This window comes from Gavia stellata, chromosome 14, assembly GCF_030936135.1.
Source record: "Gavia stellata isolate bGavSte3 chromosome 14, bGavSte3.hap2, whole genome shotgun sequence".
NCBI lineage: Eukaryota > Metazoa > Chordata > Aves > Gaviiformes > Gaviidae > Gavia > Gavia stellata.
The window spans coordinates 1,808,602-1,947,561 of record NC_082607.1 but is presented as its reverse complement, the minus strand read 5'-3'; the positions used below and the strand labels follow the sequence as shown (position 1 = coordinate 1,947,561).

General features: G+C 45.8%; 9 protein-coding genes across 17 annotated transcripts in view; 4 read left to right on the top strand and 5 right to left on the bottom strand.

Moving 5' to 3' along the window:
* The first annotated feature begins 29,422 nt into the window (after nt 1-29,422).
* LOC104256013 (fibronectin type-III domain-containing protein 3a-like) lies at nt 29,423-60,327 on the top strand. Of its 2 annotated transcripts, none has more exons than XM_009810291.2 (25): nt 29,423-29,543; nt 34,766-34,841; nt 36,071-36,147; nt 40,024-40,255; nt 41,782-42,054; nt 43,422-43,477; nt 44,674-44,828; nt 45,098-45,157; nt 46,673-46,811; nt 47,892-47,945; nt 48,618-48,739; nt 48,827-49,001; nt 49,243-49,329; nt 49,670-49,808; nt 50,345-50,413; nt 50,656-50,774; nt 50,879-50,984; nt 51,604-51,779; nt 52,580-52,693; nt 53,197-53,346; nt 53,704-53,984; nt 54,728-54,940; nt 55,651-55,817; nt 56,813-56,934; nt 57,755-60,327. In XM_009810291.2, exons 1-25 carry the CDS (start codon nt 29,448-29,450, stop codon nt 58,070-58,072), a joined length of 3,576 nt encoding a protein of 1,191 aa, XP_009808593.1. In that variant the 5' UTR covers nt 29,423-29,447; the 3' UTR covers nt 58,073-60,327. The 2 variants fall into 2 exon arrangements, with proteins under 2 accessions (XP_009808593.1, XP_009808592.2); XM_009810290.2 differs by having other exon boundaries at nt 29,423-29,545; nt 34,753-34,841.
* A 1,101-nt stretch (nt 60,328-61,428) lies between these two features.
* Nucleotides 61,429-63,607, bottom strand: LOC104256014 (growth hormone secretagogue receptor type 1-like). Its single transcript, XM_009810292.2, has 2 exons — nt 62,851-63,607; nt 61,429-61,694 (listed from the first exon to the last, which is right to left on the bottom strand). Exons 1-2 carry the CDS (start codon nt 63,605-63,607, stop codon nt 61,429-61,431), a joined length of 1,023 nt encoding a protein of 340 aa, XP_009808594.2.
* Nucleotides 63,608-67,636: 4,029 nt separating this feature from the next.
* Nucleotides 67,637-71,731, top strand: TAF9B (TATA-box binding protein associated factor 9b). Of its 2 annotated transcripts, XM_059824476.1 has the most exons (8): nt 67,640-67,690; nt 67,776-67,857; nt 68,150-68,286; nt 68,361-68,508; nt 69,353-69,418; nt 70,020-70,123; nt 70,366-70,375; nt 70,615-71,731. In XM_059824476.1, the coding sequence occupies exons 1-8, from the start codon at nt 67,640-67,642 to the stop codon at nt 70,779-70,781; spliced, it is 765 nt and encodes a 254-aa protein (XP_059680459.1). In that variant the 3' UTR covers nt 70,782-71,731. The 2 variants fall into 2 exon arrangements, with proteins under 2 accessions (XP_059680460.1, XP_059680459.1); XM_059824477.1 differs by lacking the exon at nt 70,366-70,375 and having other exon boundaries at nt 67,637-67,690; nt 68,361-68,495; nt 69,337-69,418; nt 70,020-70,133.
* Nucleotides 71,732-75,974: 4,243 nt separating this feature from the next.
* Nucleotides 75,975-96,783, bottom strand: KIF4A (kinesin family member 4A). The gene is made up of 30 exons (XM_059824332.1): nt 96,661-96,783; nt 96,428-96,542; nt 95,565-95,755; nt 95,177-95,269; nt 93,738-93,904; nt 93,391-93,485; nt 93,139-93,258; nt 91,741-91,916; nt 90,663-90,724; nt 89,826-89,961; nt 89,268-89,326; nt 88,954-89,059; nt 88,200-88,265; nt 87,715-87,900; nt 86,938-87,041; nt 86,499-86,643; nt 85,898-86,008; nt 85,051-85,134; nt 84,432-84,545; nt 84,040-84,195; nt 83,529-83,623; nt 82,951-83,080; nt 82,068-82,238; nt 81,554-81,661; nt 80,709-80,786; nt 80,519-80,620; nt 79,671-79,829; nt 78,174-78,293; nt 77,322-77,444; nt 75,975-76,735 (listed from the first exon to the last, which is right to left on the bottom strand). Exons 1-30 carry the CDS (start codon nt 96,781-96,783, stop codon nt 76,550-76,552), a joined length of 3,681 nt encoding a protein of 1,226 aa, XP_059680315.1. The 3' UTR covers nt 75,975-76,549.
* A 519-nt stretch (nt 96,784-97,302) lies between these two features.
* Nucleotides 97,303-100,913, top strand: PDZD11 (PDZ domain containing 11). 2 transcript variants are annotated; one of them, XM_059824494.1, is made up of 6 exons: nt 97,303-97,389; nt 97,527-97,610; nt 98,343-98,399; nt 98,767-98,865; nt 99,046-99,106; nt 99,922-100,913. In XM_059824494.1, the coding sequence occupies exons 1-6, from the start codon at nt 97,303-97,305 to the stop codon at nt 99,954-99,956; spliced, it is 423 nt and encodes a 140-aa protein (XP_059680477.1). In that variant the 3' UTR covers nt 99,957-100,913. The 2 variants fall into 2 exon arrangements, with proteins under 2 accessions (XP_059680477.1, XP_059680478.1); XM_059824495.1 differs by lacking the exon at nt 98,343-98,399.
* A 1,616-nt stretch (nt 100,914-102,529) lies between these two features.
* Nucleotides 102,530-105,656, bottom strand: LOC132318179 (START domain-containing protein 10-like). The gene is given in 7 exon segments (XM_059824561.1): nt 102,530-102,751; nt 103,154-103,215; nt 103,337-103,378; nt 103,381-103,441; nt 103,813-103,966; nt 104,446-104,456; nt 105,555-105,656. Coding segments are annotated over 7 exon segments (654 nt in total).
* On the bottom strand, nt 104,383-122,142 carry RAB41 (RAB41, member RAS oncogene family). 6 transcript variants are annotated; one of them, XM_059824615.1, is made up of 8 exons: nt 122,058-122,142; nt 120,471-120,529; nt 118,717-118,770; nt 116,520-116,625; nt 112,375-112,486; nt 109,664-109,757; nt 107,225-107,291; nt 104,383-106,684 (listed from the first exon to the last, which is right to left on the bottom strand). In XM_059824615.1, exons 1-8 carry the CDS (start codon nt 122,134-122,136, stop codon nt 106,620-106,622), a joined length of 636 nt encoding a protein of 211 aa, XP_059680598.1. In that variant the 5' UTR covers nt 122,137-122,142; the 3' UTR covers nt 104,383-106,619. The 6 variants fall into 6 exon arrangements, with proteins under 6 accessions (XP_059680598.1, XP_059680597.1, XP_059680596.1 ...); XM_059824614.1 differs by lacking the exon at nt 116,520-116,625 and adding an exon at nt 112,751-112,856; XM_059824613.1 differs by lacking the exons at nt 109,664-109,757; nt 116,520-116,625 and adding exons at nt 109,069-109,162; nt 112,751-112,856.
* Nucleotides 122,143-122,942: 800 nt separating this feature from the next.
* Nucleotides 122,943-130,032, bottom strand: ARR3 (arrestin 3). The gene is made up of 17 exons (XM_059824401.1): nt 130,016-130,032; nt 129,440-129,470; nt 129,007-129,067; nt 128,573-128,617; nt 127,977-128,176; nt 127,807-127,866; nt 127,488-127,555; nt 127,038-127,173; nt 126,853-126,937; nt 126,655-126,727; nt 125,988-126,125; nt 125,376-125,459; nt 125,050-125,073; nt 124,918-124,970; nt 124,535-124,544; nt 123,429-123,431; nt 122,943-123,042 (listed from the first exon to the last, which is right to left on the bottom strand). The coding sequence occupies exons 1-17, from the start codon at nt 130,030-130,032 to the stop codon at nt 122,943-122,945; spliced, it is 1,188 nt and encodes a 395-aa protein (XP_059680384.1).
* Nucleotides 130,033-136,291: 6,259 nt separating this feature from the next.
* The window catches only part of LOC132318141 (phosphatidylinositol 3,4,5-trisphosphate 5-phosphatase 2-like), an 11,025-nt gene continuing 8,356 nt past the window's right edge, over nt 136,292-138,960 (top strand). Inside the window, exons 1-4 of the mRNA XM_059824367.1 lie at nt 136,292-136,455; nt 137,746-137,809; nt 138,656-138,794; nt 138,880-138,960. The exon at nt 138,880-138,960 is cut by the window's right edge and continues 70 nt beyond it. Of these exons, the coding sequence (XP_059680350.1) occupies nt 136,319-136,455; nt 137,746-137,809; nt 138,656-138,794; nt 138,880-138,960 (421 nt within the window). The 5' untranslated portion in view covers nt 136,292-136,318. The remainder of the gene's footprint in view (nt 136,456-137,745; nt 137,810-138,655; nt 138,795-138,879) is intronic.

The window sequence follows — 138,960 nt, the reverse complement described above, 5'->3', positions numbered from 1 at the left end:
ATTTAATTCAATTACACAAAAAATATGTAAATGCTTCAACCCCTGGTTTCCCTAGAAAACTGAAATCTTTACAGATTACCAGCTCTTTATCCAAACTACAAAGATTACATCAATCCAAACCATCCATGCTGCGCTCTCCCAGGGTTGTTGGGAGAGGGAGGAGATTTGGGGCTGTTTGAGAAAACAGCAAGTTGGGGGATTTGTTTGTTTCTTTTTACTTTATGTTAAACTTCAGGGGCTTTTCTTTAAGTTCAGTGCAGAAAGACCGCAGAACAGCATCGCCTTTACTATCCCAGCTTGCATAAATACCATTTAGGCTCCTTTTGGATGAAGGGATCTATATTTAAATACCCATGGCTTTTATGATTGGTTTTGCTATATTCTATATATAAATACAAACCTACTTATCCAAGGACAGTGGCGAAAAGGCAGCTATGCTGTACGTGAACAATAGCCCCCAAAGCTGGCAAGACATTTTCTGTGCTCCCCTCCCGAAGACATAAGGGGTCAGGGTCCGATAGTGGGGTCCCCTAGAGAGGCACCGACAGCATTTTGTCCATCGGGAGGATTTTAAAGCCTCGGCCACATAACCTTTAATAAGACAGGGATTAGCAAACCTCGTTGAGTGACGCTGTGATGGAAGGCCAGCCTTGTGCATGTTTTACCCCTGCCTGCGTGCCCCATGCTGCTGGCACGGCCACGGCACCCAGCCAGCAGCGTTTGGGGGGAAAGGCTGAAGTAACTACAAAGAAGGGAAGTGAAAAGCATATTGCTTCATTTTTTTATGAAACAGGAGTCCTGTAGTTCCCTCAAATATATGCTCTGTTTTTCTGCTTTTAGAGAAACGGCTGGAATAGACACTGAAGACGCACGTGTAGGTGGGGGAAGGATTCGGGTTTCTGCTTACAGGTGGCCCTCCTGGGGTGACTGGCCACGCTAGATCATTCACAGGTACAAATATTTCGGGTTTGGAGGCTTTCCCTCAGCTCCATTTGAAATGCTTAGGGTGAACAAGAGCAAAGAGGGTCATTTCAAACTTTTTATTGCTAACACTGTGGTAGTTCAGGCTGTGCCGTGACACTGTGCTACGCGGAATCTGCCCTCGGGTCTCCTCCCTCACGCATTTCACAGCGTGCGATGCTGCTTCACCCAGCATCAGGAGGAGTGAGCTGTAAGCGGGATGCAAAGCGAAACTTTTCAATTTGCTGGGTTTAACGAGGACTGATATTTGCACCAGCCATGACGTGGGACCTCTGTAGCTGCGTGGTGGCCCGGGCGATGCTCACCTGCGGGGTTTGGCTGACTTGCCCCTCGCTATAGCAGAGGAGCGTTTGGCTCAGGGGTCTCAGATCAGTTCCTGGCAGACAGCAGCTTACCGCCCCTCTCTTGCAGCTCTAACAGAAAGCTGTCCTCCGTCGCTGCCGTACTTCTCTCGCCCCCATTATCAGAGCAGAAGAGTAACCTCTAACGAACTCAGGCTTGTAACTTCCCTGCTCAGCAGGGAGCAACTGTTATTCCCAGCGTGTAAATGAAGAAGTGAGGCAGTGACCGATGCCGGAGCACCAGGCTGCTCTCAGCCAGCTTTCACCCACTGAAATGTTCATCCTGACTGAGCTCCCCACCAGCGAGACTGTGATGGCGACCAGAAGCATCGCCCAGCCGGGCTCCAGGCACGAAGGCAGCTTCAGGGCATGCTCATGGCAATGTAATTGCTGTCTACGCCGCTTGCGCTTCGCTTGCTTTCTTCTACTTTTCTAGCAGATGATCGGAAAATTCACTGCCGGAGTGTCAGAGACGAGCCCCACGTCGATCCTCATGGATGACCTCAGCTGGCAGCTGCTCGGGGCCTGGCTCGCAGCCTCCGGAGCCGCCAGCCCCTTCTCCAGAGCACGGCGTTTGCAGGAAACTCGGCAAAGCAAGCACCCCGCCGTTCTGCAGAGGAGCTTTTGGAAAGGCTGTGTAAAACCTCCCCTCTTCCAGCAGTCTCCATTGCAAGGCTCTCGCAATAGCTGCAGCGAGGAAGGCGGTGCAGATTTTTTTCATAGCAAGAGAAGATGGGGAAGGTGGGAAGAGGCCAATTTTTTTTTTTTCTGCTTTCTCATGCACAAAAGGGTCCTTATTCATTTTAATAGCAGGTTCTCTCACACAGCTATCAGCTCAGTCAGCCAGACAGTGGAGAAAGACTCCTTATGCAGCTACCTCACGCAGAATATTACAGCTTGGACCTTCTCGTCTGCTCTCTGAGGATGGGAAACTAGATCCATGACAATCTCAAAATGGAGAGCATTAGCCCTGAACAAATAAGTAGATTGCAATAATGGATACAATATGGAGGTTTCCTTGAGGAGCCAATATTTGTATTCTTCACAGCTGCATCTTTTTCTTTTTCTGTGTTTTTTTTTTTCTTTTTAGCCTGAAGTGCTCCCAAATGCTTCATGCCATGTGGCTGCTTCTTATTTGCATCAAAGACCTGATTCATCGCTGCTCTGCACTTTGATAGATTACGTATGCTCCTGCAAAGCAGATATAAAATGCTCATCGGAGAGTATGGCGAGCCTCTTCTGCAGCAGTATGGACACCGATCTGACGCGAAGGAGACAGTGCTCCAGTTCCGACGTGTCCGCTGAGTGCTGCAGCTGGAAGAGGAACCCCCAACGCAGAGCAGGGGCCCCCAGGCCTCCATCAAGTGGGAAAAAAAAAAAAAAAAACGAAAAAGGGAATGGAAACAATAATGAGGAATGGGGTTATTGTAGGAGAGAGCAAGTAAAAGAGGTTGTCCGGGGACAGAGAAGAAAATGCCAGATAGGAAAGAAATAGTGCTCTGAAGAAAGACAATGGAGAAATAGAGTGAAACAATTGAAAACCCATGTTAAAACAGAGCAGGGAGATCACTGATCATAGGCGAGCAGCTCTTCACGAAGGTGCTGCAGCTTTGTTCGCTTCCAGCACACACAACTTAGGGGATGTAAATAAAACTCTTTGCGTACGTAGTTCAGTTGAAACTTCGGTGCTAACGTGATGCCATGAGGGAGATGGTTGTTACTCCCGAAATGTGAAGCGGGGGGGAGTTAGAAAATGGGAAGCAGCCAGAAAAATGAGTGAACCTGCGTCACCTGATGGAAGGTAGGAAACCTGCACCACATGCACAGCAGGAGAGAAAACAACCCAAACAAAGGGAAAAGCATCACATTACGCTTGACAGGAAAATATTTTCAGATTGCATCAGTCCTTTATTGCCGATGGTTCACCTGCAGCTCGTCCAGATACAACATTTAGAACAAGTTAAAAAAGAGATCAGAATTTCAACAGCTAAAGTCTCGGCCTTTTGTCTGATGGAAAAAATCAATTCCAAATGTGGAAATTTCAATACACTCTATAATTTTGTTACAATTCAGATTTATTCTGCTTGCTTTCTTTCCTTTTTGTCCTTCCCCTCCTCTCTGCTCTTCAGAAATTGGCTCCGATGCTTCGCTCTCACTCTCCAAAGGTCCTTTGCAGCTGAGTTTCATTCAGCAGGAAACGAGCCTCTGCCCTGCTTAGCCCAGGGAGCGAACCTGCTCCTTCCAAATCCCCTGTCTTTGGGATAAAAACGCAGGACCCTGGTGCTTCAGCATCTTGCAAATTTTCTTTCCATGCAAAGCAACAGCAGAGCATGTCAATGATGTTTTTTTAAACATTTTCACTCTAGTTTATAAGTGCTAGCAGTGAACTCAGTTTGGCTTTCTCCTTTTCTCACTAGAGAGAGCACAAGCATCCTCCAGCTCTAACATGTTTAAATTATGGTTGTTTTGAGCATTTCTGAGGATCCAGCTACTCAGATTACTTAGAACTATGACTACACTCACATCAGGCTGGGCAAGCACACCTGACTTGGCTCCACTGGCACTGCTACCAGCTCAGCTGAAGAACAGCCTGTGTATTTACCCTGGGAGCGATGACTCTGCTCCAGCTCCTCAGAGCCTGAGCCTTCCCACCACTGAAATGTCCGACGCGTGTCCCGTGGGCTCTGGGGATGCAGCAACACCAGGGAGCGAGGCCGGGACAGGCTCCCTCCTGCAAGGAGAAGCTGTTTGCGAGGAGACCATGATTTCCTTCAGCTATATGCTTTTGCACTGGAGCAAAAGGTAGGGTGCCACGTTGCGTGCGCTTCCCCCGGCATTTGCTTGGACCTGCCTGTTTCCAGCGCTTTGTTGCAGCACAGAGCTCTTCACCCTGTTTGTGTTTCTTTTATTTGTTTGCTTCTTGGCTTGGGGGAAGAGTTATAAGTTTATGGGTAAACACAGCTAGTGTTTGGAATTAGACTGAATCGGGATATTTGATTCCTATCTGGGCCCTTGCTGAATAATCTGAGGAGGAACTCAGCAGAAAGACCTTGCAGAAGGTGGTAAAGGCATGTGGGAGAGTCCGGGCAGGTGTCCCACAGCCATCTCCTCCCGCCATGGTGCTGCAGAAGAGCAGCAGCTCCAGGCTGGGGCCGAGAGGCGAGCAATGACTTCCCTGCTCCAGGCTTTCAGGCAAGGAAAGCATTGGTGCTCGGGCAGTGCTCGAGGCCATGGCAGCCAGCCTCTTTCAAGACAGTAAAGGAGAGCTGGACGTTGCCACGTTCCCCTTGGCCAGAAGGCCAAGCAGCTCCTGCGCTTGCACGCGCTTCTCCGAGGCTCTGCAGAGCCACAGGGACCGGTCGCTACAAGTCCCCTGACAAACAGTGCTTGTCCCCAGACTCTCATGGCTCAGCATAGAGCAGATGTTAATGTGTTAATTACAGGGGCTGAGTTCAGCGAGGAGCCAGAGCTGCTGCTAAATATAAGCAGCCACTTATTCGGATGAAGACGGCCAGGCAGCCAAACGCTCCTGACTCGCGGCACCTTCAGCCTCCAGGGATGCTCCCGGCTCTGAAGAGGCCCTTCCAGCCGCTTTTCCCCCTCATTTCAAAAGCAGCCGGAGTGCAATTAGTTTGCCACGGCTGATCAGCAGACTGCGTCGAGCTCCAGAGGAGTCACGCTGCCTTCCGGTGCTCCCTGGCATCCTCCGTCGTTATTTACAGGCATCCTCTGGCAGCGAGCAAGGTGGAAGCTCCGGCTGTCCCTTCTCCCGGTGTGGGTGATGAGGGCAAGCTCAGCTTCTCCTTGCACACACAGAAGTCAGCAGCGGGGCTGCAGCAACAACTTGGGGTTTCATTCACTTTTCCTAATAGATCCTGTTGTGTTTCCAGTGAACTCAGTCAAACCTGCTGGCTGGGGCAAATGAAGCTGCGGGTGCAGCTCTAGGTCAGGACACGCGGTGTTTGCACACAGACTGCGCTGTATAATAAGTGAGAGAAAGAATCGTAAAGCAGATGTTCTGTGCAAAGTGCCAATTACCCAGGCACTGAACTTCATCCCTCGCCGCTTACAACCGCCATAAACGCAAGGTATGTTTATTGTGGGTTGCGGACGGCTTTTGTTTTGCACCTTGATCATCACTTTGTACCAACAGCATTGGGGATCCAGTGATGATATGGAGGGAGTTCATGTGTGATTTTATGGGAGAACTTCTACGCAAGGAGTTTCTGGTCCGGGGTGATGAGTTCACTGGGAGAGGTATTACAGGGGCGTTCTGGGTCCTGCTTGGAGAAAGAAGCACAGGCAGCGACATGCGGTGTCCATCTGCATCTCCATCACCTGCCAAACTTCTCTGCAATCCATTCTGGCCTGCCCATACTGATGACAAGAATCTGTCGCTCTTCATAAGATGTCTCTTTTTCAGTGAGATTACCACTGTTCCAGTTGTACCAGGAACATAAACTGCTGTGCTCACTGAGAGGGCAGAAACTACTGTGAATGTTACTGGACTCAAAAGAAAATCTCTAAACTTGGTTTAATTTCTTCACTTAAAATGGCATTATTTTTTTAATGACATAGTGGACAAAACTACACAGAGCGTGGAGCGGAGTGCTGGTATAATCCAGTGCCTCTGATGGTATCACCTATTTGTTTAGATCATGTTGATTAACATTAAATCATTTCTGCTGGTGATGACTTGCTTCTGGGGTTCAGTGGCAAACAAACAGCACATTCTCTGAATCAGGATGAGTGCACCTGTGCATGCAGAATAGCAGGCATGTTTCATCTACCTGCAAGGGAAACTCCCGCTCCCAATGCCCTGCAGGCTTTTCCCATTGTGCTTCTTTCAAAATATACAGCGCAGAGTGCTGGTTTGCTCTCGATGGACCAGATCCTCAGCTGGAGAAAACACTCCTAATTCCACTGGGGTGGATGGAGCAATGCCAATATATACTGGCGGAAAAGCTGCTCCGCTGTTTACTTTTGAGGATCTAAGCACATACGATTCCAACGAAGTGCTGTATGATAAAAGTTTGTTTGCCAGGTTGCCTTGCCTCGGTCCCTCCTAAAGTGTACACAACAGTATTTTGTATATAATAAGACAAAATGAAGCAAATGTGTTCCAAGACCTCATTCACAGGTCCTAACGAATTCAAGGGATGGAAGGCTTTGCTAGACACTAATTAAAATAACCACAATCACCGTTGTTATTGCCATGCAAGTGTGGAAAAAAGATGTTTTTATTATGGGCTGGAACTAGAAATCCAGAGCAGCTGCTAATCATCATGATAAGTGGGTTGTTGGTTTGGAGGGGGTTTTTGTGCATCTAGGTATTTGCTGTGTCCAACTGTAAGCAGCAGTTTTTTGTTATCCAAGCCTTTCCACAACCTCCCCGCTCATGTTCAGATTGGAATATGTTGTAATTGTAATATTCCTCTTATCTCTCTTTTCTCCCCTTTCTTGTCAAAGGCTTTTCTTTTGCATTTCTTTTAATATTTTTCTTCTTCCTCCTCTTTTTTTATTTATTAACTCACCTAGAGCAGTCGAATTAGCAAAAAAAAAAAAAAAAACCACCCAGAAATTAAAATTCAAAATTTCTTAATGGAAGAATGAGCATGTTTTTGGCACTGCTTCTTGCCATTGTTTTGTTAAGACTCTCCTTAACTCTCCTTTTCCATTCCAGAGACTTCTCTTCCTTTATAAGCCCAGATTTCTTCCCACATGTTCTCTCTTCCCTCCCTCCTGACTCATTTCCACTTCCCATTTTGGCTGTTTCTTTTCTCTTGCCTCTTCCTTTCTCCAAATGTTCTCTGATCTTACATTCTGCTATTTTTAATTCCTTCTTCCCAGGCTCGGATCCACCCCCCGACCCGGTATCATTGGGGTGGGTGCCCCTCTAGACTGAAAGGACTGCCTGGGCAATGGTTTCCTCAAATTCCAACTTTTTCTAATCCAGCGACTCGAGATGAGCATTGCCTGCTTTTGTGTGGGAAACCTGGCATCACCACTGTCCTTGCACAGTCCTTACGGCTCTCCAGGAATTTCAAAATATAGTTAAAGCTCTCTCAGACTTGTTCCACTCTGTTCTGCAATTTCTGACCCAGCTAACCAGGGCCTTTTCTCCAGGCAGTTTGGTCATTATGCTGCTCCTGCCAAATATTTCTTCTGTGCAGCTTTGCCATCTGGAACAGCCCGCCTGTGTGCCTTCAGCCTCACCCACTGGCCATATAGTTTCCAGTTTCAGCCGAAAAAAAACTTCCCCTTACTGTCATCCCATAGCAATCTGAATGTAGGATGTAGGCAGCAAACATTCGGTCATTTATTTTCCACGGTGTGGGAATAGTTCTCGTACTTGAAGCAATTTCGGTTTTAAAGGAGCCCTGGAGCTTGTGGAATGTGGGCAGTTTTTAGATCTTTCATCCTAAGTCTCACTAGCAACTAGCTATGACTCTGTAAGCTTTTCCATCAGACATCATGTTTGCTAGAATTACCAGTGAATAACTTGCTAGGATCTAAAGTATATTTAGAATGGAAAATTAAAGGGGAAAAAAATGATTTAATGAAAGGTCAGAGGGAAAGGAAAAGGATTTTTCTGAGTGCTAAAATACTGCATTATTACCTACAAAGGAATTCTTGTAATAATCAAAGCTGGGAGGTCCAATAGCATTCAGTGCAAAGAATGCCCAGCATTCACCCCCCCCAAGACCTTCTTTATTTTGGCTATCAGACACAGTGTGCTCACGATGGGGAATCAGACCTTCGTATATCACACAACACCACTAGTCATAACTTCTAAGGTTTAGCTGGCAATGAATAAGTAGTGAGCCTGCGAAGTCAAAATAGTCCTTGAATTGCTGCCTTCAGCAGCAACATCCATTTAATGCAATGTATTTCAAATTTCCACGTCGCATCCTGATGGGTCTCTTTCAGAGCATCTCCCAAAAATTAAGCAGAAATATTTCACTTCAGAAATGAAATCCCCGGGGCACTAGATACGCTTCGCCGCAGATTAGTTAGAGCCCGTGGAGTTATAAGATTCCTGAGATGGAGTGCTGAAGATTCCAGGAATTCTCTCAAAGGTGAAATGATTAACCAACCTTTTGTTCCTAGAGCACAATAACACAGAAAGCAGGTCTGCATTCACTGAGTCACGTGCCGGTCTTGTCTTCTACGTTTTCTGAAGTGTTCACAAGCCTTAAATCCGAGCTGGAATTACAGAATTTCGTTTCAGAATTGTCGATGAAATAAAGAGCTAAGTACTAGTGGCAAAAGTAAGATATGACTCAAAACAGAGGAGCAGCTTATTTTTCCTCTGAATCTTTTACTGAAGATTTCCATCTATTTTATTGGCATGAGGAATTACTAATTTCTTTTCAACCTTAATAAACCATGTGATGTGCTGATCCACACTATTCCATGGGGCAAAAGTAGGAGCTGCTGCTATTCTGTACCAGAATCAGGCCAGTAGTCACGTGTGCAGTAGAACTTGTGGAAAAGGTGGAAAGAAGAGGAAACTTCAGTGCAGGGACCATGACAGAGATTTTGCCAATTATCTCATTAAGAGGAAAAGGTTTCCCCTGCCTTCTCCACCTGGAATTGGCCAGCGATCCAGCTACCAAATTTCGCTTTTCAGATCACAAAGGGCACTACAATGTGCTGTTCAGACAAAGAAGCTCTCATACGCGTTCAGAAGCTTAAATAAACGGAGGTGACAGCAGAGCTCAGGGAATGAAAAGGTAACGGGCTCCTTGCGAAAGCCATCTTTTCATGCACCAGCAGTGTTACTCTGCACCGAATGTACATTTTCAGTGGTGCTAAAGCACAATGATAGCATTGGCTTGTTTTCCCCCCCAAACAAATGTAAAACAAATGTAAAATTCAAAACCATGAAGTCATAGCTAGATGATCAAATACAATAAAAGAGAGGAAAGGGACAACGCTTCAGCAAGTGCCGAACGCACAGACGCAATTTGAGGATGATTTTATCTGTTCTTTCCCTGTTTGCTATCAATTCCCAGAGAACATATTCATCATTTTATGGGGCTAATGTGAGTAAAATTAATCATAACGTTACACTGAGTGTTTTTGTGGCATTTATTTCACAAGGTAAGTCATTAGTCGCCTAGAAATTCAGCAGACGCCACCACCTCTGGCCTTCTTTAACACTGCTTGCTTATTTAAAAAGATGGATGGGAATTTATTTTAGTCCTGTTTAGCATAGGTTGTTCAGCATGGCAAATCAACCACTTCCACTAGTCTCCGGAGAGAAATTCTCTGACATAAAGGAACAATTTCTTCTATTCATTATAAAATTTCCTATACTCATTTAAAATGTATCTATCTAAGATCAGCCCAGGGGTAAACACATGGCCGTTCACTTTAAAAGGTTAGTTTCTTTATATGTATTTTATATAGCTTGCATACAAACGTCGAGTTTGACCTTTTTCTTCTAACTGCTGTGATCCACAGTTTACGCAGAGCTTGTGTAAGAGCACAGCTGTCACATTTATTTTGCGTCCACACAGAAGCTGACTCCTGTGCTGTGCACAAAATATTCCTTAAACCACAGCTTTGAAAAATGTGCCTCAAACTTGCTTAAAACACATGAAGGGGAACGAATCAGTGCCAACTGCCTGGTGGAAGTAAGCTGAAGAGTGCAAAATTTATTGCTGCATTGACTGACGGAGAAAATGGATGTGCCAGAGGGGCTCCTCGGCCTGCGCTGTTTTTCAGCCCCTGCCCTTGGTGCTTTCTGTCCCGCTGTCCCACGGGCTCGGGATGCTCCAGCGATGGGTAAGAGCGGACGTGGGGAGCGGGGCTGCGCATCGGGATAGCCGGCTCTTCGTTTTGACAAGCCAGTAATGGAGTCCTGCCTTCCTCTTGGCTTTGCCCGCTGAACCGTTGGCGTGACAGCCCTCGCTTCATACCATCGCCAGCATTAACGCTTTTTGTGTCATCACGCGGCATCAGCGGTTGGGCCTTTTGCCTTTGCTCGCGCCCCTCAGCTGGAGGGGCGCAGGGACGGTGTCGAACGGGTGGAACGCCGCCCGCGCCCCGGGTTGGGCAGGCCGGGGACAGGGCCCGCGCACCTCCCGGCCCGGCGGGCAGCGGTTGGCGTGCGGTGGCCGGAGAACAGGCCACGGCGCTGGCTGTGCCATGGGGCGACGGGCAGCGCCCGGCGGGACATCCGCCACCGGGTGCCGCCAGCTCGGGCCGCTGAGGGACAGGGCCCGGCCGGGGCCAGGCCCGGGGGCACCTCAGGGGCCAGGGCCCAGGCCTCGGCCGTGGCGGGACGGTGGGTGCCGGCCGGCCACCTGCTCCGGCCACCGTGGCACCTTTGTCTCCGCTCGGTGCCACCTCAGCCGTGACGCGCTGAGTCCCCTCCCTCGCCCGCCAGCCCTGCCTCCGCCGCCAGGCACCCGCGGGCCCGAGCTCCCGCCCGGCCGGGCCCTCCCCGCCACCTGCGGGCTCCCCCGCCGCCCCCCCGCGCCTCTTTTCGCGGGAGCGGGTGGCTGAAGACGAAGATCGGCCCGGCCTGGGTTGGCGCGCCCGCCCGCCCCCGGCCGGCGGCGGCGCAGGCGCAGTGCCCGCATTCCATCATGGCGGAACGGTCGGTTGGCGGTCGGCAGCGCCGGGGTTGAGGCAGGGGCTGCGGCGCCGCGCACGGTCAGTGCTGCCGCGGGGCCGCCGCGACGCGGCCCGGGACGGGGGCCGCTCCCGTGGGCTGCTTCTGCCCCCCGCTTCCCCCGCGGGCCGGGCGGGAGGGGGGGAGAGGGCGGCGGGGCCGGGCCGGGGTAGAGCGGCGCTCCCCGCCCAAGGCGCGGTGGGCAGCGCCAGGAGCTGGCGGCCGGCTCGACCCGCCGGCGGCGGCGGGGAGCGGAGCCCCGCGGTGGGGAGCGGAGCCCGCCGAGGCGGGGCTGGGGGGAAGCCGGCGGGACGCCGGCCCGTCTCTGGCGGGAGGCGGCGGGGTGCGGGACGGCGGCCGGCGGGGGGGGGGGGGGGCGGCAGCGGGGGGCCGCCGTGTGGGACGGGGCGGGGGGCAGCGGGGTGCCCGCCGTGTGAGGCGGGGGGGAGCCGGGCTGTGGGGCGATTGAGGGGAGAAGCGGGGCCCCGGGGTATGGGGCGGGTGTTGGCGGGGAGAGCCCGGGGTATGGGGCGGGTTTAGGGGTGGACGTGGCGCGCGGGGCAGGTGGGGCAGCCCGGCGCATGGGGCAGGACGGGGTGCCAGGGGCAGGGGGGAGGCAGGGCGAGGGGGCAGCCGGAGGGCGGTACGGGTGGGCTGCCCCACGGGGCGCGGGGGTCTGCCCAAGGAGAGCCGGGGGGTCTGGGATGCAGGGGCCGCGCCTGAGGGGCCAGCCCCGCTGCGGCGGCAGCTCCCGGGCGGGTGGGGTGGGCTGGGAAGGCAGAGGGGGCCGGGGCCGGGGTCGCGGCGGTCCCGCTCGCAGGGTGGGGGTATCTCGGCTGCGTTTCAGCGAGCCCCGCTGTGCCTCCCCGGATGGGGCTAATGCCAGCGAGCTCCCCGGACTCGCTCTTCCCTCCGCCCGTTCCCGCTCCTCTCCCCAACGCACAAATTCTCTGTCTCTCTTTCTCTCTCTCCCCTTCCTCTCCTTTTTATTCTGTTTCTTCGGGGAGAGGGGATTGAGATCTGAAGTCGTTCCCCCCAACCCCAGCTTCCCCCTCGCCACCCCCCCACCCCCCCTTCTCCCTCCTCGGCAGCCGGAGCCGCTGCCTGCAAATGCCACGTAGCCTTCTAGTTGTTCCCCTTGGCTGATCAGCAGCTCGAGTACCAGACACCTCCCCCAGCTCCTCCTGGGGTCGGGGCAGGGGGAGGTCAGTCCTGTCATCTAGTGTTTGGGTGGTGACCATCTTCCACCCTCCCCCATTCTGCTTTGTCCCCCTCTGCCTTGGGGCAGCGGCAAAGGTGGGGACCCTACTGTGACTGCTTTTCAGCGCAATCCTATTTACTGCCTCTTACAAAAGGCTGTTGACTTCAGCAACGTGCGGTCGCTTTCCTACCGAGGGCTGGGGGAGAGTCTCCGGGGATTCCTGGCCCCCAGCCTCAGCAGCCCCTCCGCCGCTTCTTGTTTGAGGTGCTTCATGCGCAGCACATCGCAATAATCTCGGAAAACAGGGTCCTAAGGCGTTGCTGGCAGGTGTATTTGCTTCCTTGAGCAGCTCGCTCTCAGCTGGTTTCTGAGTTTCGTTTCTGTTTAAAACTTGCTATTCGGACTTCTTGCTGGAATGATGGAAACTTTCTGTAAAGCTAATTTATTTTCACAATTGAGGTTTCAATTTCTATCCATTCTTTGAATATTTTATGTCTTTTCCATCCTGTGGTAGCTAGGTTTTTAACATCGGCAGTCCTTCCTTGCTTTACCTGATGCCTCATTGCGAATATTGACGCACAGCAGTGCTACAGATAAGTTCTTCAGTAGCCCAGTATGCGTATGGCTGTGGTCGGTGATTCCTAATGTTCTTCTAATGTATTTATCTTTATGACACTTTGTTCAATAGGGAAATACTATCTCAGTCACAGATGGAAAGACTGAGGCACCGAAATATTTATGGCCCAAGGTCACACAGGAAGTATGTGGTGAGGCAGGGAATTGAATCTAGATTTCCTGAGACTCAGATTAGCATTTTAACCAGGGAAGCATCCTCTCTGTATTTGAAGCCAATAAATTGACCTTGGAGTTAATATCCAGCGTAGAAGAAAGTGTTTTCCTCAGTATCTTTGTGAGTAAGAAGCAAAACCGAGTTGCTTCCCACACTTGCATTCCTCTCCTTGTTTTTTGTAATTTGTTTGTGAAAAAGGATAAGGTGGTAAAATAGGAAAGACGTTTACTTTCTCAAGGCTCTGTGTGTGTAATCATGCATGTTGAGAAACAGCCAGCTATTATGCTGTCCTCTCTTTTAGGTCTTTTTACCTTACCCTGTTCCAAATCTCTGAAAGTTTTGGAATGCTGTTGTTGTCTGGGAATAATTTGTCCTTAGCTAGGATCAAATAAATCTAATATTCTATAAAGCTGAGTTGAAAGCAATCTGCTTTGTGTTCATTGGTATCCTGGATCTTAGTTTGTGATTCTTAATACAGCAGTGTGTGAATAAACAGGACTTGTATTGACTGTCTTAAACGTCTCCTGGAGCAAGCTATTACAAGTTGTTCACTGGCTTGTAGGCTCAGTATTGTTGCAGCAAGTTTTTGAAAAACTTGGCCTTAACTGCAATTAAGCAGCACTTTGACAATGAAATGGAATAATTTCAACTTCTTGGGCTTTGTGTCTGCACAGATACGTATTGCAGGCTGCTTTCATTCCTGTTATATGAGGATAGCTTATTTTTGTTTGTAAAATTTGGTAGTTAATTTTACTGCAGTGTTTTACTTGCCAATGGCTTTGAGGAATTGGATGTTAGAATAGTTTAAAACAGTAACTCCTAGTGAATTCACCTTTAGAGAGAATAAAGATAACTTTGTCTACACAAATGCGCTTCCTGCCACAACCCTTGATCACAAACTGCATCTTTCTTTGATGTTGTACTGAAACCAAATTTGCAACAAAGTTGAATATAGATGTTCTATATAACCCTTTTAACGGTCTTTTGTTTGGGTTTTTTTGGAGGCTAGCGTTTGCATCATGTTGACTGTGTGGGTTGTCACACCCTTGTCAACAATCTTTCATCTTTTATGTTTATTTTTAGCAAAGGTTTGGTGAGCCCTTAAAAGAACAAGATTTCATACGTACCATACAAACAGTAAAAATTCCAGCATCCTGCTCAGCAGAGAGAATGCCAGGCCTTGGCAAACCCCCACGGGGAGTGCAGTACGTTTGAGCGGTACTATGTATGTATTTGTAGACCTGTTTGTACACTCATTATTGAAAAACGTTTTGGAATCCTTTTGGGTAAATTTCAAGCAAATGAGAATACGTGTTTTAAGCTTGGAAGACTGAAACGGGCACCTTTATTTGATGACCTGCTATTTCCTCAACTTGGAAGACTTCTTGTCAAACTGTAGAAGTAAGCTTGTAACTTTCAAGGAAGTACGCAACTGGGAAGGCATTCTTACAATATTCTGCATCAAAGTCATAAGCCGGTATGAAATACTGTAAGAATGCCTTCCCTAGTTACATATTTTCTTAATCTCCTGTCATCATTTCATTTAATCAGAGAAGAACTTTAAATTTAATCTCTGAAAGCAGATTAGAAAACCCCAGTATTAGTAATACTGCAACGGTCAAGAGACTTTAGGAAAAAAATTACATTTCTCATGTCTAAGTTCACTATATCTCAAAGCCATCAGGTCTGAACTATTGGTATTTAAAACTGTGGTTGCTCATTGCTGTGGCTTCTAGGCTGGTGAATATCAGAGAAGTAATCTTTCCATATTTTTCACCTGTTTTTAGCAAGTTGTCACGAAGCTTACCAAGGTCAAGATGGTTAGTTTTCAGCTGTTATCTTTGCTGCAAGCCAGACCTTAACTGAAAAGTTTTGGATTCCTGAGTGAGGAGCACACACTGAACTCTTTATTGCATTCTTGAAGAGCTTATTGTAAAAGCAGCGATAATTTATTCTTTCAGTGGTACTAACACAATCCTTTCTGTGTAGTGACCAGCAAAGACAGACCACTGGCTCGGAGCCCTTAGTTCATTTCAGTCTTAATGTAAATCTGCTATTGTTCCCAGTATCTTGATTGATGTGGAAAATGCCTCCGTTTGCTCAAGATTCACTTTTCCAGCATTGGGGCATGATGCTGTGTATTTTTTTTGCCCATGTCTCATTAAAAGTGGTTCAGGAGGAACAGTTACTAGGCTGTGACTTCAGAAACAACGCGACTTCAGGACACTGTCACCTTTCTGGAGAAAATAACAATGGATCTGCTGTGTTTGCTGGGGGAAGCTGTGAGCTTCTGCTGGCTGGCTCAGTGCGAAGTTAGCCAGCTTAGTCTATAAACTGCCTCAGTGAGCTACAGGGGCAGTGATTTCTTGGAGCATTGCAGTAAAACTGCAGAGCATATGTGCCTGTGCCTTACCTTTAGAAAAACTTTATTGGGAATCGACTAATATTTGTAAAGGCTTCCTAAGTTTGGAGAGCCAAAACAATGCAATTTGTAATCCTTACTGTGCAAACCGTTTAGGAACTGGAGTTTGGTACTGGAGCCAGTAGCTTGAGAAAGATAATGGGGTTTACATCATTAAATTTAATGTCTTGAACAGCCTCAGTGCCTATTGAAGCTGTTCATTACCTTCTCATGGTGGAGCATCTTTAGCGGAACATCTTCTACAAAAAAGTTGTGCGGCCCCGTAACAGTAAACTGTGACTGTATTTTCCAGATTAAAATTTATGTCTTTTTTATGTCCCCTATCAGAGGATAAATATGTTCATGATAATTTAAATTTGGAAACGTTCACATACTTTTTGGAAATGGATTTTTTTTCCATCATTGTTGTCATGTACAGGAGTAGAGCATTGAGTAGATAACTAAGTAAATACACTTAATTACCACAGAATGCGCTTCATACGGGATCCATCTTCACAGTGTTCAAGTTACCTTTCACTAATTACATCACAGATAAGCAATGGAGTGTCTTTGGGTAATATGGCATTAAATGCATGTGCAGTGTTTACGCAGTTGTCAGGTTTTGCGTTCGGTATATGCCGAATGAACGCAAGAAGGCCGCGTAAGGTGGTCTTGTTCTTTCCCAGTGGAGTCTTCCTTGAGTTTTATTTGCCCATTCTAGTAGAGTTAATCATTGGCTGTTCTCTGATGTCTTTTGCTGTCTTACTGAATGTAGGTTGTTTTCTGCACCTTTTTTGCTTAAGACTTTATGCTTGCCAAGTCACTAAAAAGAAAATTACTATTACTTTTTTCTTGTCTGCAGAAAGAAGACTGAGGGACAGTGCAGCACATTGCTCATACTACAGCAGACTCTGACCGTGTAACATTTATCAACAGGAGCGAATTCAAGTCAGGAGAGTGTCAACGGTAATTAAACATAACTTAACTATTTTCCCGGATTTTATGAAGCATTTTTTCTTGTTAAGTCTTTAAGTAACACTTTAAGGTGAAATAATATAAAAGTATTTGACAGACTTTTAAACTTAGGACGCCTTTTTTTTTCTGAAGAAATTTTTTGATAACTTATTATCAAATGTAAAAAATGAGTTAGGGAAGGAGGAACTGATAGAGTTCTTGGGGTAAGAAGAGGTTCAGTATTTCCACATAAACATTATTTATTTTATAAGGCAACAACTTTATCTTTATTTTCACATTACTTGCTCTCTTTCTTCCCCCCACTCCCTTAGCTGGAAGTTTTGTCTTGGAGAGACTTGCATAATTGGCCTTTGGATAAAGAAAGTAAATTTGGTTTTTAGCAAAATGCGTTTCCTGTGTTAAAAAAAAAAAACAAAAACAAAACCAAAAAAACCAGCTCAAGTGAGCAATAGCATACTGGTAAGTGACTGACTAGGTGGCCTTATCCAGATACATTGTTTTCAGTTGGAGCTCATGGAATTATGCTCCTCAGCCATGGAATTCATCAGGTCATGGAACTGACCTGCTTGAAAAGCGGAAAGAAAGCTGTCAGAAAATTGCCATCAGTCTGGCGCTTGTGAGAGCAAGAATTCTCCAACACTTTTTTTTTTAAATGAAGATTGCTGTGAATTATCTTCTGATGTACAATACTGCAATACCCTTACGAAACCATGGCAATTGAATTCTTAAAAATATAAGTAGCCGAAAGTAAAGACAAGTTTTAGAAGCTGTTGGCTAGAACAGTGTGTTTTACACGGAAGGAGAATAAGCAGATGCAGTATAAAGTATTTGTGAATCAGAAATCACCTTTTTAATGTAAAGACATAAAATAGTTGTTTTATCTTTTGGGCAGTTGACGTGCGTATGTCCTGAAGACCATCATCAAGCTTTTTCCAAAAAGAACATTTAAGTCTAGAACCACCTGTTGCATTGGTGGAGGCCCGATCTTTCCAATTTATATTTTTGAATTCGTGTTTCACGATCTGTCTGTGGATTAGAAGAGAGCAGTTGTTAATATTGCTCAAAATGTGTATCCATCGATACTACACAACTATGACAGTCACTAATTAACCCTGTCATTTGACAAGTTTTTGATCACTGTATGTGTGATGTTGGCTGCATATAGCTTACAACGGTGTGTTCTTTAACCTAATGTGACTGCTGCATTGAGGAAAGCAATGGCATGTCAGCCGTCTTAGAGGATGAAATTACTTTTTGCATTACAGCATAGCTAGTGTGCTGTTCGTTGAATTGAAAGGCATCCAAGCAGATTTTAGGTTTTCTATGATGGGGGTATATTTTTGCTGAGGTTAGATCCCCTCTAGTGAAAAATTAGTTTTCATGTCACGACTGTGCACCAAAATTAAAGTGTAATACGCTAGTCTCAACTTTGTAAAGAGCAGTTTACCCCGTTTTCCCAAGCCCTTTCTTGGCTTGGTTCACAATTGTCTAATGCGACGGAATAAATCAAGTGAAGAACCGAATGGTAGCTAATCGATGTAGAATATAATGTGATGTGAAACTACATAAATAAGTACAAAAACAAGTCTTCAGGGAGAAAAGTTCAAAAGTGTTCTGTGAGAGGAAGATCAATCAGTAGATGGATTTCTTACAAGGTATAAAGAAAAAAAATTGGTAACCATGTTATAGTCTGGAGTTGAGTAGGTATTTCGGGAGGAAAATCATTTAACCATGTTAAATACAGGGTCATAAATTTAGGTAAAGTATTTTTATCTGCTGTTTGATGCCCTTTATTAAATGGCTTCAACTTTGGTATCTCTTTAATGGGGATCAGTTACTTTCAGTTCTGCTATGTGAAGTATTAAAGTGTTCCAAACAAGTGAAGTGATCTGTACCATTAATGTATAACTTCAGTTGGGTTCGTCATACTACAGTTACTTGAAGGAATAAAGTCAGCCTTTAATATTTGCGTGGATGTAAGTAGCTTTAGTACTCTTTAAGTACTTGCAAGACAGTACTTGTTAGTGTTGAACAGGATGACTGTTTTCATCAGAAGGTTTAAGCTGCTTACCAATACATATATTTTTGTCCATTTCTAAATGTCAGGGGTGATAATTATTTAGAAGAATTATTTAGGTTTGGAAGATATTATGTAAACAACTTCTTGGTATATTGTAAACTGTCATTTTGCTTTTTAATGCCTAGATTTCTTAAAATACAAACTTTATAAAAACATGTATATAAACTGTCATCCTTAGATTCTTCAAAACTGTGATAATTTACACTTATGCTCTTATGTAAAAGTGTGATTACATCCCCAAACTTGTAGCAGGTTAACTGATTTACCAATAAATATTTAAAGCTCAGATACAGAAGCAAATTATTTTAGTGTGTTACCACGCATCAGCTGAACTGTGATAATGGTTATATGCACGTTCCTGGCCTGTCACAAACGCTGAGTGAAGTCTGCTTGCTTAAACCTCATGTGTATGATCTCATACTTGCATTTTACCTTGCATTTTCCATGAACTAAAAAAATGCATATGGTCTCTTACCATGAAATTGCTCAGATGTGGTAATTTAAGTAATTTATTGATGTGTTTTAGTCCTTGCTTTAAGTATAACCTGTTTTAACGAGACTAATTTGATCCACTGTGCAGCTAAAACATTACAGCGTGAACCTCTTCTCATGTTGCGCAAGGAAAACAGTCTTCAGTTTGTCTATCAAAATAATTCTTCCTTTCTTTAAGTTTGCATAATCTCTTTCAATTTGAAGAAATCCTTTGCTTTTGCTGTATTTTTGTGCTTGTTTTTGAAGTCATGTTTTGCAAGAGTGTTCTTAAATTAAAAAGCTTGTTTGTGTCAGTACATCGACAGGATACATCAAGCACACTTCTGATTTGCAGAAGCAGACTGAATCAGAGCTAGTGGAAAATCAGCCTTTGCTTTCCTTAGTGCCTACAGAAACTTGAAAGCAAACTCCTGCTTGTATCAACCTTGTGAAGTCCTGATTTTACTTCTGTTTTGTTGGATTAGACGACAACTGATTGCTCTGGCTAGTCTCGTGGTAGGGAGTCTTTCCTGGAAATAGCATTGTTACTGTTGTTTTTAATAATCTGGATGATTGCTCTCTCTTAGAGTCCAGTTTAAAATAAAAAGTAAATTGTTGTTCAAGATTTGGAGTGCAAGCATTTGGAAAATAACTGTTGGATCGCGTCTTGACTCTATCATGCCAGCTGTACCAACTTTGTGCCTATGTCTGCTATCCCATAATGCTCTCTAGCTTAATTTAGGTCAGGTATTACCCAGCTTTGGCACTAAAAAGGCCTGAGTTTTGGTGCTTCCCTGGCATAATCCCAGGAGGTTTCACTGGCTCAGCAAACCAACATCCACGTCTGTGCGTGCCACACGGCAGGGCATGTTTGGTGTCTGGAAATGCATGGCGTAGGACAAAGTAGACCGGCCAAGCTTGGGGTGCCCTTCAATTTGCCACTTTGCTGGCTGGTCCTCAGCCAGCTCTTACTTGAAGATTATAAGAAAGCTTTTAAAAATACTTAGGTATTTATTCCTTGCTGTGAAGTAGGTATTCCTCGCTATAGGGAGGAAACTCAGATGAACAAGGTGCTATGGAACATACATTGCTGTTGTGGTGGACTTGTCTGCACATACAATAGCTGTTTCTTTGGGTTGTTTCCATTCTTTGAAACAGAACTTTTTTCCCCTGGAACTGAAGAAGGTTGGTAAATAAATGGGCAGAGCTTGTTTCTTTTGAGGGGGGAAAGTATCGTAAAAGGGATTCAATTTTACGTTCCACTTTAAGGCCAAATTTGTCCCATAGGGAAGAATTGTACTTGGTTATCCAGGTACTTAACCTGAATTTCAGAATCTTGGAGCATGTGCAGCTCCCTGTACAAACTTGCAGTTCCCATCTTGTAAATCTTGGCACAGTTTTAAACTTTTTGCTTCATCTGTTCAGATCTGTAGTTACTTAAAGGTGTATAAACTCCAGCTACCTTTTTGCTGACCAGTTAAGGTTTCTCTGGGGCCCTTACTGTGTTACCACCGAGATATATTTTCAGGTACATAGAAGGGCTTGTACTCTTAAGAGTAGGGGTTGTCTTTCTAGAGCTGTGTGTATTTTTGGGTTTTCTTGTTTGGGGTTTGTTTTTTTTTTTTGCACAAAGAAATACCCTATTATCTTTCTAGCTGTTCTTTACCAGTGTTAACATTTTGACTGCACCACGAGTCCTGTGAGGACACTGTCACTGCTTCTGTTTTTTGTAGGGTTTTCCTTTCAACAATGCGCTCTGCTGTTTGTGACTCCGGTCAGAAGTTTTTTTGGAATTACTTTTCAATGGACCATGGTGTATGTTACTTCATAACTTCGAAGTGATTTAGATAGACATTTGGGTATAGAATTTCAGTAGTATGTTGTTAATGTGTAAATAAACTGGTTTCCTTCAAGGCCTGAACAACCAGAACAATGTTTTGAATTTCAGGGGGCACAGTTTCACACATAGAAAATAATATTTAAAATAAATATATTGTTCATGCTTTGTGTAGCCTTAGGACATTAAAATGAGCAACTTGGCTTATGCCAGAACATGTCATCTTCCTAGCCAGTGGAAAGCAGCAGTCAGTTGTGCATTTAGTTCAGGGGTTTTTTTAACAGAATCGATACAGCTGGAAAATATCTTAATCCCGTTACTTTTTTTAAAGTTGAAATAAGAATGAAACACTTTAAGGGTTCAGTCCTTTGAGGTGTTCAATTTTCTTGAACACTTCTAGAAGCAGGAATAGGACCTTTCAGGAACTACTGGGTTTTGTTTGATGGGGCTGGTCACTTAGGAAGAAGCAAAGAAGTGCTTAGGATATGACTCCGCTTTTCTGGCAATGAGAGTAAAGACATAAAATAACTAAAACAATGAAGGAAAATATTTATCTAAAAGTAATGTCATGTTTGCATCATAGAAACTGTTAATGCAAACTTTACAGGCCTCATAAATGAATAATTAAGAGGACAGCCACAGCCCTAATGTGACCAGTGAGCATATTGTTAAATAACAGCTCAACTCTAATGTACTGTGGGCATTGACAGATAATTTTTTTCCCAGCTCACAGTTCTTAACAGTGGAGTTTCTCTTGTGAAGAACAGCAAGAAATTCTGCAGTCGCTGGGGAAATGCGTATAACCCTGTAGGCTGAGCACTACCTTCAGGCTGTGCTTTTGCCTTTTTTTGTCCCCATGGAGTAGAGCTTTGAGGGACGTAGTTTCAGGCTAGAAAATAATTCTTAAGCGTTATGGGCGGTTGCTTGTGTAGTTTCTATTTGAGGGTGGAGAGGAGCAATTTTTTTTATTGCTTTCCTGGCACAGTCACATCAGGAACCTGATCCAGATTGGTAAGGGAGGATGAAAGTTGATATTATCACTTACGTCAGAGTTCCCATGTGTCTTAGTATGTTGTATCTGCTGTTTCTCTGCAGTTTTAGAGGGTTTTGGTGTCCGTGATATGAGGGCATTCCATCTCAATCTTACTCCTCCTTCAGGGAGAATTTCTATTGGCAGTCACGTCTCACAGTACCCTGAGAGATGAGCATTCATACTTAGTTTAATCGTCTTTAGGAAAAAAGTGTCCTTCTGTAATTTGCTAGTTGCCTTTTTCCCCCCCCTGCTCTCCTACATTTACACCTTGACTTCTCCCTCCGTGGGTCATTCTTGTAGGTGGCCACAGGAGCCAGCCAACTTTCTACAGCTTTTAGGAAGTTACTAGAGGTCCTTCTGGCGACCGGCCTGATGTTTGATCCCCAGATGGTCATTGTGAGGGCAGAAGGTCTGTCCCGACTGTGATAAAAGGCTTGTGGTCACTTTTATATTTTACCCTGGAAACTATGAGCACTACTTTAGAATAAGCATTTAATTAGCAGTTAAATTTTTTGGAAAACACAGAGAAATGTTTTGGCATTGTCACTTTTTTAGATGTCAAAAGAGAAGATTTTGAGAGTTTGTAGAAGAAAACACAGCGCAGAGGGCAGAAACCTTGTGCTATGTGTCTGTGGAGTTGGGGTGGGCATTTTCTTGAGTTTTTCTGTTTTACTTGGGTCGCAGACCTCACCTAGGTCAAAATTGTGAGGTCCTCGCAATACCTAGATCAAAATTACATCAGGCTTTTCACGGCTGTAAGTATTAAAAATGTTTGACTGAGCACATTTGTTGGGCAAGTCATGAAGAACGTTTTCAGTATCAAAGTTGTGGTGCCCTTCTGGCTAGAAGCCAAACTTCATACGAGATGGTGCAGACAAATTCTCTTGGGTGTGATTATAAATTATTTCCAACATTTTAATCAAAACATATATTTAGTTTTGAACAGATGACTGTTATGGAGTGATGGTGGTCTCTTCAGCGCTAAAGTTGTAACTGAGCTTCTGTTAAGTCCCTCATTCCCTTAATCTTGCTAGAAGTAAACCAATCCACCTAGAACGTCTCATGTGTGGTCCTGTGGCAGAGGAGAACTATTTTAGGATTGGGATGATATCTTAAACACCTTGTTAATACTGTTTATTTGAAAAACTTGGGTGGGAGAGGGTAGCTTGTCTCTTTTTCCCAAAATGTTTCCTACCTCAAAATTGTGTGGGACATAAATTTCACATATGGAGAGGTGAGGTTTTTTAGAATTCATAAATAAGGTTTGATCTTTTCAACAAGGCTATTCCTTAGCCTGAGGTTGGGGACGACTTTTGTTTGGGTCTACTGCTGTTCTTTTTAACAATCTTTGGAGATCACTGGTGCAAGATTTAACTGACAGGTTAGACTGTGTTTAAAATACTCAGAAGTCTCAGTTTGCAAGAGATCTGGAGTTTAAGGCATGGCCTTTAAGTGTCTCAACATTTTCTTTATCAAAGTACGTGAGGTTCTTATATGTATATAAGCATGGATCCAGTTCTAGATGTTACTTTTTTCCCAAAGGTAAAAGAAACTAATGAATTATGTTGCTTGTAATGAGACTGGGTTGGTTTTTTTGCCCTCACTTACAGAAAACAAATATATATTCTATATAAAAGTACAGTAAACATATATATATAAAAAAATACTAATTAGTGATTCTATTAATATTAAAAGGTATAATTAAAGCTTTAGGGTTTTTATACATTACTGCTTTTAATAAATAGCAATGTTGTAGTAGATTACTTCCTGCAATAAATGCAAACTTATGATTAGGCTAGAAGGTTGCATAGGGCACCGAACCTAGAAATCAGGAAATGTGAGCTAAGTTTCTAGCTCTCCATCAGACTTCCTCTTTAGTCCTGGACACATTGTTCTTTCTAACTCAGGCATACTATATTAAAAAAGTCTCCATTTAAGTAATAAGCTCCTTGGAATAGGAACTTTCTCATATTAAATCCAGCACTTACTATAATGAAAATACAGTCCTGGTGATTTTGTGACAGCTTCTGTGTGGGAATATAAACTCTTTTTTTTTTTTTTTTACACTGTTTATGAAATCTGTTCAGCTTTTTCTCTGGACAGTGGAATGAAGCTGGTCCATTTCGAACTACAGCATTCCCCCCTATTTAGTTTGTGTGTGATGTCTTTCTGGTGAGAGATTTTTTAATATACGAGGAAAATATTTATTATGCGATAACAGGATTTCTGAAACTTGCTAAATGCATAATACTGCTACACATTTGCACAATAGATAATCTTACGTTCTATTAATATGATTAAAGGATATAATTCCAATGAAAAAGTAATTTTTCAATATGTGAAATTTTTCTTATTTTGTATGGTATTATAAACCACATTTAATGAATACAGGAACTTTTCTTTGTTTTTACACGCCCTGCACATAAATAGCTGCAAACTCGTTGTTACTGCCTAAAGAGAACCATGTCTGTGAAATTGTTGATGTGGTGTTGATGTTTACTGGTGACTGCTCCAAAGTTCTTGATAAAACAGAAGCGTTTGCACAGGAAAATTATTCCAGTTGTAACTTTTTCTTAGAGATATTACTGTTACAATTTTGAAGTTGTTTCTGTTGTGTCATCCAAGTAGAAGCGGCTGTGAGTTGAACGTGGCGCCTCATTCCCAGCTGCGCGTTGGCGAATGGTTACAAGAGGCTTTGTAAGGCAGTAAGCGTTCTTTCTAGTGGTTTTAGTAAACATTTGTTAGTAACTACCCCCATGTACTAGAATTGCATATTTATTTCACTTTGGACTGAAACTGTTTTAGACTACTTCAGATTTTACTTTCAAAAAGTCTCATGAGAATCCATGATGTTTTCTAGACTTGAGGTACGATGATCTAGTATCAGACAGACTTCAATTAGCTACCTTAGCTTTGCTGGTTCCGTATAGGGAGCATAATAGCTGTTTTGTATGTAAATAAGAGCCCAGCTTTTCTCGGCTGAGGCGCTGACTTCAGACGGGAGTAGGCATGAATCAATGAACACTGAGTTCAGTGCGAATCCTCGGGAGCTGGACAGGGTCCAGGATGACTGCAGCATTGGTTGAGAAGAATTTGGGCTGGAGAAAAGGGAAGGCCAATGTTTCAGTCTTCCAGAGTCTCGGCGTTTTTACTATGTCAGGAAGTGAGGTCAGGCACAGCCGCTGTATACTGTAATTGTTTTCTGGAAGGCTAGTCATTAAGATTTTCTGTTTTTCTTAGAAGCCTTTGTAGTGTGAGACTGTCAGTGGAAAATATTGCCTTTTTTTTAATATGGTTAACATGATTAACCGTATTACATTAGCACAGTGTTGAATTACTCGGGAGCACTTCTCAGGGTACATTTTTTAAAATATGAACTGGTTTTATTTGGTTTAAAATAAATGTACTTTTTTATGCTGTGAAATGACAAAATATTTCAGTTTTTTAGATGCATGTGTCTTGAACAAATAGTCTTTGAAAGCAGTAGCTCAACCTATTTCTGGTGTAGATTTCTGTTAACTTAGAAATGCGATATCCACTATTACTTCTTTCAGAAGCACTCTTTTAGCAAAGTTGAAGGTTTGCTTCTGAGATGGTTAGTCCCAATTCTTTTTTTTTTTAATGGCCATCATGCTATATAGGCTGAATTAATCCTTCAGCTCAAACAAGGTTTGGGAATGACCTTTAGGCAATGTCTAATAGAAACCACTGTGAAGAAATGAATCAGGCCAGAAGTACCCTTGCAAAATGTAACCTTTCTAAAAATTAATCTATTTAATTCCATACTGACTCAAAAGTCTCCAGCGCATGGTGACAAAGCTCTAGAAGATACCTCTACAAATTCTGCTATTGATTCATATATAATGATTCACTAATTCTCAGTCTCTTCCTTTGCAACTCCGAAAACTACAAAATTTGCCTAGTCTTTAATGGTTGCAGGTGGGATTTTTCTTGTTTATTTTTAGTCTAGAGCTTAAAATTTTGTGTATTAGCTCATCTTTAATGTCTGTGCAGCCTGTGAATTCTTAGTGCAAACACTTTTTTCTTCTTTCTTTGCCCTGACCACGTGGACAGTTAGTAGTGATGATAAAGCACCCAGCTGCCAAGAACAGCCCCTGGAAAATAGCAGTCTGAGCCTCTATTACCAAGCACACGGTGGGATAAACTAGTCTTCAGGGGCTCGAGAGGCTTTTTGATGCAGTTCTGCCTTTAGGTGGGCTCTTCCTTTTTGGGCCGTGTACAACTCTCCAGCTGGATTTGCCTATCCAAGCTAACTTAGTTTGGGTTTTGGGTAAAACCGGGGCTTCAGAGAACACCCAGCACCAGTGACAGCCTTTGAGGGAAGCTGTGAGACTTGGTAGGACTTAGACTGTGGGAGTTGTGGATGGAGGTGGGTTCAGGATCCTCGGACCTCCTCTCTGCCCAGGTAGTCGTTGCCCTTCACCTTTTCTTTAGAAGCAGCTGCCGCCTTCCCTTGCAGCCGCCGTGCTGCATGGCTTACCCTGCTGCTGCCTTCGGTGGTGAGAGTCGCGGGGCTGAGCTGGAGAACGGCAGGGCTGGATTCCTTGCTCCTAGCCTAGCAGTGGGAGGGTGTGGGTAATGGCTTTTCAAGCTAGATCTCCATTTCTTTGTTTTGTTTTTCAGGAAATTGTGCTGACTATGTAATAACTTTTCAGGAATTCTCTTTTTATTTACCCAAATACCACCTACTTCCGTGAATAAAATGGAGACTTGGGAGGCAAACCCGTTGATATGATGTCCAGTGGGAGCGCTTTTATTTTCCTTGAGAAGTTTTACCTATTAAATTGGGGAGGGGTTGAGGCCCATGCTCATTTACCAGCAGAGGTGGTACCTTTGAGAGCAGCGGTGTCTTTTGCTGCTCTCTTACCAGTATTTTCAAGGAACGAAGCTGTGCTCTAAAACAAAAAAAACTTGGGTTTTACAAATCTATCAGTATGCGGTGGGATGTTCTTTTTTATCGTTAGTGTTCTGCCACTTGCAGCCATCTGAGCCCAGCTGTACAGTAAAATGTTAGCGTTCTGAGCCAGGTGAAACTGCCCAACAGTTACTGAAATGGTTTCATTTATGCGAGTACTTCTATTTTCTCTGACCATATGGAGATTCCTACTAAGACATGAAATCGTATTTGCTATTTTTGGAGATTGTCATTAACTGTATAGAAACATTTGTTTCCTAATACTCCAAGTATTAAGTTCTTCCTCTGAAAAATGTGAAGTTACAGCGCTAAGCAAGTAGAACGTGTGTGTGTAGGTGTAAATGTAAATACTACCTGTGTCATTAGGCAATAGATTAAGGATTCTGAAAGCCACGTGGATGTCAGTGCTGTGCTCTGCAAGTTGTACTAACTACACTGTGCTGCTCGTGAATGTAGACAAAGCCACAGAGAATTATATTCGGCCAATGTTGGAGACTAGGATAGAAACTTCGAACGTTTATTTAAAATTGCAGGTGGTATTGGGACTTGTTTCAGAACACATTTTTCTACAGCTGGTTATTTTGGTTAGTTGAACATTTGAATGCAGATGTAGCTGCTTTTTGGTAAAGGGTTTCCTCCTTTATACAAAATGCTAATTTATGTCATCTTTGAGGTTCTTAGATGAAAGAAATTGAGACTATACGCATATATAAAATACAGTATTTTCAACCTGCCTGTGTATACTGAATTCCTATTATGGCTCTTAAGACTTAGATCTAACCTCTAAAAATGGGAGAGGTGTAGTGGAAGAAACTTCTGCCTTAATTTTAATATACTGACTGGCAGTGTTAACCGTGCAGGTATTTGTAGGTCAAATAATTATATACAATCAGATTAGTTTGTTTCCTTGGCAGAGGTAGTTCAAAATCTGACAAACAGGATGGAAGACTATTTAATTCAGGAGATAAATAACATGCTAAGGTAGTTTAAGTATATATAGGACAAACCTGATACAAATTTAAGCTTTGGAGGTGGTGTCTAGCCCTTGCACCTGTGCAGTCATATTTGGCCTCTTAAAATTTTTACTGGAGCAGACCTGGAAAACAGTGGGTATGCAGAATGAGCTGGTTTCTTTGGCAGTCCTGGGTATTTTGTTATGCTGTATTTTCTGGCTCTGTGATTGTATCAGTTATTTTGACATACTTTTGCAAACAAGAAAGAATGTGGGTTTTACCAGTCAGTGGATGCTACCAGCCTCTTTACCTTGTGATGGTAATACAGGAGAAGTCCTTGTAATCTCAACTTTTATTACAGATCCTTTCTGAATGAAATGAGTTAACACCAGAAGAAATGATAGCAGTCAGGCTAGGATATTTCTCCCACTGTTGCTAATCTGCTGAAGATTCAGTCCTACAAGTACAGAATTAATCAGGAGTTTTCTTTTTTTTTTTCATACTGTTTTTTTCCATAACAGTTATTTCCATACTGGTTATAGAGAACTGAACAAGGATTTGGCAGTTGTAGATGGACTGACTTGGTTCATGCACAGATTGGGGGGGGGGGGGGGGAATGTTTTTTGTTTTGCTTTAGCTTTTTTTTAATTTAATGAGTTGGCCTATTCTAACCGCATTTTGTCTTCTGTATGGGTTTATAGGAGGTAAATGGGAAGGGAGAAGGAAATGTCAGCATTTCCTGTATCCTGTTATCTTGTGCTTTTTATGGATGCTGAATTAACTACACACTGAAAATTCACTAACATTTGGATTGTATTTTGACGTTTGGATTGTATTTTGACTTACTATAATTACAGATTATTCACTAGAAGCCCAAAACTATGCAGCACTTTTCCATATCCAGTTCTCCATGGTACTCAGTTAAAGAGTTTTGTACAAAGTACTGTACTCTTGTGTTGCCTTACACCTTGTTTTCACTGTGTCAGACTTATGTATTGATGACAGGTTGCAACACTGGAGAAATTGCATGGTTTGGGGGGTTTTTTGATCATCACAGGGACTGAAAAGTACATGCAGTATGTGAATTATTTGGCCCAAAACTTGGGTTCTGGAGTACAAGCAATTTAGAAATTGTAACTACAAATTTAGGAATAAAGTGCTGCATAGGCATAGATTATGCTACTGTGTAATTGCTTCATTTATGTACCTATTTCATCACTCGTGGCATGTCAAGTTGAATACGCATGATACACATTTAAAGAGCGTATTTTTGGAAGAAGGATATGTATTGCTTAAATGCAGTGCTTAAAAATGAAAAGTAGGATAATACATTAGACTACTTGGGTGTACTCCACTGTGTAGAACTCGGACATATGACATGTGATTCCCCTCCATGCTTTTAAGACTGTCAGTTTGCACAAGCTTTTAATTGTGCAAGGAAGCTAGAAGTGGATGTTTTATAGTAACGTTTTTCTCCAATTAAAGTCAGTTTATTTGAAAATCTTTGGGGGAGAGTTGTGGAGTGTTGAAGTCTGATGATATTTTCCTATTGAGTTTTCAAATGTTCTTGAATTGCTGTCATGAAAGGATTCAATTACTGTCAATGGTGCAGGTGTTTGATTTTGTTTTGTGGAGAAGGAAGAAACCCAAGAAAAACGTCCTGACGGCACTGCTGTATTTTTCTTCTGAAACATTGGTACTAAGTTTGGCAAATGAAGTAGAGAGTTATTTAGGGGAGGGGAGAGACATATCTAGTATTGGCATTCTCTTTTTGTTTCAGCAGGTGGTTAACGTGAACAGTTGTCAATGAATGGTTTTCAGACATGATGGCCGACCAGCCGCCTCCGTTAGAAGCTACGCCTATATTGAATGAAGTGCCACTTCTACCTCATATGGTTAATGGGGACAGCATACAACAGGCAAGTAAATCCGTTGCGCTTTCATGCAAGTCATGTCATACTGTGCCAGCAGTGGTAGTAGGGAGGTTGACATTCAAGCATACTGTAGAAGACAGAACAGGTGGAAAAAACTCTTTGTTGTACAACTTGTATGATGGCTGAAAGAGGAGGAGACTTGAATTAAAGCAACTGCAATACTGGTTTGCAAAGTTAGAAAAGCATGTGGTTCTCAGCACTGATACCATCAGTAAAATAGAAGTGCCAATATAGAGAGGAAGAAAATAATTTGCTGTTAATGTAGTGGAAATGTGAAAAGACTGCAAATTAAAAGGAATGTTTGTTAAATGCATGTAAGTGCTTTAAAATTAAAGTACAAAATCAAAGAATAAAAGGAAAAAAATATAATATATGGATTTAATAAAGCACTAAGGTTTTGAAAGCTCTTCTTAAAGCTCGTGTAAAATAATCAACAAAGATTAGCAAGTGGCTGCAGTGCTCTACACCAAGAAGTCTGTTGCTGGGAAATGTAGAGGAGAGGAAAGACCTTGGCTTCCTGGTATTAAGTATCTTCATTAATAATTACAATCCATTGGTGAAACCTGAGTATATTTAGTTGAAACGTTAGAATTTTATTGGACACAACCCTTCAGAAGTACCTAGTATGATTAGAAATACAGACAAAAGTAAAAGAAAAACAATTTGATTGAAGCACAAACTTGTCTAAGTTGTCAGTAAACTTGAAGTGAATTTACTGTTTGTCAGGAGAAGCCACATGCCTTGTACTTCAAAAGCTGAGATACTTTCCTATCATTTGGAGATAGACTTTCAGTGCACTCAGAAATATTACAGACATCCTGATGTTTTAAGACTGGATCTTAAATTAAGAAGCATCTTCCCCCCGCCGTAGCAGCTACAAACATGACTGGTCCTGGTAGGAGAGAAAAGGTTGGTTGGTTTAAATAGCTAAGTGGCTGGCTGTTGGCAGGCTGCAGCTGGATAGGGTGCTAGGTAATCTCATCTAGGCTCCCTTTCCCATGAAAGGTTGAACCAGATGATCTCTTGAGGTCCCTTCCGACCTGGGCTGTTCCAGGATTCCATGGTAACAAAACAAATTTGAAGGCTTTTTGTGCCTGGAGTTAAATAATCGTTTTGTTGAAACAAGGGACAAAACTCTACACATTGCTTTAATCTCATCAGTATATAACTTCAAGTGTCTGACAGTAATTGAAATAGGAATTAAGGGGTTAATCCAGAAGGAGAAGTTGCGTAAAAGTTTCTGGAGGATAACTGTCATATGAAATGATTATGAAGGGTAACAGTGAAGACCTTAGCATGTTTGAATGTACAGTGGGTAAACAGGGTACGACAAAATAACCATGAGTTGTTGAGGGTCTGATAGACCATAAATGCTGGGAAGTTTTAAATGAGATATCCTTTACTTTGTAATTGTTACAGATGGGGAAAGATTGAGGTACACTTGCTTGTAAAAATAGCCTTTATTTTTTAAAAAAGTCTACTCTGCTTTTTTTTCCCCTCAGACTCTGGAGACAAAAGTACAGTGACTGCGTTTTGAAATAAGTAAAGCTATAGAGCCTCTAAGCTAGTTCTGAAGTTCTAGCATTAGCAATGTGAAATTTTAGATGCTGACCAGCTGTGAGATTATTCAGTAGCTAGTGTTTCATGTTACACAAGAAAAAGAGATCAAGTAGATCTAATTGGAGAGCATCTCCATAGCTGTATTTGTATAGCATGTCTTGGTATAGATCAGTATGTAGAATACTAGTGTGTATTGAATGACCCAAAAGAAGGTGACAGTCATTGAAGTTTTCGGAGCCTGATGGAGACTGTTTGCTATCAGGTGAGGTTAAAATAAAAAAAAAGTTGGATCTTGGAGAGATGCATGGGAAAATGGCATTTGAAGAGTAGACTTTGAAGACTGATAGTCTCTGAGACTTATAATTGAATTATATTAGAAAGAACGATTAAGTCTGTCTAGTGAAAATCTTCATGGGACCAGGAATGTGATTTCATGTTAATGTGCCAACATTTCTCATTCTAGCATGTCTGTATATAAACAACCGTGTCATGTTGCCATCCTTCAGTTGCCTAACGAATGCACTTGCTGCCCTTGTTTGTGGCACTTTTCTCTAGAGAAGAGAGGCTTCTGAGCCACAGTTTACTTTTAAATAGGGTATTAACTTAGAAGCTTTATTAATGCAGATGATTTTTTAATTATTTTGCTGCTGGTGCTGTAGAGGATAGGCTAATTATAGAGTATTGTACAGTGGTTTTGTTTTCACAAATAAAACTTGTGCTATTTGCCTGGTCCCTTCAAATAGTCAGATGCAGCACCCAGTTCACCAGTTTCATTTCACATAAAGTATAATGTGGAAGGTAGATGGAACTGCATGTGCTTCATTAATTATAGTGAGTCATTCCTCTAAGACATTGCCCTGTGCATTCCTGAAATTCCAGTCTCTGAACTGCTCTACAGCCCTGTGATTACACCACTTACTTATGAGCCTTTTCGCTGAGTTCAGTTAATAGTTTCCTGAACTGTTTGTGAGAACTTCAGTTAGTTGAAACCTGTTCCAAAGATCTGACACGTTCAGAGGCTCTGAATTTCTAAAACGATCCCTCTCCTGCCTCTGAGTTTTCTTGCCCTCAAAGATGAGACTTGCTGTGAGGTTTAATACCTGCCTATGGAGTCCTGTCCCCTGCCAGTGTCCATCCCCAGCAGCTGCTGTTCGCAGCAGACCTCATCTTTCCTGGTTCTTTGTGCTCTGGCAAATCCCCAGCCCGCTATTGTCCGTTTTCTTTAAACAAGTAACATTGCTTCTCTCTCTTTATTCCTGGAAATTCAGTACAGTTTAAGTCATAAATCTACTTACATACTGACAGATCTGCTAAAGCTTCAGTTTTTTAATCATGCCATTTTTAAAAGTATTATCTGTCATCTGTTCTTCTTGTGGAATCATAATAAATATTACTGGCTGGCTAGACGGCCTTTTCAGGGGTTTTTGGTATGTCCAGGAGCAACTCGCCTCCAGCAAGTAAAACTGTCTCCTGTACTGTGAACTCATGGGAGCAGGGTCTGTGTCCATCCATGCTTCTACATCCCCTGTTAAAAAATAAAAGATAAGGTTAATAGAGCAGTATGCAGAAGCTGCAAAATCAGTGTTAAACAGCCTTTACAGTCTGCTCCTTTGAGTTTTGTTTTATACACAACAGTTTAAATGGAAGAGATCTGTGCAAACATCAATCTCTTTCTGTGCTGGAGTTGCACACTCAAGAGTAGAGGGAGAGAGAAACAGGAGATGTAAGCTATACCTTCAGTAAACATGGGTGCGTTTGCACTTACTCTCTTACACATTAGCTGGAGAAACGTGCTTTGTTAATGCCAGCATAAACTACGTGGCAAACTCTTTGGAAAAGAATAAGTGGAATTGGTCCTTCTTGAATGAGGGGACCTTTGCGTTTTGACCACAAGATCTTTTTAAGTCTCATTCTTTTCAGTGATCTTTTTATTAATGACCAATATAATAGAATTGAGGTCTACTTAATAAATCTGCAGCTGATATGAAATGGGAGGAACTGCAAGCATCTTTGAAGCCTGAAATTATTTTGATTACTAGAAAGATAATCTAGACAATTACAAAGTACTGGGTTTAGGTAGCCAGCTTATGATAAGGAATGACTGGGTTTAGTAGTGGTCCTTTAGAAAAATGTCTGCCAAGGGATGGATAAAGACTGCAAGTGGAAGTCATCAGCATTGCACTGTTTCCAGAAAAAGGCAGATAAAAATCCAACAGGGATTTATATACAGGGTATGGCATCTAAATCCCAGAAAGCAATCTTTTCTTTTATTGGTGCTTTATTCTTTATTCCATTTGTAGTTAAGACATGGACTAAGGGTTCAGTCTGAAGGAGGGAATGTTGAAGTTAGATGATGAAATTTGAAGTGATGAGAATAGTGAAACTGTGGTGCAGATGCAGTTCATGGAGCTCCATCACTGGAGATCTAGCAGCATGAAATAGACAGGCTTATTCATTAATGTTGTGTGTAGTTCATTTTTACCAGGAATTAGATGACTAGGTGATCTCTTCAGGTCCCATCTACCTGATGCAATTTTCGTTCCAGGAATAGTATAAAAATAGCTTATAGAAATTGAATGAAAGAAATTTTTTGTTTGTTTGTTTCATAGCAAGTTTTACAAATACATTTTATTTCAATTTTTACATCGATGTTTGTTCTTTATGTCAGCAGGGTAAAATTTTGACTGTGTGCAGTTCTTACACGGCCAAACCCCTCAAACAATGTTAGACCTGTGTCTGTGTAATATAGTAGAATCTCACTGCAAAATTCTTGCAGTAAAGTTGTCAATAAAACTGAAGCCCATCTGCCAATATTTTACAGTAATACTGAAGCACGTGCTGTGAATGGGGTAGAATGAGGTGATGGTTTGCGTTACCCAGCACGAGGGAAATGATGCTGTAGACTGCCTGAGGAATAATTCTGGCAGATGTCCACATTGATTTGCGATCATGTCCAAACTGACCTGCAGAATCTCACTGTTGATTGTATTTCTTTAGCTACAGGATTACACAAAGATGTGAGAAAATGCACCTGATCTTTCAGGAGCTGAGGTGGTAGGCGTGACCTGCTTTATCACCTCTTCTACCCTTCTACCCAAAGGACTGCAGACTTCTATTAAATTACTTGATAGCATAAGAGAATATTTTGTCGAAATACACACCAGCATGCTTTCGATGAAAAACAATGGCTGAGTTTTGGGCTAAGCATTTTTTTTCTTTTGTTTGCGCATGTGTAGTCCTGATTTTGCCAATTTAGCCCTGAAACTGAAATAATCTCATAGACAAAGCTTAGAAAGCAAGGTGAATCTTAGGTAATTTATTGTCCAAGTAAAAGAAGAAAAAGCAGTGTGAAAAATTTTGAAAATAAAAACTTAGTTATTTCAAATGTATCAAGGGAAGCACTTCTGGTAGTAATCAGAGAAAAACACTGATTATGCAAAACTAATGATTTTATGTCAAAGTATGAAGAAATTTCATTCTACCCATCAGTGTTTCTCATCTTGCTTTTTTACTCTCTGAGGTTGCCAAAGCTATATTGTTTTAATCTAACATGTGGGTATAAGGAAGAGATTTTTTTCTCCCCCCACGTAATTTCTAAAATTAGGAAAATAAAAAGAACACACCTTTTTGTGTTTTGTTTTCTACAGGTTATTCTTGTGCAGGTAAACCCAGGTGAAACATTTACAATTACAACTGAAGATGGACACATTCAGTGTATTCAAGGTAAAGGAAAAACTGAAGTACTGAATCCAAATATTTTGATTCTGCAAATATCACGGAATTACTACCAGCATTTGTTTCTGTAATGTCAAGTGTGTTTTTATGTGTTCTACAATGTAATAAATCAGATTTTTCAGTTTGTACTTAAAGCACAAATGAGACAGCACTGGGAAATCACCACGATACCCTGCATCTCTGCAGACTTTGCTGCTATTTTATAAAAGGCCAGCATCTCAGCTGTTTTTGTAATCATCCTGGAATAACTGTCTTCTCAGAATCTTAACACAGGAATTTACATGGGATTTAGTCCACGCTAATCTAAACAACTTTAATAGGCGCTGTGTCAGCTTACTTTACTGTAAGGTGGTGGCATTAGCAGTCTGCTGATACTGAGGGAAGCATTGCTACCCTCTGTGTGTGGCTGCAAACTACTCTCTACCTTCTGGGTAAGTGACAGAACTGCAGATCTGAGTCAGGTCAAAATATCTCCTGTAAGTCAAGTTGAATTTATCAGTACTTCCATTTTTGGAATATTTTTCACCATTTCAAATTATATTATATGAAATGTGTCCATTCTGCTTTCATTAAATCCCAGACAGGAATACTTTCTTTCAGCTTGATGTGAAAAATAATACATTCTTATTTGGGGGGGAAAAGAAAAGTTGTAGACCAGCTGGCAGCATTACTATGGTGCCACTGTTGTTGCTACAGACTTTTAACTCTGTCACAAAATAAGAACTAAAATTTATCTGTGCTGATTTTTGTACAATTAAAGAAGTACTGTTGGCTGTATAAGTGTGGTGGTTGGGATAAATCCAGTCTCTGCTTTTTGTAGAATAAACATACAGCCATACTTGCATTCAGCAATATTATCTTAAATTCTGGATGCTTCCTGAAAGTTATTAAATCATACTTAATGTGTATTTTGAATGTGAAAATGAGTTATCCATCGGTGACATAAATTGCATTATTTTCCTTGATGGAGACTTGGTATAGTCACTTTTTAAAACTCGCAGTCCTGATTATTTAAGTTTCTCTCCTAACTGACTTTTTAATTGGATAGTTTAAGCCTTGTTTCTAAATCTACTTGACTAAAAGTAGTTCCATAAATACAGAGCTGGATGCAGTCGCTGGCTTTTCAGGCACCAAAGTGAGCCACCACCTTTGAAAAAAGGTGTCTCCAGTTTGTAAGCGCCTCATTTGTTAAAAAGTGGCACCTTGTTACTTCTCAGGTCCAGCACATGTTCCTATGATGTCACCAAATGGTTCTATGCCGCCTATATTTGTGCCTCCCGGTTATGTATCTCAGGTAAACTTAATTTATTCTTATATTTCAGTATGTTTGTGGGTGTGGCTTTTTAACAATAAGGCTATTGATTATTTTATCTAGAACAGCTGTTAAAGCATTGCTCATTTTTTCCATTGAACTTATCAGCTATTTAACTTTATTGTAGGCTCTATCACCTTCTGTTCACTTAGTAAAATTTGATCTAGTTTTCAGGGGTTTTTTAATAATACTACTAGGCAGTAAAAGATTACTTTTAGTAAGATAGTAGATGGCCCTAAACTGGCTGTCTGTTGAGCTCCATTAACAGGATCCACATCTTGATTTTTCTTCAGTCCTGTTTTCAAGGTGAAAGTAAGTGCCTGGGTCATGTGGACAATCACAGTCGACTGCAGCCTGCTAAGTGTCGGAGGGCTGATGAGTACAGACGGTGCTTAGCTCTGCTAGGAACAGGCTGACGGAGCATAGCTGGGGGCAGCAGCAGAATTGAACGTGTCTCACGCATACTGTGGATGAGACTCGTGTGTCTTGCATTGAGGTTGTATGGGTCATACACCAGTATCATTCACTCTTTCATCCCTTAGGTCTTTTTTTTTTTTTTCTGGGCTGCATAAGGTATTTCCCTTTAATGTCTTCTCTTAATTCAGATTTTTCTATTCTATTATAACTCTATTTATCAAAGTTTTCAATGCCCCTGTCTCTGCCAGCTCTGATCTCCTTAACATTCAGCAAACCACTCTACTGTTACAGCAGAAGTGTGAAGGGGAGTGTTAATGCTAGTGACACGTACCTATGAAATGAGCGGGACTCTGGGCTTCTCTCCCAGCTTTACTTTTCCATTCTCACTGATTTTCCACTCCTCTGCGTTGTTAAGTCACAGCAGATCAGACCTGCGTGTGGTATTTGAACTGTTATCAGAGGTATTTGAAGTTACCAGTTTGATTTACTTTTAAATTAATGCATTTTTAAAGGGGAGCGATTAAAAACAAATGTTTAAATGGGATAGGCTAGGTTTCTCATTTTCTAGTGGTGTTCAAAATGAGGAGCTTTCTGAGTAGGCTTGCAGACCTTGTATAACTGTATATTCTTGAGTTCCCCAGGCAGTTGTTTTTTTGCATACAGCTGCGTCTGCAGTTTGTGCTTCTGCGATTATAAGTAGGTACTTTCATGCAGACCCTGAAGAAAGATCCCCCAGATAATTTATGCATCAATATGAAATTGAGTCTTCAGTGCAGACAGTATGCAAAGCGCTGGCATATGCTGAGGCGTACAAACTGAAAAATACATTTGTTCTGTGTTTCCTGTCCCATGAAACAAGGAGGTTTGGTTTGGTTTTCTCTTGGTCGTTATGACAGGGATAGACGGGCTTGAAACCAACTTTAAATCGGAGCTTGAATTACTTGTACTGATCTTGTCAGCAGATGAGACTTTAACTTTCTGTTCGCAAAACTGTCTGGCAGAGCCCAGAGATAAGTTATGTTGGCTTCTGCCTAAGTGGAATGAAGTGATTCGGTAGTAGATAATGGGGACCTAGCAACTTCAGACTGTAAAATCATGTAAAAGTCTTGCTATATTAATGTATCCCTTCTGCCTGAAACTGTGTCATGTGTACTTGCTTAACATAAACATAAGAGTTAACATAGCCATCAAAATTTGCTATGAGTTTTGACTTGTCTATGTTATAGTGTGTGTTAGGTTATTATGCAATGTAATGTAGTTCAAGTGGTGTATTTAGTTCCGTTGATGAACCAAAAAGCCCCCCACGTTGTTTCTAGAACAAAGTGCATTCAGTGTAGGCTTAGTCTTAAGCGATTTCTTGTAATTTTTTTCTCCTATTTAAAGTTTGTTAAGAATTGCTAATAATACAGCTGACTCTGAGGTTGTTTCACAGCTGAACTTTGTCACAGCAATTCATGAGTGGACACATTCTATTTCCCTTCAGAAGAACAAGTTCTTGTTAGTTTGCTCTATCTTCTGTTGAGAAGCTTTTCAAAATGTACTTTTGGCATAAGAAGTATTTCAACATCCGTAACGCCTTCTTGGCCCACTAGGAAACGCTACAGTGATTTCTTATAGCCAAACTAAACATGCTTTAAAAGAGGATCTTGAAGGAACTAACAGGATAAAACATAGGGCCTGCTTTTATGTAAGTGCTTTCTTTAAATGCCTGCAAATATAAATTGTGTATATTTTCAGTAACAGAGGGCTACATAAATAAGTTGAAATCTTCTAAGAGTAGTTTTTATTTTTATGATTTACTTTACGGATTGCATAAAAAAATAATTTTTTTTTTTTGCATCTCAATTTTGTATGCCAGCCTGCAGCTGGAACGTGCCCCCCGCTTGCATCCACGGATAATATTTTCTGCTGACTACATGATCCATCTCTGTTAATACTAAAGCACTCTAAGGCCCTGCCTAATAGCATTTGTGATCTGCATTTTTGGATGCAGCTGGGAGGAGATGACTGGTGTAGGAGGAAGGAAGCTTAAAGCTGCAGATTAATTTTAAACCCATCTAAGAAAAATGCCTAGTTTTCTTACTGAGACTTGATTAATTTTGAAGTGCCAGCTTGCCTATAATATTGAACATTTTTCTATCATTGATTTTTTTTTCCAATTACATTGCTCATACCTGTTTAATTTTTTGTGTGAGGGAGAAAACAATTTATTTGTTATCTGCCTTTGAATAGGATTTAATACAATCTAGTTTGCTTCTGAGTCAGAATTCCTGTTAGGTACAGTCTGAATTTTATGCCAGTAGACTTCTGTATTGTGGCAGAAGAAACAAACTGGAATATGACCAGGTGATTTCTCTGATGGTCAACTCAGAAGCCTTTGACCCAGTCAGAACTGTAGGTGCTGGAAACTTAATCCCTCAGATAAGCAAAATGGACTGTAACCGCAGAGTGACAAGGAGTCAGTGCAGATGTCCTCTGTACTCTGAACCCTACCTGGAGAAAGGACCCTGCAAACCTCAGCCTCTGGTTGTCTGTTCTGGGTGTCTTAAAGATGAGACTAAACTGGGCATTGTTTTACTTCAGTGTCACCGTTGTTTAATATGTCTTTTTGTGAATCCTACTCTGGTGTTATTTCTTTACCTTGTCTTCTAAAACCTGTGTTCTGTCCAAAGTCTTTTCTCAGTTTTAAGATTTAGAGAAGCGTTATTGTATAAAACCTTAATGTATTTTAAATTTACTGTAGGAAAAGCAATACATTGAGATATTAATGTATTTCACGTTAGCAGAATTAGACTCCGGAAGGAGCCTCTATATTGCCAGTTTAGGACACATGCTTAAAAGTGTGCATACATATGCATGCACTCTCTTAGCATATTTTTATCCTACAGTTCAGACGCACAGACAGGTTCCTTGTCTGAATTCTCTTAGCCTGTGGCAAACTTGAAATGTTTTGACATTTGAGTTGGGTTGGAGCATAGTACAAGAGAGCGGAGCTGACTTGTAATACTTTGTACTTGCCGTAGGCTATGAACGTGTATGCAGACATGTACCACAAGTCGGATGACGTGCAGTGACTTGTACGTACGACAGCACTGTCAGTCAGGATGTGGTCTAAAGCACTTCTTCTAACTGTAATTACAAGTAGACTAGGAATTACACCCTGATCAATTCACGTTACTTGTTTAAAAGAATATATACATTATTCATAAATTATAGATTGCTTAGCGCATTGGTGTGTGAAGCTCAGCGTCTTAAAACTGACTGCCTCAAACTCCAGTTTCTTCTGGTAACATGCTGCGTATCCGCTGGAATCCATTTCAGTGTGTATATCCCTGACTGTCGGATTGTGGGTATAAACTTAAGCATAGATTCTTTATTAAATGTACCGTATTTACAAGATTGGTTTTGTACTGATAGTTCATTTCTTATGTTGCATGGCAGGTGGTGGAAGAAAATGGAGTTCGTAAAGTGGTGGTATTGCCACACTCAGCTGAATTCCATCCTTCCATGCATCCTCCTCCTCCTCCTCCCCATGTGCCACATTACATGCATCATCACCATGCTTTGCTTCCCCACCCACCTCACCCAGTGTACCCTCCGGTTCCTGGGACAGGAGAGCTGCCGCCACAGTTCATCCACCAGCATCCACCACCACACGTTTTTCAAGAACAAGGTGAGAGCGCAGGTGATGTTTCAGTACATGAGAAGGCTTTTCACTCAGTGCGTCTACATTGAGACAGCTGAGTTCTGTCGTTGCTCTTTTCACACATTTCTGTGATTTTGGTGCTAGTTATTAGACTCCCTGAGCCTTATGTATGTTTATGGGGTATCTTAAAATACACTTGTGTATAAGGTATCATGGAGCCTGGTCTGAAGGCACTCTGCATGTGCAAAGTATGATTGTATAAAGTTTAAATCTTCTGCTATTCTGTTTTTAAGGACTTAATGCAAAAGCAGTAGCTTAGAAGTGTTCTAATACTGTGTCTATTTTTCATGGATCCTTACTTTTGTTACTGTAAATGCCACAATGATGGCTTCTACCTTTCTCTAAAATTGTGCTCTCCAATCCTACTGTTTTGTCAGAGCCTTGGCATGAAGTTTTTTGAAAATTCATTTAATTTGATACATTAATGTATTTTGTGGGCTAGACAGAGTCCAAATATGACTGGAAAGAAAAGAAAAATAACATACATAAACCAAAAACCACAGTAATCTATGTTGGAGTGTGAAGTCAAGTGTACTCTATATTCAAAAACTGAATCTGAATGAAGCCATACTTCAGTGGAGGACTGGGATCACTGGTGAATTAAACCAGGCTGTAAGCCTTATTATATAAACAAGCATTTAACAGAAAGAAAGCAATTAGTCGATGTAAGATCATTCACTATCTCTCTCTCTTTCTCTCTCTCAAGCTTAAATTGGTAATTAAGCTATGTTGGCTCACGTCTAGGGTAAAATACTCAGTAGCACCTAAGCTATTTTTTAAAAAGTTAGTTTGGGTCCTAAATTTGCTTACAGTTTTTTTGAAAATGTGACTGTATGGCTCTATCAGGGAAGAAAGGCAACTGTAAGAAATAATCTTGAGCAGCTAACAAAAGAGAAAGGCCTGAAGAATTCATTAAAAAAAAAAAAGCCAAACCTTAAACTCAGCAAGTGATCAAAAATAATCTTTAAGAAAAAGAAGAAAAAAATTCAACAATTTGTAAAGGGGTTAAATAGGAAAAATGGAAATTTGTTTGCAGATATTTTCTGTATCTTACTGTAGCATTTGACTAACATTGACAACGTTTCAAAACAAGAATTAACCCTCCAGGCATGTTCTCCTACCACCTGATCTTTATGCTCATGCGCTGATTTGAGCCCAATCCATACACTCTTTATCAGGTGAGGGTCCTTCAGTCTCGTGAAGCTCTGCCAGCCAGCAGCGCGGTACGTGCCTGTTTCTTGTCTGTTGCTCTGCTGCCCGAGAACAGCTGAGCATCAGCTGTGAAACTCCTCGGGACTTCACAGATGCACCAAGCCGATGTTACGTGAGCCATGCAGCTCCGTGCATCTGCAGACTGACAAAGCAAGCACAGTGAAGTTCCATGGGTATTCAAGTTCTGGTTTTACTGTAGTTATTCTTCTAACTTACAGAGCATTTCTCAGATGTCAAATAAATTGTACTGAATAATGAAGTAAGTTCTCCTTTCTTTGTAGAACCTCGTTCTCATGGAAGGACAAACTTCATTCAGCGAGATGAAAGGAGTCTCAAAATGCAAGAACACCTGAAGAAAAGACTAAAAGACAGACAAGCTAGTGGTCATACTAACAATAAACTTAACAGTCCTCCATCTTCACCACATAAAGTTGTTAATTCTTCCAATGCAACAATTCAGAATGGAAATGGAAAGGGACAGCAAGGGGCAGGAGGACCACTAAAGCAGAAGCAGATCGGAAAAACAAAGGGCAGTCCAGATGCAGAGATGGGAGGTAGGTTGCACTGAAAGGGTAAAAAACATCTAGATTCTTTTGTAACAGAAGATGCTATTAATGTTCATTACAAATAGTTTCTGCAAAAACTGAATTTATAAATTTCTTTGGCTATTCAGGATCAGAGAAAGCCTGAGATACTTTTCATTGCATTTAGAATTTTTTTTCCTCTAGAAATCATAGTAATGTCAAGTTTGTTCATTTGAGATTTATCAAATAAGTCCTTCGGGAAGATTTAATTTTAAACCTTTTGTTAACTCCTCTGCCTTTTGTGACCTGGGACTGAGCAGTATTCCAAGTGAAGATGAGCTGTGGATACTTACATGAAAAACTTCTCATGTTGTTCTTTGTGGTACTTTTCAAATAACTAGGAGTTACTGAAAACTTCAAGAAATAGGAAGGTTTGAGCAACTGTTTGATCAGTTGTAATTTCAGTTCAGTGCATTATTTTGTTCAAATGAATGTTTGAGGGTTTGTAATAGCTTATGGCTATTTACTTGCATATACTAAAATACCTTGTGTACAATATCTTTGTCTTTCCTGTTGGTTTGAAACAGTGTCACTGAAATGCAGACAGTTTTTTGATCGTGATTCCTTAAATGATTTGTGCATCTTTTAGTGTTTTGTGTGTGTTTTAAATTAAGTGGCCTTGTTAGCCTGCAAGGTCTAGTCCTCGTCTGTGTTGCTATTGTATTTAACCCTTTGGTTAGAGAAATAAAAAAGAAATCTGACTTTGTATCTTGGGAAGTAAATAGAGGTGGAAGCTTTTATCCAACTTGTTTCAAGGGTGAAAAATATACTTGAGTAAAGATTTGTCTTAATACAAATTGGGGGGGGGGGTAGTTTTTATTTGTGGGCAGAATAATGTCCTGAATTGTTCGACATGGACAATTGTAAAGATAGGATTCAGTTTACAGATGTAAGCCTTTTGGTACCTGTAGGTATTTTCAGTGTGCAGTTTTGATCAGGCTTCTTCTAAATTATGTCTAGCCCAAGTGTTTTGCAACAGAAATTCAAGGAAAGCACATACAATAGAGAGATAAGATTTTACTGTCATTTTTTTTAACACCTTTCATTTTTGGAGGAATGGTTTTGTGTTGTCAAAGAAAACCCATTTATGCTCAGATTAGGAAAATAATACCCTTTGTGCAGGATGTACTAAAAGGGTTTTTGTAACACTGTTAGTTTTGGATAGTTCATGTTTCTATCCCTCACGCAGCCAAAACAAACAGGGGAAATGAAGTTTGCACAATAAGTACTATTGTTAAACTCTTAATGAGGCGAACTCCATCTTGTGGTGGCATTTTTGTAACAGACTGGTTTACTCTTGGGGTTTTTGGTAATCTGTTTTGTATTTGAAATTTCAGAATCTGACACAGAATCCAAGAAATGTGATATTCACTTGAGCATTGGCAAGCCAGTCGTAAGTATTATCCTTAAAATACCATTATTTTCTGTGCATATACTTTCTATAAAATAATACCTGTCTTACTGATCTCTTTTTCTTTTTTTCTTAACGGTTTATTTTTTTAATAGAGAAAATGTATTTTCGTTGTCAGAGTTTATATCTAGGAAAGGGCAACCATGCTATAGAAACCCACTTTTGCTCAACTTTCTGAAACTGTCTGACTCAGTTTCCCAGTCTGTAAGCTGAGAGTATATCCACTGTTGAAGTTCTCTAGTGTATGTGAGGGCTTTAGTACCTTGCAAACCCAGGGCCTGCTAAACTAACGGAAGTCTATCCACTCTTGGAACCATCCTTCCTTCAGCATAGAGGATTTAAGAATATTGGGAATAGAATTTACAAAAACAGATCATCTTTTATGTTTAGAAATTGGAGCAAATATTTGAGTATTTTGCAGACTTACGGAGGAAGTTGGAGTCTGGTGATGTTAATTTAAATGTCTAAAGGCTAAAACTGCACTGATACTTTTGATCTTGAGCATGTTTAATGAAACTCTTTGCATTATCTATACAGTAAGCATGGGTCGTATTCCTTTGCTTCAGCTTTCTAGCTATTCTTCATTACGGCAGTTACTTTTTCATTGCTGCTTCTGACATCTGTACTTAATGCTAACAGAAGGCTGTGCTGACTTTGTCAGAGGAAATGTGGAGTATGGGAATTAAGCAGCAAAAAAATTAGACCAAAAATTTTAGTTGTGAGCACTTAAAATCAGAGCCTCTTGCTATCCTGTAGCTTAGTGGATAAATATTAAGGTTATGTGAGGGAGTTGTAATAAGAGTTAGAAAGTTAGGCCATCTGGGTGTGCCTGAATAGAGATCTGGTGTCAGTGTTCAAGACTCCAAATCTGAAAATTTGCTCCAAATGAGTGATGCAAACGGTGCAGGTGAAATATAAATTTTCTCTCGAGACACTGAGACAATATGGTGTGTCTATACGTTTGTTTATTGTTTGAAGGGAAATCCTTTAATAAGATATTTTAGAAATGAAAAGAGGAAATCATTTAAATTCAAATAGTGACTCAGTATTTCCACTACAAAGGTAAAGAATTCCTCCAGTGAGGAACTTCATAGGCAAACTAGCGACACCATGTTATTGACTAATAAACCTTTTATTACAGAAAGCAAACTTACTTGCATTATTTATGCTTTTAATAGGTTTCTGATATACAAGCAAGATCAGCCGTTCTGTCCTGGAATCTCCCAGTTAGTTCACAGAATGGAGAGAGCCATAGTCATAGTCCAGCAGCATTTACATTTGAAGTAGCAATATCCAACAGTGGTAAAAATGGAAAATTTAAATCTGTCTATGTGTAAGTTTAGTTTCTTCATTTAAGCACAATACCGATGTTTAAAACCATTAACCAATCAGCAATCTCTCTATCAGGAGCTGTTTGTTGACTTGCAGACCTACGTACTTCACATGAAATAAATTTTAAGTAATATCACTAAGAGTTACATGGACAATGGGAAACGTGAAAATTAAATGTGCGCTACATGGTTTTGTTTTTCAATTAGCTTTTATCCTTTAAAGTATAAGGAAGAGCTGTAACTCTTTTTTCTTTTTCCTTCCTTTTCACAGTGGGGAAGAATTAACAATTACACTTCCTGATCTCAGACCAGCAACTGATTATCATGCCAGGTATGTTGCTGGGAATGAAATACTTAATGCTTTTGTTGATATGTTAATTACAGAATTACTGTGGCTTCATGAAAAAGGTGTGATCCCAAACAACTTGAGGAATATTCTGCAAAAATATCACAGCTATGGACACTACTGTTGCTATCTAAATTCCCACTTATCTTCTAATTTCATAAAAATGTCACCTCATTTTCTTCCCTACTATCTTCTCTGTCTCTTCATGTTTCTCAAATACGAACTTTAAGCTATCCTCTGTTGGTATTTCTTTAGAATAAGATTGGACTCTGTGATAGGCCGAAGGCAGTGGTAAATAAAATAATTTAGCCTTGAACATGCGTTTGCAAGTCTGACTTGTCAGCTTGATTTGTAAAGCTGCTTCTCTGAACTGCAAGGTTCTGTAGCAGTGCAAGAAGGGAAGTGGAAACGGGTTGAAATGGGGAGAAGTTAGATGCTGTGTTACAAGGGAACAAGAAGTGGCGTTGAAGAATTGCCACACAGAGTAAATAAGCATTACCGGAGAAGGTGTTTAACTGGTCAGGAAAAAGACTAGCTGGTTAAACAAGCCAGGAGAACACTGTGATCCAGTAGCAGAAGAGGGAGCCTCAATGCTTGGGCACATAAGGAGACAAGTTTTAAGACCTAGTGAAGCAAACTCCTGTTCTTAAACTGCAGAAGGGTTCTGAGCATGTTAAATACTCAGCACAGCTCCACTTGCACAGTGTAGCATAGCGTGTGGTTTGGTCATGGTTTTGCTTTCCATACAGGCCAGCTTTCTTTTACCTACAAGTCATTTGATAAGACGGACAGTATTTCTGAAAAATTAGTCAAATCATTGCTCTTCAAAAACAAACATAAGTGAGCGTGTCTGTTCTAGAGGTTCTGTCCCATTTGCACAATTACACTGATAAACATGGCTTTATTGCCCGAACACCTGATTTAGCCTGTTTTAGTATCCATATTCTTGCACAAGTTAGTGTTGTCCGTATTTGATTCTCAAGGTCTTTCTAGCAAAAGGTTGATTTCCAGTCAGGTATTCTGTTACCATTTGGTAACATGCCTCATCATGCCTCCCACGTGTATTTCATCACTAAAATATCTCCACTGTGATAATAGTAATTGTAAAGTAAATGAAGGATGCCAGATGGAGTCTTCAAGATCAGTTAGTGTACCTATGTGATCTCCATCACACTACTCTGTCGGCATGCCCCTGTCTCCCTGAACACAGCATGGACAGTAGTGTTTCTTCTGTTGTGGGCATCAGTTGCTAGAACCTGGAGCAACATCATAAACTCACTTTTTGTTATTTCTTCCTGAATGAAAAGGCATGAAATTGTTGTCTTTTGGAATTAATGATCTGAAAGAAGAGTGATTGGGCACTTGTTTCCTATAACGTGAGCAGGCTGGTCTTGCTGTAACCACTGCTTGTGATTAAATGCATTTCTAAAGCTGACAACTCTGTCCTTAAATTTTCAGGTGCTAATGCAATAGCAACATAATTAATTGTCCTTTGTTCAGAGTTTCAGCGACCAGCAGTTCCATAAAAGAATCCATTTCGGAATTGGTGAGTTTCACTACAGAAAGTTGTGAGCCAGACTGTCCAGCTGCACCGAAGCTGATTAACAGAACCAAGAACAGCCTGAGTTTGCAGTGGAAGGTAAGCAGGCTGATGTATTCATGTATGGTATGTTCAACTTACCTTTGTCAGTAGTTTAGTGTGTACTTTAGGTGTTGGCTTTTGAGTTGCTCAGTTACGACTGATAACTGAAATCATGATTGCTTCTTCCTCCTTCTTTCACCGTTTACTTAGTTTCTTGCATATGGCTTTCGTGTGATAGAGCTGGTAGCAGGTCTCTCCAAGTATGAACTCTTCAGTGGGAAAGTTCTCTTCTGAACTGGCAGCATAGGAAAAGATAGAGCATTTATATTTTCGACTGGGGTTCCTGGATGATAAATAGATATGAGTTAACATTATAATTCAGAGTTCTTATAGTTATTCTGACCCATTCAAAGTAAATTTCTTTGGCTAGTTTGTAGATTCAAGTTTTTGGATCTGACTTTTGAATATATATGGTATCTGTGAAGGCTTGTTGGTAACTGTGTTTTCTTGTCTTTTCGTGGTTTTCTTATGACTACGCTTATACTTGGAAAACGGTTTATAGCTAAATGACTTTAATTAGTGAAATTATTTGTATAATCTGTACTTAGAAAGGGAAGGAAGTTCTCAATTCATGTGTCATAACAAGCACAAATCTTGCTTGTCTGAATGCTTATGGTGCTCAGTTGGTGAACACACAGTGCAAGGACGCAAGGAAAAAAGCTGTAAGAATATCATTTGCATTACTCATAAAATACAGCTAAGTTCATATTTCTAAGTTCATATTGTAAACTATCAGAATTAATAGAAGTAGTAGAGCAGCCTGGAGAGCCATCAGTAACCAGCAATTAAACTAGTTAAAATAGCTGCTAGTTTTTACCCTTTCTAACTCACTTCACTGAATACGTGCGTCTGTGCCCACAGCAGAGTTTCAGGTTATCACAAGTGTGTTTGTGGAAGAAGAGGGCCGTTCCGTATGCCTACTGCAGATTCCTTTCAGCTCTACCCTAAGTATTTTGTTTTAAAAGGCAGTTGGAGTATATTATATTCAATTGTTAAAATGTTTTTTTAATGTGCAAAAATATTTATTAAATTACAACCATTTGATTTTAACTTTTTTCATTGTTTCTTTTTTTTCAGTCTTCAAATGACAATGGTTCCAAAATAACTAATTTTCTTCTAGAATGGGATGAGGTAAGACCTTTTCTAGTGCAAAAAAAATCATAATGACATCTGTAGACCAATTATACTTAAAAATACTTTTTGCTTAGGTACATCAGCTATTTTCAGTGCAACTGTCCACACAGTTTTAAAGGGACAAGCCAATTAAAAAACTTGAATCAAATGCCTAGTATTGCAGCAATTCAAGTAGACAGTCCTTTCAGATCCTCTGAGAGGACAGCGTAAAAACTCCCACATTTGGCTCTTGTCATTCAGAGCATCGTTAAATCCTATGCTTTGTTTGAATGGGTGAACGTTTGGCTTGTGTCTTTGGTAGCTGTCACAAATATCACTCGGCTTTTGAACTTCTTACTGAAATGTATTCCAAAGTGATGAAAAATTTCAAAAATGTGTTTTGTTTTCAACTGCGGTCATTTATTACCATTTTGTTAAATCTGCAGTGCCAAAAAATAAATAGATATCTCAATCGAAACGTGGTTTTGTTATCAAGAATGCTTAGGATTACTGTCGACATACTCAGTATGACCATGATGACATTAGCTTTTTACATTCTTTAGGCTTACTCTTTATTATTATATCAGTAAAATTAAATTTAGGAAGATTTAGAGTGAAGAAGTTGACCTTAGCAGGCAGCATATAGTCACCATGCAAAAAGTTACTCAGGTTGTTCTTGCTTTTTTAAAGGGGAAGAATGGACCCTTCAAAGAATGCTACTACGGGCATCTGAAGCAGTATAAACTTACCAAACTCTCTCCTTCTACAAAATACTCGCTCAGATTAGCTGCTAAAAATGATATTGGAATGAGGTAATGAACACAGTGTATCATATCACTTATTTTCTCATCAACTACGTCTGCTGTTGTTAATATATATTTTTTTAAATACTTTTTCAGTGGGTTTAGCGAGACAGTGACGTACTATACAGCAGGAATTGTCCCACCAGCCCCATCGCCCCCCATGCTCGTTGAAGCAGGAGTGACCTGGCTGTCAGTAAAGTGGAGCCCACCTAATGGAGTGTCTTCAGATGACTCACTCACTTACAGTTTAGACATGGAAGAAGAAGGTTCTGTAAGTGCTGGTTTTTGTTATACCTGTAAAAGCCTGATAATGCAGCACTGCTTAAATAAAAAAATTAACTCTGTATTTTACTGTCAAATAAAATGCTGCAAAATACTGGCAAGTATTGCATGTATTAGTGAAACAAAGACGAAGTTCAAGCAAAAAAAAAAATTGATCTATCTGATCGGGTTTTTGTTTTATTGTGGAAAATCAGTGACTGCGTTTTGTTCTTATTTTCCCTCCTTTACAGGGTTATGGTTTCCAACCACAGTACAATGGAGATGAACTCTCGTGCACTTTAAGAAATCTTAGGAGGAGTACATCCTATAAGTTTAGGGTTTGTACTATATTTTGTTTCTAGTTTAATTACGACTGTATGCTTTTCTGGAATTTTAGCATTTGCATACAGCTAAGACACTTTCTATGGAGACAGCAGAAAATTACCTGCAGTACTTTTGTTGTTGTAATAAGTTTTGGTGGAATCATAATGCAAATCAGATTTTTTTGCACTAGCTAATTCTGTTTGTTTGGTTTTTTTTATAATTGTTGTCTTTTCTGTTGTTAGTTTGTGTTTGGTTTTGTTTGGTTTTTTTAATGGAAGAACTTTATAAATCAGCAGGATATTACTTGTCATTAAATCAAACATTTATTACATATTCCATTCATTCCTGAAACAGCTCTTTGCCTACAACAGTGAAGGAAAAAGTAGTCCTAGTGAGGTGGTAGAACACAGTACCAATCCTGACAAACCTGGACCACCAAGTAAACCAACTATAAAGGGCAAGATCCATTCGCACAGCGTGAAAGTTACGTGGGGTAGGTTACCTTTTGTTAACACTGCGTTTGAGTGCTGCTTAGGTAAGTATAGTCACTCAGTAATGCAGATTAAAATCAGAAGTTAACTCAAGCTAATTATTTGTCTCTGCAGATACCGTTATTGCAGGAGAAATACTTAGCATTACCAAAAAATTGCAATTTGGTTTGGTTTGGGGCTGTAGCACAAAAGTAGTGGTTTTCTTTATTCATTTTAGAGAAGTAGTCACTGCTTTCGCTGTTGTAATAGCGTCTAGATTACTGTGATGCTTAAATAATTTTTATGTGTTCTTAAAATAGCAGATGGTACCTGAAATTGGCAGTATTTTCCTAGTTACTCTGGAATAGTCACGATTAATAGTAGAAAAAAACTATTTTTGAGGGAAACACACTGTGAATATAAAAGTACACTGTTTTCTGTTTGAATTGAGTTTTCCACTTGAATGTATTCTACAGTGTTCTCTGAAAAAGCTGATAACAAAATAATGCATTGTTTTTAAATCTTCTATAATTTATTCTAAGATGTTGATTTCTTTCAGAACCACCCAAAGATAATGGAGGATCAGACATTTCTAAATACTTTTTGGAAATCTCAGAAACATCAGTTGGTAGGCAATCATCTTTAAGTACTAATTCAGCTTGTGTGCTGATTCACTGCTCCTTGTTCTGGCAACTATTGTTCTGTTTTCACATGTCTACATTGTGTTGTACGTGTTCTCTGCATAATTGATCATTCAAATTTGATTCTGGCTTGACTGTCGTCTTAACTGATAATTGTGTGAGAGGATTTTCAAGGTTGATTTTTTTCGCAAAAGTTCTGTAGTATAAAGTATTTTTCCTTTTTCCTCAGGAAGTAAATGGGACACCATATACAGTGGTTCCCAGAGGGAACATGTATGTGATCACCTCAAGCCTGGCACTGCATACAGAATGAGAGTTTATTGTGTCAGTAAAGGTGGTGAAAGCCAGGTGAGAAAAATGAGAACAAATTTGCTTCTAAAACCATTTATATCTATGTTTTAGTGAAATGTTGTTTTGTGTTTCCACTCTAAAATAACGTGTATTACTGCTAGGCTTCTGATGTTACGACTGTTACGACATCAGCTGTTCCTCCTGGACCGTGTCCTGCCCCGTGCCTGGCAGGCAAAGCTAAGCCCAAGGAAATCGCTTTACAGTGGGGTAAGCTCCAGAGTTTCTGAGCAAAATATTTTTCTGATTTTTAAATGTCAGAACAAAAATGAAAAATCTGTAGAAGTCTTGGGGGGGGGGGAGGGCGGAGGGCGGAATAAAAACCTATAGATGTAGTCCATGTCCTTAGGTTTGGTTGTTTAAGACGACCAAAGCTTGCTAACCACTATGCATCACCATTTGGTGCATGTGCAACGATATGGTGAGACTTGAGCAGACAGAAATGTCTTCCAGTGAGAAACCTTGCTGACTGCCTCAATACTGATGTTTTTGGCAATTTAAAAATCAAGCCTCCTTTTCTCATTTTTATCTCAGTAAAGGAGAGAATCAAAAAGTAATGAAGATACACCTGTTTTTGAAGGAAGTATATGGAATATATCTGAAACTGATGAAGGCCATCTTAAACTAATCAGTATGGGGGGGGTGGGGCGGGAAAAGGAGGCTTCATGAAGTGTTTCTGCTCAGATATATGATAAAAGCCTGCACTCTAACTTGTAGAATTCATCTGATTCAACTTTTAGCTTGAGAAGGCTGATTAGAAACTATTTAAAAGAAAAAGTGCTTTGTGAAATTAATAGGAAAAAAACCCCTCTCTCTTTTTATTTCATAGGCCCACCATCTGTAGATGGAGGTTCCGACATTATAGAATATATTATAGAGATGGCAAACTCTGAACAAGATGAATGCAGACAAGTGTATCAGGGTCCAGCATCTGAATGTGTAGTAAACAACCTGCTTCCAGGGAGAACATACTGCTTCTGGATACGAGCAGCAAATAAAGTTGGGGTAACCACTGTGCTTATGAGATAATTTTTTTGTTTTACACAAGAGATAGTAATGATGTTATTGTCTTACAAGCCTGATGATATTTTCTAGCTTCTGTGTTCTGTTGTAGTTCTGTTGATGGAGCAAAATTTCTTATAGCAGAAAAAAAAATTACTTGAAGACGATTTAGTAAATTAGAGCTAAAAAACATCCCCCAACTAAGGGGACGTTCACTGTGTGTTGTGTTCCTGTTGTTTATTGGATTACTGTCAGTACCGAAGGTAACTAATCCAAGTTAGTGCTAGACATTCTTTAACTACTTCTAGTCATTGCTTTGACTGCAGTGTAAACCCTGCATTTCTGGCTGTGAGTAACCACTTCATGTTTCTGCCTTAAAGTGCCTTATGTTTTACAGTTAGTGTAGACTCTGCAGATTGGGAATAGTATTCTGCAGAGAGGGGTGTGTTCAAATAACGCCAGGTTTGAAAAACGTTGGGATAAATGGTTGCGCAGAAGTCTGTCTGCAACAGTACCCAGCTGCTTCTGGAAGCCAGATCCTGACTACAGGGGAAGGAGGAGTTAGAAAACCATAGCAGTGGGGATCAGTGGGAGGATTACAGATATCATGTAGGCACAGGGCCAGTTTATAGGGTAAACTACCTGAAAGGAATTTTAAACGGTGCTGTGAAACTAAGCACGGAACTCTTCTATTTATTTCTCTATCAAGTTAAAAATAATCTGTTTTCTTCAGCTCATACACTTGCACATCAGTCTTCGCTCTACTGCTGTTGCTGTGTTCATGCAATTGTATTTTCTTGCAGTTCGGCCCTCACTCTGACAAAGCAGAGATCTCTACTGCTCCAGGACCCCCCGATCAATGTGGCAAACCCCTGATAACTTGTAAAAGTGCAACTTGTGTTGTAGTTTCATGGGAGGTAGGTTTTAATGATTTTCAGTAACACACAAATTAATATTTACCTTTTAGAATTGTAGCGACATGTGTACGATACACAGAAGTGGAAGAAACAACAAAAGTTGAGGTACAGTATTTTGAGCACATCTCTTTATAGAGGTATACGTTAGTTTTTGTAAATTTTGCCAGCTGTGAATTTCCATCTTAACTGAGTATCAGTGATGCTTAATCCTCCTCATAGTATGGTAACAGGTATATAATATATTTAATTCATCCAAGTGGTGAGAGATTGTGAGTCATTCAAAATTCTGGTCTGAACTGTGTTGTTATTATAGCCTTGTGTCTAGATGGAAACCTTTTAACAAGCTGAACTTAAAATCATTCCCTTGGCTGTGGTGGAAAAAACCTCAGGTTTCAACCGCGCTTCTCCCAATGTCTCCGTTCAGTGTAACGAGAGATCACACTCGTGTGGTGAATGTGTGTATGTGCAATAGCTGAAGGAAAATGTATCGCTTAAACCCACAGAGTCCTGCATGCAATGGTGCAGAAATCAGTGAATACAGACTGGACTGGGGACAGGTGGAAGGATCGATGCATATCATTTACACCGGCCCTTGCCAGAGCTATGAAGTAAAAGGTCTCACACCTGCAACCACATATTATTGCAGAGTCCAGGTATGAAAAGCCTTTTGTTATGTGTTACGAAGCAAATGAACAAGTACGTACAGTTTGAAGAAAAACTTCAGCTAGAGATGAATAAAGTTATGTGCTGTCTCCTACTAAGTCAATCTAGAAGGTAATCGGTAAAAACGCTTTCCCTTCTCCCCCAGTCCCTCCTACATACATGTTTCTAGAAATTTAGATCTAGTGCTAAATAAATACCAGGCATTGTGCCGTATTTACATTTTGTTTGGGTGATTTTCCATTCTCTTCCAAACTACTTTTAATAACATGCAAAAGGAAGCATGATAGGTGTGACTATCTGGTTTGCTGAATCTATGTTTTTCTAACAATGCGTGGTCTCTCTCTCAGGCTGTGAATGTTGCTGGAGTTGGGTTGTTCGGCGAGACTGGTGTGGTGACAACCCCTGCGTCAGTGCCTGCAGCAGTGTCAGTACTGCATGTACTTGAAGAAGATCAAATGGAAGTTTCTCTTCCTTTATCAACGTGCCTTGCAATTCAATGGGAAGAACCGTGTTGTCATGGGTCAGAGATCACTGGATATAATATAGAATATGGGGAGAAGCAGCTTGTAACTGTTGGAAGAAATACAAGCCATGTTCTTGAGAATCTGCTGCCTGACACTCTGTACAGGTAATAATAAATTGTTTTACTCTGAGACCACTTTTGTAGGATTTTCAGTCAATAGCTTTGAGGGTAGTGATTTAAAATTTTAAAGCGGGGTTTTTGGTTTTTTTTTTTTGTTTAGGGGGTTATTTTTTCCATTCAGCTTACAGACTGTTTGCCTAATTCACTCTGCAGCTCCAAAAAAACAAAGTAAAATTGTCATACCCAGAATTAAACTGTGATGTTTTAGCGGCAAGAGTTAATACTGCTGTCGTAAGATTAACATTGTGTCTCACAGCCAAGGCTTTATTCTAAGTTTTCTGGGTTTAGAATTTTTTGTTCGGAAGCAATGCATATAATGGGATGATCAGTATCTCGCCAGAAGAGGATGAATGTACAGGTAAGAGCAGAATAGCTGTTCCCGTGTTGCATGCTTAGGCTTGGCTAAAGCTTAGTTCAGATTATGGATCTTCAGTGTCAGTGGGAGGCAAACAGTTCAGGTTAACGTGAGGAGGACCTGGCCGCTCGCTGGCTGAACAGAATAAACCTGAACAATACTGAGAAACACTGAAGCTTCATTATGTTGAAAGCAATGTAATTATGTTGACTTGTTTTGAAGTAGGTTATTTTTATAGTTGATTTCTAAGTGCACTTTAATTGCTTTATTGTTTGTGGTTATATTCTTTACAAATTTTAACTCTTTATTACCCAGCATTTTTTTTCAGGACCGCAGTAAATTAATCATATAGCTGCTCTTCTCACATTTCTAGAATTAGAATACAGGCCGTAAACAGCTTTGGAGTTGGTCCTTTCAGTCATTCCATTAAAGCCAAAACGAAACCACTACCTCCTGACCCTCCTCACCTTGAATGCGTGGTCTTCAGCTACCAGAGCCTTAAACTTAAATGGGGTGAAGGTCCTAGCAGAGCTTTAATTACCAACCCTACACAGTTCAACTTGCAGATGGAGGACAGGTTTGGCAGGTAAGGTAATCAGAATGTTAAGGATATTGTTGCTTTACAACTTTGTATCCAGTTTTTAAGACACTTTATTGTCACTTCTGTTTGCACTCTAAGTCATTTGGGCATCCCAAAGTTTGCCCCTCAGTTTGCATTTTTGCATCCCATCTTTCAACTAGAAATGCTGTTCATAGCTTTTGGACTAGTATTTACTTGCAAACAGTAAGTACTATTTACTATTTAAATAGTAATATCTTACTATCTTCTTCCTGTGTTGCCAGTTTTTTTATTTTTTGGAAATTCTAAGATGAAGTCCAGTTTGCACATAAAGGTGGCATTGACAGCTGTTCTTTAACTTGAAATTACAACGTATCTAGTACATGCAAGGGATGTTCTCTTGATTCAAATCATGAGTTTGGTCGTGCAGTTTCAGTGGTAGCCTGCGTGTGGCTGTAGCTTAGTGCCCAGACAGGTTGAAGGAATGCTTTGTGAATGTAAATGAAGACTTCCACCAGGATGAATGGGGTGTGTTGCTGATTGAATGCGCATCGTGAACTGTTGATGACAATAGCAGAGCTCAAGCTGCATGTATGTAGAACACTGGGGCACCCGGAATGTGTTGTCACTTTTTTGTAGTTGAGTTAGATATGAAAGTGTTCCACTTATGATGTTAACATACAAATTTGTGGTTACTGAATAATTCTAATTTGTATATATTCTGGTTTTTCTGCCAGGTTTGTTACTGTTTATAACGGTCCCTGTCATACATACAAGGTACAGCGACTCAGTGAATCCACTACATACTATTTTAAAATCCAGGCATATAATGATGCTGGAGAGGGAGAGTTTTCTGAAGTTTACGCTTTCGCTACAACTAAGTCTCCACCCGCATCTCTTAAAGGTGAGCTTACACTGCACTAGAAACTTCTGCAAGCCTTCTGTGTACTAGGTTAAATGCTACAGCCTGACTCTCTTTCCAGCCCAGCATCTTTCCAGGGCCTTTGTGGGGCAGAGAACAGAAACTAGCTGTGATGAGCTTTACTGGGTATAAGAAGGGCTCTGCTGGTGTAGGGCCAGTGCGTGGCCATCTCCTACACCGTAGCTCTTCCACCCCTGACAGTGAGGATTTCCTCTACCCATTTTCAACTGAGAAGTCATTTTTCACGGTTATCTGTCATTTGATAGAAGTTACAAGAGCATTTAGGCAAATGAGAACACAAATAATCCCTCTGATCTGCACTTTCTAATATGAACGTTAAAAATTGCCATTAGAGAAAGTCAGAATGCTAATTACCTGTGGGAAAATTAGGTGACTCAGCCATGTTTATAACGTGTAATTTCAGCTCTGGAGATACCTGGACAGAAACGCTGTTTTCTCTAGTGATTTGAAAGTGATTGCTCATCTGTACAAACATTAGATGTCAGAAGCTCACTTTGTCAGCTTGAAATGACAGACAAGTGTAACGTACAAATATTACAATGATAATTTTTTAAGCTTATGTCATGTAATAGAGCAAAGAAAAAGAAAGAATGAAACAAATCTTAACTGCTTAAAATTATTTGGACGACTGTTACTTGTAAGAATGAGTTACCTCTACATCGTTAACAAATACACTGGAAAAACCTTAAGCTTTAGATTTACACTGTCCAGTCACTTGTGTTAGAACTGAAACATTTTCAATGGAAAACGTACAAAAGCAAAGCATACTTTAAGCCAGAGTGAGAAAACTTCCTTGTTGTTAGTGAAACCAGTGCCCATTTGCTACATTAACTGTGAAAATGAGTCACCATAATAACTGGTGATTTTGGCCATTTTCTTCTGATTGAAAAAACAAGAACATTTGTAGAGACCATTGTTCTCTTTTTCTAAAATGCCAACAAATCACTTCTTTCTAGCACCCAAAGCAAATCAGCTGGAAGAAAACACTTACGAAATCACATGGGAACCTTTACAGCCGATGAAAGGAGATTCCATTGTTTACATCCTTCAGCTTGCTGCTGGGAGAGAGTTTGATCAGGTACCTTTTATTTAACATAATGAACTTGAGGTTTTTTTACTTTGGAAAGTTACTGCAAAAAAAGCTGTCTGTGTTTGAAGGTTCGGATTCTGTTTGGTGATGCTAGTGGCAGAAACACTTCTCATTTTGGCAAGGGACTCATTTTACAATCCTGACTCCCACGGTGCTTCATTTTGCATCTCGGTCAGTTCCTCTCAATGAGGCTTTAAGTTTGTGATGGGTGAGGACAGCTTCCAGTAGAGGATCCTGCCGTTCTGCCTCTTCACGGCATCGAAGGTTGCCCCAGATTAAAGATCAACAAGTTTCGTTTCTCTGTTGACCCTTTGCTTATGCTGTAAAAGAAATGACTGGGAAAGCGGGCTTGAGAGTCACTGGGAGAGTTCGTTACCTAGGAGCGGGTTAACACTGTTTTATCCTCTTCTCCCACCATTTCCCTTGGCTCTTATGATTCTTAAATCTTATGGTCTGTGGCATCACTGCCTTTGTTAGTCATAGACAGCACTTGCTCCACCTTTTGGGGGGAGCTGTACGGAACAATAGTTATGCAGAACGATTCTTTTTTTTTCCTTTCTTCTGAGCTTCACAATCCAGGTCTGTCAGTGTGGGGCATAGCAGGAAGCTTTGGATTATTCACAAGAAAATGAATCATAAATTCTTCAGAAATAAAAGCTGAGAGTTTATTAAGTTGGCTTGAAGAGAAGGGCTTCAGGCAGTGTCCAGCGCTGCGTGTGCTCGTAAAGCAGAATAGAAAGTGTTGCGTCCTGTTTGTGAGATGAATCCCATGTAAGGTGCATCTCTCTCTTCTTCCTCTTCTGACCAGGTATACAAGGGACCAGAGACTTCCTTCCGTCTCACAAGCTTGCAGACAAACTGTGAATATCGGATCAGAGTCTGCGCTGGCCGTCAGTCCCAAGACTCTGCCGGATCACAAGAACTGTATGGACCTTACAGTCCTAGCACAGTGTTCTCATCTCAGAAACAAGAGCTGGTTCCACCCTGTGCTGATTTGACGACGGAGTTGGCAGAGACTAAGAAGACATTACGTGAAGAGCGCTTCATTGCTATCGTTCTTCTCTGCGGATTTGCAGTGGTCGCTATTTTATTTGCTGTTGTTATTCAGTACTTTGTAATCAAGTAGATGAGAGCCTATTCAGTACGCAGCTTTTTGTACAGAAGCTATTTCGGGTATTTATGGTTAGTTCTAATTAAAATCCTAGCTGGAAATGCATAGTTCCATGCGTTTCCACTTTTGCTGCTGGCTAACAGTGAGGCTGGGTTGGCAGATCCTTTCCAAATACTGAACACAGATTTCTCGTAGAAAGGGTAATCCTGGGTCCTCTGTAATCAGGGTTAGCTGTTAATAAAACAGCAAAAAAACTGCCTTACCGTGCACACTGGTGTGTGTGCACGCTCTTCCTCTCTGCGAATTCAGAGCGGGGCCGTTTGGCCAGTTAGAGAGAGAAGGCGTTGATAGAACAAGTCCTTTTCAAGTACAACTAGAGCTGTTTAATCGGGTATTGTTGTAGTTTGGTATACAGGAAACACAGCAGCACAAACGCTTAAGCTTAGAGCAGTACTGTATTGCAAAAGATTACTAGAGCATACCACGTTTAATATACTGTAGAAGGAAAGCAGAATATTGACTTTGACTTAGTGATATTACTACTTTTGCAGTTATTTTAATATTTCGGATTCAGTAATAATCATTTCACGTGTTAAAGTAGAGGGTGCCAGCATTTTTAGAATTTTAATCAAAATGCTAGACAAAACGTTAGCAGGACATGATGTACGTACGGCGACGGCGCTCGTATGTAACACTGCAGAAAAGGCCCCTTTTGTGTCGTACATTTCTGAATGAAATGCTTTCTGCTGTTGGTGAGCAGCTGTCGGCCCAATCCACATTTCACTCTCAGTGCCTGAGAGAAAAGTAATTTCCTGTGCTTCCGATGAAATCTTTGCGGTGTTTTCAGAAAAGCACAGGTATTGTCTTTAAGGAGAAAGAGTGCATTTATGATAAATGTTACACTATTTGGCTCAAACTGAGCAAATGTTTTTGTACTATTATTAACCTAAAAATAAAAAGTTCAAACTGCTTTTGGATGCCCTTCTAACTTAAGCTGAATTATCAAATTGTACATGAAAGAACTCTTTTTAGATAACATTTCTACAATGTTTTAAATGACTTGCTATCCCAGTGGTAGCAGCTTCACATTCCATTGTTTTGTAGACGGGAATGGTCAGCCTGCTATGAACTTCTGAAACTCATCCTGTTTGTCTGGGGGGTTTTTTTTGTGGCCACTGTGCACTACATGTGACTGTTCTTGTTCAGTCTGCTTGCGAATACCTAAAGATGAGTCTGACAGCCGTCGTCTTTATATCCGATCATTTGAAAGCTGGAACTCGCGAATCTCGAACGTGTGTCAGAATGGGTCTTCCCAATAGCATTTGGAATATGCCACAGAAAGGGAGATTTAGCGTTTTTTGCAAAGACTGCGGCTCCGCTTTATATACGTCAGAGCAATGCACTTGTATGTGGAATGTCAGATATGACAGTGCTACAGGCTCAGTATTTCCAGTAATTAATCACTTTAAGGGTCTTTCTCCTATGGCAGTTGATGAATAATGTTGCGTTATAGTTTGAGGCATTGTGTTGTATTTCAGATGTGGAAAACCTAAATTATGACATAGTATCACTTAATACTCTTAAAGGTAGATTTGTGGTGCAATCTGAAATTAATCTTTTCAAAATGTACTCTTCATTTTGTACTCTATTTATTTTGATTAAAAGTCCTGGAAAATGTATGTTTGAATGTATTGTTCTACTTGTAGCAGAACTTTAAGTTAATCATTTATTATATCATAGAAATCTCTCCCTCCAGTGTCGGAAAGAGTTTTATACAGATATTAGTCTTTAGTTCGCAGAAGAGTTTACAATCTGTCTTTATTTCTCTTCATAGTCTACTTTTAGCAAATAAGACTGCCTTCAGCAAATCTCTATTGCCAAAGGGTTATTTCTTTAACTCTTAGAACGAAGTTTGTAGAGGTTTATTTGGCGATAATAGGTCTGATAATTTTAAAAGCTAAATTAGGATTGCAGAGTAAATACTAACAAGTCACGACTCTTAAAAAGTGAAAGAAAGTTCTTTTGTAATTGCCACAAAATAGTCATGTTTCCAGAAAATATCGGGGAAAGCCTACTGCAATACGGATTTTTACGTCAGCTGTTGCCCATTCCAGAGCGATATACCCTAGTGGCATTAATGTATTAGCTATCTTCAGTTTCCTTGTATTGTAATTTTGAGGTATCTCAAACTTATGTTAAAGCTGCCATGCATTGTATTACTAAATTGTAACTATCAAATAGATAATATATTTAATACAGCCAATAAATAATACAAATGTATTCAAATTTGACTCCAGGGTTGTGCGTGTTTTTGTGGATTTTAATCTTACTCAGGAGCAGTCGTTTGCGTAGTATGTTATTTAAGATGAAGAAACACATTCGGCGTTGTTACTACATGTCATTAAGAGCTGTCTTAACAACCTTTCTGGCAGGAAAGTTATTTGTGTGTTATTAACCCTAGCACAACACTGTCCTCTTCTTGCCCGAGAGCTGTGTCAGCCTGGGGCCCAAGCAGTGCCATTTCTTGAACCCTCTGAGGCGAGGTCTTTGACAGCCAGTGAACGGGTGATTTGCCCATTTTACAACCAAGGGAGATGGGCAAACGCCTTCCGCTCTTGCTTCCCTCCCCAGCGGACCCCCACGTGTGTGATTTGTCCCTGGTCTGTTCAGACGAGCTCTGAAGGCAAGGACAGTCTCTCGCCATAGAGCTTAGCAGAGACAGGGGCTGACTTTGCGGAAAGCTGGGTGTAGTTTGAATAAAGAACAAGATAAAAGACTGAAAATGAGGGAAGCAACTCGAGACCTGAGGGGTAAGCAATACATCGGTCTGTAGGGAGAAGGCAATGTGTTCATAGTCCCACTAAATGAGTAATTTCTTACCACTTTCCTTTCAAGTACCTTACAGATTGTATTTCTTATGCTTACTTGCTGAGAGCAAGCATCTGGCCTGGCCTTAGCCTATGCTTCCTCTCTTGGCTTCTGCGGTAAGAAAGTAACTTGAATTACATTTCACAGGTCTGTGATCAACATGTCTGGTCCTCAAAATCAGAGACAAACCCCTTTACAGGAGCTTTGTGGACGGTTAAGCCGGACAATGTGGCTGGTAGGTTCACCAAAGAGAACAGCCCAGCCTCCCCTTGCCAGTCCCTATGCGCAGGAATAACGTGAACCAACTCCAACCTCCCTAAAACGTTCCAAACCTACATCAGGAAACACACAGTAGCCAAAAAGACAGCCTTAAAACTTGTTCCAGTCTCCCATGTGCACCATCTATCCGGGTTTTAACCCACAACGCTGCTGGCAAAATGCTTGGGTTGCGAGAATTAAGTCAATGCTGAAGAGTTGATGTGAAAGAACCAAGTTCTGTACCTTCAAAAGAAACTTTTTTGCTCCTGGTCAGGCTCCTGCAGCGCTTGAGTTTGCTTGTGGTGCAGGATTTTGCTCATCGCTTTCCTGTATTTGTGTGACATGATGTTGTAAAGTATGGGGTTTATAGAAGCCCCAAGGTAGAAGAGAAGCATGGCGATGAGGTTGAAGTACTGCGTGAGGTCATACAGGATGATTTCACTCTGGGCAAAGAGGATTCGGCCGACGTGGAATGGGAGCCAACACAGCACAAAGGCCAAGACTACGACAGCTAGAGAGGAAGAGAGCACACTTCAGTTGTCGAGTGGAGTTTATTCTGCCTCTTCAAACTACTGAAAGACTGAGGCATGAGCTTGCTGAGCTTAGCCCAGCAAAGACAAGACCTGCCTTGCCCAGCTGCTTTTGTGCTGCCATTACTGGTAATCTCAAGCAACAAGGACTTAAGGTTGCACACAAAATTAATTGCAGTTAAAACAGGGCTCTCTACACCCGTGTTGTCCTGTGGAGATAAGGGAATCAAATCAGGCTGGGGCAAAGCAGCCTGTACTTAAACGAAGGGCTACTGCTCGCTCTTGAAATCTGAGTGGCCATTGGCATGCTACGATGGCTATCGGAGGGGAAGGACCACAGGGGCACGGGAGGTGGGGGCCCCTCTCGGCAGCGAAGGGGTAGAAAATGGGAGCAAACTGGGCCAGGAGGCACTGAGGAAGAGGACGGGAAAACAGAGTACATGATGAGCAAATAAAACATGGCGGGAGGCAGCCGGCAGATAGCTGTGGTACGTTTTACTGAAGGTGTCGCCAGTCGTGGGTGCTGCTGCTTCCCTGGGGACAAGGGTTTCTGGTGGGGGGGCTTGGGAGGGAGTGATCAAGGGATGGGGAGGAGGGGAGGGGACCCCAACCCTCCTGGCTTCAGTCTCTGCACCAAGGCACAGATACCAGCTGGCAGAGAATAAGGATCACGTTCCAGTAAGCCCAGACGGGTGGTTGCCATCCTGGGCAAAGCCACAGTCACTCATTTGACAAATTTTGCAGGGGAAATGGCTTTAAAACCTTTCCTTGCCACAGCAGGGGAAGTGCCTGGTCTGGTTTTAAGACACAAAATTTTCCATTTTCTTTAATTTAATGCCACAAGGTCAGATATGGCGGGGGGACACGAGGAATGTGATTTCAAAACAACCAAAAGTCATGCTGAACTGCTTCCCCACCGTGCGGTGAGATCCCTAGCCTGAGCACTGGGCAGTCAGGGACTCCCCTTCTTACCAGAAAGAGCTGGGAACACAACTTAAGTGTAAATCCATTGATTTTAAACCTGTGTAACCCTGTGTGGTTTGTCCCTCCTCTCCATCATCCCCCGCATTGCTGTATGCCCCGTGGGAGCGATTAAAGAGGGCAGCTCTTCTGATTGGGTTTCTAAAATACTCTTACCCAGCATTTTGACAGTCTGTGCGTGGGTCCTTTTCCTGCCCGCAGCCTCGCAGCCCGGCAGCCGCTGCCCGCTCCGCCAGAGCTTTCTGCAGATGAGTCCGTACAGCAGAGTCAAGCAGACCATCGGCAGGAAGAAATAAATGGTGGAGACCCAGGTCATCGTCTCGAGCAGCCCCGTGCGGGCCACACGCTCGACGGACCTGCACTCCCCGCTCTCCTGGGGGAGACTGCCATTGGGGTGTTCCACCCCGAAGAGGAAGAGGATGGGGCCGGCGGTCAGGAGGGAACAGCCCCACAGCACCAGGATGACCCGTTTCACGCGGCACTTGGTGATGGTCGCTTTGGCTTTCAGAGGAAAGCAGATGGCGAAGTACCTCTCCACGCTCACCGTGGTGATGTGCAGGATGGTGCAGTACGTGCATGTTTCGCTCAGGTAAATGAAGAACTTGCAGAGAAAATCCCCAAATATGTAGGGCTTGTACTTCCAAAGCCGGTAGAGGTCGGAAGGCAGGCCAAGGAAAATCAGGGTGTCCGACAGTGCCATGCTGGACAGGTACATGTTCACCGTTGTCCTCATCTCCTGTGAGCGTTTGAAGATGACTATCGTTATCAAATTCCCAGAGACGCCCAAGAAAAACAGGATGATGGAAATTATAGTGACAGGCACCAAAATATGGATGTCGAACAAAGAAAAAGACTGATCTTCAGAGGAGTCCGTGTCATTTCTGAAATAGCTGTGATTCGAGATGGAGCCCATGTCTGGTTTCAAAGCTGAGGGCAGGGCTGGCTTCGTCTTCCCCTTCGATGGAAACCCGAGTCACGGTAAGAGAGAGGCATGTTTCACAGCAAGTGTCCAAGCACCGATCGTCTATGAAACGATTATTACATGATCAGTTAAAAAAATCAAAATGATGTTCATAACCATTTAGCCAATGAAGCTAAATACCCAAGTGCCAATTAGTCCGTTTTACGAGAAGCGAAGGAATATTAGATTCACACACCCAGCATTCGCCAGACACAACCTTTTAAAAACAATATTGACCATTATAAAACAATATTGACCATGCTGATATTTACCCTTAGCTTTGCAGTGCTTGGAAAAGGGTCGGTTTTTTACATTTCCTTTCAAGTCCTGTGAATCCCACTAAGTGCATAGAGCCAGGTCTGGAAGCAGGGCTCTGGATCGATCGTGGAGGAGCTGCAAGGGGAGGCAGCCCCCCATGACGAGAGCCGGATGGGAAGAGCCTCTTGGATGCACTCAGTGGTTTGCCAGATCCTTCCAGCACTTGTGAGTGCCACCAGTGGAAACCTTTAGGCTGAGAAGTTTCCTTGAGGCTCCACTGAGGAGCAGGGAGGCTCACAGGCAGTCACCGTGCCTGGCAGACACGAGATGCTTCACCTGCAGGATGGCTTTCCTGCCGCCGGCGATGACGATGCTGTTTGTGCCGGGAGGTCCCCGGGGTGCCAGAGTTCCCCAGCACGCGGCACAATTTCTGAGGAAAGCGGCTGGGGCCGCTTGACTTTTTGCAGCTGTTTCCCATGCTGCCCATTCTGCAGTCATCCATCTTCCTCCCTCCACCTACACACCGCTAATGATGCTGCGCTAAATACGCACCCCCACTCCGCTTTTCTCCTTACCCTGCAAAAAGTGCCTGCAGTTACCAGGTAGGGTAGAACAGTTCTTTGATACTGGAAATTTAATTAGCCCATTTGGGCCAGTTACATAATTTTCCATCGTTCTGTGTTTACTTAGGGCCTTTCCCACTTGAGCTCCTCCCCAGCATATGCCGCTGAGTGAGACATTTCTACTGACTGTGCTTTAATGACATTATTAAGATAGGAAGGGAAAGCCTTTATTTGAACATCAGTCTTCAAAATGAGACAGTCTGACACTTAGCCCTGATTTACTTTCCACTTCAGAAAAGATCAGAGATTGCAAGCTGGAGAGCGCGGGGGAGGCGAGGGGAAAAGGGGCCTGTGTGAGGGAAAATGCAAGGGAAGGCTCCAGGAAGGTGGAGGTTAACTGCACTCAGCCAGAGAGAGCGGGGACACTCAGCACTGGAGAGGCTGCGTACACCGCTCGGCTCGACAGCAGGATGTGTCCAGCCACGGTCCTCGGAAATTCCTCCATCACCCGGGAACTGGGGAGCTGGCAGAAGCGAGCGGGGTACCCGGTGCAAAGTAAACCTCCTCTGTTCTCCTCGGAGCTCCGCTCTTTGCAGTTTTTCTTGTCTGAAGGACTATTCAAAAGCCAGCATTTTGTAGAGCCAAATAGTGGGATTTGGGCTCGAAAGGTCAGCGCTGAACACAGTCACTGCATTGTGTTGACAGATCCCTGGTTGTAACGTTAGGGAGACTTCTGCTGCCATTTCCAAGAGGCAGAAGCGCTGGCTGTGGGGGCTTTCTTCAGGAGATTTAGGCACCTGAACACCTCAAAAAAAGAAATGCAGTCCTCATGCCAAGGCTTTACTTTGCTGCACCTTAAACACCTCAACAAAACCCGTCTAAGAAGAAATTCCCCATGCCTAACTCTGCGTTGGTGATTTAAATGACGCAACCTGAGTGGAGCTAAGCCCCGGCCAGTGCATGCTCGCGTGGGCTGAACACTGTGCGGCTGTCGTCCCTATTTCTTCAAGCAGATCGCTCCCAGCTGGGACACAGTTGCCTTTGATGAACGTCCCTGGCTCCGCAGTGGCAGACAGAGGAGTCAGCACTCGGCCTGGCCACGCCATGACCCAGCTTCCTGTTTTCCAACACTGAAAGAAACGCCAGTGTCTGGGCAGAGATGAAGGGTGACTGCTCTTTCATTCGACCGACACGCGGTGCCCGCAGCCTGCTGAACACGGGCATTCACAGCACAGCCGTGCCCCAGAGGACTGGCGGTGGGGAGGAAGCTTTAACTGCCAGGCAGACCTGCTCCAGCTCAGCTGCCTGCGCAGAAGGAATGTGTGGCCTTGGGGACAAATATCTCCCCTGTGGAAACCGGCTCTCCGCGCCTTCTCCTCGCCGCTGGTTTCCAGACAGAAATGCTGCAAGGAGCCACAGCTCTTGGTTGTGCTGCTCAGCCTGGAGAGTCACGTCTGCGCAGCAGGGTCGGCAGGGAAGGCGCTCACAGCATGGACCGGGGATCTGAGGGGACAGAAGGGTCTTTGCCTGCTTTTGGGGGTAAACCCAGAGCCCTTCGGCAGTACAAAGTATCTTTCTTTTTTACTGCATCGGGAATAAATGGCAGTAATGGCAGACGGCCCGATGATGCCAAGTTTCAGCCTGATCCACAGCCCGCATCCCGTCCGAGGTGGAAGAGATCCCCCCCCCCCCTTCCCTAAAACAAGGGAAAAAAGTGGGTTTTGTTTGTTGTCTAAGGTCAGTGTCTGGAATTCATCCTCCGTTCCCTCCTCGCAGGATGTTTTTGTGTAATATACTCTGACTCATGAAAGTCAAATGACTTGGACTATAACGCTACAGTGCTTCCAGCCAAAGAGCCTCAGCAGAGGCATTCCAGCCGCCTGCACCTCCAGCGCTGGCATGTGCTGGACGCGGGTTTTCCAGCTCCTCCAGCTGCCGCCGCAGCCACGGGGCTGCCTCTGCCTCTGCCCCCCGTCAGACTGAATCTGGCACCCCCCATCACCAGCAAACCCGCGGCGTGGGGGGCCAGCCGCCAGCCGCCATCTCAGTGCGTATATACAGAGGCCAAGACAGGTTTGAATGTTGCATTTACATCTAGGTAGGCTGAGCGTACGGCTTCCAGGTGTTAAACATCATCCTTGGTATCCATGAGAAGCAGAGAGAGTCTCGCTGCTGCTGGAATGTTTCGCAACACGTTGCAGGCATGAATCAGAGGGATCACAAGTTAACAGCTGTTTATTTCTTCTTGCTCTCAGAGGAGGTTGGCTTCTCTTCCCTGTTGTATCAGCTGGTCTAGTGAGGATATCGCATCTTCCTCCAGACCTTGCTTCGTTTGGACCGTCACAGCTAATGACAACACTATTGCAACTTCTTCTGGTATGCTGCTAATCCTCCTGCTTGACAAAATCACAAGAAAACAATTATTTTTGGTTCTGTTTTGCCTCAGAAAGCGAGAGAGAAACTTTTGATGGGACTTGCATGGAATGTATGTAGACATCCTTTGGCTGCTAGGAAAACAAGCTTAAAAAGTCCTGCTGCCAGTACTCTCGTTTTCCTTTAATGCGGGGAATGCTGACCACTTAGAAAGTGGCCGTCAAAGTTGTTAATGAAGTAACGTACCCTTCTGCTTCACCACGGGACCAACGGCTGGCGTTGGCCTGCGCTGCAGCGTGGGGGACAGGGGGCAATTCCCCGAACCCGTGGGACTTGGGCTGTGTCCCCGCTTTGTCTCCACAAATATTTTTATTAAAAAGAATTTCTGCGGCCCAGAAAGGTAGTTTTTAAAGAGCAGGATGAAAGCCCTCTCTAACCCCCCACCGCTGTGAGCCGGGGAGGGAGCTCAGGGGCCGTGAGGACTGTGCCCCCCCCCCGGGGAGGGGGGGACACACGTAGCGGCCGGTGGACCGTGAAACCCCCGTTCGTGCCGTGGCTGTTAACGGCCTCGAGCGCGTGTTTGCTTTGGCACAGAAAGGAGGAACGGCGACATCCGCACTGCACACGCTGCTGCCGGGACACAGCCTCTCCCGCTCAGCGCCGCCGCGGCCCCGGCCAGGCCGCGTCTCCATGGCAACGCCCGCCCCAGCCGCCCTCCCGGCCCCCGTAGTCGCGCTCGCCGCTCCCCGGTCACGCGACCGGAAGCGGCCCCCTGGGGCGAGCGGAAGCGATGGAGCCGGCGAAGATGGCGTCTCCCAAGAGCGCGCCCAAAGACGCGCAGGTAGCGCGGGGGCGGCGGGGGCCGGGGGGGTCGGGTCGGGTCGGGTCAGCGCGGCGGAGCTGAGCGGTGCCTCTCCGCCCTGCAGGTGATGGCGCAGATCCTGAAGGACATGGGCATCACGGAGTACGAGCCGCGCGTCATCAACCAGATGCTGGAGTTCGCCTACAGTAAGCGGCGGCGGGGCCGGGGCCGGGGCCGGGGCCGGGGCCGGGCCGGGGCTCGGGCGGGGCCTGGCAGGAACAGCGGCGCTGCCCCCGGGGAGGGAAGTGCGCGGGGGGACGCCGGCGGAGAAGGGAAGTGCTGTCTTCGGCCGTGTTTCCTGGGGGGTTCCCCTGTCAGTCTTTGAGAACCGCCCTGGAGGAAGCAGCGTTGTGTTTCTGAGTGACGGCTGGGCGGGATCGGGGAGGGAGGAGCCGCCTCTCTCAGTCCAGCGTTAACGAGAGGTGGTGTTTTTCAAAGGGTATGTGACTACTATACTGGAAGATGCAAAAATTTACTCGAGCCATGCAAAGAAATCCAGCGTCGATGCGGATGACGTGAGGTTGGCAATCCAGTGTCGAACAGACCAGTCGTTTACATCTCCACCTCCAAGAGACGTAAGTAAAACTGCGTTGATAATTGCAGAACACGATAAAAGACTACAGGTGGGAATGTAACCGTCTCTCTCCAGTTCTTGTTAGATATTGCAAGGCAGAAAAACCAGACGCCGTTGCCCTTGATAAAGCCTTATTCTGGACCCAGGCTTCCGCCTGACAGATACTGCTTGACAGCTCCCAACTACAGACTGAAGTCCTTGCAGAAGAAGGTAAGGGCTTTGGGTAGGGAAGGATTCACCGAATGCCCACGTTGTTTGTCAGAAATGTTGTTGGAATTAGAGTTTTCCACACCTCTGAAAGATACGTGTGGGCAAATGCTGACCTGTGCGTGTCAAAATAGTGTTTGAAACTAGGTCAGTGGTCTTTATCTCTAGGGATTTGCAAGTATTCTTATTGCTAGTTAGTTTCAAAAGCAAAGCCTATTACAAAATGCATCTGTGAATCTTTTTAGTGTTAAAGCAAAGTTGTTGACTTGAGTATCAGATTGTAAAAGGCAAAAGTAAGGCTTTAGTATAGATATTAAAGGGTGTTTTGTACTTATGCCTCAGGTGTTTCTGCTTTAGAGGGAAGAGAAGAGGTTTGCTTTGCTTGCTGGGAAATACTGAATGTCTCTGCATGTAGGATTTCATATTTATTTTCCACGTTTTAAAGAAAGAATCCTAAAAGTTGAACTTAAGGTTCCAGGTATTGACATGGGACAGTGAGCACTGTAGAGTGGAGTGCCGTTGTGCTCACTGTAGAGTGGAATAATAATTGTTGATTAAAATGTTCTAGTTACTCTTTCCGGTAGAAACTAACCTGATTGAGCCGAGTGCTGTTTGCCAGATCAGCTGTTTGCCGATCTTCGGCATCGTGTCACACCCAGGAGCTCTCCAGCTCACACCAGCAACGTTCACACCATGAAGAGTTTGAGACCTTCTGTGCCTGTGCTGGCGTACAAATCGTGTATTGTTGCTGTGGAACAGGCTCTCTGTGGTTTTGTGGGAAGAACCATTTCTTTTTTTCGTTAATTTCTAAGGGGATGCTAAACTGCATGTTCTCTCTCCATAGGTCTCCTCCTCTGCAGGAAGAATAACAGTCCCTCGCCTGAGCGTTGGTGCTGTGAGCAGCAGGCCCAGCACTCCTACTTTAGGTAGGAAACAGCTCAGCTGGGGTTTCCCATGTTGATTTTATGAAGGCAAAAAATAATGAGGAGTAATTTAAAGCATGCGTCAACCACTGAGGACATGTTGGGTGCCTCCTGACCTTAGTATCGTTTGGCAGCATCAGAAAAATTAAATTAATTTCAAAAAGATTATGGTAATCTTTGATACGTATATATATATATTACTGACATTCTGTATTTTTATTGCTGTATTTGTGATAACTTCTGTATGTCAAGAGACTATTCAAGGAACCTAGATAAGTTTGAATTTTTTCTCTGCAACATAAGCACTACACTGAACTACAAATAACACTAAATAAAATCCTTTTTAAAAGGTTCACAAAATTTATGACTGACCATGTGCACTTACATGCTAGTGTGTGTGTTTGTAGCCTAGAATTTTGTAGGTCTTGAGTACATGTGTGGTTCTGCCTTAAAATCTGACTCCTGTATATCCAGTGTCAGTATGTTCCTCTGTATTCCCACTACTTTGAAAACAATAGGTTCCACTGTGAAAGTGAATTTACAAGTACAAGTATATTGTTATTTTTTTAAATTTATCTTTTGACTGAGTTGTTTTGAATTTCAGGTACACCTTCAGCACAAACAGTATCCGTCTCAACAAAAGTTGGCACTCCAGTGTCGCTGACCGGTCAGAGATTCACCGTACAGATCCCGTCTTCTCAGGCAGCGGTCAAGTCAGGTAAAACACAAGCTGTAAAGAACCGGCTTCTTGGATCAAAACTACTTTTTGGTGTTCTTTGTAGCAGAACGGAAATTAATTTATAGTAATAATGTGGGAAATTACTTCACCTCTTCTGTTGTTTAGTATTGCCAGTCACTTGTGTCTCCTGACGTAAGGTGGGCAGTCCTCTCTCGTCGTTCTGGTAACTTCTAGTTGTAATTCCTGTTTCTAGCACAGTGGGGTCAACCAGCACGTACAGCGTTTCAGGCAGATTTCCCTTACACCTGACCCGCCACCTCTCTGCTCTCTCACTCTTTCTGCTCACCCCGCTAGCGTTTTCCTGTCTTCTCTACTTTGCTCTCAGGGTCATTCCAGGGTTTTCGGCCCGGGTTGTTCTAGTTGGAAGTTATTTTGGGTTGGAAGTTCTGTTCCAGTGTGGGAAAATAAACTGTCATTTTTTTCAAGCTTTTCATTCAATGACATTCTTTTGTTTTCACAGCCACACCAACTACTCCGACAGTTCAGAATGTTCTAATTAATCCTTCGTTAATTGGACCGAAGAACATTCTCATTACTACAAATATGGTATCATCACAGAATACATCTAATGAATCAAACCCCTTGAAAAGGAAGCATGAAGATGACGATGACTATGATAACTTGTGAAGAGACTGTCCGATCCCCTTCTGTTCCTCAGTGATTCATATTGAGTCTGATAGGGTTTTTGCCAAGAGTTCTTTGTAAACAGCGTGAGAGTGTGTAAATACTCTGTTAATATGCAGTTGGGTGTGGAGTGAGAGAGGTGATTGCCTGTGGAAAGAGGAAAAAGCAACTTGTCTTTTTCTGTGGCCCCTAACGTCTTTTAAACCTCAGCAGCGACGGTGTGCATTGGTCGCTGTTACACAGGAGAACAGCCTTCGCCTCTCTTCACTCGCCTTATTTCTAACAGACGTGCCCGTGTCTCTGAAGCCGGGTGAGCCAGGTGCTGCAGTACTGCCCCGTGCCAAGTAAAAATCATTTTTAGAAAACACGGGATGGTGTGACATAGATACTCATTTCAAATAAATAACATCAAAACCAGAGTCCTGGGTGAGGTGGGACGTAGCTGGGGAGTATCAGCCTTTTTTTTTTTTTTTCTGCTTTGAGGCTGTGTTAGTCACATGCACTGTTCTCCATGTGCAGTTCCAGTGGGCGTGAAGATTATCTCTTAACAGTGGAAATGCAGATAAGAGGTAGAGGAGGGGGTTTCTGGAGAACACTTGCTTAGGGTGACCTCTGGAATCCATTAATCCATGGTTTCTGTTGGCCTTAACATCCACACTAACTCAAAAGGTAGAGAAAAGATAAAGTCCCAGCCAAGATTTGTTCTTTATTTATTTCCAGAGAGCTGCACCTCTGTCAGTTGTCGTTTCGTTAAGCTTGTGCTTGCATGTGTATTGACTAACATGTCACTGTCGTCCTGGCACGCGGGGGGATCCGGCAAAGGGCAGCTCACCTGAGCCCGACTGCGAGTGTCTGACTGGATGCCTCGGGCACCTGCAGGTGGTTTTGTGCTGTGTCGCAGTCCTAAGTCTGCTGTACTAAAAGATTGAATAAATTCAATGTGTTTTTATATATTGACCAATAAAGAAAGGGGTGTGTTTTTGTAACAATCTCCTTGTTGACTGCTTTAGTTTGTGCTACCTTTCCTCATGCCTCTTTCCTCAGGCTGAACTTGCTGTGACTCGGGCCGGGAGAGGTCTTGCATGAATTCCAGCTCAGCCGCAGCTGCAAACCCACTGTTTCCTCCCAAGACCCTTCAAGGTTCACAAGCAATTAAATACACCAGCTTTACACCGAAACAGACAGGAACGCTCCCTCTTCGTGACACGTTGTCCAGGGCTGAAGCTGGCTCCTGCAGCGGGTTGTGAGGCTGCCGGGAGCTGCTGCGTCGCTTCCCCCCTGGTTTTGTGTGAAGAAATGCAGAATAAAACTCATTTTTTGCTGGGGGGAGAGGAGGATGATGCGGGCCAGTGGTCAGTGTGAAGGCTGAGAGCCAGAGTGAAGAAAAACGCACACAAAAATAGATGTGTGTGTGTGTATATACATGGCAGGTATTTTTTATATATATGGATGTATGTATATACACACAAATAATTGGATTTTACACACACGCACACACACAATTGTACTACACACTCAAACTCTCTCAGCTATTGTATATAAAGTCTATATAGAATGTGGAGTGTGTATATAGAGAATATATAGTAGTTAATTATGCAGGTACATAAACACACTCGCCCACTCTTTATATACAAAAATATGTATATCTACACTTGTGTTATACACACATTCATGCAGACACGTATATATTTATACACAGTCTCAGACACCCTGTTCATATAGGTGTCTAATCTATACAGCATACATTTAACAATATAAATACATATACCATAAGATAATTTTATTATACACAGCCACACTCTCAGAGATGCTATTCTTTTACATAATACTATTCAAATATATCTATATATGTATAAATAACACTATACGATACCTTCTCACCCCCCCCCCCCTTTTTAAAATACTTACTTAATATATACATATGTATAGTTTACACACACACTCTCTGTCACTTTTTTTTTTTTAATATATACACACACACACAAAGTGATGCTCTATAAATGCATACACAGTTTCAGGCACTCATTTTTTTATATATAAGAAGTAAGTAAGTATAACATACTAATGCATAATATATAAAGCATATTATTTTGTACATGCCATGTATTATCTATTATGTAGCATGTAGTCTATTATTAGTCATATTTTATATTATGTAATACATAGGTATGTTATTACACATTGTTTTGTATTAAATATACTTATATATTAGAACATTATATATAATTATATATCACATATATAGATTAAAAAAAAAAACACAAACACACACACACACAAAACCCACACAGTCTTACACAGTCACCTATTCTTTTAGGTCCATACATATATTTCTACTCTGTACAGGTTCAGCTAACCTTTTTTCATATCTAAAATACAATACATAAAGTACACTGAGATATAGTTTATATATAATGCAGCTCTGTGTATATATATGTGTGTGTGCATATGCACATATATACACACACATATACATATAGACACCCCCCCCCGACAGATGCCTATTCTTCTATATATTGTAGTACGCTAATATATGTATAAATAAAATTAAATTGGCTGTCAATTCAAATAGGTATGAACCACCATGCACACTCATTGTTGCTCTCACATAGGCAGCTATTCTTTTATCTACATACATATATAGAGTTGTGCTCTCTCCACACCCCTCCCCGAGAACCTTTTTATATATAATACATAGCACAGCATAATAGATATCACTATATACTGTGTAACATTATAATAATGAAAGATTATATAGTAGCTAGCATATATATATATAAAATGCAGATATAGTGTAGCTAAAACACATAGAAACCTATGCTTTTATAGCCATATATATATATATATTTTTTTATGCTCTATGCACATACAATCTCAGACACCCTTTCATGGGAAGGGGGGTGTGTGTGGGGGGTTGTTTTTTAAAAAAAAAAAAAAAAAAAAATTAATAGCAGTATATACTATTCCATAAACCATATAACATGTAATAGAGAACAGATATAACACTATCATCTTATATACTGCTCACATATCATGTAGCTTATATATTAAAAAAAAACAAAACAAAACAAAAACCCACCAATCCAGACATATTTTTATATGCATGTGTGTTTTTTGTGTGTGTATATATAATTAAAAAAATAAATGTTTAGACTTGATGATCTTAAGGGTCTTTTCCAACCTAACTGAGGCTATGATATTATAGTTACACATTTTTATACACAACTTATTAGACAGTATTTTATATATCTAAACCATATAACACATAACATATAGCCCATAATCTATAATAACTGTCATCTATTGTTTATCTAAAATAGAGACATGGAGCCACACACAATGCTCACAGACACCTATGCTTTTATATAGGTAACATCGATAAATACATCGATATTCTCACAGACATGCAGCCATTCTCTTGCTCACACAGTGATGCATATTCTTATCTACCTAGGCTCTACAAATCCCTACACACCCTCGGATGGACGGACGGACGTGCGCATGCACGCTCTCTCTCTCTCTCTCTCGTGTTATACCTTTATATATGTTATATTTAATGTATAACAGCGGAGGGGGGATGTTGGCTGCACCATCCAGGCGTGCTCCCTTGCCCCCAGGGCAGCTCACCAGCAGCTGTTGGGCTGCCGGCACTGCACCAACACAAAAATGAAGCCACACAGCTTGATTTCAGCCCCGAGTGCGTCCCACGGCGTGGGGTGTTGGCGTGACTCGCGCCCCGGGTGGCCCACGCAGCCCACGCTGGCTGCATGCCCGCTCCGGCTGGTGGTCCTTGCTAAACCCCAGAGCCGGGTAGCACGAAGGGCTGAGGCTAAGGCAATACGTCAACCCCCCTCCATTTTTCTGATTTACAGCTTTCCTTGTTTTACAGGTAGGTAGGGCAGGCTCCCTGCCCCGCCACGTCAGAGGTGACGCCAGCACAGGCTGGCGAGACCCACATAACTGGGCTTCAGGTCTGCAGGACTCATTTCTTCCAGCAGCGGAGGCTAAACTGACCCCGCTGGTCAAAGCGCACCGTTGTCCTGGGCAGCTGCTCTTCATGGCTGCCTTGGGAGCCATGGGAGCACTTGGGAAAGGCGAGGAGAGACCTCCCGCCTCGGCCGCTCCCCCGACACCTCCTGGAGTGTGCAGCTCCCAACCACCCAGCTGGATTATTTCAGAATCCTGCCAACAAGTAGGACAAGTTTGCTTAAACCACAGGCATTTGTTACCTTGTGTTTCACCTGCACAAAGATTTGTTGCCTTTGTGCTGTGTCTTTGTTTTTCAAATATGAAATGATCCTGACTCATGGTTTGTAAACCCCTGCCTGAAGGATGGGAAGGTTCGTGGGAGGAGGTGGACGCCCTTACGCTGGGCAAAATCCTCACAATTTACAAGCTTATTTAAAGCACTTTGATACAAACATAACTATCAGTGACTTTTGTATGCTTGGGAAGTAAAAAGATGAGTGAAGTTGGCAGAGCAGGCACCCAACAGCTCTTTATTGAGTGGACCATATGTGACTAGATGAGATTATGGCTTGCAGTTTTCACAGGCAATGCTCACAGGCAATGCTCCTAGCACAGTTCTGTCAGCAAGAGTGGTGCCAGGTACTGCATGAATGCTGCTTGTACTACACCGAGTGTGCACAGAGCTCAGCTCCACGCAGGCCTCATACAAGGAAGAAGTGTGTAATAAAGCAGAGGGGAAGTTACATTGCTCGTTCACATCGATTCTAATTTTATTTAGCAGCAAGCATGCAGTTATCCTTTCATGTTTATTAAAGGCAGGCCTGAACCGCTCCTGTGCAGAAAAGCCTGCTCAGCTTGCACTGAGCCAGAAGCCACATAATCATTAACAAACATAGAGGGCTCTCAAAGCTCAGGGGAGGCACAGTGCTAATGTAGCATCTGTGTCACTAGTACCATGGGTGAAAAAAAAAAGTTAAAATTAGGGTGTAGTGGCAAGGAGGGGAAAGGAAAGCAGCAGTAAGCTGCTTGGGCTTCCTACTTTTCAAGTAAGGTATAACAGAAAGAGAGCTGGAACAGAGCAACTGCTGGAACAGTTACAAGACTGATTTTAATTGCAGAGATCCCAGCATGGCTGTATGGTTGACCATCCACAACAGTGTAAAATTAAAAGTCAGGGTTTTTTTAGTAGTTACTTTATTAAAGCTACAAAACCAAGTTAAAATTACTACAATATTCACAGATGGCTACCAAGTTTCTAACTTCATTGAACAAGAATAGACCAGTGCCCCAAAGGGCACAGAAACACTGACCATTTCATAGCTGCTAGCTAGTTTAAGACTACAGCCAGTGCCTCCTCAGGATCAAGCACCAGTGGATGCCCCAGGGCAGCTTGGAACAGTTCCTCAAGCTGCAGTGGAAGAGACAGTGCCAAGATTTCCAGTGCAAATGCAAAGTTCTTTCAAGACTACGGATTAAACTGTACCCAACGTGTTCACAGCTCAGGCTGAGGAAGGCAGCTGGAATGAGCAACCTAGATGAATCACCTCCACTCACTATAGAAATTCCAGAGGAAAGAGTTTCTTACTGTCAGGCCCAAGACCCGCACATACAAATATTTACAAAGAATTGAACATAATCTAGCAAGAATAGTGTTTGACTCCCTTACTGATGCCAGAAGCTGTCAGGCACGACAGTCATCAGGCTTTTGCGGCAGCAAGAGATCCCAACACTTTAAGTAGTCACCAGCCACGTGGTCTAAAGAAGCACAGCACAACCCAGTCACGGGGCGTCTTCTGGGCCGGTCAGTCAAGCTCCTCTTTGATAGGGGTACAACCTGAGAAGAAGCTGGTATTACTACTCAGCATTCTCTTCTTTCTCTTTACAAATGGTATCTGGTTCTCTTGGGACTCCTCATCTCTCACAAGCAGGGAAGCAGCCGTGCTGGGCTTCTTCATGAAGACATCTTGGTCTGTGATATCTTTCAGGACCTACCAGAAAAGCAAGGAAGACAATTTGGAGCTGGCCACTGTCCTGAAGAAGCCAGGCAGCTTGCACTGGAGCTTGGAAGCAGCACACACAGAAGTTGCCAGGCCAACGTCAAGAGTTGCTTAATTTCTTTACTCAAGTCAACATTCTAAGGACAAATTCACAGACTGAGCAGGAAGAGACAACATTTGCAGTAGTGTGCAGAGGGTACATGTGGGATAAATGAATTTGTTTAGCTGAGGCAAAATTACAGTTGCCAAGTCAAGTACACAATGGCTTAAGAACAGTAAGTCTGGATGCAGACAGATATGATTTTGTCCTACAAGCTCCTCAATTACCAGTCTCTTTACTGCTGGAAGGTGCAGCAGGAAAGGACAGCAAGCCTGTGTGGCAAAGTTTTAGTATGAAAACTTAAGAATTCAGACTCAAAACTTAAACACAAGCTGGCTTTACTGCTATAGTCTGTTCAGAATTTTCTAGCAGCAGTCCATCATATTTTTTTTTTCTTCCTTCAGATCCATCACTAGCCATAAACAAGGTGTGCACACGTTCAGAACCATTGTGCTTTCTTACAGCTTTAGGCAGTACCTTTGTAGCTGGTGTGATGCACACAGGCTGAAAGAAGGTCTCTCCTGCCGTCACTTCAGTGGGGTCTTCGAGTTTGAAGGAACCTTCAGAGTCCCTTGTTTGGTCCTCACGCTGTGTGGCATCCTGAGGGGCAGTACTATTTTGAAGCACTTCTACAATATCCATCCCTGCCTTCCCCACCAACAGCTGAAGTAGTATTAGGAGTCCCTAAGCCACCTTCTCTCCAGTTGCAAAGTAATTTCTAGTACAGGATGCTGGATGCCTCTGTCAGGCAACTGGTTTCATAAAACAGTCAGTAATTAAAGAATTACTATGGGAGGTCTCTGCTTCAAATCTCTAAGATCCAAGGATAAGGCAGACATTTCTAGCAAGAGTTCTCATGAACATCTTGCAAACCTTCCTGATGCTACAACCCCCTCCCCAAATTATCCCTTCCATTCTTTAAAAAGAAAAATCTGAAAATGAGTTAAGCTTTTGTGTCATCTGAAGCCAAAGATAAAACTTTTATTTACTAAGTGCAAGAGAAAGACTTAAATGGTTTGTCTTCAGATTCATGGCTGACAACTGGCAGTAGGTAAATCTATGTAACATCTCCCAGATTTCTATAGTTAGTGCAAGAGCCTGGTACTGCAGTGGAAAACTTTGTACTCAATTACCACAAATAGACACTGAATTTCAGTGACATTTACAATCGTTTCTAAAAAAACCACACAAGCTTTAGCCTAACAAACTGTGCATGTACACTACCAGCATAACCACTTATCCATTCATCTAGCTTTGCTTAAAAACACACACTGCGGTCTGGATGTTGGCTGCAGGCCCTTTTGCACCCACAAATGCAGCACTACTCACCAGAAAGCCGGGGTCTCTGTTTCTGCATTTTGCAGAGTCACAGCTACAGCCTTCGGTGCAGCCCACCTTCTGCTTCCTGCAGCCACACTGCCTATTTCCACATCGGCCCTTGCAGGAGCACTAAGTAAGAGAAGAGTTCTGTGCAGAAAGAGCTTCCGTGTTTTACAGACCGTATCTAGATTGCCACAGCAGTCAACACTTGAAGCAATCTAAAGGACAGAACCATCCCCAAGCTGCCACAAACCTTTTATTGTTTCACTATCAGTCCTGCATCCCAGGAAAAGAAACAAGGTCCTTCCACCTACAGGGCCATCTCTTGCTTCTATATCCCCAAAATAAGCATCTTCAATTACTCAATCCTTGACTTCAAGTTATCCAAAAAGATGCCAGTGTCAGTAAAACAAGCTAACATTTACACACTAGGAGGCAAGCCTGAGTCACTGTACCTAGGGCCCTCAGTCTAAATGGAGGTGACCCCATTTAGCTACTTCATGGCATATCAGAGCAATGAATCTCTTTGCTAGTCTGGGTATGTGAAGCAGTAGCAGACCGCACAGACCAGCTGCTCCAAGCTACAGCTCTGAACTGAGCGGTAATTTGCAGAGTTCCACTGGGCTACATAAGTGAACTCAGAAGAGCCACGTGTCAAGCACAAACCCTCCTTCCTGCAACACGGCCCAAAAGAACACCCCAAAACCCCAAACCACTAATAGTACTATAGTTTGGAATTTATCAGGTTGACAAACTCCAGTGAAAGGAACTAAAGCTAGACCTCAATTCATAAGCTTTTCTGCGGTAACTGCTGACATTTTCACAGTCACTCAGTAGTGAAACAGGTAATAATTTACCCCTCTATAAAAGGGGAGGAAGAACACGTCTCACAGCAAAGGTCTAGCTTCATAGCAATTCAAGCACTAAGAGGCCCATTGGTTCACAGTGACTTGTGTTCGGCACATTCAAATTATCTCTTCCATTCCATCAGGAATCAACTGAGCAGCAGGGTGAAGCTTCAGGCCCAGCAGACTGATACAAATGCAAGACTGAAGCTGAGGCTTCTGTCAGGACTAGGAGCCACAGTGCACCACAGTGGGAACAGTACGTAGGATACATGACAGGCCATCCCTTTCCCCTGCCCCCGCTAAAATAGGCTCCATGAAGGAATAAGGCTGCTGTTAGGGCTCACTATTTTGCTGCTGTCTGAAGCCTATAGGCCAGTTCAGCCACAGGTAGCAGGACAGAACATGAGTCTCATGGTAGAAGATGACCTCCAATGAAAAACCATTTAGGAAGGCGTTGCTGACCACAGGCAACTTTTGCTCTTTCTGTCAGAATATGATAAATAACCAGTGCCAGCAGTACTATCATATTAAGGCTGGTCAGAATAACAGTGGGAGACACTACGATCTCACTGTTGCTCTGTACACATACTAGATCCTTAGGGATACAGGCAAGTGATCCCCTTATAGGTAATAACAAGTCAAAGGTAATGGACCTTACCCCCACCATGCTTTTCTTTGCTCCTTTGACTGCTTTTACTGGAACCCAGTCTGCATCCTCCACCTCCCCTCCAGACTCCGAGTCAGAGAACAGCTCTTCCACATCCATTTCTGGGGTTGGTGCACGGGGTTTTGCTGTCGTTTGCCGGCGAGTCTTTGGCTACACAAAGAAATTACAAGGGTTGAGGCCCCAGAAGAAACAACAGTGGATTTACATTTTATTAAGGCACTTCAGAGTCCCACCACCATAGCCCATTCCTCTCAGACAGCCAAGAAGGATGTAGGGTTAGGGAAGAGACAAAATATCAAGTTCTCAGAGATTAAAAATTCAATCAGTCAATTTAACTGCTAGAGTGTCTTAAAAATGTATATATATAGTTGAAAAATCCTTGGAAAATTAATAGATTTGTGCCACAGACTTGGCAAAATAGTTTTAGATCATTTATTCCTCCCAGCACTAAGATTTGGCTCTCTTGCAAGGCAATGATTAAATTTTCTATGACAGATGCCTTGCTCAATGATTTAGAGACTGGAAACGCTACAGATAAAACACCTTGATTACTAAGGAGGATACAGAGTCAGACATAATTAGACTGAGGAAACAGGTTTGGTTTTTTGTTTGCTTTTTTTAAGACTGAAAAACTAGTGCAAGCTAGTTTTACAAGTATTCTGAAAACAGAAGCCTTAAGGACTGTCTGAAGTAGAGAACAGGCCTACTTCAATAAGCAGAACAAGATGCCTTGTAAAAAGCAAGGTGGGAGAAAGAAACCAACATTAACAGCCAACATTAACTTTTGAAAAGAACCCAGGTACAATACAAGCATGAAAACTAGTATGCAGAATCTTTACTTTGGGTAGAATGTAATCAAAAGAAGAATCTGGGGACTCGGATGGCATTTGCTGAATGTGACGGAGCTTCTGTCCACTGGCAACTTGAAGGAGCAGCAGTTTCTGTTAAGAAGGACAAAAGTTAGCTTTGCAAAATACATTAACCCAACTGCCAAGAAGCTCTATGACTTATGTCTATACAGATGCCTACCTGTTTAAGAATGTCATTTTCCTGGAGAAGTTCTTGGTTCTTCTCACAGATCTCCCTCATTTTCTCCAGCTCTTCCTCCTGTTTGCAAGACAGGATGAAATCCATAGGCTTACGGGGGGAGGTAGCACAAGTAGTTGTTTGGGACAGATTTTTCTAATTGGATCTTTCAAGAAAGATCAGAAGGGTTTCTTTGGTTTCTCCAACAGGAGATCAGCTCTGACTTCTAGATCAAGAAAATCAGCACTGCTACTTTTTTTATGCATAACATTGCCAATACAACAGAGAATTTGATCCTTTCAGAGTGACCATTTAAGATCTAAAACTCCCTCTGTTTCTAAGGCTTATCTCTGAATTAGGTGCACCGAGGGCTGATTTTACTTCAATACATCACTGAACATGCCCTTCCACACAAGTTTCCTACACCACTTAATTCTCTTAGCGACAAGAGAAGGTGCAGCTTGTTTATATGATCAAGGTAAAGTTTTTCCATTGCTGATAGCATAGTGGAGCTGTGCTCAGTAAAGGATTAGTAACAGCATGTTGAATACCCTAACTAAAGGTGTTTTGAGCAGGGAAGAAGTTCGCATGAGCTGGTGAGATTGCGGTAGGTCTCATTGCTGCATTAACATTTATTTAATGGAAGAAGATACATCAAAGAAAAGCACACAGGCTTATTCAAACCTGCATAGCAACTATCCCCTGCAACCAACTGAATCGGTCAATCTTAGCTACAAACGGAAGTGCCCTCAATCCTTCTGCACCTTCCTCACTCTAAAGCCACTATTCCAAGTAACAGGTAGCCCTAATGAGCACCCCGTGCCCCAAGACACATCCAGACACTCTACCTGGAACTTGAGTCGCTCTTGTAGCTGTTTCTCTTGCTCACTTAGCGAATCTTCCAGTTTCTTCTCTGCTGCTTCTTTTTGCTGAAATTGGCTAAGCAGGTACAGAACCTAAAAGCAAGTTAATATAGCAGAGGCAAACAGGCATGAATTCCTAAAGAGACATCTGGCAGCCCAGGTATCAAAGGCTTTGACAGTTTCAGAAAGATTCCTTCTGCCACTTCCAGCATGATTCTGCCCCAATCTACTTCAAAAGCTATCTTGTGCTCAGGTGTAACATCCTCACTTAAAGCATTGCAAAAAATTATTCAATAAAACAACTTGCATAGGACAGAAGATGAACAGGGACATTTCTCGGGCTTTTGCTAGCTATCCTGCAAGAGTCTAACAAATCTCTATCAGATATACAACCACAGATTGGTTTGAGCACAACACTTTGCCATTATCTCTGAGCAGATCTGAGAACCAGAGTCCCAAGACACAGGAGCTCTCAAGACTGCTATCACTTATGTTTTACCTTCTCCTGGTGTTCTTGTTCCTGCACCAAAAGCTGATTCTGGAACTCGGCCTCCATCTCTGTTATGTGGTTTCGCTCTTCAATCAGCATCTTTTGTATGTCTGAACAGGTGGCTTTACTCTGCTGAAGGCTGCTCTCCAACTTGCTTTCCTGCACTTTTGAGGAGACCAGCTGAAAGACAAAAGCAAGAGGATTGCTTGGGTCAATGAGTTCCATGTTTCATAATATCTGTTGGGGCAGACATGCTTCAATCTGAAGGTAAAGCATTTCTGCCTAACTTCCAACCACCCTAAGAAAATGAATGCTCTCTCATACTAGCTTCTTCATTCTTTTCCTTTAATTTCCAAGCACTAGGGACTGATATATGATTCTGCCATTCAGTTGCTCTTACCTTGATTCCACATTAGCCCAATTTTACTCTCTCCTACCCTGAGTCTTGTTCAAGCTTCTCTCATCCCAACATCCATTCCACTGCTTCCACTCTGACCTCAGAGAGCAGTCCCCTTGTTTTTCTGCAGCTTGCCTACTTGTTCAGCAAGTATTTTTAGGTACTTTCTCTTCTCTTCCACTTCTGCAATTTGTCTCTTCCCTTTTACTATTCCCACGCAGCCTTCTGTAAGCACAGCTTTAGCTGGTATCTCCAGACCTGTGTCTATTCTGTTTCCCCTCTTCCTCTATTTTTTTTATTTCACTCCCCAAAATGATCTACAGTACAGGAGAATGTTTTAATCAGAAGTTGTGAGGGAAATAAACCTCAACCAGTACAGCAGTGCTTCACTTGACTTCATCTCTACTATCAGGCTGTTAGTCACTTCCTTTCATTCCTGGCTAAGCACTTAGAGCCTTTGTTTTTAGTGATAAAATACGAAAATTCAGAATTTACCTCTCCAAGGAGATACTTCAAAGCACATTTAGCCTCTAGAATTGTTGCAATACTGTCCCAACGCTGTTTCACACGATCTCCATTGTCTGCGTCCAAGAGTTTCTGCTGTAGATCCGCTATCTGGGCGCTCCTGGGGAAGAGCGCATGTATTTGAGGATACAACATAGGGGAAAACCTGGGCTAGTGTCTGGGCTAAAATTACTGTTACCAGAATATTAGAGAAAATAGTTCAAGTTAAAATTTTGACTGCTTAGTACAGCAGCTAGAATTTGCAATGCTGTACCAGGGAGTTTCTCCTCCCCTCCACACTTCCAATTAAAAGTGCAGTGTGTACCTCATACAGAATGCTCACAAACAGCTAAGAACAAAGCAATCTTTAGCAACTGGGTAGTGTCCTCATAGCCGCACACTTTGGAAAAATTCAGACCAGGAAAACCACATGGTCTTATTTCATATTTTTTAGTGTCAGTGTAAAAGTTATTTTACTTTCTCTTCCGTTTCGCACAAGAGTTGTGGATAGAGATGAGGGAAAAAACAGAGGCAAGGCTGTGCAAATCAGCTTTGTCATACTGCCTTACCTGAGCCCCATCTCAGTTTCCAGGCTTTCTATCTGCTTTGATATGGAAAGGTCCATCTCTGATGCCTGCAAATCTGCGAGGGAGTAGGTGCGTCTCTAAAAGAATTGCAGCAACAGACAGAAGTCAGCAATAGGTGAAAAAATGCATGCAAGACTGGGCTTTCATTTACAGACTTTTCAGCAAAGAGGAGCCATACTATTATGAAAGCCTCCAGGTATCTCTCCATAGCTTAAATTCCATCACTCCTTCCCAAAAGCATAAAGTCTTTGATAAGGGACACGACCCACTCACATCTATCAGATGCACTGCATTAATTAACAAGCTACTTCAGCAACGCTGTTCCCTGACACACCAGAGGACAGTAACAACATTAATCCTTTCTTGCAGAAAGTGAACCATCTCCATCCCTACCTTCTGAGGTAAAAGGTCAAATAGGAGTAAATAATAAGTTGCAGTCCTTGCTGAACAGCCAGAGGTGTGGGACAGGGAAAATGCCATTTCCCTCTCTTACCCGGAGCTTTAGAGGTGGGTTTTCCCCAGCCTCTTTCTTCTCTTTAAGCTGAAGGAGTTCCTGTGCCAAGATCTTTCTGTCTTCCAGAAGGTCTGCAAGGTGCCGTCGAGCCTCTTCAGTACTAACAAGGACCTCTACTTCGTTTGCAAGCCAGCTCTGGAGGAAAAAACCACCAAAAACAGTATAATGGTTCACTGTAGTCTCAACTTCAGGACTGAATCCTTCTCTGAAATGACTTCAGAGATAAACTGAATAACCACGTTGCCTCCCTTAATATGTAACTCCATGTTCCTCCTCTCTGCTCTCCAGCCATCAACCCCAATAGCACCCATGAGTTAACAAAGCTAGGTTTGCCCATTATTTGTTGGAATGCACAACACATTGTCACCCACCTTTACTCGTGCAGCAACTCCTTCCATCCCCCGATTTTGACTCTCCTTCCGTTTATCTGCAACCTCCCGCTGTTTCTGCAGAGCATCCTTTAGGCGCTTGTTAGCGGCTGCTGCCTGTAAAATATTTTACACAAAAGTTGAACAGCAATTACTTCACTTAATCTGCAACAGTTGAAAACAGGAGGTATTCACAACGCAAGCCAGACATTGAGACAATGAGAAGAGAGCATAAGGATTAATCCTGAAGTTTTATTAACCTAAGGACTACAGTCCCTGACTTAGTTTCCTTTGCAGAGATTCCCGGTTTAAAGAGAATCTTCTTCTAGGCTTAAAGGCAGAAGAAAACATCCAAAATGATGGTCCACCCAAGCTCATCTTACACTTTCTAGCTTGGGTATCTGTAATAGATTTGCCACAGCAGCCTGAATCTCAAAGGGTAATTTAGCCTCAAAGGCTACAAGACAGAAGCATGGTATTTTTCTACAGAGAAAAAAGCACCTATTTCCAGGCCTCCAAACTGCTTTTAAGAAGTTTCTGCATATCCTGTTACAACCTCCAACCATATTTCGCAGACCTTTAGGAACGGGTCAGGAGTTTCTACAAGATACTGTCTTCTTACCTCTTCTGTTTTGCGCCGAAGTACATTGGCCTGCTTCTGGAAATCTCGTTCTAGCTTAAGTAGCTCATACTGTCTCTTGCGATCCTGCAGGGAAATAATGTTAAGACAGATGGAGAAAAATCACATGTCACATTAATACCTATGGCCAGTTTCACACTTCTTAAAGAGAATAATTACATTTGCTGTTCTGTGATGCAAGTGCTTCATGATAATGATTTCAATGATCACTACAAGCTTAAACCATGTACTGCCTCTGAGAACAAATGGCTGTTAGGCTTACAGTGACTAGAAGGGGCTCCATGCTTTCCATTAAAAGGGTTTAGGAGCCTAAAGGCTGTAAGAGACTGCAAACCAAAGGTTTAAAACTTAGCATCCCAAAACATTGAGGAGCAAACCTCTTACAGTAAGAATTCCTGCAAGACCAGAACTCAAGAGGTACAGATGTTTGCTGTCCATTACACTTGAATGCTACAAGCAACTGTATTTCATTAACAATTCTGTTTACCTGCAGATGCAATATTCCTTTGAAAGTTTAAATACCTCCCATTCTGTGGCCAAACCCCACAACTTTAAATACTTAAAAATATTAAATATTTTTGCCTTCTGCTTTAGAGCTGAATCCTGACAACTCTGTTGATAGCTTTAAGATCTCCAGACATAAGCAAGTGAGTCCACATACAACAACTCGTGAAAGGTGGCAACCATATGAACAAACGTTTCGCTTCAAAGCATTCCCCAGATGTTTTTCAGATGCTTGCTAGTTAAACAAAGCCTTACAGCAAACACTTTAATGATTTGTTTCACTCTTTGGAGGGAGGTACAGTTTGGGGGCTTATTGTTTGCTCACCCGTTCTTTCAGCTGGATCACTTCCTTGTCCTTCTGTTGTTTCCATTGCCTGAATTTCTCAGCATCATCTTTCATTTGGCGCATCAGCTGTACCCTTTGGTTTTTCATTTCCTGAAAATTAGAAATATCTGGAAGAACTGCCCAGTACTTGCATTCCGGGTAGTTTCAACCTACATTCCCCTAGTGTGTCTGTCAGGGGTGGGAGGTGGCAGATGGGAGATATTACAGAGTGCTGCCCGCTCAGAGTACATGCCTAAGGACGCTCTCAAAGTGCTAAAACCCAGGGATTCATCTTAAGGCATAAAGGGAAGACAAACACATGCACGGTATACACATGGAAATCAAAGCAAAGTCAAGTGATTTGACTGAGGCACTAAATTACCAGAATAGCCAGAAGACACGTTGGACTTCTTTTATTCCTCCAAGTTTCACGAGCCACCTGCCTATTGTATTACACCAGCAATGGTGGTCATGTAGCCAAAGGAGTCTTGCTAAAAACTGGTGTTCTCAATCTAACAAAACAGAAAGTGAGTGCCTTCTGTCTGGAAGCTGCTTTGTCTACACTGAGCAAGCCTGAGAACTGCATGCTATGGTTAGTTACCCTGATCTCCTGGTTCAGTTTGGAGACGGTGCGTTCTGTAGATTCCTTCAGCTTTAAAAGCTTTGATTGCTCATTCAGCTTTTTCTTCAGCTCATTAATTTGCCCTTCCAACTCCTGAAGTCTTTTCCGACGCCGTTCACTCAGTCTGTAAAGAAATCACACTTTAAGAACAGCCCCCCTACTTACTGTTTTTCTCAAACAAGTACTTTCCGACTTTAGAGACACCTTATGAAAAAATAAAGCAATTGTGTATTATCATCTTTCCCACTGATCCCATCAGGCTCCTCTGCAATTCATACAACTCATGTGGCATGTTTGATTTGCATCAAAATAAGAGCTTTTACAAATAACTGATGTAAGTGCGAGACAATGTATTTTCACAGGCGCATTAACACAATTTTCAGGGCTATAGTCGCACAGCTTGCATAGTCATTCTTACTTGGCTTGGTTGACATCCTTCTTTGCCATATGCAGAGCAAGGATCAGCTCCTCCTTTTCTTTTTGCAGACTGCTGACCTCCAATTCCAGACCCTTGATATTAGTCTAGAAAGGATAAGACTAGTAAGCCTCCAAATAAAAACCTTGAAACTACACTCCAAGACAAAGCTTTAAGGCAGGAGGCCTCGAGAAACCACATTCCTTTCCAACAGTCTGTACACCAACTTGTCTAAAAGCAGTACGAGTGTCAAAAGGGCTAGTCCTCCATACACTGAAATCTTAGTTGGTCCACAGAACCGTTGTGAGAAACTGGAAGTTATGACCGAACTATTTCAGAGATAGGAGATCCCAGCACAGCTAACTAACAGGGGAATTCAGATCAGCTGGCTGTACTAGGAGAGTTAACAAGGAAATACTTGCATTTTGGTTCAGTGCAGCCAAGCAAATCTCCAAGTAAAAAAGCAGAGAAGCCCATTTCACATAGAACAGCCAGGGGCTAATAGCTTATTTCAGGGAAAAGACCATCTTTTGGTGGTAGAGTTATTTGTAGATAGCTGGGCATAGTCATTCCCCTGCCTTCTCTGACACCTGTAGTTAACTGCCCGCTATGCCCAAGGGGGCAGTGACCCAGCTTAAGGAAATAGATAGACCCAATAAGAACGTGCTCATGGGAGGACAGACCTTCTCCTCCCTTCCCTCCTCAGCATGGAGTGACTGCGTTAATTGGGAAAAAGAAACCGAACAGAGCCTTACAAGGACTTATTTCAGAAGAGTTTACCTGGTACTGGGACTGAATGGGCTCCAGCTGACTATCATTCTGAGTCATTTTTTTGGCAAGTGCCTCTTTCAGAGCCAGGGCTTTATTCAATTCCAGCAGCTCTTTGGACATCTGTGCTTGACGGAGAGCGTGTTGTGTGGTGAAGTCATCCAAGGATCTCTTGTTATCCTGGCCCATTTCTGCTTCCTGGAGGAGACAGAGCAATGAGCAGGAGAGGCCAACCCAAAGCTATGTGATCACAGTTTTTGCAGAACAATTCAAATTCATTTTTTATATAAAAATTAGATATTCAGAAATGAGAACAGGTTGAACACATTGAGCAAATAAGGGTGTAGAAAGGCAGCACATGCAGAAGTGACATATACTATTTACTAAACATTTGGATTAGACAACTACCATAAGGATGCGGATTAGAAAAAGGAGTGATAAAGGGGGTAAAAACATGCCCCTGTTAAGGTCTGCACTGCTAGACTCCCCTCACTTACAGCTGTAGCATCCTGTTCAGCGTTTGCCATCTCTGCAGCGGCTTCCACTGTAGCAGCTTTTTCACTCTACATAGGATAAAGAAGAAAATTTTGTTAAAAAGCAAAATATGAAGTAAAATGAAGCTAATAACAGTCTGTTGGCTTATTATGACAAAGCATAATGTTACTCTCCTCTGTCCAGAAAGCTGTCCCTGGAAAGAGGAGGCCATTGTCTTCCTCCTTTAGTAAAGTGAGCATACTCCTCTCAGACTAGCTGGACAAGGCAGTCCTTCTAGTCTCCCCTGAACTCCAGCATTGGCAGCCAACTCCTCAAAAGAGTAAGGAGTCTGCAAACAGGGGGAATGTCTAGTGGGGAGAACAGAAGTTCCTCAATTAGACAAAGGTTTGGCAGCTTTATTTAACCATTTCAGGTCCCTGCAATTTGGGTCACTCATTAAAACTACCAAGTTTATAACTCTCCTTCCAACTTTTGGATTGCAGGTCCATGCTAATCTCCCACCATCAGATTCTTTTATGCAGACTCCTCCCCCACCACATGCAGCCACTCAAGCACAAGTGGCCTTTCTGCAGCTCTAAAAGCACAGCAGGACAGCTTGTTTTGAAGCAGATATCAAAAGTCATTTAATACTTGTATTTCCTGGGCTCCTTAAGCAAGGTTTCTGCAGAGTGGAATCCACTGCTCAGCAGAAGAACCCTAGGTTTCATTAGTAAACTCACTTTACACACACTCTTCACTCCCTGGATTCAGCCTTACCTGCAACTGAACCAACACTTGCTGCAGATTGCGAATCACCTCTACATTCTCTTTTAGTTCCTCATCTTCCACAGTCTCTACCAGCTTCTGCAGATCAAGCTTGCATCTGCAATGCAGACGTGGGAATAAGTCCACAAGTATTACATGGCACGTTTGTGTCACACATGCCAATAACGAACAACTTTCCCCATTGAACATACAAATGAGTTCTGGATGAACAAACACAAACTGACTGTATCCAGTTTATCCCAACAAAAACATTTAGTGCTGAAAGACATTTCCTCAGCATGAGTAGGGTGGGGAAACAGACTTACACGTCATGTTGCTGAAGTTGCTCTAGTTTAGCATTCATCTTCTCATTTTCTTGTTCTGTCTAAGAGAAGTCAGAATTATAGGAAAAGCAAGATAAGAAGCCTGAGAACAGCCAATTTATTTGTAGCAAAAGATATGTTGTCAGTCTGTGGCAAATCAATGCACTGAAAGATCATGCATGATCATCACCACTAGTTTGTTTAGACTTAGCATGCTTTTTCACAGGAATATACACTGCAGTAAATCAAAACAAAGCAGAGGTGGGAAGAGAGGCAGTGCACACGTGCAAGCGCTGGTATTTAAAACTTAAAGCAACAGAAAGCTGAAAGATTTAGGTCTATTTTTCCCCACTGAAGTCACCAGATCTATAGGCTCTGACAAGCTCTGGAAGACTTTTGCTTCTGACTACCTGATAGCTAGAGATTTTAAATAAATGTGAAAGGAACATTAAGGAGAGAGATTCCTAACATGCCATTAATGAAGGAGCTGCTATTGATTAATCTTCAGCTAAAAGGGGAAGTCATGCAACTTAAAGCTCTTCTCGGGTAGCTGAACCTTACCAGAATGATCCTCTCCAACATCTGTGCTGTCTGACCAGCGGCCTCACTCAGCCCTCTGCTCAGCTTTTGATTCTCCTCCATTAGCGACTGGTTCTTCTCCATCAGGGACTGAAGATTCTCTGACGGTGCCATACTACTGTAACATTAAAGACCAGTTTTGCTTGTGAACATGACTTCGCTAGAGGTTTGTAACAGCACTGAAATTACCTCCAAGTTTCCCAAGTAACTCACAATAAATATAGGTTGTAGCAGATGAACAGAAATAACTGAGGAAGTCTCATCTGAATTCAAAAATTTAAGTAATAAAGCATACCAAAAGTAGACATTTGCAAGAGAAGAAAACACCCTTTTGAAAAAGCAATGCTGTTTAACCAATGGCAAGTCTGCAAACTACACTTACGTGGGTTTTGAAACATCCCCAGAAGACAACACCTACACAATCCAACTCTTCCCTGCATTTTGTGCTTTTAAGAGCAATAGAGGTGGAGGTGCCCTACATTTAGATGTAGAGGGGTGAGGAAGAAAAGAAGGATGGATGGGTCTGAGAAACATACTTACTTAGGAGACATTGCTTAGTTCCTCTCATATTTCCTACAACTGATTTTTGCAATCTTAAGGGGTCTTCTACAAAACTAAGTGACCCATACATGCATGGAATTTCAGTAAGCATGACAAAAAGAACAAAAGGAGAAAAGACAGACTGTCCAGATCCTATTGGAAAGCAACCAGTTTGCTCTACCCTTACTTTACAGCGCTGTCTAGAGCAAAGGAGATCTAGAGCCTTTGCTGGTGCTTGATGGCCATCAGTTACATTGAGCATGAATCTACAAAGCTTACTTGATAGACACTGGGAGGGTCCCTCCATGGGCCTGCAGCAGTAACACCTGTAGCTGTTGTACCTAGAAAGATAAACAATTACTAGTCATAAATCTCTGCTGTATAATAACTACATGGCTGAAGGAACACTATTAAGATCCTTAGCCTTACTATGAGTCACCTGCTCCACAATTGTCCTTTTACCATTGTCTGTGGAAAGGAATCACCTTGCTAGAGTATTTCAAGTAATTTACTCCTAAAACAGCTTCCTGATGCAGAGAAGGTATTCTTAGATCAGAGCATGTGAAGTCACCCACAGACAGTTGACATACTGCTCTGTGCAGGGTGTCAGAGACCTCGCTGATCCAAAGGGCAGGCCTCCCACTTTGCTGAGCCAATGCTCTGTTGCTACTTTTCACACGAGATCGTCAGACCGCTTGCCTTCCTAAGCTACTGGAATATGTGAATTTGAGTTTATAGTATGTTACTAAACATTCACTAGGTGAACACTCCTATGCAGTAAGCAAAACCACTTCACTTGCTCCATTGTGGAACCAGATTACTGAGTTTTTCTTTGGAGAAGTAGCATGAAAGACTATCATATGCATACTGTCAAGTAAGCACAACAAGCCTGGTTAACGCTCATCGGTAGACAAGCCCTTGGGCACTTCTAGCTTTGGGTTTAACCAATTTAGTTTATGCAACTTCCCTCTGAAGCTGACCACATAGGAACACTCTTCACTTCCCACTCTGTGCTGAACAGAGGCAAGTGATGTCAGCACGGCAACCATCATTGTATTTCTAATTTTGCCTGTAGCCTAATGAGCAGGCGATGATTTGTTCAGTGGAAGGGAGATGTAAATCACACCAATGCTACCATTTTTCTATGGCATTGAATAGCTGCTGTAGAATTACAAGAACTATTCATGTATTCCCTTTACAGCACTTACACAGCCATCTCAAGAGACAGAGAAACACATGCTAAATATTTTTCGCATATTTTGTGTAGCTAAGCACCCTATGTCTTTGCTTGCTGTTTACTGAGCTTAGTACCAAGAGGATAGATCTACTCCTCTCACATGAAGAAAGCACTCAGTACCTGCTGCTTTAGATGATGCAACTCAGCCGCCTGGGGATCAAGGTTGACAATTGGTTTATTTTTTATTTTTCTTGCTCTGTCAGCATAACGCAAAGTGTTTAGTGTTTCTTCTAGATTGGAATCTGCTGGGCTGACACAGGCAATCATGAGAGTGTGGCTGTTACCACCCAGAGAATCTGAGAAGGAAAACAAGGCATAGTCAATGCTTTGAGAGAGTAAGAATGACTGGTAAGGTATCATCACTAAGATATCAAGACCACATAACTGCATCTCCATACTACAGACAATATCTAGCTGTAGATATTGAAAGAAGAAAATAGCTAGCTGTAGTTGAGTGTGTGCCATTGCCATCTACTTTCTCCTCTGCCCCAGTCAGCACTATACTAAAGAGCTTTTTTTGAAAGCCAAAGTCCCAAAATTACATCTCAGCTCTAAGCACCAATGATTTCACATCAGAATCCCCAGTAATCTTGTTGTCCTGTTGAATAATGCCTGTAATTACTGTAACTTCCATATGCCGTTTCTGGCACAGTTCTTTCTGGTTTTCCCCTCCTTTCTCCCACACAATAACACTCAAAACCTCAGTGGATATCCAGACATCAGAATTCACACTGTCTTCCCATTTAAAGAATTATTGGCTAAGAACATGCTTGTTCAGATCATCAAGCTGCATGGCATTTTAGCCTTTGGTTTTACACTAACATATTGGCTACAGAAAACTTTTGACCAGAAAAAAAAAGGGCCCCACATCCAGCTCTGCATAATCCAGTTTCTTTTTATTAGATATTTTCAGATATGAAAAACACTGAAGAGCCTAACTTTTTGTACCAAATTATTTAACTACCAAAAAAATCCCAGTAAATTGCATTACTATAGCTATGCCCATATTAAAGGCTAATTTAGATAAAATGTATTAGAAGACCATCACAACTGTTGAAAAATAAGTACCACGAAGACTAGATATTCAGACTAAGAAAACAAAACAAACATGACATGCACAGTGAAGGCACAGACAGCTTGAGTTCCATTCTGGTCGTGACATCCTCTGGTCAGTAGCTATAATCGGGGTATAACAGATGTCTGCTTCCAGACTTAAAATTCTCATCTTCCTTCTCCCTCCCCCCAATGCACTGAATTTGTCTAGTTTCCTCCCATCGCACAGGAGCCATGAAAGAGCAGGACTCAAAACAGTCCATCTCAGTGCATTTGTAACCTAAAAATAAAGAGTACAGAAATGGTCTAGCTTCAGTGAGAAGAGGAGCTAAACCAATAAAAGCAACCCCTTTGTCAACAGCAGCTCCCACTTTGAACTGTAGTTCTATGGCTGTTGGGTTTTTTTCCACTTTGTTATTTAAAGTGCATCTTTAGATTTAGGCTTTATCATCACCTGTCTCTTACCTTGCAGCAGTCTTGTTAACTTCGAGTCTCTGTAGGGGACAAACCCACCCTTTTTATTTTCATCACCGAGAGCACTGATCACATTCCCCAGGCAGAGGAGACCTCTGTTTATGTTGATGCCTGCACACAAACAGATGACAGTAAGTAGAGCTACCTCAACAGCTAGCAATTGGTCATTTCCCATCCTTCTAAAAAATTTAAGAAAGTTAAGTGGTAACAAACCCAAGCTATACCAGTCCTTTTCCTACAGACCTTCTTTTAGTCGGTCTCCCTCAGCCTTGGTCTTCTTTTGTCTCTCAGAGCCAGCAAGATCAACCAGGTGTAGCTTGGAGTGAAAACTGCTGTTCCTATGGCAGAAATAAACTATTTTACTCTCTCAAGTAAACATGCAGTCAGGAAAGGAGCAGTCCAGTAGTTACTACAGTTGAGCTACTGGGCTGAAAAATATACTTCATATTAGAGACAGCCAAATAAAGGAACTGCCTCAAGAGTAGCTCAGCTGAGTTCATTCAAGACTAAGAGAGAATGACACGATCTTGAAATTTTGAGTAAGCCAGACTCCTAACAGCTGCTAGGAGTGGCTGCACAATCACACTTACTTGTCATTTTTCTTCTTCTGATCAATGCAAATGGTGAAGATGGCATGGGACCGTGAGGACTGGGAGTTCATTGCCGTGGAGGCCACTGTTCTGGAATTGTTCCCTTGCTCTAGGCAGGATACAGTATCTTGGGCACAGGTGACATTTCTTTCTGTTAACCCTACAATCTGTATCCAGGAAGAAAGCATCGTTTATTCTCTCTTTCCTCTTCACCCTGACTTACATCAGAAAAGTTATCCTCTGTCTTAGACTATGGCAGACAAAGTGAAGTCTATGTGTAAATACGCATTCACAAGAATCGGTCTCGCTTCAAGCCAGAGGCTTAGTATGGATTCCCCCAGCAAAAATTTATTCTGAACTCCATGTCAGTAACCAAGTCATATCACCTCTCCCTCATCCTATTGCTACATGCACACACCAAGTTCCTCTGTGCCTGCTGGAGCTGTGGGATGGAGCTTGAGCTGTGAGCCAGCTGAGCTATGGGATGGAGACGGGGCTCCTCAGTACTCTGTGGAGCAATCCCTAGCTGCCCTTAGATATCCCCGGTCAAGCTGGGAGCTGGAAGTTGTGCAGTCACAGGCAGAGAAAGGGGAAACTGACTGAAGCAGGGGGGTGGGTATTTGTGTGAATGGAGTGGAGGGGAGGCAGGTATTAGGGACATAAAGGACAGAGGAAACTGAGTAGTAGGGACTGGTTGCGCCTCTTGACAAGCTCGCGCTTTCCCTGAAGGGCCTGTCTCCCTGGACCACAGCACCACTGCTAACACATGGATGAGTCACAGCCCAGTACTTTAGAGATGGCAGCGAGCAGCACAAGATTACACATAACAAAAACATTAATGGATCAAAGCTACAGGTGTCGTGCACACCTAAGTTATGCATATGACAAGCAACAACCTACCCACCACTGCAAACTGAAACTGTATGAATGAAGCACAACCGACGGATGGAAGTTTAACTACAAAACAAGTACACAGAGCAAGCAAGCAGTAGCACAAGGTTTTTCTGCACTACAGTGTAAGCACACATCTGTACAAAACGGCTAAGAAAATAACTTGAGCACTTGACTAGTTTCCCTGCAGGATCCCTTTGTTGCACACGACGTCTGCCAAACTGAAGAGTACAATTGCAACAGAGTTTGAAATTTGGTGAAGGGACAGGAAGTACAACATTCTCAGATATTCACCTAAATCAGCCTCCAAAAAAAGTTACAATAGGACTTGCAAGTGGCTTTGTCATGAATATCTAACTCTATTGGTGTTACCCTCAGTAAGGTTAAGGATCATCAACAGCTCAATTTTGAGAGGAATGAGTAGTTGTGATGATTTCATACGCACCAATATAAAGCAGTGCTCAAGGAGTCAGACCGTTGGTTCACCAAAACGTTTGTCCCTATCCATGTCACCCCCTTATGTACGCATAGCTAACAGGACAACAGACCTTTATGCCTTCTTTCGGATCTTCCCGTATACTGATTTGAGAAGACCGTTCTCTTGATGGGCACAGCAGGTCTAGAATATCCTCATTGTAGATCTGAAAGCATCAGAACAGCGGTTCTGAGTTAGCAGCCTCGCAAGAGAACAATTCACATAAAGAAAGATGTAGTTACGCTGAAATCATGGCTAACTTTGCATGACATTCTATTCATTTTACCTTGAGAGAAAGATACCTAGGACTCAGAATCCAGTTCCTGACAAGACCTTGTATAGTCATAGGTTTTGATTTAATAAATACCTATTACTTAAGGAGGTGGCCTCATTAAAGCTCGCTTTTTCAAACTATTTATAATATAAAGTTATGAATTGCAGATAATCAAAACAACTTTTACCTCTAGATAAGAGACTTTGAGGACAAATTCCCAGTCCTGTCTCTGCTCCTGCTCCTTAAATAGCAGCTTGATTACCCGAGGGATGACCCCCACACTAGGTTCATGCTCTTGATGGGCAGTGTAGGCACCTCCCATAGAGTACGTTTTTCCAGATCCTGTCTGTCCATAGGCTAAGACAGTAGCGTTATACCCTGGAGGAACAAAGGGCGCTCAGCTCAGACAGTCACATGGGAACCAGGGGAAACTTTGATGAAGAAAGCTGCATGCTAGTAAAAGCATCTTTCCAGAAAAAGCACTGCCCCTCACTGCCAGTTTACACAAGCTTTATGCACAGAGTTAGGAACGTCAAGGGGAAAAACAAACAAACCACACCAAAACAACCCCCCACAAACAATGAAAAGCTCCCCAAAACACAGATAAAATTATTATTCCAGCTCTTTAAGACCGCACTGTTGCTTTACTAGAGCTAGTCACAGAAGCACAGTGTAAGTTCTCTATCATCCCAGCTCCACTGTAGCAGCGCAAACAGCTTCTGGTAGAGGATGCTTATCAATTCATCCTATTACTCTCGATAAAACTCTTTTGCCTTATATAAACAGCTTCAGGAACCAAAATGACCCAGTGAACACAGAGAGGTAATTTTGTTAGCCCTATGGAGTACAACAGGTTGTAAACAGGCAAGATCTGGCACTCCTCACTAGAGGCTGGAGTCAGTATCTAGATAGCGCAGGATTTTATTTTCTGAAAAGATCAAAGAAAAAGCGAGTCAGAACAGAGAATTAAAAAGGACCGTCTTCCACACAGCCGAGCCCACCGAAACCCCCGGTATTTTAAAACAGGGCTTGGACCCAGTTACCACAAACCTTTGAAGATGCCTCGTATGAGAGGGGCGACAGCTGCGTTGAAGACTTCCTCTTGCTCAACAGAGGGGTCGAACACATAATCGTACGTGAACGACTTATCGTTACCTACGACCACCTGCGGAGGAGCCGAGAACAGAGCGCGCTGACCAGGCCGCCCGGCACGCCGGGCCAGCAAAGCCCGGGCGGGGGGGGGGGGGGGGCGGCCCCCGGGGGCAGCGGGCTGGCTCCCTCACCTGCGGCTCCCCCGGCACGAAGGACAGGCACATCTGGCACCCTTCGCTGGTCTCCTTCGGCACCAGGGGCCGGCAGCGCAGCGCCACGCGCACCGGGATCACCTTGTCATCTTCCCTCCCCATTTTCAGCCACCGTGGCCGCCCTGCGGAGGAGCGGAGCCGGGTGAGGCCTCGCAGGAGCAGCGCCCGCCGCTGCCGGTAGGTCCCGCCCTGGCGGGGCCCGGCGCTGCGGCCCGCAACCCCCGCCTGGGACGCCGGGGCCTGGGAGGCCGAGGCCTCGGCCGGTGAGGGGCCCAGCCCCGACGGGCCGCGCCCAGCGGCGGCCCAGGCCCCACCGCGGGAAGCGCGGCGGCCCCGCCTGAGGGGAGCGGGCGCGCGGCGGCGGCCCCGCCTGAGGGGAGCGGGCGCGCGGCGGCGGCCCCGCCTGAGGGGAGCGGGCGCGCGGCGCGGCCCCGACCCACCCGCCCCGCCGCGCGGAGGGACCCACCTGGAGCCGCCGCTGCCCGTTAGCGATGGCGGCGCCGCAACCGCCAACATTCAAACCGGGGCCGCGCGCCGCAACCGCCAATCGCGGGGCGGCGCGTCAGGCCGCGCGGCGGGGCGGGGCGAGGGGCGGGGCGGGGCCGTCGGGCGCGGGGCAGCATGGAGGGCCGGCTGCCCTACGACGACTTCCCGGTGGTCTTCCTGCCGCCCTACGAGAGCCCGCCCGCCTGGGTGCCGCCGCACGAGGTGAGGGGACGCGGACGCGGGCGGGGGGGGGCAGCCCGGGCTGGGGGCAGGCGGGCGGCGGGGGCCGCGGCCCGGCCCGGCCCGGGGGTGCGCGGCGGGAGCCGCCGCCTGAGGGCCGCCGGCGCGTTGCTTTGCAGAGGGTGTACCACCCCGACTACAACAACGAGCTCACCCAGTTCCTGCCCCGCACCATCGTCCTGAAGAAGCCGCCCGGGGCGCAGGTGAGACCCCGCTTAACCCCCCCGCGCTGCCCCGCTCCGGCCTGGCGTTGCCGCCGCGCAGCCCCGCGGGCTCCCTGGGGAGGTGCAGGCCCTGCCCGGCCCTTCCCTCCTTTCCCCGCTTTGATTCACGCTCGTCTTTCCCAGTGCCTTTCCTGGCAAAAATCAGTTGGTGCAGAGGCCGGCAGGGTGGAGTCACCATCACTGGGGGTGTTCAGGGAAGGTGTGGACGTGGCACTGCGGGACATGGTTTAGTGGGCATGGGGGGGTTGGGGTGGTGGTTGGACTTGATGGTCTTGCAGGTCTTCCCCAACCTCAGTGATTCTGTGATTATGATAATCCCCGACTGACAGCATCCTCGTAGCAAGACAAGGTGCTGAGGGCAGCCGGGGGAGGTCGGGCAGGTTCCTGGCACTTTCCTCACCCAGGGAGATGTAGGGCGGATGGGGCGTTGCTCCCGGCCAGCTGGGAAGGGCCGTGCCATGGAGGGAGAAGAAAGCTTTGGGGGTGAAGTCCAGTATGTTGTGATGTGGAGCTGATAAAGCACAGGGAGCTCCTCGGGTGTTCAGGGTGAGATTGCCATAGAAGTTAGTAAAGAGGGACCGGTGCTTGCTGCTGCCTGGCTGAACGCTGTAGCACCAGCACCTTTGCTCCATCCGGAAGAGACGCGTTACCAGTGGGAAGGGTCCCGGGCCAAAGGGGGTGACTGCATTTCACTGCTGGTTTCTCTCACAGCTGGGCTTCAACATCCGGGGAGGAAAAGCCTCGCAGCTGGGGATCTTCATCTCTAAGGTGTGTCTGTCCTTCTGCAAATCCCTCCCTGTGTTCTGTCTGTTCCCTTGGGTGTTGCTGAGCCAGCTGGGTGTGCAGGGAGACTGTCATATGCCTTATATGCATCTCCGGACTCAGAGCTGTAATTTGCCATGCACCAGGCAGCAATCAGACAGTCCTGCACCATTTCCTGATCTCTCCCCAGACCACGGGGTGTTGCTGGTGCACCGCAGTCCCTGTTCCCCATCCTCCCCAGTCCTGTGTGAGCGTGCTGGATGGGCACCGTGGGGAGGCTCTGGGGCTGGGTTGCTTTGGCTGCGCAGGAGGGGAGCTGCAGCACTGGCTGTGCGGAGAGTCACTGCTGCTGCCTCTGCTCTTCCCTTCACAGGTGATCCCTGACTCGGATGCGCACAGAGCTGGGCTGCAGGAGGGGGACCAGGTGCTCTCGGTGAACGATGTGGATTTCCAGGACATTGAGCACAGCAAGGTGAGCACTCCTGCAGCCCAGCTGCTGGAGCAGGGACACGATGGGGAATCCATGCACACACCGTCTCCTTCCGGCCTCTCAGCCTGCACCAACTCAGCTGGTGGCACCACGTAACTGATACATTCCTCTTTCTTATCCTCCAGCCCAGTCTGTTCACTGAGCAACTCTTTCTGCTTTCAGGCTGTGGAGATCCTGAAGACAGCCCGTGAAATCACGATGCGCGTGCGTTACTTCCCCTACAGTAAGTGCCCGCTAGCTCCGAGTCAGCTCACCTAGCAGCATTTCTCCTTGGGAAGCAGACTGCCACGTGTCCCTGCCGATTCCACCTGAGCTTAGTGGTTACGGTGGTGTTAAGTTAGCAGCTTGCAGATCAGAAAGAACATTGGGCTTTGATTTGGGGATCAGGGCAGCTACCAAGTCGAAACAGTGAGGACTGGCTTCAGCTGCCCACATAGAAAACCTTGTAGAACAGGGCTTAGCCACACAGTGCTAAAAGCTGGGATGATTGTTGGGTGGAAGTGTTAACTTTAACGCTGTAGAAGATGCTACTTATCCTTGCATAACGTAGGACTTAGTTCTGTCACTAGTGAACCTATGCCGATGGTGGATGCTGCTTGTGGTTTTTGTCCCTCCCTAAGGATGTTTAAATTCTTTAAAAAGAAATTTAAGGGAAGAGACTGTATTATCTCTCTGTTTCTGGACCCATAATGTTCATAGATATAAGGGGGGAAAAATAGAGGTCAAGTCAGGCCAAACAAGGATTCCTCATAAAATGGAAACTGACCCTTAAGTGAAGAAAGAAGAAAAATAGGGAGCAGGAGAAGAGAGAACTTTAAACAAACTTTTGTTCTAAACGCCCTGAAATAGCCTGAAATGACTGGCTGGGGAGTGAATATGCTATTCTAAAGCCAGCTGCTACCCAAGAGAGTAGCAAACACTGCCTCTGCTTAGTGAGGTATAAACAGAATGTATGTTTTCCTTTAACATTTTGGCTAATGCCCCCTTGCCATCAGCGACTGCCCCTCCTGCCCTTTCAGCCTTCTCTTTCCCTTCCAGATTACCAGAGACAGAAGGAAAGAACTGTTCACTAGTAGGCAGCTGTCTGCTGGGTCTCCAGAGCGGCCGTCCTGCAAAAAACTCTCCACTACTTTTCCTTAACATCCAAGATGACACACCAAGTTTCAGCTGTCACTGGAGGTCCAACTGTCCTGTTGGCTGCACAGGCCTCAGCTCTGCTTCCTGCGTGGAGGGTTGCCAACAGAGTCTTACTCAGCTGGAAGATGGATGGGGTTTTAGTCTCTACTCCTTGAACGGGGTGTTGAAACAAGCTGATGTGGAAGTGGGTACCGGAGGGCAGCTTCTCCGGCAAGATCTGAGCTTCTCTTCTAGTCGGACTTAATTGAAAGGAGTGCTCTGCTGGTAGTGGTTAGGATGTAAGGCCAAGAGGGTCTGAGCGTGCTTGAGCAGAGCATGGCCTTTGTCCTCCAAGAGATCAACCTGTTCACTTCTCTGGTGAAATTCTTTCCTCCTCCACTGTCCTACCTCTGCTCTACACTACTGGGTTTGCTTGGGACTTAAGGAACAGGAGTAAAATCCACTCAAACTCAGCGCACATCTCTAGCTGCACTAGTCTGCCAAGGCATGTTTGTACCTCTTTCTTTGCTGCTTAACGACCCCCACGATAGAGGACCGAGACGCTTAGAGCATGTTTGTGAACTGCTGCGGGCACTTGGCCAGGTTCCCTCAGGTGTGGTGCTTGCACGGTTAAGGGTTTCACTCGCTGAATCCGCTTCCTTCACTTGGCACAGCTCTGTCCCTGTCACGTGCTCCCATCAGAACTCCCCGCCACTTTGAGGTAAACTTCTCCCCTTCCTTGTTCTCAGAGAAAGGGGAGGAAGCCTGCTGTGCCCTGCGCTGGGAGAGCACAGACGAAAACATGCTAGTTACCAGCAAATCTGGGTGCAAATGCGTGGTAGTACCACATTGTAAATGGCATGAGGACAGCCCTGGCTCTGGCCTTCTGTGCGGTGTTTTCCACTTATCTGTAATAACTGAAATAATAAAATGCGTACAGCAACCAGCCTTCATCTTATTCCCACTCAGGAGGTCTCTGTGGAGGGTTGTTTGTCGCCACCCTCGGCACTACCCTGAGGAAATGCTGGGTGCACAGCTGGGGCAAGGGTTGGCTCCAGTTGCCCTTGCCACTCTGTAGGAGGAAAGTGGGGGACCCACACGAAGTGCAGCTCTGGTTTAAGGGTGTTTTCCCTTGATTAGCCTGGAGCGGTGTTTCAGCACTGCTGCAATGGAGGATTTTGTCTGTGGTGGCACTAACGCAACTTGCTTGAGACAGCCAAGAGCAGCAGCCCTGACATGATTTCAGCACTGCCAGCCAGGTTGCTCTTAGCTCAACCGCTGAGCAGAAAGCTGAGCCAGGCTGAAGCAGACTACAATACACCAGAAAAGAGTCTTTCACTCAGAATAAAAAAAAAAATCAGCTTTTCTACCAGGGAAAGAAGCACCCTGGAAGGCCCACTGTAACACCCTGGGAAGGTAAGCTAAGAGCTTTTCTACAGAGACAGGCCTCAGTGTCCCATGGGATATCCGCCTCAGCAGTCTCACACCCAATTCCCAGCATTTACGTGTTCCTTGGGGAAGGAGGATGCTCAGGTTGCAGCAAGGCAACGCTTCTTAGTGCTCTGTCTTCCCCTCTCTGCCTGTTGTGCTGAGACGTGCCAGGGTGAATGCGCAGCAGGCAGTCCCTGGCCCTGACACCAACCCTGTACTCTGCCTGCTGGAAAACAGCGATGGAATGAGGGCATCAGGCTTTTGGCACACAACCCAACTGCCGAGGAGCCGAGAGGCAGCTTGAACTCTCCACAGGGGACTGACTGCACATAGAACATCAGTGTTCAGTCTTAATCCTGCTTCAGAGCAGTCCCTCGCAGGAAGATCTCCCCTGCCTAGGGCAGCTTCCTCCCTGCCATTAGTCAGAGGTAATTAGTGGGGTGCCTTCGCAGCCATTGCGCTGACCCCGTGACTGGCTGTGGGCTAACAGGAAAGAGTAGATTCTTTCCCAAGGCACATTCATGTCTTAGGTATCTTAACTGAGAAAGCAGTAACAGGGTTTGTGCTGGTCACCAGAATCCATTTCACGCTCCAGAACCAGAGGGACAAATGGGTAGTTATGGATTCCTGCTGGGAAAACAACAGGTCCAGCAACATGGGGTATTTTTTAGTGACTTGCAAAATAGAGGCCAAGAGTCACGGGGACTGGAGCCGCTTTAGTCAATGAATAACTCCCCGGCCAGGGAAGCAGCCTGGCAGAGGTATTGCAGGTAACGACCTTTTGGAGCAGCAGTCACAGCCCCAGAACAAGCTGTGCTGTGTTAAGGCATGGCAGGTCACACCTGAGAAACGTACAGTACAGCTCCTCTCCCTGAGCACAACTCAGCCAGGTCACTACAGGCAGCCCGTGAGCTCCTAGCCCCGTTCAGTCTCGGCGCTGAGCGGGGCTGGTGTGCTTGGATTCACGGTCACACCACGAGAGAAAAGGCTGCAAACCCAGGGATTTGCTTTAAAAGCTCCCCCCACCCCTTACTGTACACCACTGGATGAGCCTGAGCAGCACCATGTAACGCTCCTCTCCGCAGCGACGCTAGCAGCATCAGTTCTCCCAACCGCTGTGCTCGCCCCTCTCATCCTTCCCTTCGGACGGGCCGCTCTCGTCGACGTTCTCCAGTGAGGCAGCGCGCTGCAGCGCCAGCTCCGACAGCACCAAGGGAGGAAGCTTGTTCTGCTCGGGGTACGGCCAGGGTTTCAGGTTTGCGTTGTGCTGCTGCTTCCAGGCAGGGTATTTCACGCAGGCCTTGTGCAGTTTCTTTAGCATCTGACCAGGAGCAGGGAAGCAGGGGGGAAACAACCGTGGAAGCTTAGAAAAGGCCTTGGCGCATGTCTCATCCAGCCGCTACTAACACCTACTCCATTTCTTTTCTGTCTGCTTAGCAGGGGCTCAGGGCCCACTAGAGAGAAAGGCAGAAGGCCGATTTAACTCCTTAGGACCATCTTCTGCTCGCCCCGATCCCCTGACGATGCCAACTGCTTTAAGAGAGTGAAATTAAACTTCCTGTACTACAGTCCTTTGTCCCTATCCCGCTCTGGCACCAGAGACCCCTCCAGCGCTGCTCTGCCACTCAGCTCAGGATCTCCAAAACTTTGGCAACGACCCTAATAGATTGAGGTGGGGGGGGGAACCAGAAGTTAGCGTGCCAGAAAATGGTTGTGCTCCTACCAAACGCCCAGCAGCCCCCACAGCAAGCGGCAGCATTAGCACCACCGCTTGCCAAAGAGGGTCTGGAACAGGAGTGCTATGTTACATAGGTGCACTCCGGATTATGAGCAGGATTTCCGCTGACTGGGGCCAGAATTTGCATCACCCTGTCACCGCATCCTGAGGCCCACAGAACCACGTTACCTTTTGGATCCACCTGAGCCAGGTAGGTCAGACTGCAGCTGAATGCGCCAGCTATCCTGTCAGGAGAGAGACAGCCCTTACCAGATCCTCACATGGAGGGTATTTCTGCGCAGACACAGCAGAGAGTCAGATGCTGTCTTCCATCTTCCCTGCCCTCTCCCTCTCTCAGGTCTGGCATTGAAAACAGAGGGCAAAGAGTAGGCTAGAGGCACAGACGAGCTGCCTCAAGCTGAGGAACTTGTAAAGAAATGACACAGCTACATGCTAGGGGCTCTGGGATGCGTTTGTCCCAAGCACAGGCAGGATCTTGCTGTCTAGGTAGACTGCTGCACTCCTGCGAGGCTGGCAGTGACTGGGTGTAGCTCAGCTGTAAGGGAGCCAGCACCGTATCCTGTTCAAGAGACCATCCCCTCTATTCAACACAAGCTAACGCTTTGGTGGAAGAGAGCCAGTCCCATCCCCTGTCCCCCTCGGGCCTCCGGCCCCCACTCACAGGCGTAGTAGCCCATATCAGCCTTGGCAGCCAGCCGGGTGATGTCATGCGTGTCGATGACATTAGTGTCCCACTTCCGTTGATACTTGACATCTTGCAGCACGTCGTACAGTCTCCACCGGGATGTCAATGCAGTGCTGCGGGGAGTGCTGACGGCTCAGGACAGGCTCTCCCACCCCACACCCTACACCCCTCCCTGGCGGGGTGCCGGTGGGAGGGGGGGGCCCCTGTGGCCAGTAAGGCTGAACACTGCCTTCAGGTTCCCAAAACACCTCGCACCCCAAGGGGAGGAAGGGGCTCGCAAGGGTGTGGGGAGAGGGATCTTGTCACAGCCCCTTGAGTGAGAGAGGAGCTGGGGCCACCAGCACTCCCACAGTTCCCCCGGGTCGGTGACACCCCCCTCAGCTCGGCCCCCCCACTGCCCTCAGGGCCCATCCGGGGGGACCCCACCCTACACGGGACAGACTTGTTAAACCTACAAGTAAAATAAGCAGAGGCAGCAGAATGCCCCCCCACCCTGGCAGCAGACAGCGAAGGTGTTGGTGAAATAACTTTATTTAGTGTGATACACGGCTGTGGTCAGACAGTCCATACTCATATTAATAGTCACACTTACTCGGCTAACAGCTAGGAGACAGCAGGGCCAGACACACACTCAATATTATACACATCCATAGAGAAGACAGTGGGAAGTGAACTATTTTATTTCACTAGTTACCCTCCCCGGTACTTACGGTCTCCCCCCCTCCCTCCCCCCAGGTCCGTGACTCAGAACAACACGACAGCAGAGCAGCGCACACCTGCCTGTGAGAAGGGGACAGCAAAACCTGTTCTACGGCAGACACGGACACACCGACAAACATCAGCAATTCCCACACAACAGGGGTATGTACAGAGGAGGGGGGGGCTGAGCTTCCTGCCGACGCTGGGACCCGGCTACATCAGCTGGGACTGTGGGTAAGGGGGGGACACTCCAGAGTGAAATGGGAAATGACATCCCAGCTTCCTCCGAGCTCACCCAGAGGGGAAGGGACAGGGCTCTGGGGAACAGAAGGTCGGTCACCGGCTGTGAGGGGACTTGCCGCCAGTAAGCCAACGCAGGGACTGCCAGCTCCCGCTGGAGGCTGCCCCTTCCCCTCCCTCGACAGCCCGCAGGCTTCAAAGTGCGCACGCTGTGTCAGTGACCGACAGGCGTCCTGCTCCGGGAGCATCACTAACCACCAAACGCTGTTGTCCCCACCCATCACACTGTGGTCAGTCCCTCTCCTGCCCGCTAGCATCCCCCCTGTCAGCATGACATAGGCCAGGTGATGAAAAGAACAGCGAATGGCTTAGAGCCATCCGACTTTTGTTCTCCTCGCTGTCAACAAACCTACAGACTTCTGGACAGAAGGATGAAAAACCCCTAGTAAAAGTCTCTGAAAAGCTCTGTTAACATAATTAGAAAGCAGGGGCAGGGGGAAGAGGATGTATTTCCCAACCTCCAAGGTCGAGAAGTGACACCAAAATTCACTTCAGCAGCATACATTCCTCCATTCCTCTACCCAGCTCTGACAATAAATTCCTGCCACTGCTCGTCTCAGCATTGCCAATGTTACAGCTTAACGCTATTCCAGAAATGAAATGGCTACTAGTCCCATCCCTCTGAAGTCTACTACAGAAGCAGCTATGGATGGTTTCATCAAGCAGCAACCTAGGTACGAGAGTAGAACAGCTATCACTAGCCTTCAATCTGCTGTAGCTCTCCCGCTCCACGTGAAGAAGCTCCCAGTCTGTGATGACAAACAGGAGAACAGAGACTAGGAAAAGAGCCTGAACATCATCCATGACTCCCAGGGCAGGTATTGCCCCTGTAGTGATGGATTCCAGGTAGCTGTTTGCTTTCGCTGTTGACAGACAGGACCCAGGTCTCCACAAACCACCCTGAGGATCTCTCCCCACCCAGCCTCATGCTGCAAAGCCTCTGTACCCTCTTCCTTCCCCACATCTGACAGCCAACACTCACCGAGCGCCAACGTCCTCTGGATGGGAAGATACTCCAACTGAGGAGAGCAGTCTGTGGGATGTCTCTGCTACACAAACGGGAGCAACAAGGCCAAAGCTATCAGAGTTTGGGGGTTTCCAGTGCTGTGTGTAACACCGATGGGCAAAACTCAGAAGTCATGAGCAAGAGTTAGCCAAGATCATCCACAGAAAGGAGAAACTGAGGAGCTAATATTGCGTGTGCCCTGCAGGAAGCAAAAGCCTAGAAACAGATAACCTGTATTGTCCAAAAAGGCAAGGCCAAGTCAAACTGACTGGTTTAAAAGGAGCAGCCTTTCAACAGAGGAAGTTGGGATGCAGGACAAAGACAGGGCTGGAGTGGACAGGGAACTAGTTAAGATGCAAGGCAGTAAGGAAGGTGGAAAGCCCACCCCCAAGCTTTATCTTTCTCTTCCCTAACTTGGTGGCTTTTCCATTGCATTCACAAGATACATCTGAGCAGACAGGCTCAAGGTGGGGGAGAGGGGGAGAAGGAGAGGAAGAGAGAGAGTGTAAAGGGCACCACAGTGCCAAAGTGCAACAACATAAAAAAATAAAAGAAAAGACAAGGACACTCATTCTGCACTCAGGGCTCATACCATGCAGTAAGAGGGGCGGCCGGGGCTGCTCCCCACCAGTAAACAGGGAGTTCGCTCGCTTAGTAGATCGGTTTTTCAGCCCACAAAGTAGGGTTGCCTAGCCAATGAGCGGTGATGTTCTTCAGTGAGACTGGCCAGTTGGGGAATGTGCTGCTACAGAACAGGCCTGTTAGCAGGAGCACCCGCTCTCCGTTACTGGCTGCTCAGGAGGTTTCTCTAGTTTGATGTCAATCACTGCAGGACACAAGTTAAGGAAATCACCCAGTTTAAGTTAAAACAAGGAGGAGAGAACAGAGAAAGGGATCAGTACCTGAAAAGGTTGTTAGCTGTCCCTTCTTGATAAGGGCAGGTGTTTTAGCAGAACATATCCTGCCTGAACAGGATTAACTGCAAAACCAGTGGACTTGGTATGTCAAGACCATTTAGAGGATAGAGCCCAATCGGACAGGTCTGCATGCAAGACAGCTCTGTGAAAAAAGAGGTAAGTATTATGGTATTTTAAAATTATGCAAATTTTATCCTAAGCTTAAGTGGAGAAAGCAAAACTTGCACTTGCCGTTATAGGTACTTGTGTACATTCATATATAGACCACAAGCAGGGTCCTCAATTTATGCCCATAGGTAAGCACCACACTATACCGGCTGTTTCAGCCATGTCTCTCTGCCCAATAAGGCCCATTCCCACAATGTGCCAAAAAGTCAGTAAGCCCAATCTAATGAAAGACAATTGTCAAATTCTACGAGAACGGGAAACTGATGAGAAAGCAAGGATACTGTCTTCTTTGCTCTTCTCTGGTGTGCTGTCCATCCCAGGTAAGGCAGCAGCCACACGACGGAAAAGCTGAAAAGTAGCAATAGGTAAAGCTGAAGGCTTGTCAGAAAAAAAAAAACATGTTAAAAACTACTGCTTTACAGCAGATCGTAAAAGTCCAAATTGTACAAACTTGTTATGTGGGTACCTTAACAAGCAAAGTAATGATCAACAAATGCCATGAGAATTTTACCTAAGAAATTTAATGTGTTTTATCAAAGAAGTTATTCAATGCCTACAAACCAGACAGTTTTACCTGCTTCTACTTGAACACAACAAGGAATTCATTAGTAACAGTTCTGCTGGGGACACATGGAACAATTCCCTCCTGCACACAGTAAGCGTGTCATCTACCATTTCCAGCCTCAACTGCTTTTGCACACAGCTCAAGACTTCTGATAAGCAACCTCGCAAAAGACCAAAGGTTTAAGAAGTCTATGGAATAACTGAGGTTTTACAGCCCATCATTTCAGTTCAGTCCTGCTGCAAAACAGCCATTTGTGAGTGGAACAGCTGGCTCAGGTGAGCTGCATTTAAGCTATTAAGGATGTGCTAGAGCCAGGGAGAACTATCATATCCCCATGAAAAACAGAAAATGGTTTTGCATGATTTTGAGTTGATGCTTAGAGCTCCTCCTGCTGACATTAATGCAGCAGCTAACACAATACAGACACTGCGTCTGGTGACACGTGTTGCATGAAGAACTAGAGGAATCACCAGCTAATGATGATTTTTCTCACAGTAGCTTGGCAGGGGCTTCTCATCCACTCCTCCCAACCGCGTTACTTGGAAAATCAAGCCACTGAGGTACCAGCAAGGTGCTGCAGTTAGCATCCTTTTAGTCACAGAAGTTCTCACTGCAAACACCCGCTTGATAAATAAAGCAACAGTAAGTTAGAACCAAAGATTAAGTGGATTCAATACAGAATAGCCAAAAGAAAACCAAAACCAAGTGTCTCCTAATCCCCTTGTGAGGTTCTCCTAAGCAGCTGGTGTGCAAGCTGGTAAGTACTCATGCTCCCTGCAGACCCCTGGACCTTACGGCTGCCTTACTCCCCAAGTTCTGTCATGCTTCAGAATGATTCCTGAACTAGTAGAGAGTGGGATCACAAGCTTGTAGCAAGAGGCAGTGGGCACAAACTGAAATACCAAAAATTCTGTTTGAACGTAAGAAAAAAATCTGAACTTTTTTTACTGTATGATTAGTAAAACACTTTGACAGGTTGCCTGGAGAGATGGAGTCTCTATCCTTTGAGATATTCAAAGCCCAACTGGAGTCAGTTCTGGGCAGCCTGCTCTGAGCATGAGGGTTGGACTAGAGGATCTCCAGAGACCCCTTCCAACCTCAACTATTTTAAGATTTTCCTCTGTGGCTTGCAAAAAGAAGCAGGAACTTCTACTCTAGTGCATCAGCGTATGCAATTATCCTGAATGATGTCAACACTGATTTTATAAAACAGTGCATTAACCATTAATAATTCTGTACATTCCCTTTGCTTTTATGTTTGACTGGCTGCACAAAATAATGGCATTCCTATCCCTCAGCACATTCTGGTTTTAGACTCTCCTTTCTTTCCAGGTTAAGTTTGCTTAGCGTTAACAGGGAATCATTGACTTCACAGGAAAGGAGCTTTCACTAGATAAAGCAGCAGCAGTGATCACTGGGCAAGAAGCATTGCAGGGGTTGACAATAAACAATGCAAGCAAGTATCTGATGGAACATGAACCCTAAACAGAAGCTTAATCCTCCCACGTACAGAGCAGTAAAGTACAGATTTCCTGTCTTTAGAACAGAACTTTGATCTACCTGTTTCACATTGTATCCAGTCTTTGCACTGGTCTCAATAAACATCACATTCAGCTCTTTGGCTCTCTGTTCACCTTCTTCTGTAGTGATTTGCCTGGACAGAGATGCAAACAGAAGCAGAAAGACAGAAAAGAGCAGCAGTCAGGAAGAGTTAGAAGTCTGTGACTGAGATGCTCTTCAGTGGAGAGCTGCTTCACCACCCCTTACAAAAGTGCATAATCCACCGGTGGAGACCTCAGGACCTCTCAGTTTTTAAGACCCCCAGGTCCTCCAGCTAAGAATGAAACAGCCTCAGGTAAGTTACCCAGGGAACGCCTGGACTTAGGACTATTAATAACGGATGATCAGCACAGGGTGAAGCACGTGCAGTACATCTGAGTCTCATTCACAGCATCCTCAAGGGAAGAAAGAATCCCCATACGCTGCACCTGATACAAAAAGCAGTTTCCCAGAAGTCAAGAGAAAGGAACTCCATGAGGTTACAGAAAGATGTCAGAAAAGCTCCAGCAGCAAGTACAGTGCAACAGCAAGTGCTAGGCTGCTGCTTGCGAGCAAGCACCTGCAAATGCATCTCTGATCAATACCCTGTACATACCTGTTTCACATTATATCCTGCTTTAGCACTGGTTTCAATATACATCATATTCAGTTCTTGGGCTTTTCTCTCACCCTCCTCTATAGAAACCTGTCTACAGCAACGAGAACAAATCACAGAAAAGAAAAACCAAAACAAAGAAAAAATAGTCCAAAAATGATAAAAAGAAAACTGAAAAAAAAAACCAGCCACCAACTGAAGCAACGTGAACAGGCAAGAAAAACTTCACAGGCTGTACCAAGTAAGAACAGTGCTAATTTTAGTTCAGCTTTTTGGCCTCAGAACTGAACTCGCATCATCACTTGGTTTTTACCATAGGATGAATGGCTTCCAATATGCTGTATTCTATTTCAAAAAATGTGACCAAGCTCAGACTGATATTGTGGCTTTGTCCAGCCTTAAAAGGCACAGTATTTTAGCCTGACACAGTATTTCAGCCTTTTAGAAGAAAGGCAAGGCAGCTTCTTTTACTGGATATACACCGTAATTCCAAATTCTAGCCTAGACCAGGATTACTGTCACTTACATTAAACTTCTAAAATAAGAATTTCTAGTGCTACATGAACTTCAACTGTAGCTATGTTTCAAACAATCCTCTGCTATTTTTAATTCTTATGGCAGTGCTGGGCCAGCTGCCCCGCACACACACTCTACTTCACCTATGTACTATCAGGAAATAATGCAAGGCAGAAATTATCGCATTGGGTTTTCCAGTTCCACATGAAATTGGATTTTGATAGAAATTCAAAAGCCTCAAATCTAAATGCCAGATTATTCAGTCAGGGAGCTGCGGTTATTTCTAGCTCCCAGGAGGGCATAAGAGATACTAAGTGGTCAACATCCAGAGCTGGCTCAAGTAGAACATCTTGGGTTTTGCTCAGTTGCTCTTATAAGCTAATTTCAGAGACCAGGCTAATCTGAGGTCTCACCACCTGGAATTCTTAATCTAAACCAGCTATACACATTTTTATCATATTTCTGAAGCTCTGAGCACCAAGTTTTACCAGTATTTCCAAAGTGCAAGGCACAGGACACTTAGAATGGTCCCCAACTGGAAGTTGGAAAAGCCAAATAGTTGTCAAGACTAAGGTGGTCTGCCTGGTGGATACAGAACACATTTCTCTAAGAACTATCAGTACAAAGCCCACACAGCACCCAGCTGAAGCCTAACTTTATCCTTTTCCCCCACTGACTCAAACCACTTGCTGGTATTAGAACTGTCTATGCTTTTCCTGCTAGGCATGGAAAACCAAAAACTAACAGCATAACTTGTACAGGGACAAAGGGCAAAAAGCATCTCCCGACACCGGTTTGTGCAGCCAGGGAAGCTGGTATTGTCTCATATGGGCATTTGGACAACACCAAAACCACAAGGGAAAAAACAGATCACCACATTCTGAAACAATATGTACACTGCAGGAGTGAGTAAAGCAAGGTTTAGAATTTAAAATGTGATAGCATCCAACAATGGAACACTCAGATCCCTGCTAGGCCCAGCATCCCAAGAAAGGTAAACAAACAGGCAGTTCAGGTATCAGTGCAAGATTTTTCTGAGAAAACATTTATGTTCCACCTGTAAGGCTTTTCAAGCTGTTATCTTTTGATCAGAAGTGTCTCGTGAACAGCCAAAGGATAAGGTTTTGATTTCATAAGACCCCATCTCGTTGTGAGATCCAGGTGTTTCTCAGTTCTGCCTTTTTGAGATGCTTTCTTTTGCATCAGAAAAAATTCCCCACCATTTAAAAACTTCGTATGTCCTATGACATCTGAAGCACACATTTTAGAGTACCTGGTGTACGTGAAAACGGTTCAGTTTAAAGCACTGGGACTGTAAGGACCTGCATGGCTTACTCCATCTTCCCTTTGCCAGCTACTACTGACACTAACCATTAAAATAAAAATCTTTCCTTATCTACGCTGTTTCTGATGTCTTCACAAGGAATGAAAATCTCGGAAAAAATTAAACAAAATTTTTGCTAAATCAACAATCAAGAGAAGAATTTGAAATAGAAATCCAAAAGCGCAAGGCTGTGGTCTTCTAAGAAGCTATTACACTGGTTATCTTGATTGAAGTGGCATTGTAAGACTAAGAATTTTAAAAGCAAAATGCTTTATGACATGTCCCAAAACATTAAGTCTGCGTGATCTTAAGAGTCTAATTAACTTTTTACATCTCTTGGGGAAGTCTGCTTTTGCTAATCTAGTTTCCTCTCACACATCCACATCACAGTTTGTGTTATGTATGACATGAAATTTATGCTCAGAGGGAAACCTTTTAGACTGATACTGTAAAATCTCATGCTGCATCTTGTAACAAGAAAAAACTTTACTATAAACTTACAGTTGCACATGCAGAAAGAGTCATGTAAATAGGATCATTGAAAAAAGGTGGATTTTCTTGCTTTTGCAAGACATCTTTTTGGCTTTATCTCAGCATGAAAAGAACAATCAGACAAAATACACTATTGAGAAACATGCTATAGAGATACTTAAGTAAAAGGAACTTTTCAAGGTGGGTTTCTTTTGACCAAAACTATTTGTAGAATAGCAAAATGGAGTAACTTTGCATATGCTAAAACCAGAAATCTGAATTTCATAACAAGCTATTTATGCTTTGTTTAAAACCAACAATTGTTTTGAAGACAGACTAGTTGGGCAGTTCCTTGCTTATACTGGTCAGGCCAGCAAGGCTGCCGGCTCCCTTCCATTACCTCTTGTCTGCCAGGTCAGTTTTGTTCCCCACCAACATGATGATGACGTCGCTTCCTCTCTCTGTCCGAACATCATCAATCCACTTGGAGGTTTGCTGGAAAGAATTCAAGTCTGTAGGGAAGAAAGAAATGGGAGTGCTGAGGATAAAACTTCTTTTCAGAGGGGGAGAATGCTATGCCTGTACTCAGGTGCTTCTCCAAATCTCCCCACACCACATATTAATGACCCATAAATTGTTTTCTGCTCAGACAGAAAAACAGGGTGGGGAGAAACCATTTCTAATGTTAATCACCTTTTGCAGAACTTCTGGTTGTAACATATTAGTTCTGCTTACACGTAGTATTTCAAATAATGAGACACCAAAGCATCACTCACTTGTAATGTCATAGACTACCACAGCAATAGTGGAGTCGCGGATGTAGCTGGGAATGAGACTGCGGAACCGCTCCTGGCCTGCCGTGTCCCAAAGCTGCAGCCGAACCTGCTGGTACCAGGCCAGGGAGAGCAGAGAGAAAGAGAGAGAGAGCAAGAGAGAAAAGAAAGGAGGAAACTGTCCTTTAGAGAAAAGGCCATTTCTAGAATTAACTGTATGCACCTCAGTCTGAGAAGCTGAGGTTGACCTTGAAATCTTGCCCCAAATATCCAAACACCACAGAAGCTGGCTTTTCTGACTCTGTAGATAATGTGCTTTAATTACCTCCTTTGCTTGCCCAGAGATTCTCCTATTCCAGAAGAGCTCTAGGTTATGGCTACTACCTCATTGCTGATAGCGGTAGCTAACAAGTAATACAGAGCTGGTCTTCCAGGTCCACCCAGGATTATGTATGGGGTCTCCACAGGACTCCGAGCCCAGAGCATCTCAGATCAAAGCTTTTTGGGCGATTCCCACATGACAGACATGCAATTCCCTCAGCCCAGACACTGAGTAGTAAAACGGCATCCATTCTCCAGCATCACGCATCCAGAAGATGGCAATGGGGATTTTCATGCAAGATTAAGGCAATCAATAACTTCAGTTCCAGCAGAAAAAAAAGCAAGTGCCACACACTGTAGGCTTCACGTGACACAAATGGTATCAGGTTCTCTCTTTCAGGTAAGCACAAGAGTCAGAAACAAGCCCAAATGCTATGAGAGGTACAGTTTGATCACCAGAACCACAGCTATGCCCAAACACAAACTGACCTATTATATATGATAGCTCTAAGGTCTGGGACCTGCCTATTTGAAACAGCAACGGTCAAAACATGCCCAACTACCACAGTGAATGCTAAATGAAAGCTTTTCACAACCAGGAGTGATAATGTTTTCTTCCAAGTCATCACCCCACACAGCTAGCTGTACAAGTAGCGCTGCGCTGCCAGAAAACAAGATTGCTATTGGCATTCTCAACAGGCACGAGTTTTATAGGAGGGCAGATACTGGTTCCCAGCTTAATTACATGAATTGGTTAGATGTGCTCACAAAGCCACTTGTTCAACAATGAGGGAGAGCAGCTGTTTATGCACAGAACAGCGGTTAATAAGGCAGCTTGCAGGAGACTGGCTACAAGGGAGAAAGCAGTTTCAGAAGGACCAATAATTGGCTTGTTTAGAAAAGAAACAGAAGCTGGACAGAGCACATGTCTGCAAAGTGTCTTGCTACAAGCAGACTGAAACCAACATCATATCTACATGAGGGTATGTACATCTGATGCCCTGGGATTTAAGGAAAATTAGGGCTTACAGTTAAAGCAATTAGCTCATGCTTCATTTTGAAGGCAGTCTTGCTTACAGTAGCAAAAGTCAGGACTCTTCACTACCGCAGGAAACTCAGGGTGACAAACTCCAAGCACCTGGACAATATTACACCAGTGCTGGCGGATCACCTTCAGGCTCTTGCTTCTGGACTTCACAATGAGCTTCCACACGGTCCCCAAGACATTGCTGCTACACCAGACTTCACCCAGAAAGCTCAAAAAGGTGGTGATTAAACGCTCCAACCTTCAAACTCACACTCAAAAAAGGCAACTAGAGGAAGTACCACAGAACTGGGGAAGAACTGGCCCTGGTAATCTTCTTGTAGTGAAGGGTAATACTATTTGAGGGAAGGCCTTCAGCTAGCATACAGGTCCCATGCAGGCACCCCTGAAGTGACCCGAGAAAGTCAGCTGCAGTATTCCTGTGGCTTCTTTTTTCTAGAAGTCAAAGATTGTGTGCACCCATTTTGGAAGGGAAGAGAAAATATAAATAACCCACTCAAACACGACAGCGTGCTAATGACCCTACTGGTCTGGAAAGATGAAAGGTCCTCAACGAAGCATTAACCCAGCCTCTCTCAGAAACGGGGCAACCTGTTCAGAAAGGGGCCCAAGTTGCAGTGTGGACTTTCACCATGGATCTCTCCACAGGCCACTTGCCTTTCAAGATGCCCAACAGATTAACAATAACTAAGCAATTTATCTTTTTCTTCTCAGCTCCCCACATGCTAGCTAGCAGTTTTGCTCTACTAGTTAAGAGTATCTTGGCTGGCACTTAAGTATGTCCTATGGCACTGTCGCTATTTTACACTACCATGACCAGCGTTAACTTACAGGAGACTTGGAGGTTCCCAAATACAGTTACTACTAAAGACAATGCAAATATATAGCTCTTCAGAGTCATGAAGGTAACTGTGTTTTCCTAATTGCACTAGTGCTCACCATTACGAGGCCCTCAGAAGTACATTAGCATGTTCCTTCAATAAGACAAGTAAACTAAAAGCCTCTCAGTCACTAAGAACAGAACAAAGAGCAGTAACAAGAAAAAATGAAATTATCTAAAAAGATCAGACCATTACCAAAGTATGATGAGATCAGCTATCACTTAATTAGTTTTGACATGTCTGGAAGCTGTTAAGAACAGCCTAGACTGGCAAGATTTTTCCACTTGCCTGGATAAACAGCATCCTATACCTGTCACAACAGTGGGGAGAAAAGATGTCAACCTATGCAGCCTGCCAAGCCACCTCACCTAGATGAGTTCCCAGAACGTGTCATCATGTGTACATCTCGGCAGTCCTCAAACCCCAAACAGATCACCTCAGTTTGACATTAGTTTGCATCAAACCAGAAATCCTCCTAGAGTCAACTACGTAAGCTACAGGACTGGGAGAAAGACCATGAAATTATTTGCCCTCAATATGTAAGATAAATCATAATAGAAGTTTATTATTTGTTAAGCGCTTCAGTTAACTGAAGTGAAACAAACCCCTGGTCCGTAAAGCCTCGCTATAATCTAGAGTCTGACAGAATAAAGGTGGGCCAGAGGTTTTTCACCTGTCCTATGTTCTTTACGTAGACTTTGTCCACATAGTGTTGGCTCACCGGTCTAAATCCTGTCTAGATATTTATGCTGATACTGTAGCTTAACTGAAAAAGCCAGATCAAGTGGAATCAATAACAAGGAGTTATAATGAAATAATTTTGTTCCTATCTTCATATCTTATACTAAAATAGTCATGCCAAGAGTTATAGAGAATTTCCCTCTAAGCTTGTTTATTCTTTAGAAATTATGGTAGTTACACCTCTTCTCTTTCAAAAGCTCTCTGGTTACTTGTATGAATCACCAGCTCTCTTCTTCAATGAAATAGGAGTCTTGAATCCTCACTAAGTCACTACATAGCTTTTATTTAAATGAGTGATGTACTGTTTTACCTACTTTGACAGTATTCCTTTGCTTTAGCATCTGAAGTCGTTACTTGTATTACCTCTCTAGTTATCCAGAAAGGGAAAAAAATACGTCATTCTGAGGTTTAAAAAAAACCCAAACCCAGAAAGAGTAAAAAGCTTTCCAAAAGCTACCAATCACCTCTCATGCCAATCAGCACAGACACACAAGAACTCACAATCCCTATTCACCTACCTGCCAACCCTCTTGTGTATCACTTCCATCGTTTGAGCTTTGAGCAGACCAGGGTTAAACAATTCCCCAGATTCTGTATTATGGGATGGAGTTACCATTGGTTGTGGGGGAAGATGCTCAGGTACTTCCCCATAGCCCATGGAACACCTACAGTGCTGGGGTCAACGGCCTATCTTAGCTCCTTTCAGATAACACCACCACTTCCAATGCATAAAAGGTACATGTTAAAAGCAAGGTCCCTGCAGACACTCCGGCTCAATACCTACTTGTAATGTCAAAGACAATGACAGCCACAGCAGAGTCACGGATGTAGCTGGGAATGAGGCTGCGGAACCTCTCCTGGCCGGCTGTATCCCACAGCTGCAGCCTGATCTGGGAAATGGAAAAGTGTAGGGGAAGAGGGAAGGGGAAGAGCAGGAAAATGGAAAACAAAACCAAAACTCAAGTGAAATAAAAAGAAAAAATTGCAAGGCAAAAATAACGCAACAAAAGGAAAGTTAAAATGGAACAGAAATGTGAAAAGAGCCAATGACACTTCTAACCGCATTCTCATAGTAACCTCAGCCTAGTGCATCTGAGAAGCCTCCCTCCCTCCACAGACCCATTAATAACTCGCACACATGAACGTGTTCTTCCATTTAATCATAAAACCCAGATATCCCTAAAATACCTTCTCACACCATCTGCTAATGAGGGAAGTAAGCACACATACTTCCATGCATCCTGCCATGTCAGGACTCTGGCTGTAACAGCCACACAAGCAGAGTGCAGCCTGCAGCTAGCTAGATGTGGTCACTCCTAACCGTAAGAACATCATCACCCCGCTACTGATGAATCCACCGGAAAGCCTCATGTCAAGTACTGAAACACAGTAGTGGGGTACAAGCCAGGATAGCAAACACCCTCTAGAGTGGCTTATCTTGGGCTTAAATCCAGCAAGTCTGGGAAGCTATCGAGACACAGTAAGGGAAATACTACTCAGTCATTCAAGAATGAGGTTGTAGCTGTAACGTGGAACTGGCAGCCTGACAGGCGGGAGTGAGGATGGGGCTTCTCATGGCCCCAGGTCACTTAGTGCCACAGCTCCCACTGCATTGGCCACGTGCTGGAAATGGCACACTTACAGTTGCCCTCTGTGGGAGGCTACAGGAGATGGTTTTGAAGAACCCAGCTCCACATATATTTGTCCCTTCTGCTGGCCAGTACATGCTACCCAGGCCATATTTAGAGCTGATTGATCTGGCACAGGTATAATTTCAGGATATATTATTTGGTGTAATGACATATCAAATATGCCAAAGCATATGCTGCAGTTAGAGGCTTAGCATTCTTCATTTAAAGAACAGCAGTCAAAGCCTATTGCAAAATACAGCATTAACCATATCTGGTAAAAGTATTTCAATGTCCGAATTTTCCTAGCTTGCGTGCTTGTATTTCTCCCTCCTCTTATCTACATTCAATGCCTCTCTGTTATTTAAACAGGCTTTATGGGGTCTGTGGACCACTTACATTATGAGGAAAGCTAACAGTATATCGATCATTGGAAAGAAAATATTATTTTCTGGATAGTAGGCCAGTGGGTGAATGATATCCTGACCTACACAACCATAAGAAATCAAGACTACACTGCTGAAAACAGCACACAGGCATTCCAACTTGCCTTTACAGGTGTCAAGCAGAAATCCCAAGATCTTTTTCCTCTTCTGCCACTGCCTGTACCATACAAGAAAGTTATCCAAGTAGTTTCTCCTGAACGAAGACTAAGCAAGGTCTTTTCTAATACTGAATCACTGGTAAGATGGCAGAGAAGCACTCAGGAAACTCACCACACGCACTGGGCTGAGACTTCCTCAGAAGCAACAGGCCCAAAGTAACACAAAGGACTTCCATCGCACCACTGGCCCCTTCCTCCATACTTCTCAGCCAAAAGTAAAACTAGCAAGAATGCAAGTACTAGCAAAACACAAACTACTGAAGAGACAAATACTGAAAGACAGGAGAGGGATGCAAGGGATCTCTTTATGCAAAATGGAACCTCATGCAAGCTAAATCCAACACTGCTTTATTAACAGTACGTCAGAACTGTGTTACAAAAGGAGCTTTTCTACGAGGAGGAACTATGCCACCACTGGTAACTGACAACCCCAGAGGCAGAGCTGCAAATTCTGGGAGCAAACTACGCCTAAGGTACATATAGCAGGCAGCCCATTCCCTGGGATATGGACATTAGCTTGCCCCAATTTTGCATGAAAGATTTTGACTTCCTTCTAGAGGTATCAGATATTAACAGGTATCAGAAAGAGGAGAGTGGGTCAGTGATTTGATTCAACAAAGGCTGTGCCTCCGACGGCTGCTGTGGGATTTCAGCAGCCATTGGAGGAACGGCCAGGCGAAACAGCACGCGCAGCAAGTGCTGCTCCCATGACTGCAGTTGCCATGCTATCATACAGATGCCTCACTTACCGTGCGATCTTCAAGATACATTGTTTTTGACAGGAAATCAATTCCAATGGTCGCCTGAAAAGAAGAAAAGCATTAGGAACTGCAACTTGCCTTCCAGCATCTGCAAATCAGATCTTTGTATACAAACTCTCAAAAATGTTCATAAACTTATAATTAAGCCGTTGAAGTCATTTGCCTTCCATACAGTTGATAAAAACAAAGCAATCTGGATATCTGTACCATCTTCATTTCACATCTTTCTTCCAACACTTCTCAACCACACAAGAAGCTCGAGTCTGGATTTTAGCCTCAGACATTCATGCATCTTAACACAGATCGTATCTGAACTGGCATCTCCTTCTGGTCTACCGCAATTCAGTCTGGTAAGAATTATCTTATAACCAAAAGGTAGAGCAAATTACGTATATAAATTGCAGGCAACTGTGCTGAAAGCTAAAAAGCAATGTTTATTCAGGACTTCCCAACTGAGAATGTGCTTCCTTTCCAGTGACATTCAGAAGCTTCATTTCCCAGGCAGTTCTTTCTGTAAGTCTCCTTCCATTCACGTTTCCACTGCTGTTCAGCAATTCCGGTAGAAAGACATTTAAAGTAATTTACTAAGCTAGATGCGCTCCCAGGCACTTAAATCAAGCAGGTGTCCTAGCCCATCATAATCCAGGAAACAGAAGAAACGTTACTGATGTAACAGATTTGAGTATTTTAGACAGATTATCTCCAGTCTTAACAAACACAAAGGTGTTCTGGAAGGTCTCCATCAGAACATTACACCATTTAACATTAGAAGAGACCACAACAGTCAATTTCTGTAGGTAGTACTTATTTCTAGGAGTCCTACTTTTGCAGCCAGGACACAGTTTACAACAACTACAATAAGCAGATAAATCCACGAGAGCACCTTACAAAAGTCAGGAAAAGAACCACAGAAAGCACAAGAGGATCCAGTTCCAGTGCATGACTTGTCCTCAAGAAAACAATCTTCTCTTCCTTTTCCAGCTTAAAATTACCCCAATCTAAAACAGTAACTCTTTCTGGAAGTCTCATCTTCCTCAAAGATAGCAGTATTTCAAGGGAATACCAAATAAGTGCTTTTGATGCAACCAACTCTTCCTGAAGTCTTCAGGCCTCTTACACATCTTCAGCTTTTCATCTGCAGCCTCTTCATCCCTACCCTACTCTTCCCCGATGAGATTTCCCCAGCTGTTTCTATCTATAGCACATAGGTAAAAAAAAAAAAAGCAGTAATAAAAAAAAATTGAGAGAGAGAATATACCATGGTGACTTCTTGGAGATCTATCTATGCACTCTGGACTCAGACGCTAGAGACCAAGAACTATCATAAGCATGTTCGTATCTTATTCTTTCTCGTTCTGAGACTTCCATATCCATCGTCAGGCATCCTGACCATCCTCTTTGCTGTTAGCCAACCCCATAAACCAATGTTTCTCCCTGTTTTCCTCAAGGCTTCTCACATATCTAGACACGATCTAAACCTTCTTTTTTGTAGACTGTATTTCCTGACAACATACTAGATGCTTGGGCTTAATCATGAAGTCTCATCTCCATTTCAAGGCACATTACAACTTTACATATGATATTGAACTGATATATCATGGGGAAATGTTCTTGCCCCTAACTGTTAGCACAGCCATACATTTTAATAGCAGGAAATAGATATACCCATATATATATATACACACACATATGTACATATATTTAAAAAAAAAACCTAAAACAACAAAACAACTACCACATACCTGGTAAGTATTGTCAAAACTGTCATACATAAACCTGGTGATCAGAGAGGTCTTCCCAACTACAAAAGAAGAGAAAAATTACTTCCAAGCAGCAGTGGAAAAAAATAACCACTGTTTTGGGAGTGGTACGCTGGTAGCGCCGATCATCAGAATGAAGCTGCCACTCTAAGGATATGTCCCAGCTACACCCTCCTGTAAAAAAACCAGCTAAAAAATTCATTCATAAAATGATAGAAGGATGTTAAGCCAAATCAATCTCAGTAAGTCAAAAATTAATCATGATGAAAACTTGTTCCTCAATTTAGGTATGCTGTGATGCATATGACAAAGAATTATTTGCTTGCAGGGAGCAAGCACTAGATCTGCTTTGGTACTCATATTTTGGTACTTATGTAATCACCAGGTCTTGGACTTCTAGACACAAACATCAAGACAAGACATGGTGATGGCCTGGACACTATTTAGCTGCCTCTGGTTGGACAGAAAAGCAAGATTCAAGACTTACATCCTTTCTTCATAACAAGATTTTTAGATACAGAGTAAACTTTGGTGGCTTCCTTAAAAACTTCAAATTTATGTCTACAAATATCATCAAGAGACAAAGTGCAGAACTGACAAGAAATGGGAACCAAAGAGAAGATCTCCAATTCTCCCTCAGGAAGCTGGAGGAAGCCAAGAAAAATTCAAAGGACATGGATAGAAGAGGAATAAACTGCCTAGAAAGGCTGTGAAATTCTGAGCATCGGAGAGGGTTAAAAACAGGTTAGACAAATGTCTGTCAGCAGCAAAGTCGATCCCGCTGTGGTAAGGCAGCTGAATTAGACAACTTCTGGAAATTCCTCCAAGACCTACAGTTCTGGGACCGAGGAGGAGGTAAGCAGTACGAGTTCTAAAGAGAGTAATACAGCAAAGAATACCGCTATTTCAAGAAAAAGACACAACTCATCCATACATTATGAGGGAAAGGGGACGAAATGGAGTCAACTTCCAGGTAAAAGAAAAAAAATGAAGATGCGAGGGAGGCAACGGCCACGCTATACAACCAGCGCTGCTCTTGCCCTTTACTTTCTCCCTCCGGTACGTGCCACGCACCCGCTGCGGACACGGCCAGAGACACAACACGGGGCGGAGCAGCCGCCCCAGAGCCACCGCATTTCCCCCGGCCGCCAGGAAGGCCCGGCCCCGCGCCGCCCCACAGCACGGCTGCGGGCGCACTGCGGGCCAGCCCCGGGAGGAGGCCCGGCCCCGGCAGGCGGGGAGCCAGGCGGTGGAAGCGGGGGGCCCGGGCGCTCGCCAGGCCCGCGGAGGCCTAAGGCCGGAGCACGGCGGGGCCGCCCCTCCCTCCGGCGGGCGCCTCCCGCGGGGGCCCCGGACGGCTCGTCACCGCCTCCCCCCGGGCAGAGAAGGGCCCTTAACGGTTCCTCCGCCGCCGCAAGCCCCTCACGGGCCCCCACCCCCCGGCCCTTACCGGATCCTCCCCCACCCCCCGGCCCTTACCGGATCCTCCCCCCCCCCTCCCCGGGAGCCGTCAGCGGTTCCTCCCCCCCCGCGGCCTGCCCCCCTCCCCGGCGCCGCCGCCCCGCTCACCGCTCTGCTCGCCCAGGAAGACGAGCTTGAACTTCCGCAGCGGGTTCCCGAACTCGCCGCCGCTGCCGGGGGCGGACATGGCGGCGCGGGGAGGCCGAGCCGGAGCCGTGACTGAGGAGAAGGAGACACCGCCGAGCGCACACCGGCACCGCCGCCGCCGCCCCGCCCGCCGCGCGTCACTTCCGCCGGCGTCACCGACACGTCACTCCGCCCCACCCCCGGGGCGGGCGGTTGCCGTGGCAGCGGGCCGGCCTCCGGGGGCGGTGCCGTTCGCGGCCGCCGCTGCGGCCTGTACCGGGGCGGGGCTCGGCCGGGAGCGGCTGCCGCCTGGTTCTCCGTCGCCTCGCCCTTCCGCCCAGGCCCGCGGCAGCCTGGCCGGGCGGGCGGAGGCACCGGCTGCCCGCTTCGGGCTCTCCCGCGGCCCCGGGGTGGGCCCCGCGCCCCGGCACCACGACACGGAGCCTGCACCGGGCCACTGGGGCGGGTTTATTTATAACGGTGTCACAGAGTATTGCATAACGCAGGCAAACGACGAACACGCTGGCGACGGCGCTCAGCCGGGCTCCGGTGCACCCTCCCTGGCCCTGTCCCCTCGCTGGCACCCATGGGTGCAGGGAGGTGGGAGCACCGTCCTGCGGGCAGTCGGGCTTCCCAGCGTGGCGGTACCGGGCGGAGATGCTGCGTCTCCCGCCACCGCAACCAGGGCTTGGAGTCGGTGCCGGGAGCCCGGGGGAGGAGGGTGTACCTAGGGGAATACATTGCACCGCGCGTAGAGGGCTGAGGTGTCTGCACCGCGTGCGGCGCAGCGGGGAACGCGCTACGGGCATCTATGTCCCAAACTGGGGCGCGTGGGACCGGTGGCTGTCCGTGCGAGCAGGCAGCAGGTTAGCTTTCCTCTTTGTCAGCCTCCTCCTTCTCATCTTCATCGTCTTTTTCCCCCTTGAGTTTATGGCGAGCGAATTCCTCGATGACAATGTCCTCCTCGCTGGAAGGGAGAGCAGAGCGGGGTCAGTCCGGGGAAGGCGGCCGTGGGGAGCCCGCGGTTCAGCTGCCCGGGATGCACCACAGCGAAGAGGGCGAAATCCCTGCAGATACCCAACCCCTGCCCCTACTAGGGGACAGTGCACAACTCCTGCCGGTGCTCACCCCGGCCCCGGCACCCCGCAAGGAACAGTCAGGTCACTGCGAGCCCGGGCCTGACCCGAGCACACAAATCCAGGACAGATTGCTGGCTCGGCTGCGAGCGTGCATGACCGGAGGAGCTGGGCTCTCGCCTGCAACTTTCGGTGTTTTTAAAGACAGTATTTTGCATTGTCAAGGGAAAAAAGGGAAGGAAAAGAAATTAAAGTGGAGACAAAAGAGATTAGTTACCTCCTTGCAAAAGGCGAGCGGCGAATGACATCAAGGGAGAGCCACAAAATGAAAAGTGGGGGAAGAAAATGGAAAAAAAGAGTCAGCAAAACCCATTCCAAAAGCCTGCGAATGTGAAACGACTTGGCAAAATCTACAGGGAGCGATGGTGGGGACAGGCCAAGAGATTTCCTCTTCTGGAAGTTTAAATATCCTCGCTGAGCTGGGAAACTGATAGGCTTTCATGTGAAAGCCTTGCAGTTGCAGCCCGAGTTTCCAGGCTCCAAATCCCAGTGCTCGTGTCCCATTGCAGGGTGTAACCAGACACAAAAACAGCCTTTCGGGCCTTTGCAAGCCAGGGCCGGCTGCGAGGCTGGTTGGCAGCCATCACTGCCAGGCACGGCTGCCAGGAATGGGTTTGGCACGCTGCGGCTTCCTGGAGGGAAGCAACCCCAGCTGTGGCTTCAGCTGGAATGAACTCATGTGGTGGGAGGAGAAGAGGGCTCTGGCACTGGGGAGCATGCGGGGGCACGGGGCTGTGACCAGCTGCAGCCCCAGTGCATGCCACGCCGGCAGACCTCGCACAGCCGTTGCAGGGGAAGCGGCGTTGCCTCTGCCATGCCGTAGCCACGGGGTCTCCGGCTGCAGCTACCCGGCCACGCACCCTTGGGTGCCAAAGCACCGCTTCCAGCAACCGAGGGACCTCAGCGTGGGGTGGATGGGGACCGAGGCCGTAGGGGATGTTATGTCCAGCACTTGTGACTGGGAGACGCAGCACTGCCGGCTGCTTCTGAGGGGCAAGGCGAGGTCTGGGCTTGCAGCAGGAGAGGCTGCTGTGTTTGCAGCAAGGGGATTGTAAAATAAGCCCTGGACATGTGCAGAACACGTGCCGAGCCCAGCATTTGAATCCTCACAGCCTGTGACAACGTTCCTGCTGCCTGTGCTGCTGTGGGGGGTGCCATGCTGTCTGCTGTGACACAGGGGCTGAGGACTTTGAAGCCTGGATGATTTATTCCAAGGATGTAACCTCAAACTGGAATGGGGCATCACATGCATCTGTGATGGAACTGTATGGTTTATGTGTTAGAGGAAACATTGGCTTGAGGTATAAGGAAGTCTCTCTTTACCTTGGCTTATCTGTAGTCCGTTGATAAGCAAAGCACAGGGAGGCAAGGATTGGGAGAGAGACAGACATGCAGGTTAATACAGAAAGGACATTTCAACTAACATCTCCTCTTAATGCTCAGGTGTTTTTCCAGAAAGAGAGACGTTGGGATGGACAGCAGCCGGGAGCCGTGGGGAGCAGAGCTGCTCCCATGGCTGGTCCCGGACGGAGGGTGGCTGCTGCGCAGCTGCAGCAGCTCTGCCCGTTCCGCAGCCAGGGGTGCTGGGGCAGAGCAGGGCCCGTTGCATGGAGGTGGCTGCATCAGCGTTGCTTTTACCAGTTCCCCCTGAACAGGGACTGCCTCGTCCTCCCCCGTATTTCAGCAGCATCCCAGGCGCTACTTACCGTCCGCAGGCTTTGGATGCATCAGGATGACAGGCAGCTCAACACCAACGTCGCTAGAAGGAAAAGCGCTTCTTTCAGTAAACCTGCCCAGCACCGCACCGTGCCTGGCCCCGCAGGCAGCTCCCCCCTTACCTGGAAGTGAGATCCCCCAGGATGCTGCAGCAGCGGGAGAGAAGGGACAGAAATCAGCCAAGGCAGAGGAGGGAGGTGTTAGACTTTACTTTAGAATAAGGTAGAAGATGATTTATAATAGGGGTGAAGGGCAGTGGCGATGGGGATGGAGGGGTGGGAGTCAGCACGGCTCCACGGCGGGAGCCCAGTGGCCCCATGGCCCAGGGGTGTGGGGCAGGGATGAGGGGGCCCATGGCGTGAGTCCCTTCGTCATCTGCCCGGTGGTACAAGATCCCACAGCACGGCCCAAGGGGGTGGTCCCTACCCCAGCCCCCGCAGAGCCTCACCCTCCTCGGGACACCACCAGGTTGACCTTCACTTTGTAGGACACCAGGATGCCCAGCACCTCCTTGTCCATGCCGGGTCTCAGCCTAGGAGAAGGGCAGAGCGGAGCGGTGAGGTGGGCAGTGCTGTCCATGGGCCACCACAGACCCCATCCGCTCCCCCCACGGCAGCTCCCGGGGCTGTCTCCATGCCCCGTTTAGTGTGGGGTCCACTGGGATTTAGTGGGAGAGGACAACACAACGTGGCAATAAGAGAGGGGAGGGCAGGTCACTTGGCTGAAGCCACAGAGCAGTTTCTGGAGGCCACTTGAGCTACCTGAGCTGGGATTTACTCCCGAGACGAGACCAAGTGCAGCTCTGCAGAAGGATACAGGGGCTTTGGATCATGGTTGGGACTGGGAGGCTACATCTCTCCTACGGGATGGAGAGGTGGGTCTGTGGCCGTGTCACAAAATCCCTACATTTTCCAGCTGGATGGGGTGGGCTCAGGCACAGGAGGTGTGGGGGACCCTTGGTGGGAGCCCAGAGCATCCCGTGCAGTGGAAGCTGTCGGAGACAGGGGAAGGCATGTGTCCGGCCATGGTGGGGAGCGGGGGGAGCCCGCCTGGTTCTTACATGGTGGTGGAGGCCAGGTTGGTGTCCTCGTGCTTGAGCTTGCCATCGAGAGCGAGGCCTCGCTTCTCACGGTTGGCCGAGAGCATGGGGGTGACAGAGTACGTTTTGGAGAAGGTGGAGTTGGCTGCCACGTTCTCGCTGGAAGGGGTGGGAGAGGAGAGCTCAGAGGCAGCACCAGCCTGGTGGGTGCTCAGCACCCGCCGGGGATGCTCAGCATTGCTCCAGGCACCTGGGCAGAGTCAGACCCCCCCGCCCTGCCCTCCCCACACAGCTGCCTGGGCCTGTTTCCTCCTTTTGTTCCCTTATACAACCACTTCTTTTTTCTACCCCCGCCTTTGCTGCAGCGCTCCTCATTCTCAGGGGCGCACAGGCTGCGACTGGCCTCAGAGATGCAAAGCAAGGAGAGGAAACAGCCGGGGTGCAGCTGCGCACCTTCCCCCAGGGACCTCCCCAGCCGACACCAGCTTGCGCTGCGGGCACGGTGTCCGCAGCCTTCCCTCTCCTCTGCTTCCTCTGCATCTGCTCTTCTAGCGCTGATGTTTTTGCTCCTGGTGTAAAACTGTCTTCCTCATCCCCTCTCCCCATCACTCTCCCCTCCTCCTCCTCCTCTTTTCTCTTCCTCCCTCTGGCCGCAATGCTGTGCTGCCCCCAGCCCCTTTTTACTTACTTTATCTCCTCAGTGCACACAGTCTTTGTGTATTTATCCAGCGAATAGAGGACCACGTCTGTGATCTGATCAACTGAGGAGAGACAAGAGGGAGCAGCATTGGTGACGCGGCAGAGGCACGGGCACGCGGTCCCCATCTCTGATGGGAAGGCCAGAACGCAGTGGGCACCGGGACGTGCCCCTCCCGCCCCCTCTCACCCGAGATCTTAATTTTTTTCACAATCTTGTTAGTGGTGTTGTTGATATTGACAGTCACGTTGATGGGGTCTCCGTGGTAGTAGATCTGCAGTGAGAAGAGGCTCAGTTATGTGACCAGGCATCCTGGTCTCCGTCCCTGGGGATGCACGGGGTGGCACAAGCCAGGGGACAGCCTTCGTACTGACCTCCTTATCCAGGGAGGCTTCGAGGTGCAGGGGCTTGTCAGACATCATGAACTGCCGGGTGGTCTCCGACTTCGGGGCTGGCCCCATCTTCAGGGGTGCAAACTGGATCTTGCGAATGATGAGGCGCACCGAGTTCCTGCGGGGCGAGAAGCCGTCATCCCCGGTCCCCCCGGCAGGGTCGTGTCAACACGGCTTTCAAGGGGGACACGTCAGCTGTCTTTGGGGACATCACAGTGTCTCTAGCCAAAGGATGCAAGCTGCAGCCTGCTCTTAGGATGTGGTGGGCGCTGACATGGGGACCACTGCCCCTCCTTCAGGCAAAGTACCCCATCCAAGCATGGCACAGGCTGACAGCAGGTCCTCAGCCCGACCCCTAAGCTGGCCACCCCAAAACAATCCGGTGGTTTGGTTTTAGGGCCATGGGGCAGGAAAGGGATCCGCGGCAAATACCTCTTGTGAATTTTCTCCTCCAGATTTTCAGCACAAAATCCTTTGACCTCAAAGTCCACGCCGCAGGCCTGGGGGGACACGTATGGTCACTAAGCAGGAGGGGCTCAGAGCTGCCTGAGGTTTAGGTTCATTCCCCTCCTTCCTTCACTGTATCCCCAGAGATCCTGGTCCTGACTCCAGCAATCCTTCCTCCTCAACCCTCACCCCACAGGCCACGTCCCCATGAAAGAGAAGCAGCTCTCATTTTTGGCATCCCACAATTTAACCCCCTGCCAGGGGGAACAGGTCCGGGGGACACGGGTTGGGGACAGCAGCTCACCTTTCCCACATCGTCTGGTCCTGGCTGGAGGGTGACCGAGCAGGGCAGGTTGGTGGCAATCTGGGCAGAACAGGGAAAGAGAGAAATGAGTAATTAAAGAGCATGCCCAGAGATGAGCCCTGGTGCACACCATGGAGGTGCGCGGTTGGGAAGGGCTGAGCAGCCCCTACCTCAAAGGTGAAGGGGTAGGCGTTCTCCCCGAGCTTCTTCATCAGCTTCTCCTGCAAAGGAGTGAGGGTTTTGGGCACCTGGTCTGGCACCGGCGGGAAGATCTGGGTGGTCAGGACATAGAGGTCCTTCCTGAAGGTCAACCCGATAACGTCGAGGTCATCTCGGCCGTAGCGAAATGCACAAGTCAGGGTCACATACACTGAAGCCAGATGGAAATGGAGAGGAGCGGGGTTAGGGGAAGGGTGACATAAAGGGAAGGCATGGTGGGAAAGAGGAAAGAAAGAAAAACTAATAACTCTTCAGCAGAAATATGACTCTGTTATCAGCACTTGGACCTCAATCACTAAGTATAAATTTAACAAGATTCATCATGTCTCTTCAAGGCACGGGTAGCTTCAGAGCTGGTGCCCCAGGCAGAAGAGATGAGAAGAACGAGGCAGCCTTCCCCTCCAGGTCAGCTGCCATGGTCCTGACGTACAACGAGCTGTAGAGAACCCGTTGCAGCTTTAACCTGACTACAGTCCCAGGTTGCTGGTGAGCTTTGCACTGGTTTCCATCCCTGCCCCTTATGACGTGGGGTTTTGTGCATTAATACCTTTTCTGTCCTTTAGGTACTCCGGGTCAATCAGGCAGACGCCATCTGCAAACAAACAGAGAAGAAGGGCCGGTGAGCTTGGCCACCCAGGAAGATCCTTGCAAAAATACAGCTCTTTTTAAATTCGAATAATCTGCTCATCAGCAGGGAAGGTGACCGAGGGGAGCTGCCGGTCAGGGGGATGGCAATGCCTCCTCCAGCACTGACACCAGCAGCATGGCCGGGCTGTTTTGCAAAGGGGCTTTGTCCTTTTCCCCACCATTTTTCTCTAAGGGTATTTGCAGGAAAACGGGATGTTTGCTCCTCCGGAGCTGCCCTTGCTCCTCCTGCTCCAGTGGGAAGCAGAGACGAGCAGCCGCTGGCACAGGGACCTGTTCCCCCGGTCCGCTTGTTGCCTGTGCATCCCCCTCCGTGGCGGTCATGGCCCCACTCACCTACGGAGTCCACCGTCTCCACGTGATCCACAAAGTCTCTCTTCCCCAGGTAGATGGATAGCTGGAAGCACCACATGGTGAAAGGAAAGAAGGAAACAGGTTAGTGTTTGCCATTCAATTGGCCAAAATTTTCAAGCCCTGGGTTGTGTCGTGGGGCTCGTTAACCCTGCCGTTAGCGTGTCGGACCAGGCATCGCATTTAAGGTTCACATAGGGGTTTTTTTTAATTTCTATTTTGAAAAGTGAGCCCTGCGGTGCCATCGTGGCAGGTATAGCAGGAATCATTCAGATTTCAAAGGGAAGGGAAACCCAGCCTGCATCCTGTCCCGTGGGCAGAGCCACTGCGGAGGAGCCCCAGCACAGCCTGCACCTTGGGCACACAGCCGCACCCAAGGACGGGGCACATGGTCCCATCTCTGCATGCATGGACTCACCTTGCTGTTGGGGCTGGTCTTCTTGAACACCCTGCAGAGGAAACACAAGACAGACGGTTTGGGAATGCCCTGGACGAGGCTGGATGCGTCACAGCCCGCTCACTCCCAGGGCAGGGAGGGAGGGGACAGCCATTCATCTCCCTGGCACAAGGAGGTGAGGGCTTCGCTGCAAGCATGGGGCATCTCCAAGAGCTACGCCTGAGCGTCCACGGGATCTCCTGGCCTTGAGGAATTAGGTGTCCTGCAAATTCAGAGCCAAACCTGCCCCGTCTGGCTGCCCCTGGGGACGTCATGCTCCTGCGCTCAGTGTGGACCATCGAGGAGGCAGTGTGTTAGCTGGCTGTGTGTTAAGGGCAAATGAGAAAGCACCAACACACCGAACAAAAGAGAAGGTGCTTTGTTGGCTCCATGACGGCTCGCTCCATCTCTCTACAGTGAGTTCACGTATCAGCCCATGGGGGGCAGCGGATGGGGGAACTGTGGGGCTTGCTTTCTCCCTCTGCTTCTGCCACGCAGTGCCCTGCTCCATCCCAATTAAAAAAAAAAAAAAGATAAAAAGATAAAAAAGACACTTACTTTGCTCCTTCTGCCATTTTAAGTTAGCGGCTGCGCAGGTGGAGATCTGCGGGGAGAGATGGAGGGGAAGTGCTGGGTGAGGTGGTGGGGAAGGGGCAGCCGCCGGCCATCGCCAGCCAGAGAGACAAAATCATTGATGTCCCAACAAACTGCAGAGCCCTTGGGCTGCAGCGCTGCTGGAACTTTCGCCTTTGCAGAGCTCCGATGCTCCGGGTTCAGCTGGGGCTGCCCAGCTTCAGGGCAGCACGAGGCACGCAGTAGTGGCTTGAGACCCGGCGGGGCAGCCGAGCTGAGCAAGCCCCTTATGCACAGCCGAAAAGGCAGTGAAGAGGAGGTGGAAGAGAAAAAGGGAGAGCGATGCCCCAGGCAGGCAGGCTTCAGAAAATAGGAAGCACAGGGGTGACTCCCAAGAGAGTGAGTTCAAGGCTGGGAAAGGCAAGAAAATGAACAAAAGGGCTTACGGAGTTTCAATTTTAGGAATTTTTCTTGTCTGCAGGAAATTGGCTATCATGGCTTAATGGCAGGAACGGGCTTGTTTTGTCCCGTCACTCACGGGAGAGCGAGGAAACCACAGGCAGAAAGGTCGAGGGCAGCTTAACCACCCCGTGGGCAGGGGGAGTCTCGGGGCGCACGGCCCCGATCCACAACCCCTCCGTCCCCATCCCTGGCCGGCAGTGCCAGAACCGGCTCTGGGAGGGCAGCGCAGGCAGCCCTGCCTTCACGCCGGGAGCCTGGCCGGGGCTGCCCAGCCCTGCCCGACTGTGCTGCCTGTGTTTTGCTTGCTCAAGCCTGGCGTCCAGAATTAAACTGTAAATATTGCACTGATCACCAGCTGATTCGCTGAGAGATTAGATGGGATGAGCTCAGCTTCTTAAAGTTAGGCAGCTCTGACACTAGCAGAGCTTAAGCCCAGGCAGGATATTAAGCCCCAGGGGTGCGTGGGCAGAGTTGCCTCTTTACGCAACCGCAGGGATGCTGGGGAGAAAGAAGAAATTGATATGGGGGGGAGGAGATGATCCTCTTCCCTACAGGAAAACAAGGGATTAGTCCCAAACACAGGATCTTTGATGCCCTTGGGTGCTGTGGGATGCGAAGCTCCAGCATCCTTGCCTGCAGGGTTTCTTGGGCAGCAGCAAGAGAAGGTGGGAAGGGAGCAGGAGCAAAGCGGTGCCGCAGGCTTGGTCCTCTCCAGAGCCCGGGAACTGGGGATGAGGCAATGAAACGTGGAGGACAGAAGAGCTGAACTCCTCCTCTGCATCTCCCAAGACCCAGAGAGGGGACTCGGACCCCTCCTGGCTTGGCTAAGTTCTCCCATGCTGCTACCCGACCCCTCCACCCCATGCCCTCTGGCTTGGCCATGCTGAAATCCTTTTGGTGACATTTTTCCCCTTTTAGCCCCAAACCACCCTCCTTCCAGCCACAGTCTGGCACCAACGTCCCTGCCTCCAAGTGTTTTACAAAACAGCAGAATCCATCCCCCAAAGCACTGGCAGGGCCCACACAGCAGAGCAGGCAGCACTCACCTGGTGGGTGGATGGACAGACAGACACTCTCCTCTTCTTCTCCCAGCACGTCCCACTGCTGCCCAGTCACTACAGGCTGCTTCCAGTCCTGCTGCTTCTTATAACCCCCTGACGGTCCCTCCCCTGGCATCTGATCTCCCCTGCTGGGCTTTGGCTGGAGATGCGTAGTGTGTGTGTGTGTGAGAGATACTTTTGGGAAGAATCCTATTAGTTTATTAATTGGGGAGATGCTTCATGAGTAAGAGTGGGCTATAAATACGGCTGCTGCCAGAGCCCTGAGAAAGCAGCTTACGGAGATTGGCAAAGCAGGCTTAGGAGCAAGGTGATGGTAATTGAGGTGGAAGGTCTGCTCCTGGCAGGCAGGGATGCAGGCAGGGGTACGGGTGCAGATTCCACGGAGGCTTTCTACAACTGGTCCCATGGCAAGTGGAACTGGGCCAGCCCTGGGCACGAGGGTGAATGGAGATGGCAGAGGGGCAGGAGGGACCTGCTGGGTTTTATCCCTCCCTTACGCACTTTGCTGGATGGTTAACAGACGGATGGGAGGTACAGGCAGCTTCTTGCATGGCCAACGTGCCTGTTTGTCTGGTCACCTGGAGGTGACCTGCTGTGGTCCAGGACACAAAGGCCACCCTTGCCATGGGGACGCTGATGTACAAGATGATGGGGCGAAGGCACACACGAGGCTTGGGGCTGCAGCAGCAGCTCCTATGCTAGGCTTCACTCCCCCTAAGGTAGCAGGGAAGGGCCAGCCACCCCTCGGTGGTGGGACATGGACCTGCCACTGTCCCCCGCCACTGCTGGGCAACCTGCTCAGCCCTGCATCATTTCATAACGCCGCAGGCAGGCCTCGCCTGACCCGATTAGCACATCATTAATTCAAGGTTTGCTGCTGCAAATAGAAAACTCTTGAAAGCACAGAGTGGATTTGCCTTATGGCCAGCCGGGAGGGAAGCGCTCCCCACTACCATCCTTCCTTGGCTGCTGCCGGTGTGCAGGATCTCCCCACTTGCAGGAGTGGCTGTAGGGTGCTCGCATGGATGCTGCCCACGGGCTGGCCCTAGGGACAGGGCACAGACCCCAAGAACAGCCCCTGGCAGCCTGCAAACTGCTCCAGCAAGGCCCCACTCACCTCCAGCATCCCTCAAGCCCTTGATGCTCGGCCAGACCCTTTGCTTTGAGCATACCTTGGTTCTGGCTCAGCCCCCAGACCTGAGCACCGAGGTCAGGATGTCCCTGCTCACCGCTGTGCCTCCATCCCAGAACTGCCAGCAGCCTCCTCCCAGCACCCTGAATCAGCTCCACAACCTTTATCACCTGGGTACCAACCCCTCCCAAACGCAGCCCACCTGTGCCCCTGGCCCTGTGGGCCACCGGGAGCCACCACGAGCCACCGGGAGCCACCACAGCACGCCAGCCCTACCCGCCCCGCTGCCCGGGGCTTTAGCTGTCAGCACGCGTTGCCCGGGGCCAGGACTTGTGATCTCTTTAATTGCACACAGGAAAGCTTCTTAGTTTGCAGATCAGCAGGTGCTATTTCTGCCAAGGTCGGGGGGGACACGTGAACTGCGACCTTCCCGCTGGCAGGTAGAAGAGGAGGAGGAGGCAGCCCCACTGAGATGCCTGCTGCCTCGCTGGGGGGGACGGTGGAGCAGACGCCTCCAGCGCCGTGCCCGGGCACCTAATCCCCAGTTCTCTGTTTGCGGCTCTTCATTAGGCTCTTAATAAGGCCTCTGAGACAAGTGCGGTTCACAAGGGCCGTGGCCATGGGGTCTGCAGAGTGTGGTGAGGATGGGGGGCAGATTTCACTACGGGCGGCTTAGCCGGGTTTAATCCTGACTGAGTGGATTTGGCCAGGGAGACCTTGTCCAGGTGGGGGGGCAGATATCTCCCCCCCTCCAAAACCGTGGTGAGACGGACAGACCACATCCCTTCCTATGCTCGCGCCGTGCTCCGAACCAAGCGCCCGGAAAGGAAGCTGGGGGATGCAGTGCCGTGTTAAAAATAATAGGGAAATGAGAAAGGGCTTCTTCCTTTTTCCTGTTTAATAAATGGCCAAAGGCTCCTCTCATTTGCCTCATCCCACCCGTCCCTCCAGGTCCGTACGTGCTGCGTGAAACGCAGCTCAATCAGCCCCTTCCAGCGGGGCAGGACGCCAGCAGACGTGGGGCTGGTGGAGTGCGTGGGGGCCCGGCTTCATCCCTGGCTCCCACCAGCAAGGGGACAGTGCCCTGCAGTGTCCTGTCTCCCTGGGGAATGGCCACGGGGCTTCCCGCGTCCCCCCACTTCAGTGCCCTCGCCCACAGGGTCTGCCCTCCGAAGGGAGCCTGGATGGAGCCGGAACCCCACAGCAAGCTGGCACCGGTGAACCCACATTGCCTTCCAAAATACAACTGTCCCCAGGTGCTGGCAGAGCTCCCCGGGTGCCAGTGCGGGTGCATCTGGCAATGTCCCTGCTCAGCCTCCGGCACTGCGCACCGCAGCCACCTTACGTAAAAGTGTGCAGCTGGCGCCGCTGATTTCTCAAAGCCCCTCAGAGCTCCAGGTCTTCCTCTCCTGATCGGGATTAAGCAGCGTGGACAGCATTAATCCGAAGCCAGGCGCCTCCACGGCTGCGGGGAATTATTGCCGCGCTGTTAAGTAACGGGAAGGAGCAGTGCCGGCGGGAGTGGGTGTCTGCCAGGATGGGGGTCTCCAGCAGGATGGGGGTCTCCAGCCGCTGTCCCTGCACAGACCCGCCATCGCTGCGCGTCCCCATGGTGGGCACTGGTGAGAGACGTAGCCGCTGCCATGCAGCCTGCAGCCACCAGCCCAAAATCAAGTGGGCTGCCCAGCTTCTCAGTGGCCCCGGCCACAGGTTCCTCTCGAGGCCGGGAGCCCAGGAGGAAGCCTCAGCAGGGGCTTTTGGCACGTCTGCGCTGGCGGGCTGGCGCAGGCCGTGGTGGGGGACGGTCCTTTTGCGTTGGGCTCATGGCTGCAGGGGTTGGCTCTTGATGCCAAGGGTGGCCAACAGCCGGGAGTGTGGCTTGGCATGGCTCTCCATCTTCATCCTCATCCTCATCCTCATCCTCATCCTCATCCTCATCCTCATCCTCATCCTCATCCTCATCCATATCCATCCTCATCCTCATCCTCATCCTCATCCTCATCCTCATCCTCATTCTCCTCCAGTGGGAACCCCCTGTCCCGTCTCCCCCCAGAGCAGCCCTTGTGCTCCCGGGCACCCTGGCAGCAGATGGTGGCTGCTGCTCATCTGTAATTAACTGGTGTTAATCACCCTAGCACAGCTCGAGCCAGCCACTTGCCCAGGCGGCCACTGGCCTGTGCATGGCCCACTTGCTTCTTGCCACGAGGAGCAAAACCTCTGGGTCTGCACCCATGAGCTGCGGGAACCCCGGTGCTGTTTGCAGCCGGGAAAAGCCTCCTGTCTTCCTGTCCCGCTCCCGGGAACCCCTGAACCCCGCTTCCCTTCTGCCCGGAGGCAGGGCATCTGCAGATGGGGTGACACGAATGCAAGTAGGGGTGCCCAGCTCGCTTGGCTGCCCGATGCCTGCAGCATCTCCGTCTCTGTGCGGCCAGCAGCAAACGGCAAAGCCTAGCCCCGGCGCGGGCAGCAAGCTCCCTGGGAGCAGGGAACTCATTTGCTGCCCACAAGCTGCCCGCCTGCCCACCACCCCAAACACATTTCAGGGGCTTGCTGCCATTCCACACCACTGACGGTTCCCTCTCCCGGGGTCCTGCCCGAGCGACGGGGCTCTCCCCCTCCATCGCCCCTCTCCCCTGGGGAAAACGGGCAGTGGGGAGTGGGGTGGAGGCAGAACCCCTGCTCCGGGACTGCTCCTGCCTGCACCCTGCCACGCTCAGCCCCGCGTGGCCGCAGGCTTCCCCCATAGCGGGGCTGGAGCAGGAGGAGGAGCGAGGAGGCTGGTCCTGGCTGCGGGGAGAGCAGAGCACAGAGAAGGAGGAAGAGCGCGGCCGCCGCCGCGGTGCCGAGCGAGCGGCACGGGCCACTGAGCGAGTGGGCCTGGCCGGTGGGGCCAGGGAGTGGGGGCACTGGTGTGGGTGCTGCCTGACCCCACGCTGCCGCCCCGACGGGCAGCCTGTGCCGGGCAGGGCTGCCGGCACGCCCCGCGGGAGGAAGCCCAGAGCGGCCGATGCGGCATCACAGCTCTACTTCTGCTTGGCTGCACCCCGAAAGCTCGGCTCACTGCTTGCAGCACCCCACAAGAGCCGCAGGAGCCCCGCACTGTGCCTGCGAGGGACGGTGAGTGTGTTGGCTGAGGTCTGGGCCCCTGCATGCCGCCGGGATGCCAGCATGGCCTGTCCTTGCCTTGCACCGGGGCAGGATGGTGGTCCTGGGGCAGGATGGTGGCCCCGGGGCTGGGGCGGCAGCATGGGGTGATCCCTCCGTGGGAAAGATCCATTTGCTGATCCGCCCCTCTCTGCCCCCGTGCACCCCACAGGTTGGAGCCTCCCATGATGAAGAGCGTCCGGACCCCCAGCCTCCACCAACTGCCCCCCCGGTCCTGTTCCGGCCACGCTGCCTGGCCGCGGGGCACCCCGTCCCCATGAGCATCACCTCGGTGCCTGCCCGTCACGCGCTGGGACCTCCAGCCAGCAACTCGCTCGGGTACCGGGGGACTGGTCCATCCACAGCACCCCTGCCTTCGCCTTCCCCAGCCGACCCCGTGGGCCAGCCGACGGCCAGCAGCCGCTGCTGAGCCTGGATGCGGGGCCGGGACAGGGACACAGCGCAGCCAGTATCCCACCGCTTCGGAGGATGGCAGCAGCAAGCTGGTACCACCGGGACATCAGCCGGGTGGTGGCGGAGGAGCTGCTGGCCAAGGCCGGGCGGGACGGCTGCTTCCTGGTGCGGGACAGCGAGTCGGTCTCAGGGGCGTACGCCCTGTGCCTCCTGTGAGTCACCTGCCTGGCTTCTGCTCGTGGCTTCTCTCTCTTGTCCCTTGCCGGGGTCCATCTGTCCCTCTCCCCTCTCCGGGCTCTGGGCTCCAGGCACAGCAATCCCAGCACTGCCCCTTGGGCTGGTATTGCCCAAACCGTGTGGAAAAGCCTTCTGCAGGGATGCCGGCGGGGCGTGCAGGGTGCCAGCTCTCTGACACGGGGGGTTTCGGGTGAGCCCCAAGTTGGACCAGGGGAAAACCCCATGTCCTTGGGAGCAGGCAGAAGCCTGGGCCAGCAGCCCTGCCCAGGACCGGGGTTGCTGAAGGGAGAACCCAAAATCCAGGGCACGCCAAGCCCTTTTGGGCTGCCCGCCATCCCGGCCCCGTGCGCGGCTGACTCGCATCTCCCTCCCCTGCGAAAACAAACATCCCTTCTCCCTCCAACCCCCAACGCGGCCGCATCCGGACTGCGACGTCCGCTGTTAACATCTCAGATGCCGGGACTTCGGGGCTGCATCCCCCGCCGCCCACAGGGCCCCCAGCCGTCTCCACGCCTGGGACTGGGCTTCCAGCCCCTGAGAGTACTGCTGCTGAGGCTGCTTGCACCCTTCCTTGCTGCCTGCACCCCTTCCTGCTGCCTGCACCCTTTCTGCAGCCGAGCGACACGTCTGCAGCGGGGAGCGCGCGAGGCGGCGCCGCGGTGGGTTTGGCAGGATGCCACCCCCTTTCCTACGGCTGCCCTGGCCCCGCGCGCAGGACAAATTGCAAACACATGGTGCCGAGGGGCATGGGGGGCGCGGGGCACAACAGGGGTTCAGCTGGCAGCCACCATGGCTCCACCAGCATCCCGGCACCGAGTCGGAGGTCAGGCCAATGCCAGACGGGACGGTGGCACGGGCAGGGATGCTGCGGTGGCCTTGGTGCAAGTACGACCACACTGTCGCAGTCACGGGGAGCAGAGCGCTGGGCTCCGGCTGGCCAAAACCCCTCGCTGCCACACGGAGCCACGGGGCCCTAGGTGCCCCAGAGAGTGAGACAGAGACGTGGCTGAGCCCTCGGCGTGCCGTGGCCGTGCCTGCTGCAGGCAGGGTGCTGTACGGAGGTGGGGGGACACTGCGCATCCTCCCCTGCAAACGAGTACAGACACAGAACTGAGGGTGATGCTTTTATTTCCAGAAATGAGAGCTCAGTTCCTCTCTCCGCAGAGGGGACGGGGCGTTTGCATCAGGGCTGGGTGCCAGGCACCCCCCAGCACTTTCACGTGCGTGGGGGGCGCGATGGGGGACCTTTGTCTGCTCTCTCCCAGGTTCCAGCGGCACGTCCACACCTACCGCATCCTCCCCGATGACGAGGGGCTGCTCTCCGTCCAGGTGGGTGCAGCAGCGGGTGCCCAGAGGCTGGGTGCTGCTGGGGTGCACTCCCTGCCCTGCCTAATGCCGCCGGGCGCCGTGCTGCGGGGGCCACCGGCTGTGATCTGGGGCGCGAGCAGGATGCAGGTGCGGAGGGGCCCATGGGCTCGCCTCCCCCGCCGGCCCCCGCACAGCACCCGGAGAGCTGGCGTCTGCCTGCCCTCCCCGGCACGCTGGCACTGCGAGCGAGCAGTGCGGTTTGCTTTTTGCACGAGCTGCCTGCAGCGCCCTGCACAGCAGGATGTGAGCGCTTTGCAGCCACCCCTTCGGCACGGTGCCGCCTGGGAAAGCGGCCTCCCCACCGGCCCCACGGCTGCCACCAGCCCACCTGGGGCAGCGCGGCAAAATGCTTGTCCCCTTCCTTCCGCCAACCCCTGCCCCAGCCTGGCCACACAGGCCCGATCCCCGTGATGTCTGTCCCCACCGTGTCCCCCTGGCCGCCAGCTTAGCCTCGCTTCCCCTCTTTGGTGTCACTTCACGGTTTCTCCTGGTACCCGGCTCTCTGCAGCCGCCCTTTCTAGCCCCCTAAAAAGAGCATCCCGTGAGTCCCTAGGGAGCATCCCCGTCTGCTGCCGGAGGCAGATGTCTACACACACCTCTCCTTGCTCTGCTGCCCTGCAAGGGGCCGGGGTGAGCTCCCCATGGGGCTGGCATCCAGCTGGCACTTACAGCTCGCCACGGGCACATTTTGGGGGACAGACCCGCTCAACATGGCAGGCTGGTCTGCAGCCTGGTGGGGGGGCTGTGCTGGCACACGGAGCAGGCGGAGGGGGGACATGATGGTGCTCCCCCTCTCTGCCTCCCCAGACCATCCAGGGCATCCAGGCCAAGTGCTTCCGCACGCTCCCTGAACTGATCGGCGCCTACCAGCAGCCCAACAATGGGCTGGTGACGCCCCTGCTCTACCCCGTGCACCGGGCGAGGCAGACAGCCGACGAGGACTCGGGTGAGCTGGGGAGGGGGCGGTGGGGGCCACGCTAGGCTGCGAGCAGGGAGGGGGTCCTGCTGAGCTGGCTGTCCTCTGCCCGCAGACGGGGAGGATGGCCGAGGCGGTGGGCACGTGGTGAACACAGTCCCAGCCGGGGGAGCCGGGGCGGGCGCGTGGCTCAGTG

Bases quoted from the DNA above. Each gene is read 5' to 3' on its own strand.
- LOC104256014 (XM_009810292.2), bottom strand. From the start codon at position 63,607: ATGGGCTCCATCTCGAATCACAGCTATTTCAGAAATGACACGGACTCC. The intron at 61,695-62,850 runs GTAAGAGTATTT...CTTCCTCTCTAG, and splicing joins ACAGACTGTCAAAATGCTGG to CTGTCGTAGTCTTGGCCTTT.
- KIF4A (XM_059824332.1), bottom strand. From the start codon at position 96,783: ATGGGGAGGGAAGATGACAAGGTGATCCCGGTGCGCGTGGCGCTGCGC. The intron at 93,486-93,737 runs GTAAGTGTGATT...TTTCTGCCATAG, and splicing joins CAGAAGAAGAAAAATGACAA to GAACAGCAGTTTTCACTCCA. The intron at 83,081-83,528 runs GTAAGGCAGTAT...GCTCTTCCCCAG, and splicing joins GAAACTGAGATGGGGCTCAG to GAGCGCCCAGATAGCGGATC.
- PDZD11 (XM_059824494.1), top strand. From the start codon at position 97,303: ATGGAGGGCCGGCTGCCCTACGACGACTTCCCGGTGGTCTTCCTGCCG. The intron at 97,390-97,526 runs GTGAGGGGACGC...GTTGCTTTGCAG, and splicing joins CCTGGGTGCCGCCGCACGAG to AGGGTGTACCACCCCGACTA. The intron at 99,107-99,921 runs GTAAGTGCCCGC...TTTCCCTTCCAG, and splicing joins CGTGCGTTACTTCCCCTACA to ATTACCAGAGACAGAAGGAA.
- TAF9B (XM_059824477.1), top strand. From the start codon at position 67,640: ATGGAGCCGGCGAAGATGGCGTCTCCCAAGAGCGCGCCCAAAGACGCG. The intron at 67,858-68,149 runs GTAAGCGGCGGC...TGTTTTTCAAAG, and splicing joins GATGCTGGAGTTCGCCTACA to GGTATGTGACTACTATACTG. The intron at 70,134-70,614 runs GTAAAACACAAG...TTGTTTTCACAG, and splicing joins TCAGGCAGCGGTCAAGTCAG to CCACACCAACTACTCCGACA.
- RAB41 (XM_059824612.1), bottom strand. From the start codon at position 122,136: ATGTCCGCCCCCGGCAGCGGCGGCGAGTTCGGGAACCCGCTGCGGAAG. The intron at 116,626-118,716 runs GTAAGTGAGGCA...TCCATTTCCCAG, and splicing joins TGTATCTTGAAGATCGCACG to ATCAGGCTGCAGCTGTGGGA. The intron at 109,163-112,374 runs GTAATGGAAGGG...ATCTCTGTCCAG, and splicing joins ACTGACCTGGCAGACAAGAG to GCAAATCACTACAGAAGAAG.
- ARR3 (XM_059824401.1), bottom strand. The intron at 126,938-127,037 runs GTCAGTACGAAG...TTCTCACTGCAG, and splicing joins AAGCCTCCCTGGATAAGGAG to ATCTACTACCACGGAGACCC. The intron at 125,074-125,375 runs GTGAGGCTCTGC...CCGCTGCTGCAG, and splicing joins CTGGTGGTGTCCCGAGGAGG to CATCCTGGGGGATCTCACTT.
- LOC104256013 (XM_009810290.2), top strand. From the start codon at position 29,448: ATGATGGCCGACCAGCCGCCTCCGTTAGAAGCTACGCCTATATTGAAT. The intron at 48,740-48,826 runs GTAATGAACACA...ATACTTTTTCAG, and splicing joins AAAAATGATATTGGAATGAG to TGGGTTTAGCGAGACAGTGA. The intron at 56,935-57,754 runs GTACCTTTTATT...TCTTCTGACCAG, and splicing joins CTGGGAGAGAGTTTGATCAG to GTATACAAGGGACCAGAGAC.